The following is a 144,179-nucleotide window of genomic DNA, read 5'->3' on the forward strand; positions in this document are numbered from 1 at the left end:
TCTGCCTTGTGGATGTTAACGTTCCGGTTACCTGCCCTGGTCGTTGACGCCGACCGGTGTGGCCAAGCGGTTCTAGGCGCTTCAGTTTGTAACCGCGCGACCGCTATGGTCGCAGGTTCGAATCCTGCCTCGGGCATGGATGTGTGTGATGTCCTTAGGTTGGTTAGGTTTAAGTAGTTCTAAGTTCTAGGGGACTGATGACCTCAGATGTTAAGTCCCGTAGTGCTCAGAGTCATTTTTTTGGTCGTTGACGTAAATTCAGGCAGTGTATTTTCCTCATTGTGTTGTCGCTGTCCAGCACGGTGTGTAGTTTGACAGCTCAGTGTATAATTGGTTGTGAGCGCCAATACCTTCTACGTTGTTCCATTGATCTCCCTGTTGCGTGCTGGTCGGATGGAGTGGAAGTTATCTTGTCGGTGGGTCCGTTGACTGTCTGTCGGTTGGGTTGTCCTCGGATCGACAGTGGTTGGACCGACTGCCTGTCTCATCTAAGGGAACGTAGTGTTTGAATTCCAGACCGACCCTCGGGAACTTAACTTCTGAGCTTCGTTGAGTGTACTGCCATTTCTTATTTGTTCTTATTGTTTGTATTTGTATGGCTTCTAGCCGATTTTTAAATTAAGGTTGTTTTGCCTTTAGGGCGTAATATTGTTTGGGCCTTCAGGCTAATTTAAAGAAATGTTTTAAAGTAAGGCCTTTGGCCTTTTGTCTGGAACCTCGCGACCGCTACGTTCGCAGGTTCGAATCCTGTCTCGGGCATGGATATGTGTGATGTCCTTAGGTTAGTTAGGTTTAACTATTTCTACGTTCTAGGGGACTGATGACCTCAGAAGTTAAGTCCCATAGTGCTCAGAGCCATTTGAACCATTTGAACCATTGGCCTATTCAAAATTTATTTTGGTTTGAGTCTTAAGTGATGGGCCTTCAGCCGATTTTTAAATTAAAGGTGTTTTGCTCTTAAGGTGTCAGATTGTTTGGGCCTTCAACCTAATTGAAAGAACTGATTTAAGATAAGGCCTTCTGCCTTTTAAATTTCTGATTTTGGTTTAAGTCTTAAGTTATCGGCTTTCAGCAGATTTTAAATTAAAGTGGTCTTGCCCTTAAGGCATGAGACTGTACGGCGCATTCAGCCGGTAATTAAGTTCCAAATATTATTGCTGGGCGGCCCCGGTGGCGGTGCGGTTCTAGGCGCTCCAGTCTGGAGCCGCGCTGCTGCTACAGTCCCAGGTTCGAATCCTGCCTCGGGTATGGGTGTGTGTGATGTCCTTAGGGTAGTAAGGTTAAGTAGTTCTAAGTTCTAGGGGACTGATGACCGCAGCAGTTGAGTCCCATAGTGCTCAGAGCCATTTGAACCATTTTGAACCATATTACTGCTGTGTTTTTATTTTTTTTTTATTTTCTTGGCGCTTGCAATGTTTGGTCAAATAAGTAAAGTTGTATGTTCGAGTGTAGCTGACAGCCGCTTATTTTGGCCCTAATTTAGACTACCTGTCCTATCCTGCGGGTTTAGCAGGGCGTCTCAACGTGTATGCTTCGTAGGCCAGGTACATCTTAAGTTTCACCATGGAGACTGTTTGCAAATAGTCATGATACTGTGTACAGTCAAGCAACCTCACCGTCTGGGGCGCCAACCTCGATGATAAGCAACATGCCTATCAGGGCAAAGTGCGCTGTAGGCAGGGCACTGTTTCCCTCGACTACTTCACGTTATCTCGCACCGCCACTTGAGTATCCTTCGGTGGATGATTACTTAGGCAGCTGCTGGACCATGGTGGAGCAGTTACATCCCCAGGACTCACTCCAGCCACACCTGCAGCTCGCTGTATGGAATCATTATGCTGGCCGTGAGCACCTGACACTCCCACGTGCTACGCCACGTCGCACGTCAGCGCACTGCCAGCTATCACTGTCCGAGACACAGCCTCTGCCGATGCCTGACGTCCCAGGAGTACCATCATCTGAAGGCCATACTCCGAGCGCCAGGTTGGATCCTAAAGTCGATCATTCTCGGCTGCTGCTCCACTGCCTACAACGCCTCTTGGGCTTCATCGTGTAGGAAACAGTTCTGTTTATACTTCAGTAGTGTGGCCGCGCATCAATAGACACTGTACTTGAGTTCTGTTTCCTACATCGCTCCTCAGTATGAGGACACGTCACTCTCATGTCCCTGAAATCACTGCAGTTCGAGTCTGGTCTTGTCTGACTCATAGCTACGTATGTTTCTTCAAGACGCCATACCACAGGTCCGATTGAAGCTCACTTGAATGTCCCACATGGTATAATACTGCCCCCTCCGTCCTGCTGCTGTAGTGAGGCGCATGTTTCGAGCAGCCATTTGACTGGACGCGACCTTGTTTCATAGAATGCGGTCAGCCTCTGACTGATCCACAACCACACCCACTCATGCACTTCCTTGCCCGACTGAAACCGACGTCCACGCATGTTTTTCTTCAGGTCGCCAAAGGTGTGAAAATCACATAGTGAATGATCCGGTCGATACGGACGATGTTAGAGTGTTTCCCGCCGAAACGTAGCCTTTGTCCAATTGACAGTGAGGGGGTGGGCGTTATCGTGCAACAGGATGCTTCCATCCTACAGTATTCTTGGGCATTTTGACTTTATGGCCGCGTTGCAGTTTCTGTAAAGTGACTTCATGGCGCTGCGCATTGATTGTGGTTCCACGCTCGGGGAGCAGAGGGCCCCTGTCATCGAAGGATTAGCTCATTAACACTGGTACACACTACTGGCGTAAAGTTGCCTCGGAGTGAAAGGATCGGGCAAAATACGGACTGAATATCATTCGTATCAATATTTTTACTAACACTCCTCAGGAAAAGTACCTTACCAATCAGATCACCAGGGCCTTCACATATTAAGACAAAACCATCCAATTAGATAAAACTGTTTAAGAGCAGTTACTAATAGTCGATCAAAGAGTCTCTTCAAAGATTGTTTTCCTTTGTTGAAAGGATAAACGATTAAGTGCAAAACTCAAGAATGCCCCAAATAACAGTGTTTTACACCAGAAGAAGAACATGATAGGAAAACTGTCTTCAAAACAGTCAGACAATAAACATGTTTGGAATGTGTTTGACTAAAATACATCAAATAATTGAAGTTTACCTAGAGGGAGTCCATTAAAACGAAACCAAACCAATTAAAGCTGCTTGATATGAAACCTCCACGTATTGGGCAATGTAGTCTGGTCGAACGGTGCTGAAATTACTTAGGGCAGACCTGATACGCTGCTGACCACACTCCTGCATTTCTAAGGAAACAATGGATACACGCTCCTAAGGCAACATACAATGACAGCCTGATGAACAGGGAGGTACCCTTTAAATAAGACGAGTAAAAAATTAAGTCCTTAGATTACACACTGGCAGTGTAGACAAAACAGTAGTGATAAGTCGCTAAAAGATAACAATGTAACTGGCCATGGCACCCTCCTCACTTACACCTAATTGTAAAGACGTTCAACTGAGGTTCAGCTTCAAATCATGCCGTGAGGCGAGAGCAGTAAATACTTACCGTCGCGCGGGAAAACATAGGTGGAGTGGAGACGCTAACAGCTGGCTGGCGAACCTCACCTACGTTAAACACAAGCTTGGTTTAAAAGTATGATCCATCGAAATACATATAACAAGATTTGGCCCCTTAAGATGCGCCATCTTGCTGGCTCCAAATAACTAAGGAAAGCGACTTGGCGATTTAGTGCACTACGTACCATGCAAAAAATTTACATAACCGCAAGCAGTCCAAAACCCCAATAATTTAAAACATACAACCACATCACAACTCTATGACAGTTCCCGAACTGAAGGTATTATATCTCTTTAGACGAGCGGCACGCTCCTCTGGTCACCTGGTCAGATAGAGGAACAAGGAACAACAACAACAACAGGAGGCTGGGCCGCGTCCGATACAGAAGCAGCAGGACACAACCACGCACAAAAAAAAAAAAATGGTTCAAATGGCTCTGAGCACTATGGGACTCAACTGCTGAGGTCATTAGTCCCCTAGAACTTAGAACTAGTTAAACCTAACTAACCTAAGGACATCACAAACATCCATGCCCGAGGCAGGATTCGAACCTGCGACCGTAGCGGTCTTGCGGTTCCAGACTGCAGCGCCTTTAACCGCACGGCCACTTCGGCCGGCCGACCCAGTCACAATTATCACGCTCACAGCGGGGAGCAAGATCAGTCTTTACGAAAGCCATGTGATCCGAACACCGATGTAACGAACCAAACGTAGCTCACCGAACATCCAAAGCCGCTGTGTAGTGACAAACAGTGGATAAACTTGGAGTCGCCAGAAGATACGTGGATGACGACGACCCATCGCCCGCCTCCAAATCTGGTCGGCCAAAGGAATAATGTGTTCACTCCCGTTTCCGGTACACGTCTCTCATGTGTGGAAGATACTCAGCCAGACAAACTTGTAAGTCACACGGGCGACGGAACAAACAGCCAGCTCGTTGACCTGCAGACCCGCGCTGTTGGTGCTGCTTCACTGTCTTTGCCCGGAAAAACGGCCTCAACGCCACTCGCGGCAAACGTACCACGCTCCCTTCACCCAAAAAATCCTGTTCCAGGAGACGCGGCACGAGCTATCGATGATGTGACGCTTCAAAGGCCTTACCCGAACTTGTGTGAACAGCTTTGGATTTCTTTGGCGGTAGAGTTGTGGGATGTTTCCGCTGCTGGTTTTGCTGTTTGCGCTCGGGCTGTCTTCGGAATGGTTTCAGAGTCGTCCTGTTGCACGATAACGCCCGCCCCACACTGGTAATCGGACAAACACTATGCTTCAACGATTTGGTAGGGAAACACTGCAGCATCCTCCTTACAGCTTTCACCATGTGATTTTAACATCTTTGGCGACGTAAAGAAAGACGCGCTTGGAAGTAAATTTCAGTCAAACAAAGAATTGCAGAGTGGATGAGGTTATGGTTCAAATGGCTCTGAACACTATGGGACTTAACATCTGAGCTCATCAGTCCCCTAGAACTTAGAACTACTTAAACCTAACTAACCTAAGGACATCACACACATCCATGCCCGTGGCAGGATTCGAACCTGCGACCGTAGTGGTCGCGAAGTTCCAGACTGAAGAGCCTAGAACCGCTAGGCCACACCGGCCGGCGATGCGGTTATGGACCCCTCAGCAGACGACCATGTTCTACGGCACAAGAATTCATAGTTTCGTCTCCCAGAGGGATAAAATTGTTAATGCCCGTCTGTGGTGGTTACTTTTGAATAGAACTATGCCATGGTCCCATTGTGGTGGGTGTTCGGTCTTCATTTGACATCGTAAGATCTGTCACAGAGTGAAGAAGCTTCTGACCTCCACATTCCATGATGACGTGTGGACTCCTGACAGCTTATCGCCATTTCGTTGCTTCACCATCCTTCAGCTGCTTTCCATAGATCCTCACGACAGTCGTACGTGAACGGCCCACTAGCTACCCGGCTTCCAGGATGCTCTTTCCCAGGTGATCGGCCTTAGCAGTCTGCCCTTTGGCAGTTGATTTGTATCAGCGGATCTCCCCATTTGCGACCTGTACCGTCACTAGGATGAGTTCTCATTCGTCTCTGATCCGCGTACATATTTTACATATCATGACACATCCCCCCAACTTCACTAGGCGGCATTCATTCTCACGATGGATAGTGATCATATTTTGGGTCATTAGTGCAGAAAGGAAACACAAGCAACAACAGGCGACCTCTTCGACCGAGTACATACGACTAATCCCATTTCACTGGGACACATCCGTCAGTTTACTTCTATACCTACACCACTGACCATTAAAATTGCTACACAAAGAAGAAATGCAGATGATTAACGGGTATTCATTGGACAAATATATTATAGTGAAACTGACATGCGATTATATTTTCACGCATTTTGGCTGCATAGATCCTGAGAAATCAGTACCCAGAACAACCACCTCTGGCCGTAATAACGGCCTTGATACGCCTGGGCATTGAGTCAAACAGAGCTTAGATGGCGTGTACAGGTGCAGCTGCCCATGCAGCTTCAACACGATACCACAGTTCATCAAGAGTAGTGACTGGCGTATTGTGACGAACCAGCTGCTCGGCCACCATTGACCAGACGTTTTCAATTGGTCAGAGATCTGGAGAATGTGCTGGCCAGGGCAACAGTCGAACATTTTCTGTATCCAGAAAGACCCGTACAGGACCTGCAACATGCGGTCGTGCATTATCCTGCTGAAATGTATGGTTTCGCAGGGATATAATGAAGGGTAGAGCCACGGGTCGTAACACATCTGAAATGTAACGTCTACTGTTCAAAGTGCCGTCAGTGCGAACAAGAGGTAACCGAGCCGTGTAACCAATGGCACCCCATGCCATCACGCCGGGTGGTACCCAATATGCGATGTCGAATACACGCTTCCAATGTGCGTTCACCGCGATGTCGCCAAACACGGATGCGACCATCATGATGCTGTAAACAGAACCTGGATCCATCGGAAAAAATGACGTTTTGCCATTCGTGCACCCAGTTTGGTCGTTGAGTACACCATTTCAGGCGCTCCTGTCTGTGATGCAGCGTCAAAGGTAACCGCAGCCATGGTCTCCAAGCTGATAGTCCATGCTGCTGCAAAAGTCGTCGAACTGTTCGTGCAGATGGTTGTTGTCTTGCAAACGTCCCCATCTGTTGACTCAGGGATCGAGACGTGGCTGCACGATCCGTTACAGCCATGCGCATAAGATGCCTGTCATCTCGACTGCTAGTGATACGAGGCCGTTGGGATCCAGCACGGCGTTCCGTATTACCCTCCTGAACCCACCGATTGCATATTTTGCTAACAGTCATTGGATCTCGACCAACGCGAGCAGCAATGTCACGATACGATAAATCCCAATCGCGATAGGCTACAATCCGACCTTTATCAAAGTCGGAAACGTGATGGTACGCATTTCTCCTCCTTACACGAGGCATCACGTTTCACCAGGCAACGCCGGTCACCTGCTGTTTGTGTATGAGAAATCGGTTGGAAAATTTCCTCATGTCAGCACATTGTATATGTCGCCACCAGCGCCAACCTTGTGTGAATGCTCTGAAAAGCTAATCATTTGCATGTCACAGCGTCTTCTTCCTGTCGGTTAAATTTCGCGTGTGTAGCACGTCATCTTCGTGGTGTAACAATTTTAATGGCCAGTAGTGTATATTTTTAAATGACAGGCCACCCAACGATATGTTGCATGGGGTATTTCGTGTACCACTGTCACTTCCTTCCTTTACTATTTTGGAAGAAATGTATTCGGACCTGCAAATACGGTTGGACTTCAGCTGTAACATTTATTTGAGACAGATTAAAATTTGTGCCAGACCAGGTAGCGAACCTAGATTTCCCTGTTTACACCAGCAGTTCCGATAAACACATTGGCTATCTGAATGTGCCTCCTGGATTGACCCAGACTTCCACATATCTGATTGTCCACGTCCTGCGCTCAGACGATTGTTGTGATTTCCGCACAGTGACAGACATTATTATTATTATTATTATTATTGCAGCCCGTTTAGGCATGTAATACAGGGTGTTCCACTCGGAAGAGGCCCCACAGACAATAGTAGTAATTCCGCTGAAATAGCACCGTGAAATTGTTGATGTTTGGCGTGGCAACACTGCCCTCTGAAACATCGTTTGTTGCAACTGTCTGTTTCCACGCGTCGCTGTGGCTGGAACCTTGTGGCTAGTGTTCAGTTTTTAGTGACAATGTATCGCTATTCTGTCGAAAAGCGCGTATGGTTCCATTAAGACATGTCAGCGAATGTTTGTTGGTGGCCAACGTGTACGTCTAAATAGTGCATATAAAAGTTAGTGATCAAGATGGAACGGTGTTGGATGTCCGTGGCGTGGGACGACCGCCATTATTGGAAGAAAAAGTTACTGACGTGTAACAGCGATTATTGGCCTGTCCTGAAAAGTCTGTTAACCGTTTATCTCAGGAATGTGGAATGTCACAGAGCACATATCACAGAGCTGCGAAGGAAGCCAGCATGTATCCATACAGGTTTACAGTTGTCCAGGAACTGAATCTCAATTAAAGACAGACGCATTACATTTTGCCATTGATTTCAGCTATTTATTGCTCTGAGACCAGAAATATTGCAGTACACGTGGTTCAGTGATGAGTCATAGTGCCGCCTCTCTAGCTATGTAACCTCTCAGAATACGCTATTGTTGTGCAATAAAAATCCACATGAATTGGTCCAGCACCTCCTGTATTTGCAAAAGATTGACGTGTTCTGTGCACTATCACAGTGTCGCATCATGGGACCAACATTTTGCAAGTTACTGTATCAAGTGCAGTTTACATCAAAATGCTTAGGAAATTTGTGAGCCAGTTGGACGTTGACGTACTTACCTTCAGCTAATACCAACAGAATGGCGCCACATGGCACACGTCTCGAATGACCATGGCTGTCATCTGATTTGACAGCACCTGACTTTTTCTCTCACAACCTGGAAGATGAGAACATCATCCGTGAAATCCGGGCATGAACAGGGTATGACATGTTCATTTAACCCCGTAAGTGTAATTCAAGCAAATGTATGTTTGTGGGGCCTCTTTCGAGTGGGACATCCTGTACTATTTGCAGTGTCCGTGTTATACAGTCTACTGTTCGATGTCCTCCAGACATCCACGTCTAAGGCGGCCGTTCGCAGTTCAATAGAACGCACAATGTTTTCAATCATGAACGGGACAATGTCGTCTGGGACACTGATGAGTCAGTTAACATACCTTTAAGGTTCACTTCAAGCTTAGACTGTGAGCCCATTGTCACTTGACGGCAAGAATAGTTGTCAGAAAGGAAAGTTGCCTGTCGAACCGGCGTATAGTACAGTGACATCATTCGAATGTCAGACAGCTATTGTGAAACACAAAACTTTGAAAATTATCTCCTTCATTGAGGTTGCCAACAGTCAACCACACCAGCTGGTAACTGCTGCTTACAGGTGAATTGGGGAAGGGGAACAGGAGGACTCTATGGACAAAGAAAGTATGCAACTCTCTCCATATGGTTAATTTGGTTTCTAACCGTCCATTATTTTGGGATAATACACTCTCGCTCCCCCCATCCTCCATCCCAGAACCGTAGTCTGAGAAGATGATTTGTAAGGAAACATCTGAAATAAAACATGGATAATATCGACTGTCTTCACTGAGGAGAATATGATATGTGTCGTGGCTGATGATCGTTGTAGAAGAGATTAGAAGAGATCTGGTATCAATGGACATCATACGGATGCTGTCACACTGATGCCTCTGTCACATTCAAGGGTAATTTGAAGGATGTGCATTATCGGGACTGGGTACTGCAACAGTGTCTCGTCGTTGGTTCCGTTTTTAAAGATGACAATGCACGGATACATGCGCTTACAAAGTATACACTTCTTCCAGAAGGGAAAAAATCGACCTAATGGAATCACCTGCAGCAGCTGCTGACAAAATCGATTGAGCATGCTTGGGGCCAGTTGAAACTTTAATGTGTCGTTACAGGTAACCGCCTCACACACTGAATGATCCCAGGAGGCTACCTTCGAAGATTGCGTCAGACTTGAGCCATGAAAAGGGGAGATCAGGCATGTCACAATACACGGGACGGAACAGCGCTATTTGGAATGCTGACCAGCAGCGTTCATTTCATAGATGTGCACTTCCGAACAAACTGCTTCTTATTTTATTTCACAGCTCTTTTTTTCTTTCGGCTTATTTTTTCATTGCTTGCTCTTTGTAAATCTAAGCGCACACAAGATCGCATTTGTCTTGGTGTCGCAATTTTGTTTTGTGCAGTAGGAACTGGCCAAGAATATTACGAGAGTTTAGTACTTTGCAGCTACTCTCCCGTGAGGTAAACATATCTCTACTGTGCGACGTGCAGCAGTGGCAAAAGCATTGGAATCGTGTTCTAAACGAGTATGTTTGAAATGTGCTTCCAGAAAGTTTGAGTTAATACGTAGTCTTCTAGAGAGATATCAGGCGAATGAAAAGTTGCATCCTTGAAAAGAACTATACTACATCATCTTACGCCAGCCGTCGTCAACAGAACCAGGACTTCGTTCCTGGTGAACCTAACGTCAGGGAGACAAAGTCGTTGGGTTCGTCTAGCGTATATTAAATACTGAATACTGCTAGTGATATAATTTCAAGGAAGCAGTGGTTATTCGCACGAATTTCGGTACCATCAAAGTTGACCCACTCTTCACTGAAGTGTGATATGTGAAACGAGGAAACGTGGAAGAGCTGATTTGACTGTTACGTGTGAGTTCTGCGGAACACAATGGCGTGTACACCTGCTGTAGCTCGGATGACTCTTGACAGTTTGACAGGGCGATAAGCTTAGACTCATGGCTGTGAGTCAACACGGTAGCACGACTTGCGGTGATTCAGGACAGCGAGGTAAGTTACGCACCAGTGCAAGACCTGCAAACGCGCAAATAAGAGGCGCGATGGACCCATTGCTACGCGATGTAGCGAAGTGTGTCAACAAGGACAATCGGTATTGGGTTATGCGACGTTACTGACTCAATGTGACATCCGTCACATATCTCTATGGCACATTATTTCATTTTTCTGTGGCTTTTTCGCAGCTGTGTAGTGAGTACAGTCGAACAATGTGCATGAGGAGGCGGCCCTGTGCTCGCTACATTGAGTGGTGTCCCTCCGGAAGCGTCTCTATGACCTCCTTCGTCGGCAGAAAGTCGCTGAATTTCATTAGGTCGACTGGGCCTATGATGGGGGAATGGGCAATGGGCAGTTCATGAAGCTCGTCCCGGTATGCAACTATCGAAAGCTGGGCTGGCGTCTCCACCCCTGGTATTAGTGCGTGCCACAGCTTGCAGTTGTTTGGGCCATCATGCTGTTCTGGTCATATTTATTTAGCAACTATTGAGTGTTGTGATGGATCAACATTCCCTATGCTGGCTGACTAGCCTGAAGGATCCATCAGGCTGTCTAGCGAGATCAGCACTGGTGCTTTAGGAGCACATCACAGAGGTATACAATGATGGACTCGAACACAAGGACGCTGACTGCTTTCTAAGGAGTCGTTTGAAGGAAAACAGAAGTATGGATGGAATCTCAGTGAACGCTGCATTAAATGACGTTGTTGCTGAACCGAGCGATGATCACATACTGCTGAAAAAAACTACAGCAGTTTTGAAGGTGAGGAACCAGCTAAAGGAAATTCCTGTTAACAAAGGGGGCACAGTATAAGAGGAACTATGATTCCGTGGGATAGAAGTGATTTCCCTTAACCAGCTCCTCTGCGGAAAGCTATTGTGAAGTAGTACCGTAATGCACCAACCTCTGATCACCTGGGATTCGTGAAGACCCTAGACAGAATGAGACGCAGTTACCACAGGCCAGCTATTCGTGAAGACCCTAGACAGAATGAGAAGCAGCTACCATAGGCCAAAATCCCTACCAATCCCCTAGATTCGATACCAACTACTGTAAGGAGTACCAGTCATGAAAGCACATGCCACAACTACCTCCAAGACACCTGGTACCAATCCTGTCTGCAGTAGCGCCGTTCCACCAAATTGGAATCAATATATCAGAGCGGCTCTCGGACCCGCAAACAGGAATCAGTGGATAATTTCTGCACTAACTGCCTCACCCATTAAGCAGTCACGAAAGCTGTGCCAAATGGCGAAGCTCTACAGATTGCACAGTTACTTGTAGAAGACATAATTTTGTGTCAGGGTGATTGCAATTAGTACATTACCCGCTAGACAACTGTTTACCGCCTAAAGGCAAATGTTCTCACAGAACGCTTTAATAGGACTTTGGCAGACATGATCTCGATGTATGGCGATGTCAGAAAGACAGAGACAACACTGGCCGTCATGAGACTCACATACAAAACATTGAAGCAAGACACTGCTGTCTTCTGCCCCATGATCGCGAGGCCGAATCGACAGTGGATAAACTGTTCCCGTTTCAACTGGGCTATACTCGGAATAACTCATAAAACACTTCATTACTACGACCGAAGCCCTCACGTGGGTACTGAACGCCCAGTAGAAAGACAGAATACTGTATCATCAAGTACCGGCCAGTGAGATACAGCCCGCATTACTTGGAAAGGATTTTTGTACCTGTGAGAAAGGTGAGACTATCACAAAGTTACTAAAGAACTATTCTGGGCCATGTCGAAGATCAAACCTACAGCAAAAAGACAAAAGCCTGAACATGAAGCCCTACTACAGTTCAGAGGCCCAGATTGCCAGATTGATAGTGAGAGGTACAAGGAAACCTTTGATTCACTCAACAGTCGGGAACCTCTGACGTCAAGGATTATCTTCCATGTTCATCATGCTGCAGGGGGTGTAACAATTCCGCAAGACTGCGGGGATCCACCTGTTCCACCACACAGAGGACCATTGACGAGATCCAGATCCTAGGTGCTGTAGCCGAGTCCGATAAGAACGTCTGAAACAGCAGATCGCTGTTGCTCTCGGAAAACGGGTAGTGCCGCGAGCTGGGATGTATGTCCGTCCAGGAGGTCAGTTCTTTTGGGTTTTATGTTAGTGTTCGTAATACATGTGCTTTCAATGCTACGTGATGTGTTTCATTAACGACCTATTTTTGGATTTTGGACTTGAGTTTGGTTACAACGTAACAATATATCGGAGTTCATTCTTTTTAACACCACTGCGTAATCTCTCCCTCTATCCATAATTTTCATTAGCAGCTTGACTATAGTCACAATGATTAAGCAAGACGCTAAGGTCGGTTATACATCTAAGTACGAGAGGAAGTGAATCCCTGGGTAATGGTCAAGACAGGTTTTACACTGAAACGTCAAAGGAACTAGTACAGGCATGCGTACTCAACTACAGAGAGATGTAAACCGGCAGAAAACGGCGCTGCGGTCGGCAACGCCTACATAAGACAACAAGCGTCTGGCGTAGTTGTTAGATCGGTTACCGCTGCTTCAATCGCACGTTTGAACGTGGTGTAATAGTCGGCGCACGAGCGATGGTAGCGATGAAGTGGGGATTTTCCCGTACGACCATTTCCCAAGTGTTCCGTAAATATCAGGAATCCGGTAAAACACCAAATTTCCGACATCGCTGCTACCGGAGAAAGATCCTGCAAGAACGGAACTAACGACGCCTGAAGAGAATCTTGCTGCAGATTTCGATGCTGGGCCATCAACGAAAACATCATCGATATGACTTTCGGAGCCGAGGGCCCACTCGTGTACCCTTGATGACTGCACGACGCAAAACTTTACGCCTCGCTTGGCCCGTTAACACCAAAATGGGACTGATGATGACCTGAAACATGTCGCCTAATCGGACGAGACTCGTTTCAAATTGTATCGACCGGATGGACGTGTACGGGTATGGAGACAACCTCATGAATCTTTCATTTCAGCAGGGGACTGTTCAATCTGGTGGAGGCTCTGTAATGGTGTGGTGCGTGTGCAGTTGGAGTGATATGGGACCCCTGATACGTCTAGATACGAATCTGACAGGTGACTCGTACGTAAAAATGCTGTATGACCACCTGTATCCATTCATGTTCATTGTGCATTCCGACGGACTTGGGCAATTTCAGCAGGACAATGCGACACCCCACGCGTCCAGAATTGCACAGAGAGCGGCTCCAGGAACGCTCCTCTGAGTTTAAACGCTTCCACTGGCCACCAATCTCCCCAGACATGAACATTATTGAGCATATCTGGGATACATTACAACGCGCTATTGATAAGAGAGCCCCATCACCTCATCCTCTTATGATTTATGGACAGCCCTGCAGGATTCATGGTGTCAATTCCAACCAGCACTAATTCAGACAGTCGAGGCCATGCCACGTCGCGTTGCGGCACTTCTGCGTGGTCACCGGGGCCCTATACGATATCACGCAGGTGTTCCAATTTATTTGGCTCTTCAGTGTATTAGTAACAGACAACAGCAGGAGAAGTAGAACAGCGCTGTACTAAACTGAATTCTTGTGCATATTGATGGCAGCGCAGATGAAATCGTTGCCTCGAGCGTTTTTCGCGGTTATGACAGAAAAATCGTAGAAAATAAACCACATCGTCTTACTTGTCCGTAGTAACTTTGCTTAAGAAGCCAAAATGAACAGTACAGTCACATTAATGTGACCACCACCTGTTTTCAACGTGCACTGACCATTCACAGACGGTAGGTGGCAGCACTAGCAGCAGAGGTCATACGAAGTACATCAGGGGGTTGTGGAGAGAGGAGGAGGGAGCAGTTCAGCTATAGTCGTAATACGGATATGAAGCGATTTATTTGATGTGCTGAAGGACACGATCATTGGCTTTCAGGCCAAGAGTGGAAGCATTTTCTAAACGGATAAGTTTTAAATTTTTCGTCTGCAAGCATGGAAAAATGACAGTCCGAAATCGGTGCTGAGAAAAGGTGAACCAAGGGGATACAAACAGTGTCTCCTCAAAGACCTTTCGTTGAATGTTGCTGCACATGGGCCCCGCAGCAGGCGTCTGATTCATGATGTTCATCATGAACTGTGCGTCCACTGTGTGACAACAGCTGACCTTAGATGAATCAAGCTTTATGCACCGTTGGTCAGTCAGCCGTGGCTTGTACGATGTGGAACGTCTGAAAGTAAACACTCCGCAGAATTTGTCGGAAAGGTCCAGGCTGGAGAGGGGAGCGTTATGATCCGGGAGATATTTTCATTGCGTTCCCTGGGTGATCTCGTCATTCTGAAGGCACAATGGGACAACAAAAGTATGCATACATCCTTGGCGGCCATATCCACCCTTACATGCAGTATGTTTTTCCTTGGGAGGATGGCGTCTACCCACAGGACAATGCAACGTGTCTTCGCAGTGTGCGTAACGTGGTTAGCAGAGCACGAGGTTAAGTTCACCGTTCTCCCCTGCCCATTAAACTCCCTGGATTTAAACCCAAACGGGAATATGTACTATCACCTCAATCGATCTGTTTGGGCTATGGATTCTCAGCCAAGAAACCTAGCGTAGCTGGACACAGCACTGGAGTCGGTATGGCTCCACATCCCTGCCAGTATCTTTCAGAACCTCATTGACTCTCTTCCTGCACATCTCGCAGGGGTCCGTGCTGCAAAAGCTGTTTATTCAGGTTTTTGACAGGTCACATAATGTGACAGTGTACAATAATGATTCGCTCACAGGAAGAACCATAAAATTTCTTAACTGGCAGCCGGCCGCGGTGGCCGTGCGGTTCTAGGCGCTTCAGTCCGGAACCGCTACGAGACTGCTACGGTCGCAGGTTCGAATCCTGCCTCGGGCATGGATGTGTGTGATGTTCTTAGTTTAGTTAGGTTTAAGTAGTTCTAGGGGACTGATGACCTCAGATGTTAAGTCCCATGGTGCTCAGAGCCATTTGAACTTAACTGGCAGCTCTTCGCTCCTCATGATTAATGTAATGTTTGAGTTGTTTCGCTGTCGACAGGCTTCTGACTTGTAAATTCTGACAGCATAGGAGAGCAGAATTACGTTCAAGGTACGCATCCCAGTTTTGATAAACTCCCAATCGTGCCCCTGCCGATACGTAGCCTGTCTACGGTTGCCGAGACACATACGAAAGCCTGATTCAACCATAAATTTGTCCGGACACTGCCCTAAAAGCCGGCCAGCTATTTGTAACTACTAGTAGGGTATTGGGCATTCAGTCGCATATTAATAATAAATTCGTTTTTGCGATACCATCCTTCAACGGGTTTAACCTAAAAAAATGAGCTACCAGTAAACAGCCTTAGAACTTCGGAATTGTGATAGCAACTAAGTATTCAGTCTTCTTAATTGCTCTGTTTTCTACCTAAGATAATACGTCAGTCAACTAAACGTTCTTCACTAAACAAAATAAACAATTATCTGTTCTGGGAAAAAAACGGAAAGATACTAAATAACTTTTATCATTTCTATTCGACTCTTACAGAAATAGCAATGGAATAGTGAAGCTGCAGTGCAACACGGGTTGGAGCTATCGGCGAAAGGGGGTAGGGGGGAGAGGCGCGGGATGGGGCAGCACCGGCTGATCTCTTTCGGTAGACATACAGAGGAACCTACGCAACAAGAATCTCTACCATTTCGGCTGTATGGGTCACCAAATATCCGTAAGAATAATGTCCCATTACGACCAACTGTCAGCGTTCCTGTCTCACCGGCGTATAAAATGACGAAGTACATGGCCTCACCGCTCCAGCCACACGTGGGAAAGACTGACACATACATAAAGGACTCAGGACATGTCACTGAGAAGCTGAAGAAACAAACTTGGCTTGAACGACATCCTGTTCAGCTTTGATTTTGTTTCTTTGTTTACTAAAGTGCCACCCAGTGACACTCTGGAACACATCGGTTCAATTTTCCCGCAAGGCATCACCATTTCATGCATGACTCACCACGAGCTATTTCACGTGGAATGGCAACTTCTACAAACAGCTGGAAGGCGTCACCGCGCGTAATCCACTTAGCCCAATAGTGGTCATCCTCGTGCAAGATTTTGAAGTATAGGCACTGGATTTGGTACTTCGTAAACCTAAGGTGTGGTACAGATACGTCGATTGATACCTTCGCTGTGTGGAGTCATGGTAAAGAACAGCTCGGTGACTTAAGACATTTGAACAGACTCCATGCCAGCGTAAAATTTATAGTGGAGCTAGAAAGGACAAACAGCTACCCTTTCTGGATGTGCAGGCCACAAGGGATAGTGAAAACCTGAGTCACAGCATGTATCGAAAACAGACACACACGGACCGATACCTGCACAGACTGTCAAACTACCACCCGAGCCAGGAAAGATGAATGATTAGCATGCTCGTAACGCGTGCAAGGCGAAAAAGGGGGCCGCAGCACTTCAGACGCCAAATGCAACACCTGGAAACTTCTGAGGAGCAATAGGTACTCCACCACTCCCATAATAAGTGCCACAAAGCCGGTGAAGAAAAAGTGCCGGATCAGCCTTTCTGCCATACATTCCCGGTGTGGCAGACAATCTGTCTATATTGCGCAAGCGGGGCGTATAGGCTATTTATAAACCGACAAAGAATATCAAAAAGTGTCGCTGAACGGCAGAGCAGAAAAGGGACCCACTTGCAATGTCGGGAATGTACCGCACGCCATGTACATGCTCAAAAGTCCACGTTGGAATGTCCAGACAATCAGTCAACAGCAGGATTACTGAATAAGCGGCATTGCAGGTTGCGGCACGTAGAAAAATCGGCAGTGGCAGAACACGCGCTTTGTACGACTGACCACATTGTAGAAATCGCTGACGCAGAAGTTATTGCTGTAGAGAAGAGCTACCAAACCCGCTTATTATTATTATTGTTATTATTGTTATTGTTGGTTTGAGAGATGCTCAACTGCGCGGTCATTAGGGCCCGGGACTTTTTACACAGTGCAATTTTTTTTCACAGTCCTATCTAGCCACTGTCACGAATGATGATGAAGTGATGAGGACAACAAAAACACCCAGTCCCGAGCAGAGAAAATTCCTAAGCCAGCTGGAATCGAACCCGGGGCCCTGTGATACAGAGGCAGCAAGACTAGCCACTAGACCACGAGGCGCGAACGCAAGTTCAGGGAAATCATAAAAATACACAAACATGACAATAGCTTCAACAACAATGAAGAAAGCCTGAAGGTGAACGGATCATGTATTTCCGTTATGCAGGGGGCAAGGAGAGATGAGCACCGAAATGACTGTGGAGAAGCCCTTGGACGTTTGCTCGCCAGGTACATACAATCTGCAGCCGCAGGCTCGACACCAGTGCATCACCAGCAATGGTGGGTGAAGCTTTGACTGTGATAGCAACTTATGCTGGCGAAGCATCAGACAAATATCAAACTTACGTCTCCGAAGAATCCAAGACAATAGCCTACAGGCAGTTTGTCAACAAGTCGCCTTGAAAGCCTCAACAATTTTTTACTCGAATAAATTCTCCTTAAGCACAGACGTTATGTTCCCAGCTGACCGCACTGCACTCTATTATCCCCATCATTCGCTTAACCCTCTTTTTGAATTTGCCACTGTTAGGTATTTTCCGATCTTCAGTTGATTATGCAATAACGAAAGTAAACCCGATCTTCAGTTTACACAGTTTTATACACGATCCGGCACCCGCGACCCATTTGGTCTGCTGGTTTGTACTGGATCGATCGCAACTATTGGTAGGCAGCCTGCTTGTAGTATTGGGCATCCAGAAGTCACTGATACTCCACTGGAGATTAGGAAGGGCAGATTTGATCTGACAGGTGAAAAATGTGATGATCATATGGCATTTAATGGTCGGGATATCCCCTTCGGGATTCGGCAGCCGTATTGCAAGTCTCTTTAGTTGACGCCACTTTGGCAACTTTGGTGCCAATGAAGATGAGAATGAACACTCAACACCCAGTTCCCTCCCGGGAATCAAACCCGGACCCCCCTTGTGTGGTAGGCTGTAATGCTACCACTGCGCTACGGAGGCGAATGATCTGCCAGGTAAGGATCGATATTTGTACCCTTACATCATCTTCCTAGGTTACTAGTGCAGGTCTACACATTTTGAGGGGGATAAATGTTTTGTTAAATATACATTAGGAATTAAACTTAAGTAAATTATTCCTTTACGTACCTCATCTCCATCATGTACATTTTTATTCGACAGCTTTGGATGTTATTTACAATATGAATCACTGTTTACAACAATGAGCTGCAGATTATGGATTTATTTTACACATGGGAACGACACATTGCATCAAAATACAAGCGCAAATAGCCTTAATTTTTTTCTTTTAATCATTCCTGTAGCTAATTCTTGAGCTAGCACACTACATATATCTGAAAACTTAAATGTTCTGACACAAAATAAGTTTAATATGTTGCATGGTGTGTGAATCCCTGGTACATTATCAACATTCAGATGAAGCAGAAAATCCAAAATGTGAACCACTGGCATACGTTGTGGAATAGTAAGAACCATAATAAACAGTTTTCTTGTTTCTTCTGCTGAAGTTCTCTTCAGGGTTATCTATTAGTCAATCCAGTCAGTTTTGATATGTCTACTCGTGACATTTTGCAGCAAGTTTCTGGAAATAGCTTCTACATATCACTTACATCCTCAGTACCATTGCTTTTAGTGCAGCACACTAAGATGTTCAATAAATTGTCAAAATGTACAAATTAGATAGTGGAATGTCTTCAGCTATTCTGAAGTGTAGTACAGTAACCAGAGTATTTGTGGCAGTGTTTATGTCACTAGTGTCCTGGTGGAAGAAAAAATTGTTTTCAAGTATATAATCAGCACATCACCATTCAGTGCATGGCAGAGGCCACTTCATGTCATGTTTTCAAACCAAACTTAAGTTTTATCATATTCATGCAAATTTCCCTTTAGTATATTAATATGGCATGTTACCCATTATTCCTCCAGTTCAAGGTCAAATTCATGTCCACTCCCAAAAGTAAATGATGACACCTCCATACTTCATGGATGAATTATTGTATTTGTTTAAACAGCAGATTTACATGTGCTAAAATTAGAGCTACTGACTTGGATACTACCTTTGAATTTAAAAATCTTCCTTTAAAAAGTTAATAACCTTTATTCTCCTATTATTTCTTAGTGTGCATACAGTGAAAACTCTTCTGTTCATATCTGTGTAGGATTGTCATTTTCGAGACAAGTGGAAAAGCAAATATAACTTTATTCAGTGGAAAACTACCAGTGGACCTATCGTTCTGCGAAAAGCAAAAATGCAGCCATTTGAAGGTGCATATTGCTTCATGAAAGATGGTGTTTAGTGCCCATAATAATCGCATTTGTTACTTCAATACCAGCGATTAGTAGATATGGCACTACATTGTAGCTCCGAACATGTGGTTTTTGGGCTTAACTTTGAAGCCACAGTTCAACACACTGAAAGGTCTTGTGAGATTATCAAGAAACTGCCTATTTTTTCTTGAACCTCTTGAAAGAACCAAATTCCCAGTGCATGTATTTTAGCATTTCTGCTATCAGTATTTCTGAAATATTAAGATAATACCTGCCACAAAAATGAAATGGAGGATTCGGTTTCATGTATTTCTGAATCCCATTTATTTCCAATATCTTGTTTCCTCTGTCAAAAGTAAGAGTTATGCAAGAAACATTCTAGACCCACTTAGCTACTTAGAGACATTTGGAATAGACTGATTTAGGCAACATGTTATTGGCCAGTAAGTATTAAGTTTTTCATTTATTTGAACAGCTATGACAGATGAGCCTGAACAATGGCCTTTGTAACTCTAGTTTACAGCATCTCATTCTCTCTACCGGTATCATTAGTTTTTTGGTCACTGAAACACCAGAGCAAATGAATTGGTTTATAGAACAAAGGTTACCAAATTCACTAGCCTTCCATTCTTCTGACTAATAAACTAGACACACAATCTGTAATACAAGACTACAAATTTTCAGTTTAATAAAATTTATTTAAATAAATCTGTACATTGTATAAAAGATTTTTCTAGATGAGCTACTATAGCTTAGAAATGAAAAATATTTACTTTAAAAACTTTTATTTAAATAAATCTGTACACAGTATAAAAAAATTTGACTGAAAGCTTACAAAAATTGCATTATGTGCTCCATACATTTTCCAAGTGCTTTAAGCTCAGTATCAGAGAAATGTATGAAGCCAACAACTGAGAAGGAAGCAGTGTGTTGTAGAGGAGTAGAGTGACAGTCTACTTTAGCAGTCTTATGTAGGCACACCATCACAGCGTGGCTAGCCCATCACCCGTGTCTCCTCCATGCCATACGACTCGCCACCTGCACCAGCATCCTCAGCAGCCTCTTCCTCGTACTCCTCCTGGTCCTCATAGTCATCATCTGCTGTGGCCTCCTGCATGAAAAATGGTACACCTCACACATATTGCAACAGTATCAGTATGATTACTCACATCTCTTTATCCCTTATATCTAAATTTTTGTATGATAATTTTTTGTTCATATTTGTGAAAGCAGTGATTACAGTGAATAAATACCTGTATGATTTGCTTTTTGGCAAGAAACTGAATGACACATACCAGTTACTTCTTTATTATCATTGTAACAACCAATGTTACCTTCACAAGACCTTTCACCAGTTACTGAGAACCATGCCTTTTTGGCAAGAGTGAACAGGTTAGGGCTCAGTTATTGAACAGAACTATAGTTTTGTAATTTGAAATCTTTATATCTGCTTGGTTTTCAGTGACACCACCACCACCACCACCACCACCACCACCACCACCACCACCACCACCACCACCAATTCTGATCATAATTCCCTCTAAAATCAAAATCTTATCTAATAAAATAAAATGAAAATTGCAAAAATCTAATAAAATATAACAGACTTATTATAACAAAAGAATCAATTCGAAAGTATCAAGACAAAAAATAGCTGAACATGTCAAATGGACACAATTATCTATAGGAATCATTAATATTGTACAGAAAACATTTGGCTCAGTCAATAAAAAAAGAATGAAATGTGTGGAAGCTTTAACAGAGAACCAAAAAGTGGAAAACTGGACATGCTTATGAAAAATTGAGCACTCCTCAATTTAAACCTGAAGGAAACAGGAAGAATAATTAGAACTAAAAGAGATTTTGAAAAGAGAAAAATTGCAGAAATTTAGGAAGGCTTTTCAAAAAAGAATGTCCGTGATTTTTATCATTGAATGGCATGCTGCAGGGGTATGAGAACCCAACAGTGTGGAACTGGGAAGCTTAAGTAAGACAAAATTGCAGAAGACGTGCAAAATATTTTTATTAGCTCCTCAACTGTCCAGAACAAATCCAGAAGTTGAATTCTAGAACACATGAAGATTTATCTCCAACTATCGAAGACATAGAAGAAGTTTCAGCTACTAAACTTGGCAGACACTGACACAAAAACTAAATTAGTTGTGCAACTCCATTATTTATTCATACCTCAAATACACAACCAAACATATGCATAAACAGAAATGATCCAAAGTAAACTGAAGTCAATGATCTTCACTTCCTTTGTTGAAGTTGTTTGGTTCACTGTCAGTAGTCACCACAAAGTAATTAAAACCTTAAACAATAAATCTTGTGGAGAAGATTATCACAGCAGACATTTAGGAATGGTCTATACCAAAAACAGAAAATGAGTAAAATTCATCTTTGTGGAAATCTGGAATACAGGACAAAATCTCAGGCGAGTGGAAGGTACCTGTTGTGAATATTTTATATGTATGGCCCTAAATACGTTCAAAGATTTTACTAAAAGTAGAACCAATATTGGACAGACATTTAGGTGAATATCAAGTTGGTTTTATGAAGGGTATGTCTGTTCCAAATACATTATCCTGAAATCAACCATTCACCATAGATCACTGAAATCGACACACAGTAATGTTTTTGCTTTCTAAAAGGCCTTTCATTCAGTTGACACCAAGGCTGTTTGTTAGCAGCCAGTTCTTCAGGTTCATGGAACAATCGCTACTAACCTGGTACTGCTGGTACTCGCTGACCAAATCATTCATATTAGACTCTGCCTCAGTAAATTCCATTTCGTCCATGCCTTCACCAGTGTACCAATGCAAGAAAGCCTTACGCCGAAACATGGCGGCGAACTGCTCCGAGATTCGCCGGAACAATTCCTGAAACAAATTCATACTTGCATCAAACTTCCTACAGAGTTGACAAATAACATCAGACAGAACAGGTCACAGAACCAATTTATGCACAGATGGAATAACTGTCTCAGCACCCCAGAGAGAGAGAGAGAGAGAGAGAGAGAGAGAGAGAGAGAGAGAGAGATCTGAAACACACTGTTATGCATTCTTTTTATGTAGCAGCAGTCTATTCAACTTCCAGCTGGTAGTGTGCATAATTATTGCTTCATTTGGGCTTATGGCCCTGTTTCTCTGTCACGGCATCATTTCTTTGTCAAATATCGCACAATCCACAACGTTTTCCGACATTACAGCTTTAGATTAATTGAATTTTCTTTTCTTGGCAATACTGTATATGGTAGAATGTTCAAATCTACTAATACTTGAGGTGTGTGGTGTCTGTCATACTTGCTCTGTTTTAATCAGTAAAATTTGTGGGTTGTAATTAAGTAGTTACTTGCAGAGGATTTATTTGGTCATTATTAGAACTGGCTATGTAAAACATTTCCTCCAATGTGACATTAGATTTATCTGTTTTGATTAACTAAGTCAGCAACCATGAAGAATACACCATTTCAGTTTCGTACTAGATAACCAATTTCTCAACGTATAGAAATTTTCTAAATATAAAATACTTTATACAACACAATACCGAGCAATTTATTCAAACGAAATAAAACAGCAGCATTGTATTTCCGCAGCTCAATATTTAAAAGTCGTGGATAACTAAGGTATTTTGTGATTTATAGACGTGCGTAAGAGAATGCTGAGTAATCTTGCTGACAGTTGTGTGGGTGAATATATATCACTTTCCGTCAGTTCTTTTTCACAGAGTAGTGTCTGCATTCAAGTGATTGTGCAGTGTTGTATGAATAAATGGCGTTGTAATCTGCGTTCCGTAAATTAACAGTGCTATAGCATTTGTCTATGGAGTGTCATTCCATTTTCGAAGTTTATCGACATTTTTAGGACGGGATTAATTTTATTTACTGCATTTCCACCGAGTAGTGTCTAGTCCTAGCCACCAATAGTCTGATAGCCATTTACTGCATATTTCAGTTTTATCGTGGTAGAATTGAAGGCAAGTAGGTTTTTTTTGAGGAAGACAAAAATTAGTGAGAAAATATCTACATACCTATTTTGTGTAATATAGCCTAAGTACATCAGTACTGCGTAGTCATTTTGAACGAACATGTTTAGTGCCAATGTAGAATTGGTACCCATTTAAGAAAAAATATCCTTCCTTGACAAGCTGCCTGTCCAAGTGCATAATACTTTTGTGGAGGCCGGCCGAAGTGGCCGTGCGGTTAAAGGCGCTGCAGTCTGGAACCGCAAGACCGCTACGGTCGCAGGTTCGAATCCTGCCTCGGGCATGGATGTGTGTGATGTCCTTAGGTTAGTTAGGTTTAACTAGTTCTAAGTTCTAGGAGACCAATGACCTCAGCAGTTGAGTCCCATAGTGCTCAGAGCCATTTGAACCATTTTGAACTTTTGTGGAGAAACAGTAACCAACAAGAATCCAACCTTTCGAAAGCTACCTCCAAGTCTGCAGTGGTTACCCTTGAACCAAATTTGCTGTCTGTCCAATGTATTTATAGCGCACAGCTTTGTTGTGAAATAGGCCTACATCAAAAACAGTTACGGAATTACGTTTGGAATTATATATGTAAGAATAAGCTTTTACTCTACCTAATTTCTCCTTTTTTGGTTTCTCCTTGTGTGGTTGGGTGGATTTTAGTTGACGTACAATGTAAAGAAATATGGTATTTTAGTAGTCAATTATAATTTTAGTCTATGGCAATAGATGTATTTCTCCGCCAGAGTGGAATATCTCAGAGTCAACAATCAGAATTACTTTCTCTAGTACAGGGCATGGTTACCACAAATCGCCAGCACTGCTTCACACCTGCAAGGCATGGATTCTCTAGAGTTATTGAAGAATTCCTCTTAGACCTGCCCGAGTTCAAGAAGAGCTTTGTAGCTCCAACAGTTATTGTAAGAACTCGACTGTTTGCAGTGTGTGTTTCAAGCACTCTGTGTTTAGCATTCTAACCCTGGGAATAAACCAAACAAAATGGTCAAGTGAACCCCCGCCCCTACAATCATATTGGTGTGTCGTCCTGTTTGAAAGTAGTCTGTACTTATAACTTCGCCAGATTGTAATTTGCAAATCTGTTTGCTTCAGTATCGCCATAATGGAAGATAGGCATACTTCTGAGAAACTTAAGTACGAGTTATTACTGTTTCCGATATTCCGCGATTCTTAATTCATTGGAAATAATGTTACATTTAACCGTTAGTAATGACTTCTTAAGAAGTCCAGAACGCTAGCAGTCTTACAGCTGGCTATCAATAAGTGGCCGTTCCCACAGTCACGGACAGACGACATCTGTTGCAACAGATGTTACGGCTGTGACGATGGTCCTCGTGGGAAGATCGGTTGAAGCTAGTAATTTCGGAACTCGCTTGCAGTTTGAGCGCCCGAGTGGAAGAGTTTGATAAATACTGAACAAAAGACAACCACCACATATAACGGCTAAGAAATAAATGTACATTTCTGGCATTAATTGTGTTCTTAATAATCTTTAAAGTAAATGCACATCGAGATTACATTAATGTAATATATACACTAAGTCATGGTTGGTGTAAGTGAAGTCTCGAGATATGTATTCAGTCCAAAGAATTAATATCCATTAATGGCATCCTTTTTTCATTCACTAATAATTACCCTCCAAGGGCATATGAAGTTCTATTCGTCAGTAAGCGCTCCACCTGCAAAGGACAGTAAGTGACGAACTGAACCTACTTACGTCGCCGACACCACTTCGACGCCAGTTCGGGATTTACTACAAGTAAGCACTTTAGGTAAACACCAGCTCCCTGATAGAAGTACCCAAGTGATTAAGAATTAGAAGGAGGGACAATTATGACCAAGCATAAAGGAATATCGCAAAGTATTACCGTACCGATCAATGATCTTCACTGTCAACGACATTTCCACTACGTTTTTGTTTAATTTAAACCTCGTTGTGATTGAACAGTTCACAGAAAACTATTGGACTCGCCCTTCTAGCAGTTTATTGCTTACCTGTATGGCTGTTGTGTTGCCGATAAACGTGGAGGACATACTGAGGCCCTTGGGCGGAATGTCGCACACGGCCGTCTTTACGTTGTTGGGAATCCACTCCACGAAGTAGCTGCTGTTCTTGTTCTGAACGCTCAGCATCTGCTCGTCCACCTGCGAACAGAATTTCATGTTATTTTCCTATAGCAACACTAGTACCTTACTGAAATTTTTGCGAGTAATGTTTTAATTTAACGTTTAAGAACATGGAACCCTTTTATTACTGAGAGATGAAAGAAACAGGAGTCCTATGTTAACTGTCTACTTGGTCCCTTCAAGTAATTTATCGAAGTTCTACCTTCAGATTCAGCAACTATTTCTTGAGTAAGCTGCACTTTTGTAGCTGCATTGCTGGGCCACATTATTGCAACCAATACGGGAAACCAGGGGAATAGGTCGGCCTGTCCGAACACCGAGGAAGGGGAAGGAGGTGGCAACGGGGCAGGAGCGAGGATAGGAAGGAAGGGGGCAGGGAATAGGAAATGCAGCTAGGGAATGAAGAATGGGCTGCAATAGCTCAGGCCCCATGTGCGCCACGCACGAACTCACGAAAGAACCGTGAGCCCCCTGGAGGACAACTGAACAAAATGGACAGTGTCTTTAAAGGAGGCTAGAAGATGAACAACAAAAGCAAAACGAGGATAATGGAATGTAGTCGAATTAAGTCGGGTGATGCTGAAGAAATTAGATTAGGAAATGAGGCACTTAAAGTAATAGATGAGTTTTGCTGTTTGGGAAGCAAAATAACTGATGATGGTCGAAGTAGAGGGGATGTAAAATTTAGACTGCCAATGACAAAAGAAACGTTTTTGAAGAAATATTTGTTAACATCGAATATAGATTTATAACTGTCAGGAAGTCTTTTCTGAAAGCAATTGTATGGAGTGTAGCCCTGTCAAAGTGAAACATGGACGATAAATAGTTCAGACAAGAAGAAACTAGAAGCTTTCGAAATGTGATGCTACAGAAGAATGCTGAAGATTATATGGTGGATGGATCACGTAACTAATGAGGTACTGAACGGAATTGGGGAGAAGTGGGATTTGTGGTTGGTAGGACACGTTCTGAGGCATCAAGGGCTCACAAATTTAGTATTGGAGGGAAGCGTGGAGGGTAAAAATCGCAGAGGGAGACCAAGAGATGAATACATTAAACAGAATCGAAAGTATGTAGGTTGCAGTAGGTACTGGGAGATGATGAAGCTTGTACAGGATAGAATAGCATGGAGATCTGCATCAAACCAGTCTCTGGACTGACGACCACAACACTGAAATCTGAACAAGGACATTGGAAGGGTTACAAGCAAACACTCTCAACTCTTAATGTCTCCCCTGTTCTTGTATATGTGAGATCTGCCCTCCAACTAAATTTCGAATACTTGCAGTTAATGTTTCGACAGTTAATGTCCATGAAATATTGGACATTGGGAATGAAAGCTTAGAAGGCACACGCACAGTAGGGACACCATTACTTGTGGACCAGAGTTACGCTAGAACGCAGGGCAGCACTGCATTGTGTTACGCGCAAATTGGAGGCATTTTGTCTGGCGTCTTTTCTTCACTATATTGTCCTGCTACTTCACAAGGTATCAGATCTGTTAACGTTATCATTCGTTGACATACAGGTGCGCTCTAACGCACGGCTTTCCGGGAAAGGAGCGCCTGGTCCCCAGCACGAATCCGCCCGGCAGATTTGTGTCTAGGTCCGGTGAACTGGCCAGTCTGTGGATGGTTTTTAGGTGGTTTTCCATCTGCCTCGGCGAATGCGGGCTGGTTCCCGTTATTCCGCCTCAGTTACCTACGTCAGCGATTGCTGCGTAAACAAGTTCTCCACGTACGCGTACACCACCATTACTGTACCACGCAAACATAGGGGTTACACTCGTCTGGTGTGAGACGTTCCCTGGGGGGTCCACGGGGGGCCGGACCGCACAATAACCCTGGGTTCGGTGTGGGGCGGCGGAGGGGTGAAGTGGACTGCGGTAGTCGTCGTAGGGTTGTGGACCACTGCGGCTGCAGCGGGGACGGAGCCTCTCCGTCGTTTCTAGGTCCCTGGTTAACATACATACATACATACAGGTGATGGGACGTCACGTACCTCCTTCATCGACATGCGCCCACGGAAGACTGCGGCGACGGTGAGATATCGGCCGTGCCTGGGATCGCAGGCGGCCATCATGTTCTTCGCGTCGAACATCTGCTGCGTGAGTTCTGGCACTGTGAGCGCGCGGTACTGTTGTGAACCGCGCGACGTCAGCGGTGCGAAGCCCGGCATGAAGAAGTGAAGCCGCGGGAACGGCACCATGTTCACCGCCAGCTTACGCAGGTCCGCGTTCAGCTGCCCAGGGAACCTGTACAAGTGGCAACGATGTAATCTAGTAAGAAACAACATCTTTTAAGAAACAACATCTTTTAAGAAACAACATCTTTTAAGAAACAACATCTTTTAAGAAACAACAACTTTTAAGAAACAACATCTTTTAAGAAACAACATCTTTTAAGAAACAACATCTTTTAAGAAACAACATCTTTTAAGAAACAACATATGTACAAGGTGTCCAGAAATTTATAGATTTTTGCAGAAAACGGTGGTGTAGCGGTAAGATGTAGTGGATGGTTTCCTTAAAGTGAAACCACTCACAGAGCTCCAGTGTGGACTGTAATTCTACGGTAGCAAAACTTGGTAGATATGCTAACACGTTAGTGGGGAACAGATTTACGCGGGAAAAAAAATAGTTCCAATTTTGGCCACCAGGTGCAAATGTGGCGCTGTAAAGAAGTGGTGGTGAATATGAAATTCAATATTGTACTTTCCTTACTTGTTTGACCTTTTCGGCCAACATGCCGTTCCTAATTCATCACATAGGAAACATTTGTGTACGTATTTCTCGTATTTGTAGAGCCAAATTTGCGCCTGGTGGCCAAAATTAGAATTATTTTTTTTCCAATGTAGATAGGTTCCGCATTAACGCATTATAATGTCTGCAAGTTTCGCTCCATACGATAATTACAGCCCACACAGGAGATCTGTAGTAGCTGCACTTTAATTTTGACCACCTGGAACGCGCTAGTGCATTGCATATGTAAAAGTAGTGGTTGAAAATGATGAATTAGCTTCATGGCACCGCTAAACATGTGTTCTGCCATTATAGGTATCTGAATAAGCTGATGTTTACTGTACAGTGGAGGACAGGCATTGGGATGTGGAGATTGCACTGGTTTTCGTGTAATGAAATTCGAACGAAGTTACATCATCGATATCACATCTGAACCTACTGATAAGGCAATTCAACAATTAGTAAGCAAACCTGAGTGCACTGCCACCGTTGAGAACGAACCCAGTGAAGTCCACCCATTATCTCAATCGAAAACATCAAAACATTCCATGACCGTTGGGCCACCTGCAGGTTCTCCACTAGTTACACGACAGGGATTTGACAGATCCCATGAACGTGAGTATTAGCTTGAAGTAGATGAGAATCTCAACGTCGTCAACCAAATACCATTCAGTGGCGAGGCGACGCGACATTCTCAATTTATGGAACGGTTAGTCGACGTAACTGCATCATCTGGGTTCACGTACCATCACTGGAGCACCTGATTCGAACGAAAGTCCCCGAAGTTAATGTGTGGATGGATGGAACTTCACTGAAAAAGTCTACGGGCCATTCTTCTTCGTCGAAAAATTCAGCAATGGCGCAATGTATCCGGATACGCTGTAACAGTTTCTTCTATCACAAATTGTGCTGGATGAATGTGTGTATGATGTTGCAACAGGACAGAGTACCATGCTGTTATGCCAAATACGTGCGGTTTTCCTGGAAGATGGACTAGGCGTGAAGGATCCAAGATCTGGGCGCTGCGCCCTACCTACCTCATACCCAAATACTTTAAGGACTGGGGATTTAGCAAGCGATATTTATTTCGCAGACACCGTATCAACTCATTCGTAACGCTCCGAGACCAAATTGGACAAGCTGCTGAAAGTGTAACACCACAAATGTTTCGGAATCTCTCTCTCTCTCCCACACCAAGGAGATGGTAATTTTGTTGGGTCGTAAATGGTGCTCTTGTCGAATGTGAGGAACATATGTCACTATAAATAATAAGAATACAATAATTACCTCAACAACCCTGTACTCATACATCGACAATACGCTATCAATATCGACAATATCTATACAGGAGAGAACAATTAACTATCAACATTTCCCCCTCTCGGTTAAGAGAAGTACCTGAGACACGTTGTGACTCCAGACATGGTGAGCGAAACGAGATGGTTGAGATCGCTGTAGCTGGGATTGGGCAGCTTGAGAGTCCGGAAGCAGATGTCGTAGAGCGCCTCGTTGTCTATGCAGTAAGTTTCGTCTGTGTTCTCCACCAGCTGATGCACCGACAGGGTCGCGTTGTATGGTTCCACCACAGTATCTGACACCTGCAACAGAAACAGCATGTAGCTGCATTACCAGCTCAATAAGTTAGACACTTAATGACACCTAGTGCAGCCGGTATCAATGAAATTGGAAGCAGCTGCATTTGACTTAACGCTCGTCCGAGTATCCGATATCCAGTGGTCCCACCGTGTAAACACCGATCGTTGCTCAGTTGCCCGCTGCTGGATCAAGGTTTGTGAAAATTTAAAAAATTGTCTCATCTATTCTGCTATCACTGGTGGTGGCGATGTCAATTATACACACTTTCTTTTTCTCAACAGCTGGATGTTTATTCCAGCATTTGATGTGTCTGAAATTTCAAGTCCCACAAAAATTTGGTATGATCGTTTTCGGCAATTTCCTTTGGCTTGCGATCCGACCATCTCTTTGGCACCATTGTTCTATTGATAAGAGCATAACTTAGTATGCAACTTATACTGGTGCGATTTCACCAATTATTTGTCTGTCCTGTGTACCTCCCTGTAATTATTGATATCTTTTCTGTGGATCTCCATGTGTACTGTACGAGTTAATGCCTTTTTCCAGTTTTTTTGAAAAATGTTCTGTTTGCCAAATGTCTTGCATGATTTTTTTGTAAGATGTTTGAGCCTACTGGTTCGATGGTTTATGATACGATTCAGTCTTCACTCGAAGCTTTGTTTTTTTGCGTTTTGATCTCTCTGGCTGTTTGTTCATTTGACAGTAAGTAATTGGGATTTGTGTCTTCAGGTTCTTTTGCTTCGTGTTGTTTTTGGGCAGTGAAGTAGTTCCTTGCAGTTTCCTTTATTGTGTCGAATTTCTTTCCTGAAGAAACTTTCTAGTTTATATTCTGAGATTAGTTTTGAAGTTCTCACAGTAATGTCTTTGTTTCTTTTGAGATTGAGTGGAATATTCATATTCGTCATTCCACCACGGGTGGTGTTTTCCGTTCTGAGCAAGAATTAGTGGTTGAGCGGTTTAGATGAATTTGCTTTTAAGTTTTTGCAAATGACTTGAGTGCTTCTCTTGTTCTTCCTTAACAGATGGTTGGATCCTGCTCGTGTCAAATTTGGTGATTCGTGTCTTCTTTCCAGTGAAAATCTGAGGTCTTAAATGCAATTTAATTCTTGTCATGAAATGATGTGAGTCCATCTTTCTGATTTGGCCGTTCATAGGTTCTCTGTGGTTTGAATGAGAGATTACGACATGGTCTATTTGTAATTAACTGATGTGGGAGTTAATCTGTGTTGGTGGTTTCTTTGTGAACTGCGTTCGCATCATTTTAAGGCTCAATATCCCGCAGAGTTTAACAAATCTTCGTCCATTTTGGATGGTCGATTTCTGAGCTGGGAATTTGAAATATTTTCTGTACTTTCTTCCTTTTCCTAGCTGCTGCGAAGTTGTGGTGAAGAGAGCATGCGATGGAACCGGACGTTGTGGAGAAAGATCTTGATAAAGGCGACGAGCAGTTCAATTAATGTGAGTGTCGCCATTCAGAAGGATCATGCAGGAGTATTGTTCTAACGTTGACAGACACGTGGACGTGGCCCTAACCAGGTCAGAAAGGTAGCACAGACTTCAGCCGATCCGACGTAACCGCCCCGCACGATGACTACACTGTTGCATACCTACCTAGCGAACATGTTTTACCGTTTCCAGGCTTTGGGTCCTATTCAGAATGTACCGTACTCATTTCCCAAGTCCTACAAGTTTGTACGGGAATTTTCGAATACCTTGTATAGATGTAATTTGACTTTTTGTTTTGCTTAGCTGTCAGAGTAAGTTCCCGCCGACCTGCGAGGACTGCTCAGCTGTTAAGTTACAAGTGCCAACGTGCGATCCGTGACGCTGCGGCAAATGACCACAGACTTGGCACACACTACCGTACACGACAGGATGTGGTTTAACTTCCGTGTGAAGGAGAATCCGATGGTGAAACGACAAATGCGGAAGTAGACCTACGCATACCGCAATGTTGATCTCCGTTATTACAGGTTAGCAGTTCCTGTTGTGGTTTCTCCGATTTGCGTAACCGATGTTTACTTGTGTTGAACTAGCAACGAACAAGTGAAAATGATATGAAGGTACGTTGGAATATTTCGAGGAGAGCAAGGTTCCACGATAAATGATAGGAATATCGACTAGTAACGCGAGGTGTCACCTATGGACTGTGTGCAATTTCCACTCATCAGCTTTTGTGGAGGTGAAGCATGAGCTGAACATATTTTACATAAGCTGATGTTCCTGACATGTGTATCTCTGGCACCAATGTCATTCTGCATCTCCATCTATATTTCGCAAGCACGACGTGTGGGTATCACTTCCTCCCTTCTCTGTACCGGTCGCTAATAGTGCGATGTAAGAACGACTTGGTACGCCGTAATGGGAGCCCTGATGTCTCTAATTATACTTTCATCGTCTTTATACAGGGAAGTTATAATAATCCTTTTGCTACTTGATGAGGTCCCCATGAAAAAGAGTGCTGTTTAAGACAAAACTTCGTAGAAACATTTATAAGGACACGCGGTAGAAAAATAACTAATAAACCACTGAAAGGAACACTAACTTCCACATAACAGGGTAATATTTCGCACCCCGGCAAGGAAAGTGATACACATAAAAAAAAATGCCAGGAGTGCTTGGGTCATTTAAGCAGAGTGGCACATTCTGAGTTGTGTAACTTTTCATATATAAGTTGAATTATTAACATATTCCATTATTACAATGTCAGTGTTTATACCGTGACTATCTTACAATGTCCTAAATCCATACACACATGACTGAAGGAACAGGCACTACTGACTACAGATGTTGTAAATATTACGAAATTTTGCGCTTTGCATCGTCCAAGAAGGGGGGGGAAAGTATTTCTACTACAAAGAAAGTTCGTACTGAATCCCTTTTCTCGGCGAGAAGTATCCCTACCTTATGGTTGGCCATTTATGGGTCTATGTTATAGTAAATTGTGTTCCTTACACAATACGTAATTGATGTTCCTTATTAAGATGTACTAATTTTCATAAATTACAATTTTTTATTTTGTATGTTTCTAATGCAACTTCAACTACTTTTTGACTTTTTAACTTAAGTACTAATTTTGTCGGATGGAATTCAGAACGTCTTGTAATATTACAGTACATAAGAAAATATATTGCATTATTTGGGATGGAAAAGTCACAAAAGTATACAAGAACTGTCTCAACAAAAAATAGTTTTTTTTTTTAAATCAAGAAATGTCGCAACTCAAATAATTAAATAATTATCTCGCATCACATCACATTTGATGATAACAAAATACATTACTGTGATATAGACTAACGGAGTTTACTGCCAAAATAATTTACTTCAAATTTAAAGGACGCTAATACTATTTCAGTTTAAGTTTTATAGAATTATTTAAGTCGATTTATCTGAAATAGTGCATTTTTGAGTTGTGTTACTGTCCTTGCCGGGGTGCGATTTGTTGATTGCCGTATTATGTCTAAGTTCCAGACGAAAAACGGTAGTCACATTCACCAATATCTTCACACACGACAGGCTGGAACGGCACTAGAGATTGCTCTTCTGCTGCTGGAAACAACGGTGGACCGTGGGGTCTTTAGCGGTCGTGACACAGCCCGTGCACTGCTGAAGACTGCGCACTGCGTCTACCATTCTCAGCCATGGTAACAGTATCTTCAAGGCGCAATTCCGAAAACGCCAGTTCTTCAGCCCCTGTGCGGAGAAAGGTCCGCCTCCGTATTCCTTTAATGCATAGATATTCGCGAAGAGCAGCAGCACTATTTCTGCTTTACGAATAAGCCCTTTGACGCTGTCCGGACCCATGTTGATTGTCGACAACTGTGATGCACATTGATGCATGTGTTTCAGAGCGCAATGTCGCTGTACCAGCGCCGGCGTCTAACGAGAAGTCCTGACACTGATACCACTAACAACGCAAACACTAGAGCGTACTGTCTGAACATCATTCTCATGAAGTTGAGTACCAATACGGTAAATAGCTCTCCGCCTACACTGGCTGAAGTAGCGAAAGTGGTAACTACCACACACGTAGCAAGAAGCAATATGTTGGTTGAGCCTTCTAGGAACTTACACGCTCTGAAATTTAACGCTAAGCTACACTGCAATGCAGAAAGCATCTCTCAACGCCTGCCACGGGAGTTTGCGATGTACGTGACGCTATCGCACTTACTAAATGAACCTGTAACGAAATGTGCTGTTCTTCTTTGGATCTTCTCAATTTTCTGTATCAAACGTATCCGATACAGATACGCTGACGAGCAGTGTTCAAGACCATTCGAACGAAGATTTTGTCACCTATCTCACTGCATCATCTTGTTGGAAAAATTGGTATCAGCTACAACAGTATTCATTTAGGATGTTATTATTTAACAGTGGACTAGGAGTGCTTATTGTAAGACGAACATTGAAGTTCGTATTTGAAAATTACGTGAATAAAACGTAAATCGATAGCAAAACTGGTTATGTCAGCTAGATCTTTGATATGGTTACGAAGTCTTTCGCGACGTATTTCTTAAATAAAAATCTCTCATTGTACATGCAGCGTCAATTCAGGATAAAACTCCAAGCTTTTGACCACTACCTCCATGGTCGTCGTCAGGGCTAAAATTCACTGTCGTAAACTAGCGAGGCTCCCAGTTTTATAAGCAAAGGACGGCTTCCGATTGGCTGGAATACGTCATAGCAACAGCGGTATGGCGCGTAGTGAAGTGGTGCCCTCTACTTCCATAGATGTAGTTTCTATCCCGCGTTCATTGCAGCGCCATCCTTTGAATCAGGAGGTAAAGTGCAGGAAGTTTTGGTTCAAATGGCTCTGAGCACTATGGGACTTAACATCTGAGGTCATCAGTCCCCCAGAACTTAGAACTACCTGAACCTAACTAAACTAAGGACATCACACACATCTATGCCCGACGCAGGATTCGAACCTGCGACCGTAGCAGCAGCGCAGTTCCGGACTGAAGCGCCTAGAACCGCTTGGCCACCGAGGTCGGCCAGAAAGTTTTCCTCTGCGATTTTTCTTTATCCAGTGCACTCTTCCAGGTGTTACTGGGACTCGGTGATCCAGGAAGCAGTCGAAATTAGACTTAGCGATAATAACTTTAACAGAGACAACGGATATGCACTTAGCAACACCTGGAAGAATGCACTGGATAAAGAAAAATCGCAGAGGAAAACTTCCTGCACTTTACCTCCTGATTCAAGGGATGGCGCTGCAAGCAACGCGGGATAGAAACTACATCCATGAAAGTAGAGGGCACCATTTCACTACGCGCCATATCGCTGTTGCTATGACGTATTCCAGCCAACCAGAAGCCGTCCTTTTCATATAAAAGTGAGAGCCTCGCTAGTTTACGACAGTCAGTTTTAGCCCTGACGACGATCATGGAGGTAGTGGTCGAAAGCTTTGAGTTTTATCCTGAGTTGACGCGGCATGTACACCGAGAGACTTTTATTCACAAGATCTTTAAGTTCGGAGGACGAAGAGTAAGCTCATTTCTGACCAGAAAAGTAGAGGGTTTGATTACTCACCTTCGGCGACGGCATCACGGAGTACGTGTTCATGATGCGATCTGGGTACTCTTCCCTGATCTTCGAGATGAGGAGTGTGCCCATGCCGGAACCTGTCCCACCGCCCAGGGAATGAGTCAGCTGGAATCTGCAACACAAACACGACCCATTCGGTCAATGCCGGTACTCAGGATACAACAAGCTTTTTGTGTTCACGTAGAATAGACCGTCCGCATTCGAAGCAGAGCAGGTAGCACAATGACTCATCTGGTGGAATCGGGTTCGGTTCCCGTTACTGCCACTGGCTTTTCCTTTGCGGGAGAACAAGAATGGGTTGTACATCTGCTCTTGATGTCGGTTGAGAAGCTGCTCCAAACTCTGGAAAGCTGATAGCGACTTGGAGCGGTGTTCTGACCAAATTCTCTTCGTACCACATCCAAATGACGCCTATGGGGAGGTTGACGTTGCATAATCCTCTGGACCTGATCGCATAGTTACCATTTTTTCGCTGAAAGGAAGGCACCACCGCGCAAGGACCGTGCTAATATCTCACTTTTTCAGTCCTGACATTGCGCGGTGCCCGTGATACGTATATCGGACCACACTTTGCAGGTCAAGCGTGTGCCAGAGGGTACTATTACTTTCTGTCCCATTCAGTTACGGGCTCTCGTATGTTAGCATCTTTCGACTAGATGTAATTTTACAATAACTTTAATACTTATCAAAAAGTATTGTCAATTTGCTTCGAGCAATTTGGCGTGTTAAATTCGCCTAAATGAAGCGCAACGCAACAGGTCCAGCGAGACACCACGCGCAAGAGATGGGCCGAAGAACTGAAGCAGAATTAAAATTATGCAGTACACATGCGTTGAAAGGAAAAACTGAATATCACGAACAACATTATATAAAACATTCTCCGACTTCTTACTGCCTCAACTCAGGGTAAAACCTCGACCTTTCGATTATCTCCATAGTCTTCGTCAGGAGCAAATGACTATCAAAACTGCTGCCGTGGTGGCCTTATACAGCGGAAAGCGCTTCTGATTGGTCGGTAATTACGTCATGCTGTCGCAGATGGTGTCAACGTTTGCGCTGGTGGTGCCATAGAACCCGCCATAGCCTAAATATTGCGACAATATCTCTCGCCATTCTTGACGTATTTAGCGGCCTATCAGCAGTCGTCTGAGCTATATGAGGCCACCATGGTAGCTGTTTTGACAGTCAGTTACTCCTGACGAAGACAAAGGAGACTAACGTCGAAAGCTCGAGGTTTTAACCTCAACTGACGCGGCAAGAAGTCAGAGATAGTTTTATACAACAGTGAACGACAAAAGGTTCGTTATCTAAGAAATTAAATAGGGAACTTGGAAGGCCTATAAATTAATTTTCCCAATTCACTCCAATATTCGAAACAAAATATTAAGTAAGACGAAGCTAAACTGTAGCTAGTGAATTCTGGAAAACATGCTATAGTAATACACGGAGAAAAACGCAGACACAGCCTAACAACGTGTGATGGGTAAACGATGGTAATAATGGACATAACTCAAAAAGAAGGAAACAAGATTTGACGGTTTAGTATAAAGGAAACAGTCTTAATCGCGTTTTTTACTTATTTAGTGCCGACCGGTTTCAGCCCATCGCAGGGGCCATCTTCAGGGCGAACATACTGTGAAATTACAATATATATCTTAGACAAAACTAGTAACAACTATCTAATAAGAGTGGATTACGTAAATATGTTTTACCCACTGGTCGACTGCTGGTGGCGTCGCGTCTGCCAAGGTATTGCAGGAAACTAAATAATTTACCTAATGCCTGGGTTTATATAGCCAGCTATTATCACGCGAGCTTAAGCAACGCCTCCAGCAGTTACCAATGGCAGACATCTAGGCTTAAAAATTGAAGTATAAATACAATGTGTTAAGTTTGCAAAGAAACCATGTTCATTTTAAAAAATCACTGTTATATAAATAAACATTAAAAGTATGTGGAAAAACGTTTCAACGTAAATCTTAAAAAAGAACGTTAGTAAGTTATCTTATCTTCATTCGTAATATACTATGGGGTAGGAAAGAATTTCCTGTCTGTTCTATTTACTTTGTGCTCCTATATATCCTATTTCTATTATTTAATAATGTAACAAGTTTAAGTATGTCGATCTGTAATCGTATATACAGAGCCCTGTAGTCCAGGTACTATGGACGCCGTTGCTATGGTAGCGGCCCAACATGGCTGTCCTCTCTGCAACGTTATCTGTTGCCTAGTCCAGGCCCTATGGACGCTGATGTCATGGCAGCGGCGCAATATGGCTGACCCCTTTGACACTCTGCTGTCCGTCGCCTAGGCAACGATAGGATCGATGCCACACTTTGAAGGGAATCCATCGTCATAGTGCAGAAGATATTGGCAGCCTACATTGTGTATAGAGGCGTCCGCCCAAAAATACCAACATTTTGCCTTTATATTTAATATGATTGTATAAACGATAGAGGGCAGAAACTGTAGAGAAGAAAGCTTGGTATATATGTAACAAATAAGTGAGAACTGATGTGGCTGTCAAGGTTCATTAAGGGGCTCCGGAACGCCCTATACTTGCAATGTTAAAATAACGCTTATAAATTACATCTTTCCTCACAAAGTATTTGAGGTAGGAAGTTGAACCTTTTACAGATTATTTATTGGAATATGGGCTACAACTTAACACAGGGATTTTACAAAATTTTAGTTCAGTTATTAAAGATGATTTTTTTCAATTGTAATGAAAATTCACAACATTTTTTTGCAATTTTCTATTTATATATTCAAAAATATACAGTTTTTTGGGAAAAGGCTGTGTTAAATTATGCAGAAGGTACTGTGTAACATTTACTGAAATGTTTGAAACAAATATGTTTGGAAGATCCTAAGAAAACATGTAATTAGTATGAGAAAATAAAAGTTTTGGGAGTCGAACGACAAAGATTGGATTAACTTTTTAGTGCATTCCAGGTCCATAGGATGGATTATCTTCATCCTCTGCAAACTCCTCCTCCAGCTTCCTCTTGTTCCTCCTCCTGTTTACTCTTGCTTGTATTTCTAGACTCTCTACAGCCCTGTCTGCAGCCCGAAGGCGTTCCTTGTCTAAAGCAAGCATCGCTCGTACCATGTTAGAACCTATCTTCATTCCCATATTTCTAAATACCTTGCACCTTACAATGTTGCCATCATTGAAAGTCGCAACAGCATCATACACACCAAAGTGAAGTGTTTCTATTCCAACAAATACAGTCTTGGGGATTCTCGACCATATAACACTATTTACACTTTCATTGGGGTTTTGAGTTTTTCCGTGATTACACTTTTTCAACAGTTCAGGTGCTGCTAAGTCTCTGAAAATAGGCTTTTTCACCTCCATTATTGCAAGAGGCAGACTATGCTTATGAGTGTACACTTCACCAGTTAGCAATCCTTTGTTATATTTACACCAACTGTCTTCTTTGGGACACAAGCTATGTTGGGGATTTTCATCGGTTGAAGAAGTATGACAAAAAAGAGCCCAAACAGCCTTCTTCATTTCGTCGACACTGTATTTTGCCTAATAGCCATTCCATAATAGTTCTGTGTTTTGTAAATTATACTGTCAGTTAACCTTCCCTTCCCATCCAACCCTTTACCATCACTGAGTTTTTGTTTTTTGTACGAAGCTTTCAGTCGCCGAAGTCTTGTTCCCATTCGCTTCTGTACGTGTCCAATACACTCAAATTTCTGCACTACAACATCACCATAGGGCTTCAGTCCTTGAACATGTTTGAAACTTTTAGAATCACCGTCACCAAGGTAATTAACATATCGCACTTTATCACACGCCTCAGAACGCAGGAATATACTGGCAACACCAGCCACTTCCATTCCTCCACTACTGCCACTATAGTTAGCTTTGCAATTATTTTCATGTGTACCTTTATATTTTTGTGGACATCTACAATACTTTGATATTACTGCTACATCTAAAACTTTCCCTGTATACATACTGGTGGCAGATACTACACCATGAAGAGATGTGTGTCCCCGTTTATGCCAGGTACCATCGAACGCTGCAGTCAAATCTCTGTTACCATTATTTTCCATTACTGCCTCTTCCACAGCATTCTTCATAGATTCTATACAGACATCTTCTACTTTAGACCCTATTAATTTATAATAGGTCGTAAACTTGGTTGGGGGATTTGGAAGATTCATGATTCCACAGAAAATTGCACCTGCAGTAGCACCCTTACCAACTGAACGCAAGGAATAAACAAATCTAATGTGTTCGTAGATTTTGCTACCATTTTCTTCAGTTGCAGTTACTGCAACACTGTTCCAAAAGGTGGTCATGTATGAACACCTATCACATTTCTGTTGTATTTCACTAGCAAGTCCTACGTGCTTTGTTATGGAGAGTTCCAGACCAACTTCACAATGAATACATCTTACACAGTTTGAAAAAATTCCTTTGAGAACCGACATATCAAAAATTTCATTCACATCCGATTCGCCCATAAAACATTCGTAGTTTTCACTCATTGAACCAAGCTGCTTCTGTGAAGTATTCTCTTTCCCACTTTGACTGCTATGGGCAGGTGTACTTGAGAGGTTAGGTTCACTCGGTTATCGTCTTTATTGTTTACAGTAATAATACATACCTTCGGCTTTCCAACATTTCTCCTTTTCTTAAAAGCCTTCAGAGGATTTCTAATAACTTTACTTTTACTCATTATTATACTTCAACAAAACAGACTCAAGAAACAGAATTACGAATATTTTCGAGATAACGAAAGAGTAAATAAACATGAAACAATCGACAATCACACCAGCGATATATATTGAACCATCACAGGTTAGCCACAACACACACTATCTCACATCACTAAAATTTATCTGATGAACACGGACGTTAATAATTACACCATTTGACAGCAGTTTAACAGCGCCACAGTGGGTCACGCCCATGTAGAACACATTTCAAAAAAAATTTAAAAATAGTTGTAGTCTTCGGAATTGAATAAATTATATATTTATTAAAAGGTAATAGTCTGCAGATTCAGAAAACGCAAAAAGTAAAAATTGAACTTTTCATGATTTTGAGCCTTTCCGGAGCCCCTTAATCTAAGCTAAGAAGTGTACTGGAATCTGTGAAAAGAAAAGAAATGTGATTAAGCAGTACTGTTAAACACCACACATAGGCATACAGCTGGGAAGACACGATGACTGGGGCCGAGAAGTGGGACAAACGTAACTGTAACTATTCCCACATGCAGAAGCGAAAGGAGTGCGGGTCGGCCATGGCCACTGCCTTAAAGTATCAGACTTGTACGTAAAAGAGGGCAGAACGAGGTAGTGCTAGTTCCGGTGGGCTGCTTCCACATTATTTGAGGTTTGAATAACTTCTGCTAAGATTTCGGACATTAAAAGGACCACTAGTAACAGCTAGGGAGGCAACAATGCTAGAGAGACTCCAAGAGTCTGAAAAAGCGGTATATAAGCGGCAGTCTCGGCAGTTTCAATTAGTGAGACTCAAATTGACAGTGACTGTCATTACCAGGGAGCAGACGAGTGGTCGGGAGGAGTCACTGTACAGTGATCTTTCGGTAATGATGCAGTAAAAGAGGAATCTACACATACGAGTGAGGGAGCTGATTTTCCGGCAGGTATCTTGCCACATTTATTACCTTGAGCTGTCTGTAAAGAACAATCTCGATAGATTCCGATACTAGTAAACAGTCTGTAGAATTTGTTTCTAGTAATAGCAACGAATAATATTTCTGTGTGTCAGTATACGCAGAGGAACAAGTTTGGTCTTACATTTGTGTCCGAAGGTGAATAAGGTGTCTAGATGCTTGAGTCGCAACGAGGGACAGTTAACGTTTTTTTGTTTATCAGAATACAGGAAGGAAAGAGTGCTGTCTCACATTCCTCTCTCACCGCCATGCGAGTATTCGACTGTGTATCGTTGGAACAAACCGAAAGCATAGACACTTATGAGTTACTGGAAAGGAATAACGTGTAGAGGGGCAGAGTAGCCTTTGATATGCGAAAAGCGCTGTAAGACTTATCTCCGAGTAGGAATGGATTATTGAAAAATAAAGTGTTGTTAAATTGCATATGGAAGTGTGTTCACTTTCTTTGAATCCAACTAACTACTACTCTCTAGAAAGAGATTTTCACCCTGCAGCGGTGTGTGCGCTGATATGAAACTTCCTGGCAGATTAAAACTGTGTGCCGGACCGCGACTCGAACTCGGGACCTTTGCCTTTCGCGGGAAAGTGCTCTACCATCTGAGCTACCAAAGCACGACTCACGCCCCATCCTACTTCTGCCAGTACCTCGTCTCCTACTTTCCAAACTTTACAGAAACTCTCCTCCGAACCTTGCAGAACTAGCACTCCCGAAAGAAAGGATATTGCGGAGACATGGCTTAGCCACAGCCAGGGGGATGTTTCCAGAATGAGATTTTCACTCTGCAGCGGAGTGTGCGCTGATATGAAACTCTGTTTCAAGACACTCTGCTAACGGTCCTAGGAGGCCGTATCTTTCTTACTGCGTGAATTAGCAGATCTCAACCCACAGTGTCGTCAACGTACTGATTGCACCACAAAGGCCACACCTTCAAAGGTAGTAGGACGACATATGCTGGAACACGATAGGACGTTGGCTGCAAGTGAATCTGTGAGATGGAGAGATTAGTGCAAGGGAGGGAGTCGTGGCGGGTCACGTCAAACAAGACAGAGGACTGTAGTTGCGGTGGAGGCGTGTACTCACCCCTGGAGGCAGTCGCAGTTCTCTGCCTCCTTGCGCACCACGTCCAGCACAGAGTCGACGAGCTCGGCGCCCTCCGTGTAGTGTCCCTTGGCCCAGTTGTTGCCGGCGCCGCTCTGGCCGAAAACGAAGTTGTCTGGCCGGAAGAGCTGGCCGTAGGGTCCACAACGCACCGCGTCCATCGTGCCGGGTTCCAGGTCGAGTAGGATGGCCCTCGGCACGTACTTGCCGCCGCCATCGCACGATGGGCTCGCCACTGTGCAGACAAACTCGTTACCAACATGGGAAAAACACACACACACACACACACACACACACACACACACACACACACACACACACATACATGCGCGCGCACGCAATTATTACAGAGACTTAAATGTATTAAAATGTTATTACTCAGGGACAGAGGTAACGTGTTCTGATGCCATTCCAGGGCATATTCACATTTATATATAAATGCACCAATACCGGTACTGATACACACTGTTCATATACGGGGTGGTCCACTGATCGTGACCGGGCCAAGTATCTCACGAAATAAGCGTCAAACGAAAAAACTACAAAGAACGAAACTTGTCTAGCTTGAAGGGGGAAACCAGATGGCTCTATGGTTGGCCCGCTAGATGGCGCTGTCATAGGTCAAACGGATGTCAACTGCGTTTTTTTTAAAATAGGAACCCCCATTTTTTGTTACATATTCGTGTAGTACGTAAATAAATATGAATGTTTTTATTGGATCACTTTTTTCGCTTTGTAATAGACAGCGCTGTAATAGTCACAAACATATGGATCGTAATTTAGGAGAACCGTTGGTAACAGATAGGTTTTTTTTAATTTAAAATACAGAACGTAGGTACGTTTGAACATTTTATTTCGGTTGTTCCAATGTAATACATGTACCTTTGTGAGCGCATGCTGTTACAGGGTGATTATCTGTAAATACCACATTAACGCAATAAATGCACAAAATGATGTCCGTCCACCTCAATGCGTATGGCAACACGTGCAACGACATTCCTCTCTACTTCGCCTTCCGTAATGTTCGCACATGCATTGACACTGCACTGACGCATGTTGTCAGGCGTTGTCGGTCGGTCACGATAGCAAACATCCTTCAACATTCCCCACAGAAAGAAATCCGGGGAAGTCAGATCCGGTGAACGTGCGGGCCATGGTATGGTGCTTCGAAGACCAATCCACCTGTCATGAAATTTGCTATTAAATACCGCTTTAACCGCACGAGAGCTATGTGCCGGATATCCGTCATGTTGGAAGTACATCGCCATTCTGTCATGCAGTGAAACATCTTTTAATAACATTGGTAGAACATTACGTAGTAAATCACCATACATTGCACCATTTAGATTGCCATCGTTAAAATTGGGGCCAATTATCCTTCCATAATGCAGCACCATACATTAACACACCAAGGTCGCTGATGTTCCACTTGTCGCAGCCATCGTAAATTTTCCGTTGCCGAATAGTGCATGTTATGCCGGTTTGCGTTACCGCGGTTGGTGAATGACGCTTCGTCCTGTAATTTCTCTTGTGCCCAGTGGCAGCACTGTACACGACGTTGAAATTCGTCGCCATGCAATTCCTGGTGCATAGAAATATGGTAGGGGTCCAATCTATGTTGATGTAGCGTTCTCAACACCGTACGTTTTTGAGATTCCCGATTCTCGCGCAATTCGTCTACTACTAATATCCGGATTAGCCGCGACAGTAGCGAAAACACCTACTTGGGCATCATTTGTTGCAGGTCGTGGTTGACGTTTCACATGTGGCTGAACACATCCTGTTTCCTTAAATGACCTAACTATCCGGAGAACGGTCCGGACACTTTGATGATGTCGTCCAGGATACTGAGCAGCATCCATAGCACACGCCCGTTGGGCATTTTGATCACAATAGCCGTACATCAACACGATATCGACCTTTTCCACAATTGGTAAACGGTTCATTTTAACACGGGTAAAGTATCACGAAGCAAATACTGTCCGCACTGGCGGAATGTTACGTGATACCACGTACTTATTCATTTGTGACTATTACAGCGCCATCTATCACAAAGCGAAAAAAGTGGTCCAACTAAAAAATTCATATTTCTTTACGTACTACACGAATATGTGATGAAAATGGGGTTCCAATTAAAAAAACGCAGTTGACATCCGTTTGACCTATGGCAGCGCCATGTCGCGGGCCAACCATTGCGCCATCTGGTTTCCCCCTTCAATCTAGAAGAGTTTCGTTCTCTGTAGTTTTTTGTTTGATGCTTATTTGCCCGCATCTCGTGATCGTGCGGTAGCGTTCTCGCTTCCCACGCCCGGGTTCCCGGGTTCGATTCCCGGCGGGGTCAGGGATTTTCTCTGCCTCGTGATGGCTGGGTGTTGTGTGATGTCCTTAGGTTAGTTAGGTTTAAGTAGTTCTAAGTTCTAGGGGACTGATGACCTAAGATGTTAAGTCCCATAGTGCTCAGAGCCATTTGAACCATTTTTTTTTTTATGCTTATTTCCTGAGACATTTGGCCTGGTCACTATTGACCACCGTGTATATTCTTAAATACACTGCTTGACAATTTCCACGGAACAAAGACTTTGTTGGACAAGAAAAGTGACAGACAATATTGGAGGAATGAACAGTAGATACGTAACAGAGATGGAATTTTTTATTTCGAATGAAAGAGGGTATTAGATTTCACCATATAGGAAAACAAGATAACAGACATAAATAACGTTCATCTTGACACGGGTCAGATTCACAACTTTAAGGTCGATATCGGATTCTGAGAGAGGAATATGCCTTCATCGGGCATTAATGCCCATTTTTCTCCTATATTCATACTGGGTATGTAGCTCAGGAAGTCCGTGGGGCATATTGTCGTACTCTTCTGTCAAGGCGGTTTTCAGTTCTTGCACGATTCGGGGAGTGGGTGGGTTCATTGAAGAACAAATCTGCCAAGAGAATTCCAGGCATGCTGTATTGGAGTTCAGGTGTTGGGAGTACGCACGTCATTCAACACGTTCAGTATCTTAACCTCCCAGCGCGTCCAACATCTCACCGGTCCTGTGTGGACGGGCATTGTCGGTCAAAGTTGGGCCTGCCGCACCCCTAAACAAACGGACAAAATCCAGAATAATCTGCTGCCGTGCTGTACGGTATCGCGTAAACATATGCAGCGGTGTTTGCTCATTGTGCGTAACTCCTGCCGACATGACGCCTACCCCATACCGATGACGTTCATGAACCTTCTGTGATCTGTAAAATGTTCCCCTCATTTTCCACACTAACTCGTGGCCAGAATCACTTGCCACTGAAGCGGGATTCGTCTAAGAGCATCACTCTGGACCACTGTTGCTGACCCCGACCCACGTGCTCCCTACACCAAGGAACTCTTTTTTCGACGACGGCGTGGTTCAAGTGGGATGCATTTGACAGGCTTCCGAGTATAAGAACCAGCCTGGTTCAATCGTCGCTAAGTGGTTCTGGCAGACACGTGTGCTAATAACGGTTGCAAGGTCCGCAGCGATTTGCCTAGGAGTGAAATGTCCGTTCCTTTTCGCCACTAGGGGTACGTATCAATCAATCCTCTTGCTGCGGTACGCTTTGCTTTTTTATCTTCAGCGGCCTTTTTAAATCGTGAGATGACGCTTTTGATCACACAGCCATTATATCTAAGACATGGTGCCGTAACACTGAATGTTGCACTAATCGGTTCCACAACATCCTTCGTCAAACACTGTACTGTATGAACTGTCAAATGCATACAGAGCGCAGTTAACACGTCCCTCCCTCTGCATTTCGGTTTGCTGTCCCTGCGGGTGACCCGTATCTAATGTCGGCTGGTCCGAAGTAACTGTCAAGCAGTGATATTTACTGATTGCTGTTATCAATCTGTCATTTGTTATATTATCATTTTTCCTGCGCTTAAGTTAAGTTTACTTATAGAATCTATGTATTACAGTGAAACCTGTTTTGCTTGTGGTCAGTTCGTCTCATGCATTGGCTATTGGCAGCCTCGTGGCGGTCTGGAAGGCCTGACGCGTTATGCTATGGGTACGATGTTTTGGCGAATTGTGATGTACATAGTAATTTTAATTTTGACGTGCCAACGCATTCCTCATTTCACGCTTTACGTACCTGGAAATTCAATGGTAGATTTTGTGTGTAGATGCTACAAGATGTTTGAAATAACCTTTTTTAAAGTATGTTGTCATTTGCTCCTATGGGTTGACGGTGCATTACTTGTATAACGGTTTGTAGCACGTCTTAATTTTATTGCAGATCTGAAGATGGTAACTTTAGTTTTACCGAAACACTTTACCTAAAATAGTTTTTTTATAGGTATCTTGGCTAAGTTCTCCTCCTCCTCCTCCTCCTCCTAAGTAACTTCGAAGTAGTGTTTCTGTTTTTGCTGTATGCCCTTTGCACGTTTTACGTTCAGGGTGCCATATTTGTTTACAAGGTGTGATGGTTTGTATGTGATATCTTGACAGGAAAAGGAGCCTGTTACCACTGAAGGTATTCTGTACTAGTTATTTTGCTTTCACATGTACTTTTAGTGTCGATCGTTAATCGATGAACTCCACAGAGACATGTACTGAAAGTGTTGTTACTGTACTAGACAGTGCCACAGATTACCGCAAAAGTCTTAACAAAACACTTGTGAGTGCCATATTGATACACAGAAATCCACGTAATGGAGGTTTAAACCTTCGAAACGCATTCTGAACATAAACATCTAACTAGAAACTGAATAATGATGGAACTACCACGAGTATGAAGCTCACTTCCATCTTGCAAGTTAAGTCCACTTAACAGACAAGAAAGTCATTCTGTCCGTCCAAATCTGCAATCTTACATGAAAACGTAAGGACACAAACCACCCAATAACTTATTTTATTGTGAGTAGTGTGTGTTGGCGAACTAAAAAATGACATCACATCGCATTTATTGAATAAATCCGAGAAAAGAACGCGATCAAACGGTGAAATGAAATAGCTGATGCTCTTGCGAAGAGAGGTATTTAAAGAGGAGATGATCTGGTATCGTTGGGACACATCGTTCACAAAGTAAAGCATTTCAAGAAAAACAAGTGGAGAGTCTCTAAGGTGGCAAGGGCGAGACACTACGCCATTGCATCACCAAGTGTACTGTGGTAGCATCCAGAGATCGCGGTGCCACACCGTAGTTGGCAAAGCAATTCGGTACTATCACCGTTAACGAGAACTGCTGAATCCGCAACAGTGTATGGTAAGTGCTCCTGAAGATCACACCCCACTCCCAGCACAGCAGCATCCTCACACTGAGGTCAATAACAGATCGCCCAGTGTGTACCTCATCTTCAGCAGTCCACAACGTCGTTAAGGAACAATAATCATAAAGTTTGAGATGAACATGTACTATAACTGAAGTTGAATGTTGCAGTTCAAGTGGGTAACTTGTTATGGTATGCCTCAAGTGACACTTTCATAGTCAATGAAAGTTGTAAATATTCGATGCTCTGCTGTAGCAAAGAACTGTCTCAAGTTACGTAAATATTTTCATTCATACAGTAAAGTAAACCTAATACTTCGTCTGGTGGAGTTAAAAATGAGATCTCTATCAGAGTACTCTAGGAACTCACAGTAGTGACCAGTTGTTTCTTCTGGCCATAACATATACGGCCAAGATCTCAGATGCCTAGAGCTCAGGTGCTGGTGGGCATTATTAATCATTATAGCCCACATGATGTTTGATCACTATCAACATGTTAGCACCATTTTCTTATCAAACTGTCAGCGTGGCTGTGGTGAAGAACACCTAAACCGTTCTGTATTTCAAAGCTCTCTGCCAACAGCATTACTAACACGTCTTCTAAACTTCAGTTTCCTACCCTTGTCCCTGCACTATCAGCACGAAGATATTTTAATGCACTGAGTGTTAAGAAGCAGTGTAAGACGTTTATGAGTATGAAGCAATGATTTTGAAGCCGCGCGCTCTAAGGTGCCCTGTCACGGTTCGCCTATGGACCGATAACCTCAGCAGTTTGGTACCATAGGACTTAACAAAAAATTGATCCTGAAATGTTAACACATTTGCTATATTTGTTCGTTATTGAGCTATTGTAATGTGCTTCATTTGATTTCAGGTATTTCCTTCATGTCTTGTCATGTAGGTGGCTAAACAACTCAATAAAGCTAATAAAATAAACTTCACCGGTAAGCGATAACATCGAGTATGTACTAACGTATGTATAGTTAACTTTTTGAAACGTTGTAAGCCAGAATACTGTGAATATTAAAGGACTGAAAAAGACACTTGCCGTCTGACGGTATCAATCCTACAAGCATAGTTCTGTAAGACATTATAAAGCTAGAGATGACAGCGATTGCTGTTCAGTTCTCGTTGAGAAGAATTTTTGAACTCCGTATTTGGCAGCAGCTTTATTGAACGGTGCTGGTGGTGCACCGTCTGCAGAAGCCTACCAACAGTAAGGCCAGAAAGCGAGCAGCGGAAGCTGTGTATCAGATTAAGGGCTTCCTGGCAGCCGCCGCTGAATCCCATTTGCCGTACCGATCCATACAACCAGGCCACAGCGCTGCAGACCGCATAATTTTGCATATCATTCCATTTCCCTTTATAAGTATCAGAAAATGTACTCTGCTAGATGAAACGATTAACTCAAATCGTGAAGTTCCAAAAGCTAACCTTCCTTCGAGTTCGTTACTGCTACTCTGTTTAGATGTCACATCATATAGGACTTAGTGACACCTTATCTCTAGGCAACTTTCCTGATATGCACCATGTTGACCCTGCCCAGTAAACAGGACGCTCAAAACTGCAGTTACGCAAGACACTGAGGAAACTCTGTTCGAATCAGTTGTTACAGCGGCTGCACTTAAAGTTCCGTGATAGCCGCGGAAGTAATGTCCGTTTGGCTTTACTCTCGATATATAACAGGAAACGTCCTGACTGACTCATCGCCCAGCGCAAACCGTAAATAGAAACTTGAAATTTGGAGGCATCGTGTAAGGAGGGATATTTCGAAATTCCGCCACTAAGGGGGTGAAACAGATAATGAATGACTTTTTAAAACTGTCGCTTTTAACCAAGTTTAAAGCTAGAACTACGATAATAGGTATTTGCTTTATCGGCCATAAATAAAAAGATACTTGCTTCAGCATTTTCGGAAATTCAACCCTACGGTAGTCAAATAGCGGGTGAAAATTTTGAAAATAAGTTATGAAATATCTACTGAAGCATTTTTAAAGATAAATCTATGGAAACATATTTTACGTCTCGGTTAGAAATAGTTATACGTTTCATTGTTTATAAACATTCAGTCCCCAAGGTGAGGTAATTCGGTACCAGATGTAAGACTGGTGCTAATAGCTACATAAGCACTTACCACATTTGTCTTTGTTTAGTTCGCTGTATGAAACAAAATTAAACCTGTTGTAGAAAAAAATTGGCAGCTATGTGAAGGGTTACTCTCTTATATAGAGAGTAGGTCCTTTTGTTTGCACAAGATTATGTTTGTTTTGTTAGTGGATGAAAGTTTCTACGGAAGTGTCACCTCAAGAAAAAACGCAGTATCAGCAAAAACTTCCCTCTCCACCTGCAGGAATCTTTTTGGTTAGAAAAAAATTCGAGAAAGATCATGCTTCTACGGTACCAATTGACGTGAAAGATTTGCAAGTTTCTGCAATTTGTGAACTAAAAGAAAGCTATTTGAAGTTAATTCGACAAATCGGCTGTCAAAATTGCATACAAAAAGAAAAGACTTATTAATTTTTCAGTAGGCCTAATGTATGTTTATAGAATTATTTACATTTTAATTACTACGCAAACACGAGCGAAGCAGCGGGCGCTAAGCTTGTATGTTGATACGTATATTTAAAAAATACTGTTCAAAATTGAAATATTATACCTCTCCACATTATCAGCTCCATTATTTGTCAAATCTTTCCACTAGCCAGTATATTTGTGATGTCAATAAGATTAGCCTAATCAAAAAGTTCTACCCAATTACTCACAAGCTACTTAGTATTCCAGCACTGATGTGGTATACTTAAAATCCAAATAACTTTGCTTAACATCTTCGTCCTGAATTATTTGCTCTCTAAACGAATTGTAGCTTAACATGTTCCGTTTCTGCTGATTAGCACATAACTCCTCGCCAAATACACTGATGTTCAGAAAAACATAACACCTTGAACGACTAGAGATAGGACGTTCATATTCACGGGGCACGTACATTATAATGTTTTGCAGAAATAATTAGCATTTCAGTCACTTCGGTTCAGCATGTGTCCTGTTGCCGAGTAGGCATGGGGTCCACCATGGGTCCTGATAAATTTTTCCATGCGTGGAGACAGCGACGCGTGTAAAGCGCGATTGGCGTCCTATGGTTTAGCCATCCGTGCTTCACTCACTTGGTTCCAAAGCTCATATGTGTTGGTTGGCATTAGGTTACAGGGCTGCACCCGTCGTTTCACCATACCCCACACATTTTCGATTGGTGTCAGGTCTGGTCACGTGATGGGCCAGGGAAAAAGGTTGACATCCTGTGACACCAAGAAGGCACGTCTTCATGCAGCAACGTGTGGTCGTGCATTGGCTTGCTGAAAAATGACGTCTGGTTTGTGCAGAAGGATACGGCTACGGGTCGCAGGATGTCATTCACGTAGGTCACACTGCCCTGGATACGTACCAACATTTACGGTTGTACCCAATAGCACCTCACAACATAAGGCCTTCAGGTGACAATGTATGTCTTGTGCAAATGCAGTCACTGTGATACCGCTCCCCCTGTCTGCGGCGAACTAAAATGCGGCCGTCATTTTCAAATAAACAGAACTTGGATTCGTCCAAAAACATTAGCTCATACAATTCGTGTTCCCAGTGACGTCGTTCCACGTATCATTGCCGTCTAGCATGTTTCTGCACATTCGTCGAAGGTAAACGGAACAGTGGACGGCGTGCAGGTAACCCATGCCGCAATTAACGGCTACGGAGTGTCATCCCTGATAATGTACCATGTGTTACGCTATTCCACAGTCGCGCCAGAGCAGAGGACGCAGATCTGCCCTGCAAAGCCATCTGGTTAAGGTGTCTATTTTCTAGGCGGGTGGTATGAGTGAGGCGAATTGATCCATCTCGTCGTGTTGTATGTATTTCCACGAACCACTCTGCACACACCCGTTGCACTGCCGATTAACTTTCCCGGATGTATGCAGTACATTCTCTCACGCCAGTAATTCGCCCTTACTGATTTGACGGCAGGCACATTTTACCGGTAGGTGGTGCTGCGTCGCGATATCGATGTTGACCTTTAACCCGCGGTCCGCCATGGTTCAAATGTTAGTCATTTTTGGAGAACATACTGATGCGCTTTCTCTGAATATCAACGTCCGCCATCCGTTGTGGCCGAGCGGTTCTAGGCGCTTCAGTCTGGAACCGAGCGACCGCTACGGTCACAGGTTCGAATCCTGCCTCGGGCATGGACGTGTTTGTTGTCCTTACGTCAGTTAGGTTTAAGTAGTTCTAAGTTCTAGGAGACTGATGACCTCAGATGTTAAGTCGCATAGTGCTCAGAGCCATTTGAACAATTTGAATCAACGTCCTATTATGTCCTTCAAGGAGTTTTTCTGAACGTGACTGTACATGCTGCTGCGTTACACCGTCAGGGAATGGTTACAATTTACATGGTGTTAGTTCTGGTATCGGCTCGTAAGATAACAGACAACTCACCCGAGGCCTCGTTGTAGTAGACGCTGATGCGTTCTAGCTGCAGGTCGGAGTTGCCACGGTAGACGCCGCTGGGGTCGATGCCATGCTCCTCAGAGATTACCTCCCAGAACTGAAACAGCAACACGCAACAAACTGTAGTACTTGGTATAAGCAAAGGTACGATTTGACGCGTAATTAATATATTCCTTACCTCTATGAGGGGTAGTCAGGTTCAATTACCGCTTTGAAAGTAAAAAAAAAGTAAATCTACAGGGTGATTCAAAAAGAATACCACAACTTTAGGAATTTAAAACTATGCAAAGACAAAAGGCAGAGCTAAGCACTATCTGTCGGCGAATTAAGGGAGCTATAAAGTTTCATTTAGTTGTACATTTGTTCGCTGGAGGCGCTGTTGACTAGGCGTCAGCGTCAGTTGATGCTAAGATGGCGACCGCTCAACAGAAAGCTTTTTGTGTTATTGAGTACGGCAGAAGTGAATCGACCACAGTTGTTCAGCGTGCATTTCGAACGAAGTATGGTGTTAAACCTCCGGTTAGGTGGTGTATTAAACGTTGGTATAAACAGTTTACAGAGAAGGGGTGTTTGTGCAAAGGGAAAAGTTCTGGACGGCCAAGACAGAGCACTTCATCACTGGCCTCCAAGAAGCCCTGATCTTACCCCCTGCGATTTTTGATTATGGGGGTATGTTAAGGATATGGTGTTTCGGCCACCTCTCCCAGCCACCATTGATGATTTGAAACGAGAAATAACAGCAGTTATCCAAACTGTTACGCCTGATATGCTACAGAGTGTGGAACGAGTTGGAGTATCGGGTTGATATTGCTCGTGTGTCTGGAAAGGACCATATTGAACATCTCTGAACTTGTTTTTGAGAGAAATAAAAACTTTTTAAATACTCTTTGTAATGATGTATAACAGAAGGTTATATTATGTTTCTTTCATTAAATACACGTTTTTAAAGTTGTGGTATTCTTTTTGAATCACCCTGTAAATATATCGTTTGCTAGTACATGCAAATCATGGTAAACACAAATTCCCACAAGACAGTACCCTAGGATGCCGCAAGAGGAACAGAAACAAAACAGTGGTTGCATTTATTGGGGTTCAATGCTGCAACAACCCATGCTGAGGTGATGCACCACCAAGCAACGGATATCACAAGAGAAGTGGAGACCCCAGTGCTCGATGATGATGATGATGATGATGATGATGATTAGTGTTTTAGGGCGCACAACAGCGAGGTTATCAGCGCCCCCCCCCCCCCCCCCCCCAGTGCTCGAAAACCAGTGTTTCAGAATCGAGGCGATAACGGAAGAAAGTGAATAATCAGTCATGAACCAGTTTTCAGTACCTCGCGGGACATTCTGAACACGACAGAGAACGTCGTCCGCTGGGTTCCGATTCAGTAAGCATGCTGAACATAGGTGGTGACGGAAACTTGCCAGATTCTGATGGTCTCTAGTCGCCTGATTGCGATGGGAGAGTGCTCGCTGTATCAGCATCACCCTCGGACAAAGTAACATTTTTCTGAGTACAGAAACGCGTCACAATGTGGAAAACGATACTGGAAAAACCAACGGTTCGTTCACGGATACAATGGTTTTCTTCTTGGTCTACTGGTGCATTTAATAAGTTTTTCTTCGTTATTTTTAACCCCCTGGCCCCATAAGAGTGAGTGGTATGGGGGTCAACGGTAAAATACTGACCTTCAGCCAAGAGGATTCTTAAATACTTAAAAAGGTGAGAACACAAATGGTGAGAACACACTTGGAATTTTTTTCGCTTTCTAAATTAAAAAGATGAAAGTCAGACAGTTTTTGAGTTGATAATTAAAACGTTCTGACTAACCCCGACCGAATAATATACCTTATTTTTTCTTAATGAATACAAGGAGCGCAGTTCAGGCCATAATATCTGTGATACCTTGGTTAATGTTGCATTTGTGCTTGAAATTGCTATCTGATTTTCCATTCGCAAACCCCATGTAGTACCAGGTAGTCCGCTAGCTTTTCCACATCGGAAGCCACACCCACCAAGGTTAATGTTTATCACGACGTACTGTTACCAGCATATCCAAATCTACACTGTACTCCACGAGTCACTATGATATGTGGCGGATGGTACATCGTGTACCAATAACATTTGTCATCCCTCCAGTATGTTTTAATCACTGTTGGTACCCGAGACGAAAGATTCGGCACTCTTGTGTATGGACACGAGCGGTACAGAAATTGGAGATGGGACGGTAATAACGATCGAACCCAAGCCAAAGACCAAGCAAGCTGTCTCCTGCGCTATCGTTAGCCTATGATATCAGAACACGACACTAACTATATCTGGTGTGCCGCTTGAATTTGCGCGTTCAGCAGCTTAATTGGCTAACTAGAAAAGGCGCAGCGTATCTAATTTTTTTCTCAATCATTGTTTTTCACCGCAACCCATCCTGCAACACCTTTACAAGCTTTTCAGACTATTTTTGACCGCCATGTATATAATGCCAATAGAATAGGCTTGTCAGACTACAATCGGCTCCATCATTCATAATCAGGACGCCACCCAGACAAGGGTGTGGAGCCTTTCTTCGATCACATAGATACGGCGTACGTGACGTCACGCCAAGTAGCGGAATGCCTGCTAACGCCGCTTGCTTCCTGTGCGCTTGACTGCCTTCATCTGTTTGCGCGCTGTAATCTTACACCAGCGGCGTATCGTGTTGCCTTCGGTGACAATGGCAGACTACAGGTTATTCATTTTACAACTTTGTAAGGATCAAACATCGCCCAAGTCAACGCACGTATCTCTTCTCTCACAGGGTTAGTGAATTAAGTGCTTATTATTACCACCATTATTTTATTATAGCAATAAACAGTTGAGATCAGTAGGATGGATATCTTATTTCAGTACATGCCTAACTTCCAAAACGCTTAGGACTACGAGATGTATTAGTGATGATTGGTTTGTGGGCGCTCAACTGCGCGGTCATCAGCGCCCGTAGTAAGTCCCAATTTTTAGTCCATTCTTTTTACACAGTCCAACCTAGCCACCGTCACGAATGATGATGAAAACACAAACACCCAGTCCCCCGGCAGAGAAAATCCCCAACCCGGCGGGGAATCGAACCCGGGATCCAGTGATCGATGTATAAGTGGAAAATTCGTCCAGATCCCTGTAAAGTGGCTTAGCAGTTGTCAGATGCCTTACAGGTGCTCACTAAAATACACTGACGAGAACCAGTGAGATCACCTTCACTTGCTTATGCCAGAGTATCAGTATTTTCAAGCCTTTTTTCCGTTGTTGCTTTGCGATTACTCAGTCACTTGGGATGGCAATGTCCGATGCCCCCTTCGCAGTTGTGGTGTCCGATTATTGCGTTGCACGATTCGATCTGATTGAAGTCTGAAGTTCCATAGTAATTTAGGAAAGTTCGTTTTCGACAAAGTTTTCCGTCTTCGGCTCTCACTGGTTTCTTTGCCGCCGTAAGATGGTGATTTTGCCAAAGCTTACAGTGGATCATTCGTGTCACATCATCGAATGCTTGTAAACGGTCTGAGGAACCTTTTTGCATCAGTTCAAGATATGGTCAATTTTTTCCGCAGTTTCTTTGCAGAGTCTCCATTTCGGATTTCGGATTTCTCTATTGTAGCTTTGAGTGTACAGAAAAAAAATCAGGCTTTCAGTTTTCTTCTTTAAAACTCCGTTGGTCAGCTAAGACCAAATCTTATTTTCCCTCCGACCTTTCCCCAAAAACTGCCCATGTAATGCTTTACCGCGTAGACTCTGAAGTACAGCTTTTAAACATTGATTCTTGGTTTCCTGTACTTCTAGGAATTTTGTTGTTGACTTCAATCAAGGCTTATTCTTGGCTACCTTTCACAAAGTCTTCCAATGCATGCTCCTGACCTTACGTTATCTGCCTCACTTTTAAAGAGTCTCTTACTGCCCGATTTTCTGGGCAAGAACAGCCTGTCGGTATTACTGTGAGGGCGAAGTCCATGGTGAATTGTGAAGAGTTTCCTTTCTTTAATGTCCCGATTATCCAACTCCAATTGCATCCAGTTAACGATGTTTGAGGTGCATCTCTGGTAAGGGATATGGCCCAAATACTGATTGCCTTCATGCCGCTGTCATTCAGTTCGCTTTTCGAAGTTTTTCTGAAACTGTGTGTACTGTTTTGAAAATACCTACTGCAGTGTAATCCAACTGCAAATTGCCTTTTCCGCCTTAAAGTTCTTGAGTCCTTTCATTTTCTAAGCATTCTCAGTGGGCTAAAATGTGTGTTATATAAATGTTTACAGATATATTAATAAATTACTATTTCAGTCTAATAATTTTCGTATATTAGTAGGTCCACTCCGTGCTTTATCATGTTTTCAGCAAAGACCAGCTGTTTTCATACTTCCAGCTTCTTATATGTTCTTTGTGTCTAATATTGAAATTCAATTCTGTCATCCCTAAATACACTGATTTGCATCCCTGATATTGTAAGTGGTACATGTCTGTTCCTTTACATTCGTCGGTTTTTTTTATTACTGTGTACATGTGACCACAGTGCGTTTCTTGTTCTGTATGCTACACAAAAGCGCCAACTGGTATAGACATGCTTATTCAAATACAGAGATATGTAAACAGACATAATACGGCGCTGCGGTCGGCAACGACTATGTAAGACAAGTGTTTGGCGCAGTTGTTAGATCGGTTACTGCCGCTAAAATGGCAGGTTGTTAAGATTTAAGTGAGTTTGAACCTGGTGCTATAATCTGCGCACTAGCGATGGAAACAGCATCTCCGAGGTAGCTATGAAGTGGGGATTTTCCAGTACGACAATTTCACAAGTGTATCGTGAATATCATTAATCTGGTAAAACATCCTATCTCCGACATCGATGCGGCAGGAGGAAGATCCTTCGAGAATCAACCTAAGGGAATCAAAAATGGTTCAAATGGCTCTGAACACTGGGACTTAACATGTATGGTCATCAGTCCCCTAGAACTTAGAACTACTTAAACCTAACTAACCTAAGAACATAACACACATCCATGCCCGAGGCAGGATACGAACCTGCGACCGTAGCGGTCACGCGGTTCCAGACTGAAGCGCCAAGAACCGCACGGCCACACCGTCCGGCCCTAAGAGAATCTTTCAACGTGACAGAACTGCAACTCGTCCTCAAATTGTCGCAGATTTCAATGCTGAGCATTAACTAGTGTGAGCGTGCGAACCATTCAACTAAACATCGATATAGGCTTTCGGAGCCGAAGCCCAGTCGTGTAACCGTGATGCCTGCACGACACAAAGCTTTACGCCTCGTCTGGGCCCGTCAACAAAAACATTGGACTGTTTGTAACTGGTAACATGTTGCCTGGTCGGACGAGTCTTTTCAAATTGTATCGATCGGATGGACGTGGACGGGTACGGGCACGGAGACAACCTCAGGAATGCGTGGATGCTGCATGTCAGCAGGGGACTGTTCAAGCTGGTGGAGGCTCTGCAATGGAGTGGGGCGTGTGCAGTTTGAGTGATATGAGGCCCTTGATACGTCTAGATACGACGAACAGGTAACACGGTTGTAAGCATCGTATCTGACCACCTGCATCCATTCACGTACATTGTACATTCCGACAGACTTGGACAATTCGACACCCCCGACGTCCAGAATTGCTACAGAGTGGCTCCAGGAACACTCTTAGTTTAAACACTTCCACTTTTCACTGAGCTCCCAGACATGAACACAATTTAGCATATCTGGGATGCCTTGCAACGTGCTGTTCAGAAGAGATCTCCACCCCCTCGTACTCTTATCGATTTATGGACAGCCCTGCAGGATTCATTGTGTCCGTTCCCTCCAGCAGTATCTCAGATATTAGTCTAGTCCATGTCACGTCGTGTCGCGGCACTTCTGCGTGCTCGCGGGGGCCCTACACGACATTAGGCATGTGTACCTGTTTCTTTGGCTCTTCAGTTTGTGTGTGTGTGTGTGTGTGTGTGTGTGTGTGTGTGTGTGTGTGTGTGTACTTTGGCTCTTCAGTTTGTGTGTGTGTGTGTGTGTGTGTGTGTGTGTGTGTGTGTGTGTGTCTCGGGCAATACTTGTTTCTTCTGTGTATTTGCTAACCATTCTGTTGATTTGTGAGTGTACTCATGCAGCCAAGTATCGCGTCTGTAACAGGAAGGAAGAAGATTTGCAGCCGGCCAGAGTGGTCGAGCGGTCTAGGCGCTACAGTCTGGATCCGCGCGACCGCTACGGCGGCAGGTTCGAATCCTGCCTCGGGCATGGATGTGTGTGATATTCTTAGGTTAGTTAGGTTTAAGTAGTTCTAAGTTCTAGGGGACTGATGACCTCAGAGGTTCAGTCCCATAGTGCTCAGAGCCATTTGAACCAAAGACAATTTGCAGCAGTGCATTTCAGTGTATAGCAACAGCCATCGAAAGATAGCAGTGCACTGCAGTTCAAATGATCTGTCACTGGATCCATGAGATCTCAAAGAACATTAGAACGGTGAGAATTGTTTCTAAGCAGAATATTACACAGTAGCGAAATGGGAACAGTTAAAGTATAAGAAAGCTTCTGTTTGGGATCTCACGATTACACAATAATGGAATTGAAGCAGACGCCATCCCCTGTCGTGTTCGTCCTCGTTGTTGCCAACTGTCATTTCTTTGCCAATTTTGGTTTTTAAGTTAGAGGAAATTTGAAGGTATATTTCTTCAGAACTGTATTTTACTATTCAGTCTTTAGATTGTAATATTAACTCGTTCTTGGTTGAGATACGTGTGGTGGTTCAAAAAACGATAGGAGAGGTTGCGATGCCGCCATCAGACCTCCCTTCCAGTTCTCAGAAGCGGCCAAGGCCGTCCACGCCACCAGCAGCCACAGGCAGCACGCAGACCCTGTTCCACAGCACAGCGGTACGAACTTGTGAGGCGGCAGCAGAGCTTACAGCTCCCATGCGGAAACTAAAATAATTCTACCAACCCTAAGTTGATTTGAACGCCACAGTGCATTACTAAGCATATTTCTATTGCGGATGGTATACCCTTGCCTGCCTCTGTCGTCTGAACTGTTCCATCCAGCCAGTTACAGCTGGACCTTCAGTGTAAAGCGGGGAATGATCCACTGTGCTTCTTGGCATTTTTCATTAATGATAATTGCCAGTAGTGAAAGGCGACAAAATTTTTTGGGGAGACTGGTGAGTGAACTCGCGATCTTTGAAGTTCTAGTTTGGCAACCACTGAACCAACGTGATCCATACCCACAGTGTACGCAAGAGGAAGTCGAGTTTAATAAACTTATCACTTCACATGGCATAGTCCTCGCTTTCAGCATCGGTTATGTTTAATGCCGCTGTTAGTCACACTACTGTTTCTCTATTGGAGCACGAAAGACAGTCCACAGTTTTATTTTTCGTATATGCTATCGAAGTTACCTTCCTTTGTCACTAGCCGTATTGATCCATTAAATCACTAGAGGAACGTATTTGTAACCAGTTTAGACTTTTGGCTCACTTTGGGATTCAGTCGATTGTTTTCTTACCAACGAATATAAAGAGAAGTGACCTAATAATACGAAGAGAACTACGGCTGTAGCAGGTTTTATACTCACGCATCAGAAGACCGTTTCTTTTTACTGATAAGAACTTAATTCTTGAATGATTACTTCGAAACATCGGTCTTGTCAATCTATGAGGGCGTAGCGTGCCATATTCCGAACGGTGTATAATTCAGAGATCGCGGTACCACACCAAAGCCGGCAACGCGAATCCAAACCAAAGACATTATAACGAGGGTTCGTTGCAATCCGCAGCAACCAAGGGAGGCACTCCAGTGCCCTCACACTGAGGTCAGAGTGTTGTGCATGCAAGAGCTCAAGCCAGTTCATAACCTCAAAGGAAGGCATTATTAAAATGTAGGACCAAAGTGTTCAAGTTTGTAATGCACTTGTACTTCAGTGAAGTCTGAACATTGTACCTCAACGGCCCAATTTGTTGATCTGTGCATCAAGTAATGCTTTCATTGTCGGTGACAGTTGTAAATTATCGAACAATCCGGTGGCAAAAAGCTGTGTCAAAGTTACGTAAATCTTTTATTCATTTATGTAAAAAAGCGAACCAATATTAGATGTTTCCTAGTTTGGTGAGCCTTCTCCCGAAGTAAACATAGAACCCACAGTTATAGATGGATGAAAGTAGTTCCGTCTGGTCACAATAATGAAGACTCAAATGGTCAAATACTTTCCCCGTCGTGTTAAAAAATCTTGCAGCTATAATCACTAAACGCAGGAACCCACGTAATAGCGACATGTGAGAACTCCTGACAGCTGATGTATTTGCTGTTAATAATCTGTTTAACATGGATGCCCGCCGTTTTTACGTGTGGAGAAGTCAACAGGTCTCTTTGGTGCCTGCGACGAAATTTAAATTACTACGTATTTTATCATTTCATCGACATGTAACAAAGTAAACGAGCTGCAGCAGCTTCGTGCAGCCAAGAGAGAAGGGTCTCGACCGAGCAACTGCGGATTCTTGGCCAAGAAATCAGACAACGGCCGGAAGAGCGGTGTGCCGATCACATGCTCTGTCATCACATCCGTTGATACCACTAGCAGATAACACGGTGGTCGCTCAGGGCCCAAGGTGCCCATCTAGGGCCAGAACGTGGAACTTTACCATTTACTTGCTTACAGGAGGTACCTTTTACAACAACATTCAGGATCTGAGTTTTGATTTACCTTTCGCAAATATTTAATGTGCTCTGCAACAGACGCACAATAAATGTCATGACGATAATAAAAGTCATTCCACATCTTTGCAACATGTCGAAAGTTATATCCATTTAATACTATTGGTATGCTGCGTCACAATTCATGCAAAGTTGTTAAGGGGCGGCGGGGAGGGGGGGGGGGGCACACACAGATGTAGTCTTTCCCAAACCTGCACAAAAATGGCACATGGAGTGATATCGAGTCAATGATTCAATGCGAGAACCACACGCCTCTTAGCCGGCCGGAGTGGCCGTGCGGTTCTAGGCGCTACAGTCAGGAACCGAGCGACCACTACAGTCGCAGGTTCGAATCCTGCCTCGGGCATGTGATGTCTTTAGGTTAGTTAGGTTTAATTAGTTCGAAGTTCTAGGGGCCTGATGACCTCAGAAGTTAAGTCGCATAGTGCTCAGAGCCATTTGAACCATTTGAACCACACGACTCTTAGGGCCAATCCATGGCTGATGCTATATTCTCGACAATCGCGCCTCACTTTTCTGTTTTAGTTGCACCTGGAGAAACGCAGAATATAAAACGCCATTTGATCCTGGGCTATATAACATAAGGCAACTAAGGAACGAACTATCCAGGGATACCCGTATTCGTAACATGAACCGGCAACTTAATTGGTGCTAAGGTGAACTGTTAGTTTCGATTCGTAAGTAAAAATTAGCTAATTTTTGCGTTCACTGATGAAATAGTCTTGTGAAATCAGATTCATTTCTCTGAACACACTGTATAATGAATTTTAAAGAAACAAAATAAATGGAATTCCTCCATTATGAAGCTGCTATATTAATTTTTTCGTATGGAACAAGAGTACTGCAGGACGTCAGTATCATACATGAATAAAATTTTAATTGAAGTGGAGAATGAACAAGAGCATTGGTACAAAGACTTCCTGTCGAGTCTAATGGATGGCCAAAGATAAAAAGTTTGAGAACCTGAAATAGTCCACAGGACGTGATATTTCAGTGAATCCTGACATTTGTGTTGGTTTGAGCTCCTACCAGAAAGCGGCAAAATTCTAGGACAGCTGGCATCTCTCTTCAAGATATCTACAGCAAACTGTTTCTAAAAGCATGTATAGCCCCAACATCAACTCGGGATAGAAGTTACAGGCAATTATCTTCACGCAACAGTAATTACAGGTCACATTTAATGTCCGGGACGTGGCTATTGCCTCAGCGCAAGAACGACAGCTTACAAGAAGTGGTAGATGAAGGGCGTCTGAAGCCGTCATTAATTCCACGATCGCTGACGGCTGCGGAAATGCTGTCTCGTGTAACAACGTATCATTTGCAGCTGCGTACATTTTGCCTTACGTATTTTGCGTGCAAAAGCACTTACGGACAGAGCAGGAGGAAAGTGATACCATATTGTACAGTAATGTGATTTTTGTTCATGAAGACAAGGTAATGTTACCTATGTGCTTTTACATATAAATCCAATGAAGCTTAAATTTATCACATTCTTTACAGTTAATAACTTTTAGTTCCCTCTTCAGTACATGCCACCATAGTTTCTTCTTTGATTTATCGTAATTCTGGACAAATGCGTCTCCTACCTGTGTACTGCGCTATTTATGCTTGCGTAGCAGTAAATCTGACACTGCCGTCAGTCTGAACTAGACAGTGTCTTCGTTATCCAAATTCCTAAACTCGTCACAAATTTCGGAACTGCAGTATCAATATTATGTCTGGTTTTGTGTCCACTTATTATTTACTCCAGTATATATACTGCTCCATCCTGTGCAAGCCTCCGTCTCCAAAAAACTACTGTACCCTACATCTTTCTGTATCTACTTACTGTATTAATTTCTTGGTCTCCCTCTACAAACATTAATCGCCATCCCATTTCCCTCCTATAGACTGGTGCTCTCTTGATGTCCCAGAATGTGTTCCTTCTAGTCAGGTTGTACTACAAATTTCTTTTCTCCCAATTCTATTCGGTACCTCCTCGTTATTTATGTGATGTACCCATTTAATCTTTAGCATTCTTCTGTAGCACCACATTTCATTAACTACTTTCTTGCCTAACTGTTTATCGTGCATGTTTCACTTCCACACGTGGATATGCTCCATACAAATACTTTCAGAAAAGATTTCCTAACACTTTAATCTATATTCGATGTTACATTTCTCATCAGAAACGATTTTCTTGCAACTGACAGTCCGCATTTTATAATCTCTCTACTTCAGCCATCATGTATTTTGCTGCCCAAATAGCAAAACTCATCTGCATGCTGATGAAAATTTTCGAATTATAACTTAAGGTTGCAATTCGTTATCATGAACTTTAATCTGATTCCCTCAGCATCACCTGAATTAATTCAACTGCATTCCATTTTCTCTGTTTTGGTATTACTGATATTCATCTTACATACTTTCAAGATCTTATCCATTCCGTTCAACTACTCTTCCAAGTCCTCTGTTGCCCTGACTGTGTGTGTGTGTGTGTGTGTGTGTGTGTGTGTGTGTGTGTTGTGTGTTGTGTGTGGCGCGCGCACAACTTCATTGTTCCAGTTCATGAGAACGACTTCTAACCTTATTAGTTTTATTCGGAAAATTTTCAGCAGCACGTCCTTCACTTTAAAAGCTGCCATCTGAAGCTCATCAGCCCGGTAGCCAGGCCCAAGGGCACAGAAAATTACCGTCCGCTAAAAAACTGCCTGACATCGCGTTTTCCCCTACCCCCCCCCCCCCCTCTCTCTCTCTCTCTCTCTCTCTCTCTCTCTCTCAATCTCAATAGGACATGCAAGTCCAGCCAAATATAGATAGGATTGTCAATTTCGAGAAAGTGGCAGTTCCTGTTAATGCAATATTTGCCACTAACTGCACTGACTTACGGGAACGTGATCGTGCACAGATTGGAGCTATACCTATTTACTAAGGTATTATCGGTGAGAGTACATACTTTTATGTGCAAAGGCTTAAATCTGAATACTGCTGTCGCATGTAAAGATAAAGACGCACGCATGTGCTTACGGGAAACCTGCACTATGATTTAACAACTATGGATTGTGCTGAATCCCTGGTGTCTAGTACCGAGATCTTCACCATCACAACCTGTATCGTACCTAGTGATATTGTGTGGCTTCAGTTTCAGATAAGAACGTCACAGATTACTTATATACATCTATGTCTATACTGCACTAACCCACCATATGGTGTGTGGCGGAGGATACTTCGTCTACGACTGCCGTTCCCTTTTCCCTGTTCCAGACTCGAATGGTTCGGGGGGAAGAACAATTATTGGCAAACCTCCGTGTGAGCTCCAACTTTACATTCATAGTTTTTTCACGCGTTATGTGTAGGAGCAAGCAATATATAGGAACCTACGCTCTGCGTTTCACCAGTGGATCATACCGTGATGCATGTCGCCCCTCTTGCAGCGTCTGCCACTGAAGTTAGCTGACCATCTCCGTGACTATTTCGCCCTTAATCGAACCTCTAGCGAAACGTGCTGCTGTTCTTTCGGTTTAACCTATTTCCTCTACCAATCCAGTCAGATACGTATCAGAGACTGACTATAAATATTGAAGTACTGGCAGAGCCAGGGTTTAGTAAGCTAGCTACACTTGCTGAAAATTCTACCGATTAAGAATAGTCTGGAATTTGCCATACCTACAATTGGTGGTACCTGGTCGTTCACAATATACGGCAGTTAATGTGTATATCTAGATATCTTGTGCGTGACTACTTTCAGTAATTATTTGGAAATCGAGCAATCATAAAACGGGTTTTTGTAGTTATTTATGAGCAATTCATTATACTTTATGTTGAGGGTCAACTTTCAGTTCCCGCACCAAGCGTCAACTATCGGCTGGTCTTTCTGCATTTCAAGTGTTACGAGTTCTCTGTATACAGTAGTATCATCGACTTTAAGCCTCATGGAACTTCCGACGTTATCAGTTACACATACAGGATGAGTGAGCCGCTCCTACCGATGTCATTTCATGCAACCCTCGATGTTATATCTGGCCTTCAAAAAAACTACGCCTGATATTTTGGCATTTTGCCACTCTACGTACAAACTGTTACTACTGTGGAAATAATGAATAGAACCTTTTTGTAGGGAATTTGATGTAGTTTTGTATAGTGATAAGTTTTTGCTAGAGTCCGTATTTTTCTACTTATTCCAGAAATATTTGCGAAAGTGACCTTCAACCGCTCCGTACCCACACTCAGCCCCCACCGGTCAGGATTTCTGGATATTGTTCATGGCACCCCCTCCTACCACGGTACAAAGATTTGTGACTGCACGAATTATTTCCCACATTTCAACTTTTTGGTATTCATTGACTGGTCTTATTACACCACCCACTTAGTCGAGCGCTTACAAAACGTAAAAATGACGTTTGTGTAAATTTCATCAAAAAGTCTGGTGAATTTTAACAGCATCAAATAGATAATTACTTGGTTGTATTCGTCAGGCCTCTTTACTATCAAGTTACTGTTCTTGTAAGGGAGAAATTTAGATCGAATTGCCGATGTAACTAGTTTTACCACAACGTTTAGAAAAGTTGTTTTTCTTTCTTTTACATTATTAATGTTAACAAGATACCCAACTATGCACGTGGCGTAATAGCCCAATCAATAGGACACCAAAAAAAGACTGAATATCGGAAACACTTTGCGTACTCAGAAATTTTTGTGCAGTGTTGACAGGAAGCGTCATGAACAATACACAAGAAAACCCAACTGATGAGGGGTAGTGTGGGGTTGTAGATGTGTTTAAAGGTCACGTTTATACGTTTTTCTTGAGTAACTAACATCGTGGCCTCCTGCGAAAACATCTCAGTACAAAATACGGCAGGGGAAATAAATGATTTTCACACCCCTGATGTGTTGCCTGTCCTGCATGTCAAGGGTGTTATTGGAGTAGCATCGGCCTGCATCACTGAACGGTTACAAGGACGGCACGTGCCGATGAGCATGGTCGGGGACAGATTGAACTGGATGAACAGTGGGAAGGGAAGGAGGAAATGGAGAGTGTAAGTTAATGAGTGGGAAAGGTAGATGGAAAATTTAGTGAGGTGGTGGACAGATGAAAAAGGGAGAGATGGAGGCGGAAATGGAAAGAGGAAGGGGAAGTGGAATGAGGTCCGAGGTAGGGGAAGGAAGATATGGTCAGAGAAAGGGGTTCGAGGAATTGTACAAAGCGAGGGGGAGGAGGAGATGAAGATACACAGGGGGTGGGGAGAATATAGATAACGAAGTAAGAAACCAGCTGCATAAACTAAATTTAATTTCTTTGCCGGTTTCAGGCACTTCGTGCCCTTCTTCAGGAGGTTTTACCTATCGCATTATTTACGAGTGTCTACAGTAAGATGTATACACCAAAATGCCGTTGTCCAAAAATGTATACTGGAGCTCCTGTTTACACCTTAGGACCATTTCATTTTGCTGTATGCGTCTCATTGTTGACACTAGCAAATAATGCGATAGGTATAACCCTCTGAAAAAAGGCACTACTTGCCCGAGACCAGCAAAGAATTTAAATTTATTTTATGCTGCTGTTTGTCTTATTTCGTTATACACGACTACAGTGGTTGAGGATGTATAAAATACCGAAAGCCAAGGAAAAAGGTATGAACCCGAGCAACGGTATGTACTGCTTTCTGGATCTCGTGGGCGAATAGCGAAGAGTTGAGTTTCACACGATGATTGTTTTAGAAACTTATTTTGGTTTCTACAAAGGTGGTTTTAGATTACCACAAATGTCAAAGATACTACTATAATGTTAGCTTACTCTGAAGGCCTACATGTACCTGTTTGTGCTCGAGGATATTTGGATGTACTTAATTTCCAGAAGCTTTCTATTTTACGGCTGCAGCCCGTAATGCCTTAAGCTCAGCAGATTAACACGATGCAGCTAACACAATGCTATAGCGCCAAACAAGACTGACTCATTCCCTGCAACCCCCTCGCTGGTGGTCTTTGCGGCTTACGCAAGAAAGCCAATACAGAGGAATTAACCAGCCGTAAACACATCAGTGGCACATGGTGCTGCAGTCTGACGTGATTTCAAATAAAAGGGACGATCAAAAAGTTTCCGGTTGAAGGCGTTGCTGCAGCAGATATGCAACGTAGCGCGACTCCGATGCGGGTATATAAGCACCGATATGCAGGCAAGGGATTAGTGTGCCATTCATGCCTTTCCGACGTGCGTGTGGTAAATGAGGAAATGTGAACTACGGCGATGTTATTACCAAATGCGTCCGAACTGGACCATGGTGCTGTTATTTCCTTAGCTGCTGAAGGACAAATACCGGTAGATCTCAATCGCAGAATAAAGAATGGGTATGGGGGCAGCATGTCTGTCGAAAACCATCGTTGTGGAATGATAAGTAACAATTGATGCTGCTGCTTCATGACAACATGTCCACATATCGCAAATGTCTTGACGCAGAAGTAACACAAATTCAAGTGGGAGAAAATCCAGCACCCACGCTACAATCCTGATCTCTCTCTATGCGATTACCGCGCCTTCGGTCCCTTAAAAAAGGCCTTGAAAAATCTGATTCTTGTCGGACGAAGATCTGCAGCAAGTAGATACAGACTCCACGCAGCAGGACACGGTATTTCTACCAAACTGTACCTCCAACCTCGTGCGTCGGTGGTGTGATTATCAAAATGCTCACGGCGATTTTGTCGTTGGCACACCAATTCTGGACTTTACGGCAGTAGAACGGAAGCTTTTTGATCGCCCTCTCTATAGACTGTGTACTGCCTCAGTGGTTATACGTACCGTTTGTTATAACTTTTAGTTTTAATCAGCTAAATGTAGCATCCATTTTACTTCTTAGGGATTACATTTGGTTCCACGTGGCCATTTGAAGGCATTAGATTAATTTTCGGAAACAAACTTTCCACTTCGCCTTCGTTGATCTTTCAGAAAGCTAATTTTCAGAGTTTATGTAATATGAAACTGAGCTTAGGCCCGTGCACAAGGCTTTCCCATTCGCTAGATACCACTCCTTTCTGCATGAACCTCTATACTTTACAAGAGTGTGTGACGGTTCATACTTCACACCATGTTAGTCATTCAAATGATATTTACGTAAAATACACGATAGTGGAAGGAGAACAGCCTGTCTTCCTTCAGAATCTATTCTCTATATTTACTGAACAGTTTCGCCGTCCTAGATAGATGTCCCTGATTCCGTTTAACTACACTCTTGGAAATTGAAATAAGAACACCGTGAATTCATTGTCCCAGGAAGGGGAAACTTTATTGACACATTCCTGGGGTCAGATATATCACATGATCACACTGACAGAACCACAGGCACAGACACAGGCAACAGAGCATGCACAATGTCGGCACTAGTACAGTGTATATCCACCTTTCGCAGCAATGCAGGCTGCTATTCTCCCATGGAGACGATCGTAGAGATGCTGGATGTAGTCCTGTGGAACGGCTTGCCATGCCATTTCCACCTGGCGCCTCAGTTGGACCAGCGTTCGTGCTGGACGTGCAGACCGCGTGAGACGACGCTTCATCCAGTCCCAAACATGCTCAATGGGGGACAGATCCGGAGATCTTGCTGGCCAGGGTAGTTGACTTACACCTTCTAGAGCACGTTGGGTGGCACGGGATACATGCGGACGTGCATTGTCCTGATGGAACAGCAAGTTCCCTTGCCGGTCTAGGAATGGTAGAACGATGGGTTCGATGACGGTTTGGATGTACCGTGCACTATTCAGTGTCCCCTCGACGATCACCAGTGGTGTACGGCCAGTGTAGGAGATCACTCCCCACACCATGATGCCGGGTGTTGGCCCTGTGTGCCTCGGTCGTATGCAGTCCTGATTGTGGCGCTCACCTGCACGGCGCCAAACACGCATACGACCATCATTGGCACCAAGGCAGAAGCGACTCTCATCGCTGAAGACGACACGTCTCCATTCGTCCCTCCATTCACGCCTGTCGCGACACCACTGGAGGCGGGCTGCACGATGTTGGGGCGTGAGCGGAAGACGGCCTAACGGTGTGCGGGACCGTAGCCCAGCTTCATGGAGACGGTTGCGAATGGTCCTCGCCGATACCCCAGGAGCAACAGTGTCCCTAATTTGCTGGGAAGTGGCGGTGCGGTCCCCTACCGCACTGCGTAGGATCCTACGGTCTTGGCGTGCATCCGTGCGTCGCTGCGGTCCGGTCCCAGGTCGACGGGCACGTGCACCTTCCGCCGACCACTGGCGACAACATCGATGTACTGTGGAGACCTCACGCCCCACGTGTTGAGCAATTCGGCGGTACGTCCACCCGGCCTCCTGCATGCCCACTATACGCCCTTGCTCAAAGTCCGTCAACTGCACATACGGTTCACGTCCACGCTGTCGCGGCATGCTACCAGTGTTAAAGACTGCTATGGAGCTTCGTATGCCACGGCAAACTGGCTGACACTGACGGCGGCGGTGCACAAATGCTGCGCAGCTAGAGCCATTCGACGGCCAACACCGCGGTTCCTGGTGTGTCCGCTGTGCCGTGCGCGTGATCATTGCTTGTACAGCCCTCTCGCAGTGTCCGGAGCAAGTATGGTGGGTCTGACACACCGGTGTCAATGTGTTCTTTTTTCCATTTCCAGGAGTGTATTTGCCACGACACCTACCTGATTAGACAACAAACCCCGAAGCATTAATCCAGAATTGGTGGCACTAGCAGTTTGTGTCCTATTGTGTTGACAGCTGTACTGTTCACAGAACTCTTCCAACAATTCTTAAGTTCCCCACTCATCTTCCCCAATACTGACTATACATGTGTTCGTCCCATTACTTTTCGCTTCTGTGTAACATTAGCCATGCATTACAACGGAGTTCCTATAGCAGAAAGTTCGATCCAATTGCGTATCTGAATGTCCTTTTCATGTTGGCGATGTGGTACAGTGCGTAACATTTGGAAAATACAGGAAGACCAATTACTCTTACTTGCCTACCTGTATCATTTGCAAGATATCGTGTGTGAATGAATTCAGCTTTTTTCATGTCTTTCTTATTTTCTTGAATGTGTTGATTCTTTGAGAAGAAATTTGTTTCCTAAGAATCCGATTACTTAGATAATCATAACGTGTAAATCGCTGTTGGCGAGATTTACGATGCGGCGTTAGGAGTTAAACTGACAATGGTAGTCCTGGGAGCAGCGTCTCTCAAAAAAATTCTTTTTCCTATAACGCGATAAATATCTATAATGTCGAAAGATGTAGCTAAACATCACGTCACTACTGGTCACGAATGCGAAATTTGTATTGCCTAAGAGATTTTACAGTCACAGTAGAATATTAAATGCTATGGTTAATTACTTTTCAGCAGCGCCATAGTTCCAGAACAGCTGTAACTAAATACCACGAAACGATGCTACTTAGGTAAGGACACAATCACGCAACACATTTACGAACAGTATTGCCAATCGGAAGATCATGTAAGACACAATGTCCCGATTCGAGATGACTGCATCAGTATGAAGCAAAACACACTTCGACGCTACCAGCTCCACTTCCTCCGTCGCGTGAAGGTTCGCCTTTGCCGCAATTACACTGGTATCAAGGCAACGCTTCTCGATATCCAAGCATCAGATCTGTACTTCCCAGCAATAACTATGCCCGCTGTTAGACATTTCCACTTCTCTACTCGAAATGCAGTGTAAATGCACACGTCCGCACACAGCGAAGAGCTGCAGATAAGATAGCGGCTTCCGGCTCTGTGCTGCTGGTACCCATACCTACCTCACCTCATCCTGAGTCAACAGGCTGCAGCTGCCGTTCGTTACAGTCGCGAGGCCACCACCATTTTACGCGGTTGTCAAACAGTGCTATCTACAAACAGACGTTTCATCAATGGATCTCTGCGACCGTAACTTCTACGCCGCGATATTTTTCCTTCCTACACGCAGTCATCTCTTCCAGATTTTTTCTTTTTAATTATTTTTTTTAAGTCCAACACGTTTCAGAGCTAAAATGCTAGTTTGTACGACTTTTTTTTTTTTTTTTTTGACTTTAAGTCTGCTTCATATGACCACATAGCTTTTAGCTACTGCATTGGTGAAGAAACATTTCCACTCTGGCTTTTTATCCCATAAATCTCACCAAAATAAAGACGGAGTGCTGGACTGCATGATGCCTCAAAATACTAATTATTCTGAGGTGGAGTGCATGACAAAGGCAACAGTGGAAGTGGAAACGATCATATTTAGTTTGCAGCTGAGACGGGAATTTGAACAAACTCCTCGCTGAAGCTAATTCTGCACGCTGTTTTATTTTTATCGTTATGATGGAACTAGGCGCAGAGAGCGGTAAGTGGGGGGGATTGACTATGTTAAAATAGGCAATACGATGCGATAAAATACTTCGCAGTACCCAGGAAGAATAATCAGGCTTCTTATTACAAACAATTAAGCCTGCAGTTCTATGAGGAACGATGTAAATATGCGTATGATACCACGCTGATGGCGTGTAATCGTCACATCACCAAACTTTAGGTTCCCACCGAAATTAAATTGCTGAAACATTTAACAAACATGTACAGACGATTAGCTTTGTTCCGTATAAAAGAATAACGAAATTATTCCATCGACTAACACGTCGAGTTCAAACACACTTCTTTGCATGTTGTTTAATTAAACGATAAAATGTATAAGGAGTTCTACTTAAAATGATTTAACATGTTAACAACACGTCCGCGAAAGTAGCTGAACGTTTAGCCTGTCTGACACATGCGGATTATCTGGATTCTGTTCTCTATTCTGCTATAGATTTTCCCTTTGTGGAAGGACGAGCGGGGTCGACTCGATATTGTGATGGCAATTGAAGAGAGACTTGGAAAGTTGGCAACGGTTGGGAGAAATGATGCAATGGCCTTCCATTTCTTCTTCTTCAGTTCGAAGACTGGTCTGAATGTGCTCATCTCCATACTTGTATAATTAACGCAAAATCTGACCATGCTGTAATGTAACTAAAATCTTCCCTTCTCTCCCAGCCTGTTGTTGAAACTACCCTGTACTCATTTGACCAAAAATCCTTCCTTTCCATTTCACTTCACTAACCTACACAACATTTAGACTGAGCCTTAGACATAGCTTTTCAATTTGTTGTGAAGCCCCTTCTATTGAACAAATCGTCCAATTTTCTTGAAATTCAGTCATTTTTTTATCTCTAGATGCACAGCCCATCTATCGATTTCCGTCCCATTCCGATTATTCCTTCGTGGAGCGTCATTTTATTTTAGTCTAAGAGATTTTTTCATTTTTTTTTACAAAATAATGAAACACTACAGAATAAATGTTTCACTTTGCATAGGAGTGCTGTCATTTAAACTTCTAGGCAGGTTAAAGCGTTGTGCCGGACCGTGACCAAACCAAAACTTTGCTTTTCGCCGACAATCCTCTTACACCACAGCTAAAAAGGCACGACTCTCAACCCGTCCTCACAGTTTACTTCCGCCAGTACCTCTGTCTTATCACAGGCGCTCTCCTACATTACCTGAACGCAAATTACATTGTAGATCAATACTTCTTTTTGAAAGATACAAGAATGAAACAGAAGCAATTAAAAATACATCGCGGATGTCATGCCCTTCGGGTACGCCTGCGGTGTTACGGGGCAGCTCCTACCAGACGGGTTAAGCAAGAATTGACCGGGTAACAACAAGGGCATCGAAATCCGCTCACAAACCTGCTGAGTTGCGTCTGCAGTTCTAGGGAATCCAGACGAAGGCTGAAAACGTCCTTGCGCAACAGGGGGGGAGAGAGGTGGGGGAGGAGGGAGAGAGAGCGGAGAAAGAGAGAGAGAGAGAGAGAGAAAATATAAACACTATAATCAAGTTTGTGGGTTGGATCTGAAAAGATTAGAATGTAACAAAACTTAATGCCCAACTTCAGTCCATGAAGTTCTCCAATCTGAAATAATGACACTGTAGAATTTTCACTCTACTTTGAAGTGACTAAATAGGCACCAGCTTCAGTATTTTTCCTTTCGGATGCATTAATTACAGTCTGTTTGTAATCACGACATTTTTTCGGTCTTTTGATACTAGTGCATTCTTTATTGGTAAAGATCAGTAATTAGCTTCATGAAATATCGAATTTGTTTTGTTTTTAAAAAATGGTTCAAATGCTCTGAGCGCTGTGGGACTTAACTTCTGAGATCATCAGTCCCCTAGAACTTAGAACTACTTAAACCTAACAAACTGGAGAACATCACACATATCCATGCCCGAGGCAGGATTCGAACCTGCGACTGTAGCGGTCGCGCGGTTCCAGACTGTAGCGCCTAGGACCGCTCGGCCACTCCGGCCCGCTTCTGTTTTTCCAATAGTAAATACAATAGTTTACTGAATTATCCAATCCTTTATAACTGGAATTGTACTTATTTAAAACTAGCAGGTAATAGCTTTCACACAACTACGTTTCTTAACTTTCTACCGTGATCGTTCTACAGCTATCAACGTACGTCGGCTCAGAGAGAATAGGAAAATATCACTTCACGTGACCAGCATGTTTCGATAAATTGGCGAGACTTGAATTGCCGATTTTATTAGACGAAGTGCTTCTCGAGACTAAATTTCCGTTCAGTATTTCTAGAAATACCATATATCGATAATTTCGAAAGTGTTGATAACAAGAAATAGTTATGTATTTGGGGCAAACCACTGTTCCCTTGATTCTATAGTCTGAATTTTGCTTTTACAACGGTCGACAGCATCTGTCTCCGTCGCAGTTTGGAACGCTGCCCCACGTATACTCCATATAAATTCACTTTCACGTAATTTGCTTCGGCATGCCTAACGGCATCACCCTCTAAGACTGCACCAGAAACTGCCGAGGGGACAGGTAACTGTAGGCCTCGAACCATGCACACAACTGCGAGCTGTTTGACACCGTGCATTATCTTACTGGTAGGTACTATCGTGGAGAGAAAAAACAAGCTGCAAATACGAATGGGAGTGGACATGTTCCCAAGAATAGATGCATACTTCCGTTGATCCACTGTCAATTCCAGCACGACGAGATCACCCAGGGTATGCCACGAAAACGTACCCACAGATCACAACGATCCTTTGTCCGGCCTGGAGCCTTCCGACGATTGTTACAAGGTGTTTCCTTTCAGGCGTCTCACACCTTACACGCCAACGACCATCTGTCCGATTGAATATAAAGCGAGATTCATCTGAAAGGGCCCCCTGTCGCCACTCAGTGGACATACGGCTGCTGCATTGGCGTGCAAATTCCAGCCTTCGCCGCCGATGAGCAGCAGTCAGCATGGGTGCATAAACCAGGCGCTTGTTGCGGAGACACATATGCAGCAACGATCGCTGAACAGTTGAGGAAACATTGTTCGTAGCCCCTTGGTCCATCAAGGCATTCAGTTGCTCAACAGTTCCACGTCTATTCGCTCGTACATATTTCCGCAGCCATCGTTCACCCTTGTCACGTATCGCCCATGGATCACCACAGTTACCTCGGTGCCTGTTATGGCATGCACAGTATACTCTGACACGGCGGCACGCGAACAGTTTACAGACTTTGCCATTACGGAAATGCTTTCACTATTTGCCCGATAGCCAATGATCATTCCTTACGGACATCAGATAAATCGCTCCGACAACTGCACTGTTTTCCGTGTTCCCCGACACACTGCACACTCTTCAGTGTTAGTGGTTGGTCGGTTGGTTGAGGAAGGAGACCAGACAGCGAGGTCATCGGTCTCATTGGATTAGGCAAAGAAGGGGAAGGAAGTCGGCCATGCCCTTTCAAAGGAACCATCCCGGCATTTGCCTGGAGTGATTTAGGGAGATCACGGAAAACCTAAATCAGGATGGCCGGACGCGGGATTAAACCGTCGTCCTCCCGAATGCGAGTCCAGTGTCTAACCACTGCGCCACCTCCCTCGGTCAGTGTTAATGCAGCCTACCTGTGAATGGTTATTGCACGTTGATGTACAACACAGGCGGTGGTCACATTAATGCGACTGGACTGTGTAATTACCGAATTTCCGGTACAACGTGGCCTACTTCGTAAATAGCCTTGATTAGTCCTTAGTAGGCAAAGAGGATTGCCAACGTTTGTAGTGCTGTATAATACAAATACTCTGCTCTCAAGGCTTTTCGAGTGTTCCATACTTGAAAAGCTTGGAACAAAGACCTAGATCTGACTCTTAAAATAATAACTGAGCTAAGTATTTGAAAATTTCTGTTCTGCTCTAGGAGTTTTCCGTTTCTGAAGTAGGGTGACTTTCAACTTCGCAAACAAGTCTCTTGTCTTGCGTACCGTACGTCTACCTTCGTAGCCTAGCAGTTACAGTTACTGCCATGTGGAGAATCACTTTAGACAGTCTTTAATTCGTGGAAGGAATTAGTCTCCCCAGCTTTTAAAGTGGCTCTGAGCATTATGGGACTTAACATCTGAGGTCATCAGTCCCCTAGACTTAGAACTACTTAAACCTAACTAACCTAAAGACATCACATACATCGAACCTGCGACCATAGCAGCAGTAGCAGCAGCAGCAGCAGCGCTGTTCCGGACTGCGCTTGGCCACAGCGGCCGACAACTTTTAAAAGTCAAGGGTCACACTAAGAGTAGTCCATATTCTTAAAGATGGCATTTCTGACCTTATCTCCCTCGGTAAACAATACGTTGGGCAAAGAATGTAACAGCTGCTGGTTTCTTAAGCCTACCAGTAGAGAGGCTGTTCTAGCATATGTGAAGCATCTGCATTGTGTTATCCTTAACTCCGGCGCAGATCAATAGTGTGTGAGACTTCTTTCAAGCACATCTCCCCTCCGTAAGTTCTGTAAACCTCTGGAACCGTCGACAGGACGTTTGTACAGAGTACCATGGCCGGAAGTTTTTGAAGCCTTTGGTCTAAATAAAAGCAGTGGACGGCGAGCGGCTGGTGTGTTTCAAAAGCCACCAGGCGCCCATCTCCGCGGGAGGGCATGACTTATCTGCGACGCTTCCGGGCGTCTGAGTGAGGGCGCTGAACCGCCTTCTCCAGTTCCAGCTATCTGTTTTTGGAGCTCCCGGAACCTCAGCCGCCGCCGCCGTCACTGGTGGCCTATGTTTAGCCTCTCCAGCTCCACGACTTATTTCCGTCTCGTGTGTTTTAGTTCCCGGTTAGGACCAGCTTTTCGCCCGTACGCGCTCAGCGACTTCCTACTGCACTTTGCCTCATTCAATGACAATTCTTTTTGTCGTTGCGTCGTTAACATGTCTACAACTTGTGCCATTTCGGTCAAGTCCTCTCGAATTCCACACGTGAGGGAGGGAGATCAGTGTGACAAGATATATCAATCCAGGGACGTATCGTCATTGGACGTTTATAAGGAAATGTGCATGGCTGCATGTTCACACGTTTTTAGAATAGACAACTCATGATGAAGCATTTTTAGAATGGGACAAATCTGTACGTGTGACTCATATATATGCAGACAAACAAGTGATTACAATTTCAGAAAAAAAGACTGATTTATTCAAGAGAAGGAGCTTCACAAATTTAGCATGTCAATAATGCGTTAGTCCACCTCTGGCCCTTGTGTGAGCAGTTATTCGGTTTGTCACTGAGATTTGTTGAATGTCCTCCAGAGGTACATCGTGCCAAATTCTGTCCAGCTGGCTTGTTAGATTGTCAAAATCCCGAGGTGACAGGACGGCCCTGCCCGTAACGCCCCAAACGTCCTCAGATGACGAAGACGAGCAATAGAATCTCTCGCCGTTTGCGGGAGGACATAAAATGTAATCCCAGAATTGCTTTCCAATGAAGGACAGCGAAACCTGGCGTAGAACGTCATCGACGTGCCGCTATACTGTGAGGTGGCCGTGGATGACAACCAAAGGAGTCCTTTTATGGAATGAAATGCCTCCTCAGGCCGTCATTCTTGGTTGTTGGGTCGTATGACGGGCTGTATCCGTTGTCCAGGGTGTCTCCAGACACGTCTTCGCTGGCCATCTGGTGTAAATTCGACGCGGGTCTCATCACTGAAGACAGCTCTCCTCCAATCAACGATATTCAAGGTCCTGATGACCAGCTTAGACGTGTCTGGAGACATTCCGGACAGCGGTGGGATGACAACCTGATAAGTCTCCTGCCATAAGGCCAGACAACCAGGACTGCCATTTCATTTACCAGGACCCTTGCCATTTGCGGCACCGTTGCAGCCCAGTGGTACGTCGACAATATCCTACGCCCCATTTTGTTGCCCTCTATGACAAACTGTCCCGGACTTACCGTTCAGCAAGATAACGCCCTTCCACAAACGGCGAGAGTTTTATTCTCGTCTCCATGCTTGCCAAATCCTAACTTATCCAGCAAAGTCGCCATATCTCTCTCCATTGAGAACATTTGGAGCGTTATGGGCGGAGCTCGGGATTTCGACAATCTAACGCGCTAATTTTACAGAATTTGGGACGATATCCCTCGGGTAACACCCAACAACTATCAATCATTGGTAAGCCGAATAACTGCTTGCATAAGAGCCAAAGGTGGACCAACCCGTAACTGACTTAATTTCTGAAGCTCATTCTCTTGAATAAATCATCCACTTTTTCTGAAATTGTGTTCATTTGTTTTCTTTACATGAAAGTCACTTTTACAGATTTCCGTCTCCTTCTAATAATTCCTTCGTGATGAGTCTTTTCTCAGATGTATTTGAAAATTTAAAAAACTATTTTTGCGCTTGACATGATCTGAGATCTGCACTTTATTCTAGTGGTCATCCCAAGTTCGCCAGGAACTCCATTATCGAGTTACCAGGCGATTTGTGAAAAATCGTGTCCGAAAACCAATCACAGCGGGATTAAAGCGTCGACATCGTGGCCAGTGTTGCACCATGTAATTTCGACAACCTGCCTGTGGAAATTGTGAAAATGTTCGAAGCTCAGATCAGATCAGCGTGTTGCAACGTTTGCACAAAAGCGGACGAAACGTATCGATGGAGCAGAGGTCAGATTACAGTGGCTGCCAGAAAGGCCCGCAAGACCGCCTTGGACGCAAACAAGATGGAGACTGATCTCTTACTGGACCTGGAAGGACTGATGTATGGTCCAGGGATCGCGAACTAGAGGTATGTTTAACCTAACCACAAAAAATGTAACCCCAAACTTTGAACGAGTTTTTCTCGAAACTGTACTTTTCAAATTGTCGGGGAACTTAACAAAAGAACGGTACATACGATTTTGATTGAAATTTGATGAAGGCATTTTACACTGAATTCTCTATCAGTGTACGTGGCCGTTTCGCGACTTCTTCAGTATACGCTTTTGTCTATTTTGTGGGCGAAGAAAATAACGTTTTGTTAAGAATGCTTTGTCAGCACATCCTACCCTACCACACCCTTACACGCTTTCCAGGCCGTTTCTAAGCAGCCCTGTATGAATACCTATTTAAACACGTCCTCCATTCAGTATTGTTACCAACGCAGCTTTGTTTATGCCTTTTAATTGAAAGGTAACCACAGTACGTGTTGCGGAATTGTATCAAGCAGCAGTACAGAGTTACGCCACCACTTATTGCCATTCACTAATTTCCGATACTCAGACGACCATGGTTAGCTTTTATCACTGCAGATACCATATTCAGCTCTATCAAAACTATAGAAGTGCACGCAGCGCAGTATCACTGAAGTATGTTATCTAGCAACTACCTTGAGCTGAATGCCTGAAGTGCTACTCCATTCCAAATTCCCCACAGAAGTTATACAGAGCTCTCATAACAATGGATATTGTCTGAAATTTATTACAATGTTCTACTTTCAGTACAACTCTCAGAATAGGTTAGTAACCTCGATAGAATTAACTTGTGAACTTGAAGTAGCTTTGCTCATCCGTACGAATTTTACACTGTGTATAACAGCTTATCTGTATGCGATCTCAGGATATGGACGTGTATTATTACGTAGATATTAGTAGCCCGTCTTCTTTCCAATCGGTCCATTTCGTCTGAACCAAACATAACTAGGTAGGACTAACTTGGCTTGCGTGTTATCACAGCAAGTATTGGCAAGTCTATGCTGGTCCGCACTTCATTAAAAAAATGAAATGATCGTGTGGCATTGTTGCGAATCTCGATCAGCGATGAGTACAAATTAAATGTATTAGGACTTATTCAGCGGGAGAGGCAGCTAGGCGTACACTCCGGAACGGAAGCATTGCGACAGTATTTGTCGATGATACGGGGCAGCGGCAACGAAGCGGCGCCAGGCGACAAATAACGTTACGTGACTAGCTGGACGCTGTAGACGAATGTCTAACAGGGATCAAAGTAGCTTTCTCACATCACATGATGATGGAAATATACCGAGTACGTGGTCAGCCTCCAGGGAGGAGGTACATGACATTCTAGAAGCTTTCCGTGGCGCACGAAGGTAGGATAAATATGGGGTTAGGAGGACCCTATAGGCATTCGAGATCTGCTCAGTATAACGATGCAAGCTCCGTGTCGTTCTACGGCAGAAGTGGGAACTTAGTACGATTCGCTAGCCTCGGCTCCGCAACAACCAGGGAGAGAGATTCCAGAGTAAGAGATTCAACTGACAAATTAGTGCTCGATAGTGCCAGTAGGGATTCTCAGTTATCGAACTATAAGGGCTCTTATGAATTCTACCCTGCAGCGGTAATAACTCCTCACCGAGTTCCGTATCCTGCACCTTGGCATTAGCTTGCTCCGTCTAGCTATCGGAGTTGCAGAAGCTACCCGCGCCTACCTCTACTCTTCGAGAAGATCGATTGAGGTAAGTCCCCTGAATTCAGTTCGTGTCAGTCTCACTCCCTCTCGGGACACTACAGCATTCATGGCCTGGAGCATCCGTCCGGGAAAATTCGGCACCCGGGTGCAAGTATTATTTCAAGTGACGCCACACTGGGCGACGTGCGCTTCAATGATTAAATGATGCTGCGGACAGCACAGCACCCAGTCCACTAGGGGAGAAAATCAACACGGCCGGGAATCGAACCCGTGTCCGCTTCATGGTAGACCAACACGTAGCCACGCACTTCAGAAATTTATTTAGTACGTTGCGCTTAAGCGCGGCGGTATCCAATCCGGCAACTGTAACTGTACTTCATGAACTGCTCAGACCGCCATTAATTTTTCTATCGCTCGTTCGTGTTTCGATGTAGTTTGTCAGCTGCTCCAGCGGGAAACCCATTATATTCACATCCGTTGAAAGCCTTGACGCGAAGAATAAATCAATGCAGCTGTTACGGCGCATACCTGACTTATAAAGTTACTATGCCTGTACACTCGTGACATTACTTCGTCGAGACACGGAATACCACTATTCGTCCTGTGTAAAGCCTCTACATTATCCATTATTCTGGCAATGTCTATCAGGCCTTTTTTTAAATAATTTACTGAATTAAACCTTTCAAAAAGGAGGATGTGTAAACATAGTCCATTTTATTCTGCTATTTTTAGTGCGCAGATATACCTAGGGGTGGATGCAGTGGTCAAGATCCGGGGGGGGGGGGGGGAGGGGTGTCAATTTTGTTGCTCCCTGCCTCCCCCTCTCCCGGCAATTACTGCTTGCTGCCATCCAAATGACACAGGTGACTTCAATTTTAAGAATAGCACTGAAAAGTATATAAAATGCTTTAATATCATGATAAATCCTACACTATACATTGTCATATAACCGGATGCCTTCATCAGAGACTCTTTAGTCCTCAACAAAGAGGAACATGTTGACAAAAATTCGAAGACGCCGATTTGTTGTTCAGGTAAATGAAAAAGGACTCAGCAGAATTTAGTGTCACGAAAGCAGAAATTTTAGATAGGCCAAATTTTCCAAAAGGATTAGGAAGTTGGAGGATTTTCAGCAAAAGGTCAACGTGCATCATTGTATGGCCCTTGAAAGAATAACGCAGTGAACGAATGAAGAAATAGTGTGAAGAAGAAAAATTGTGAAAGAAGACGAAACCATGTATAAGTTACGTCACAAGATCCATGGACGGCTGACGTCGAAGAAATACGAAAAATTTGTTTATAATAGTGCTTGTTGGTACATCGCATCAGCACAACAACCAAGAAATATTGTCATTACTTTTAGTAACTATAAAAGTAATAAATTCTCATAGTTTATTCAATATAAAATCGAAGCATGCACTTACCATCAATATTTCACTTAACACTACGACTGAATACGGGCTGTAAAGCGTGGTTGTGAAAACCTGAAATTAGTCGTTTCCACCTATTTTTGTGAAGACAGTGACTTTTCTTAGTAGAAAGTCTTTCCCTTTATTTCTACCGTTATCAATTGTATTTTAAAATTTTATTTTTATGGGATTCCAGAGCCTCAACGTGTTTTGAGATTAAAAACATGCTTCAAGTAAGATGTACTCTTTATTATACGTGACATTTGCCAATTTCACTTTTAGGTGATTTTGAACAACATATTTTAAGCTTCACGCTTCATTTCACATGTATGAATGTGGCCAACTGCACGGATAATAAACATTACAGCCTACTTGGACCTCTCAAAATTTATGTTGTTTGTTGTTTCTGGTTGCAGATGCCGTCAGCTTAGAAGCCTGAACCTGACTATCTTCTTACCTGTTTAATCGGCGGGCTCACAAAAGTTGGCGGATACTCACACAAACAAGGTAAGTATCATGTGATATACACTATCCAGTCACGTTGACGTGACCACCTATCAATGGTCTGATTAAGAACCATCGGCAGTGCGGACCGCTGCGACATATGCAGATAATGTCAGTGATGTCCTGGAAGGTACGGACAGGGATGTGGTGCCATGTCGCCTCCAGTTCCGTGGCCAGATGCACCAGGTTTCTCGGTTAGCGATCAAAGGCGCGAACAGCCCGATCGAGGTGCAACCACGGATTCTCGATTAGGTTAAAAAAACAGTTTGTTGGCCAGGGGAGTACGGTTAACTTATTCTCTTTGAGCCAGGCGCCGTCGTGACTCACGTGAAGTAACGTCATGGTTCTGTCTCCTTTCCTGTGAGCTTTGTGACACGTTCTATTGTCCTGCTGGTAGATACCATCACGGTGATGATAAACTGCATGTAGGGGTGGGCATGGTCCACTAGGGTAGATGCATACTTTTGTTGATCCACCTTGCCTTCCAGAAAGACGATATCACCCCGGTGTGAGGGTACAGCGCCCGCATGTGGCAGTATTTTACGTATGTTAATTTAGATATACATGTAGTTATAGGTGAAGTTCTTCATTGGGCGTCTTTTTCTTTGCTTGTTGACAATACGCTGGAAACCAGTTATTGTTGTGGTGCGAGTTAGGTGCAGTTGGGCTCTGGGCCAGGAGGGAGTGATTCAAACTTGGATAGTGCACTCGTCGGCAATGCTCCGTAATCAATTTAATGCTCTTACAGCGTGTCTGTGCCACGATCGGGCGTTGCTTAAGTTTCAGTGTGGAAGTGATCGGTAATAAATTACGGCAAGTAGATTGAAATGGTAAATTTTATCGGAAGTGTTTGTGTTTACTGAGTGTTTGAATAAATTACAATCCGTGACCCCCCTATCAATCGATGTTCTCACTTTAAAAAGTCGCCGGCCGGGGTGACCGAACGGTTCTAGGCGCTACGGTCTGGAACCGCGCGACCGCTACTGTCGCAGGTTTGTATCCTGCCTCGGGCATGGATGTGTGTGATGTCCTTAGGTTAGTTAGGTTTAAGTAGCTCTAAGTTCTAGGGGACTGATAACCTCAGAAGTTAAGTCCCATAGAGCTCAGAGCCATTTGAACCATTTTTTGAACAGTCATCCTAGTATCCCTGGAGGGGAATTATTTAATGAGATTAGCCGTATGGAAAATTTGTTGTGAGGAATACTGACACTATCGTTACCGGGAATTCCAGGAAGACATTCCCCTCATTGTAATGCTCCCTGCTCATTGCATGGTGTTTGATTTCAGACGTTTCACTCCGTAGACGTCAATTGCCTCGTTTCAGATTGAGTATAAAACGTGAATAGGAACCGGTGACCAAGCAGTTTGGCCCCTTCACTTCTCCCCCCCCCCCCCTCTTTTAAAGCAACCAACCAACCATAAAACATGAATCATCTGAAAAGGCCCCTATCGCCACTCAATAGTCAGCATTGTTGCATGAACCAGGCGTCTGCTGCGGAAGCCAATAGCCAACGACGTTCACTGAACGGAAACACTGTTGGCAGACCCTTGGTTCGTATGTGCGTTCAGCTGCTGGACAGTTGCACATCTATTCGCCGGCTCACATCCCCGCAGCCGTCGTTCACGCTTGTCATGGATGGCCCCTAGTCCACCACATGTACCTCAGCCCTGGTTTTAGGCAGCATTTTTCCATGCACTGTACACTTAAACCATGACCAAATGCGAATAGTTCACAAATCTACTTGTTTTGGAAAGGCTTCCACCCTTGGCCTGAAAGCCAATTATTGATATTGTTTTAGGTCACAAGAAACAACTGGGGTCATACGTGCCCGAGTCAAAGCTATAGAACACGAACACAGATAAGAGGGAAACTAGAATATGTCAGTTCTAATGGCCAGAATAGACAGCTGAAAACAGGAGCGTGGAAAAAGGGCTAAAAACACCATACAAAAATGGAGGTCCAAAACTAAAAATTAAATGGCCTTCGTCGTATTGCTTCCGCGGATAAAAGGTAAAACGCGGACGACAGCCCGCGAGTCATTAGCTAAAACGGCTGATAAATCGGACGGCAAGTTCAAGCTGGAACGTAAATTGTGGTGGACAATTTCAATTTGGGCGCAGTGCATACAAAGTGGCGGGGTAGCTCAACTGAGCGAATGTCAATGGCTAAAAAAGGCAGTGCCAAATACGCAGCAGAGCTAAAATCATCCCCTCCCGGCGGGAGGGCCGAGAGGAAGTCGTCCAAATCGCCGAGAGAGACTTCATAAGCCTAAGCTTATTCCTGTGAAAGGAGGACCATTGGCGATGCCAAAAGGGACGCCACCTGCTGACAGACGGCAACGCAGAGACCGTCGGAGGGAACAGAGCGAGCAGCTTCGTTTCCTGGCTGACCGACATAACCAGGGACCCCACAGAAACATGACCTTGGCTCCACCAAGAGAGAGCAAGAGACAGTTTTCCTGGACCCACTGCATTAAGGGATGAGCAGTGTACAGCGCACAGAGACTTGAGGGCGCTGAGTGAGTCTGGGCAGAGGACACAATTGGGAAGGCTGTGTCACCAGATGTACTCCGTGGCCTGATAAAAGGCGAAAAGATCGGCTATAAATAGTAAGGAATGTGCCGGAAGCTGATATTGAAAGATACGGGTGCCAATGAAGGCACACCAGACTCTACGGTCAGTCCGACAGCCAACAGTGTATACAAAGGTACTATCGCTAAGTTCCATGCGAAGGTAGTGAAACTGAAGGCTATACACCGAGCCTGGATTAGTGTCCTTAGGAAGCGAATGTAGGCCAAGGTTAACATGGGGCGCTTCACGAAGCAAGGTGGTGAAGGGTTCACGCCCACTGTGAAGATTGCGGGTAGTGTGAAATTAAGCTGCTGTAGCAAGTGGCGAAAGGGGATTCCAGGAGGTAACAGAAGAGGGACGAGACCCATACCGACGATCAAAGGAATCATCAAAGGAGGCATAACACGGGTGGCCAGGTGTGACAGACAAACGGCATGCATACCTGCTGAGGAGAAAATCACGACGGTAGGCCAGTGGTAGTTCAGCAGCTTCAGCATACAGACTCTCAACCGGGCTGGTATAAAAGGCTCCCATGGCCGAACAGATTCCATGACGGCGGATAGTGTTGAGATGGCGTAAGAGGGATGGATGAGCAGATGCGTAAGCAAAGCACCTATAGTCGCGTTTCGAACGGACAAGGGACCAGTACAAACTGAGGAGGGTGGTTCGATCGGCACCCCAGGAAGTACCATTGAGGACACGCAGGACATTGAGAGACCACGAGCAGCGCAGCCAAGCAAGATACATGGGAGGACGAAGAGTGTTTCCTATTGAGCAGGAGTCCCAGGAAGTTAGCAGTGTCAACGAACGGAAGGGCAACAGGCCCAATATGTAAACATAGTGAGAAAACATTTGCGCCTCCAGAAAGCGGTTTTGTCTGGGGAAAATCGAAAGCCATTGTCGATGCTCTAGGCGTTAAGACGATCAAGACAGCGCTGAAGACGCCACTCAGTGAGACAGGTCCGTGAAGAACTGCAATAGATGGCAAAATCAACAAAAGGGAGCCGGAGATGCCCGGTGGGGGGACAGGCCATTATAGGGTTAATGGCGATAGCAAAGACGACGCTCAGGACGGAACCCTGAGGCACACCATTTTCTTGGATAAAGGTGTCCGACAAGGCAGAACCCACATGCACCTTGAAAACTCTGGAAGCCCAACATGTAAATAGTACGGAGGATACTAGTTCTCCAGCAGGTATCAGAGGCCTTCTCCAAACCGAAAAACACGGCCACAGTCTGGGATTTCCGCAGAAAACCATTCATGACATGTGTGGACAAAGTAACGAGATGGTCAACTGCATAACGCCGAGCTCTAAATCCACACTGTGCATAGTAAATGGCGAGACTAGCCACCACACCAGCCAGGCATGAATCATACGTTCCATCACCTTACAAACACAGTTGGTGAGAAATGGGGCAGTAGCTAAATGGTTCAAATGGCTCTGAGCACTATGGGACTTAACTTCTGAGGTCAGCAGTCCCCTAGAACTTAGAACTACTTAAACATAACTAATCGAAGGACATCACACAAACATCCATGCCCGAAGCAGGATTCGAACCTGCGACGTAGTGGTCGCGCAGTTCCAGACTGAAGCGCCTAGAACCGCTCGGCCACTCCGGACGGCGGCAGTAGCTATAAGGAAGGTTTTTGTCCTTACCGGGATTAGGTATGGGTATGATGGCTTCACGCCAGCGTACAGGAAATCTGCCCTCTGCCCAGATGCGGTTGTACGTGTTAAGCAGAAAGTGCTTGCCCGCAATAGAAAGGCGCTGCAACACTTGAATGTTGATAGCGTCTGGCCCTGGGGCGGAGGATCGGGATGAATTTAAAACATGATTTAGATCGTTCATAGTAAAGGCGGCATTGTAGCACTCACGATTCTGAGAAGAGAAAGATATCGCCCGAGCCGCCTCCACTCGTTTTCGATGGATGAAAGCAGAGTGATAGTGGGAAGAGCTCGAAATGGCGGCCCAAGGTGTTGGAGATAGCAATAGAGTCCACGATGACATAGTCAGCTACTGTCAGGCCGGAAATTGGGGAATGGATCTTTGTTCCAAAGAGCCGTCGGGGGTTGGCCCACACGACTGAGGAAGGTGTGGAACTTTTAAAAGAACTAGAGAATGAAATCCAGCTAGCTCTTTTGCTGCACACATCTGTTTATAGCGAATGCAGTTTTCCAGCATAGGGTGGTGGTTAAAAACGCGGAGAGCAGGACTCCGAACGCGAATTGCGTCGCAGCATGCTTAAGTCAAGGGATTGGGACACGACGTGGTAACGAGGAATTGCGAGGAATGGAACGTTCTGCAGCAGTAAGGATAACGTTAGTGAGATGGTTCACCTAATGAAATCTTGTTCTTCGAAGGTCGCCTGGGAGGAGTAAAGCTCCCAGTCAGCCTTAGTAAGCTGCCATTTGCGCGTGCATGCAGATGGGGTAGGAGTCAGCAGACGCAGAACACACGGGAAATGGTCGCTCGAGTAGGTGTCAGGAAGGACGGATCACATAAAACAATGGTCAAGCCTGGCAGTGCAAAAGGACAGGTCCAAATGGGAACAGGTGTGCGAGGTGTCTGAAAGGGAAATGGGTGCTCCAGTGTTAAGGCAGAAGAGGTTAAGTTAGTTAAGGTGGTCAGCCAAGAGGGCCTCTGACAGGTCCTGAGAGAACCCCAAAGAAGATGATGCGCATTAAAGTCACCGAGTAGCAAAAACGGGGAGGGGGGGGGGGGGGGAGGTTGTTAGCTGCCCAATAAGCTGTAGGATGTCTGTCTTGGTTACAGCAAATGACAGAGGGACATAAATGGTACAGAGGGAAAAAGTCAGGTAGGGGAGGAAAAGGCGAACTGCTGCAACTTGAAGACAGGTTGTCAGAGAGATGGGTTGACTATGAATGTCATCCCGTATGAGCAGCATGAGCCCCATGGGATGGAATGCCAACGTCAGGGGAAAGGTCAAAACGAGTCAGTAATGTGAAAGCTCAAAGCCGTCGTGAGGGCACAATTTCGTTTCCTGAAGGCAGATTACAAGGGGATGCTGCGGTGATAAAAGCAGCCGTAAATTCTCTTTGTGGGACCGAAGACATCGAACGATCCACTGGAGGACAGTAATGAGGAGGAAGGGATGTAGGGGTGTCAACTCGGCGGCCGCCGAGGGACAGCTGGTGTAGAGGCGCTACAACAGGCCACGGAAGCAGGAGGATCCTGCTCCATGGGGTCCACAGAAGCATCAGCGTGCTTGTGCGGTCGGCCTGTGGAGTCAAACACTGAAAAACAGTTGATGGTGCGCGCCAGCGAGACATAGGCCGGCCAGGCTAAGAGACCACGTGGCGACACCGTCGAGCAGGATCTTCGAGATAGGAGAAGACCGCTTGTCTCTGGTGGACTTCTTCGAGCCCTTGTGGTTAGAGGCAGACTTGGGTGCAGTTTGGCTGGAGGGACGTAGGAAATCTTTACGAGAGTACTACTCCTGTCTTTCCTGCCTGCTGGTTGTGTATTGGGTGTCTTCGCTACTCGAGGCGAGAGTTTGACGATTTGTTGCACAGTGTGGGGGGAGGGGGGGGACAGCGGTACTACTTTGACACTGGGGACGATTTCGTAACCTCAGAACCTCAGAGCCGAATTTGAGGTAGCATGTCTACGTGGCCAAGTCCTTCATGGAGCGAGAGGCAACAAGAACAGAACTATAGGTGCCAGACGGGGGAACACAAGGTTTGCAACTACCCAGTAACTTGCGAGCTACTGGGTAAGGCACTTTTTCCTTTACCCAAGTCTCTTGAACGGCCCGCTCATCTAGATACACGGGACAATCCCGGGAGGCGGCAGCATGGCCGCCATTGCATTTCATACAGTGGGGAGACATAGATGGACATTCGCCCTCGACTGCATCCCTGCCACAGGTTACACATTGGGCTGGGTGTCGACAACATGTTCGAGTGTGGTTGAAACGATGACACTGGTAGCAGCGCATTGGATTCGGAATGTACGGCCGGACTGTGCTAATTTCATAGCCTGGTTTGATCTTTGACAGCAGCATCACCCTATCAAAGTTGAGGGGAAGAGTGCGGGTGGGCACCAAGGAGGAATAGACGTTTTTCATTACACGATGGACAACAATGCCTTCCTGATCAGAGAGGTAAGATTGTATTGCAGCCTCGGTTAGACCATCAAGCAGCCTGGAGTAAATTATACCACAGGAACAATTCGAAGTTCTATGTGCCTCAACACGAACAGGATAGCTGTGGAGTAGAGAGGCAGCAAGCAGTTGTGTTTGAGAATCAGAAGCCGTCTCCAAAATCAGAGTGCCATTCTGTAAACGAGAGTGGGATTTCAAGGGTCAGAAACTGCATCAACACATTTCTGCGACAGCGACAGAATACAGAAAGAAGACATGTTCACCAAGGGAGGGGAAAAAGAATAGCAATAGGACAGACATGCAGCAAGGAAGGGAAAAGGTGCTGCAAAGGCTGGTGCCCCATAGTAGCAAGCACGATCCCGCCAAAGAGTGGCGAGCCCCCTGGGAAAGGAGGGGGGGGGGGGAGGGGCAATATTCACTATCACTCCCCTACACAAACGAAATTCTCCGCGTTCATCGCCTCAAGAAAGACCGTAGAAAGAAGGAGTGGCGCAATAACTCGCTGTAATAAAGCCATCTGTGCTGACAGAGGAGAATTATCTCAACCGCTCAGTGCCATCCAATTACAGATGCCGCTCCGTCGGGCTTGATACAGCCTTTCTGAACACGCAGATGGGGGAAACTGAAATAGTGCGCCAAGTATCTCTTAAGGGAATAGACACTTCTGTAGGTAATAAATTCCCTGCTGTATTCTGCAGCGTGACCGACGTTAAACGCGGAACGAAAAGCTCGTTAATGTTATGACTGTCAGTGCTAAATGTCAGTTCGATAGTTACATCAGCTTAACTGCTTCGTCCGTGAGATACGAGATAACGGAACACTTGAACTTACCACTTCTGCTCGACATCCCCCCCCCCCCCCCTCTGTGCAAAAACCGCAAAGCAGCCGAGTGCTAATTCTCTTGGTTCGCGAGAAACTCGATAGCGAGGGAACTTGCGCAACTCAGCGACTGCAATTCAATCGTCACCGCTTCGCAGAATGCGGTTGGGCACTGTTTCCGGGAGGCTACACTACAAAGAGATCTTCCACGATACAGTTTTTCACAAGCTTCTGCTGCAGGTGCACTCAACACGGTATCGCCTACAGCGATAAAATGAGAGGTAACTTTGACCCCGGTTACCACCTTCTTGCTTGTACCTTTTCATCATTCATCGAATGAGAGAAAGTTTCATTGCACTACGTCGTATGTATATGCCAATCGACTGTAAACGATCTAAATTCGTATCAGCTCGATTAAACAAAGACTGATGACGAACCTGAAGTTCATTTCTTCATATACATACGTATTAGATTGGTGCTTCGGTTCATAGAATTTTGTTTTGTATGTTGGTATTTCGGTTACTACTGGTTTATTTATCGATTGTCATTTTTTTATTCGTAGTTCACCGTCACTTTGAGTTTACATATTACGTTGCCGTTTGGAGACGGTGAGCGGAGCTGTGGACGCTAGAAAATGAAGTGCCAAGTCGAGACTTTGGAACATTTCCGACATATTCTTCTTGAGCCGTGGTAAAAAAATTTGCTGTTTTGAAGAGCTCGCCGCAGCGCTTAGTGTGAAGCAGTCGCCCTCCGTTTCTGGCGGTGGCGCCGTAGTGGCAATCGCTGCTTTGGTGCTCTGGTGAGAATGGGAGAAAGTTGCCTGTTCACGCGCGTTTAATAGGCGCTATCAGCTCGGCAGGGGGTCAGATTGTGAGTGAGTCTAGTCAGTTGGTCAGCCGGCTCAGTGTCGGGCAGTCAGGGTGTCTGTCGGTCTGCCATACGTTAATTGCTGCCTCTGTCATGTTTGTCGGATTCGGAGTTAACGAATTTATAGAATTAAGATAAGGGCCGAATTCATGAAATATGTTTTTATCTTGACTATCATCTTGCGAGGCGGTATATGTGTAATGTAGAGCATGTTTTACACTTTATGTAAGTCTGAATTTCATGGGTTTTATTTAAAGTCATTTTTATAAAGTTGCAACCCTTCCACCGTAAGAGCCCTTTAAAAACAAATTGCACTTTTGGTTGAAAATAAGTTCTTAGTGTGAGTGTTTGTACTATTTCCATCCCTCTTACGGGGTGCATAGTTAATGTGTTTGTGTGAGTTGTTAAAATTTTTAGTTTAAAGTAATCTGGTGTGTTGCAGATTTGCACCAGCGTAGTCTTTCAGAGGTCGTTGTGAGCGGTCGTGACTACGGCCGTGTTGAAAGCAAGCGGAAGCTTCTCAGCCCGAAGGATCCTACCGTAAAAAAAATTATTCTGCCTCTGAATAATAGTAACTTGATATTTCGAGGGTGCTTTACTGCTTATAAATTTTAAATCTCTTTTTGAAAAGGCTTTTATGAATAAAATTTCCGTTGGTTGAAATTTAATTTGTTTCCATCAGTTACTCCTTGGCAACTACATCCACGCTCACATCGTGTGTTAATGTTCTTGGTGAATCGCTAGTAAATAAAGTAAATTCTTTAAGAAAATATTTTGAAAGTAAATTCACAGTTCACTTCCGTTTGATTTCAGTAGAGGGAAGACAGCAGCAGAGGCAGCCAGAAACGTTTGCGTCGTGTCTGGAGGTAATGCCATTGGACAGATCAAGGCAAGAGTATGGTTTTCTCGTTTTAAGGACAAACGTTTTGACAATAGTGACTCCCCACGTTCAGGAAGAGTTTCGGAGTTTCATGGCGACAGTTTACACGCATTAATCCACAATGATTCACGTCGGTGTTCTCGATAACAGGCAAATGTTATTAACTGTCATTTCACCATCGTGGGACATTTGGATACAACGGGGAAGCTGAAAAATCCGGTATTTGGGCACAGAATGCTGCAAGCAAGATCACGTTGTGCATTTCTGTTTGCTCGTTATCAACTGACCTGTAACGTGATTGATGACAAGAAATGGTGTTTTCATGCTAACATAAGGGAAAGAACGGAGTGATTGTGTGGTGCACAACGAACTGCTTCCCCTAGGTGCAGCTATCACTGCTGACGTTTTTGTCAACTGAGACGTCGCAGACGCAGACCTAGAACAACGACCAGGAAGACTGCGTGATGTGATTCTACTCCACGGTAACGCAATCTGCCAGTCTGACAAAAGCACTGTACAAGAGTTGGGTTGGGAAGTCATTCCGCACCCACCTTGTTCATCTCATCTTGCAGCCTTTTCCATTCTGCATCTAAATTTTCAAGGAACTTCCTTTCCGGATGAAAATGTGTTCCGGGCATGGCTCGAGTTCTTCGCCTCAAAACCACGTGATATCTACAGTCGCAGAATCGAGGAGTTATCGCAGGGTTGGCAGACATTTGTAAACAGTGAACGAGAATATATTTTTATTACTGAGGTCTGTTACGTGTGTATGTTGTGTTTATTACAGTTATGCAAAACCGCTACGAACTTTTGCACCAACCTAATACTTTGCAAGCCACTGTACGGTGCATAGCAGAGGGAACACTGTTCAACTTAATTTCCTGTTCTACGAGTAAATGGAATGACGGAAAATAATAGCCCATATTCCTCTGTACGAAATATGATGAGTTGGATTGAGGGGGCGCTCGACATCGCGGCCATCAGCGCCCTGACGAAAAATCAACAGGAAATCTCATGGGGGGGACGAAGGATGTCCCCACATGCAGAGCGGTTTATAACGTACTAAAGTCTGCTGAAATTCCCCACCAGTTCAGGCCTGATAGTTCACAAAATTTCACCACTGTTCACACTGGTATCGGTATCGGCGAGGACGGTGGGCAGATCTCCAGCGAGACCGAGGGCTGCCCTATTATCAGTCTACAGGACACACGTAGCCACAATATGCTGAACTGAAAGCGGCACGCCACAAACTTCACGGAAAGGTGGATCCTCCCTCCGGAGGAGGAAGCTATGTGTGAAAGGGCTATGCCCGATGCGCAGTCTGGTAAGAAAAACCTCCTTCCAGTGGCGAGGCTGACACGAAGTCCGCCAAGCTTTTGTGTTTGGGTTGAGTGACCACAGTTTGTTGTCCGACACCTGCAACCATTCAGTCTCCCACTGACGCATGATGCATCTGTCAGAAAATGAGATAATGGCATCCAACGGGATGGGACATTGGTGGACAGCACCATCCCAACATGCTTCCTTGGCAGCTTGATCAGCCACGTCGTTACCCTGTATCCCAACATGGACAGGTACCCAGCAAAAGATCACCTCCTCGCCACGGTGTTGGAGCCGCTGTAAGCAGTCATGGATGAGCTGAATCAGCGGGTCTACCGGATACATTTGGTGAAGCACTTGTAGTGCACTAAGAGAGTCGGAACAAACAAAACTGTACGAAATAATCTGTTTACGAAAGTGTATCTTAACTCTGCATCTTATCTGGAACTTTCTGGCATATTAAAACTGTATGCAGGATCGTGATTCGAACCTGGGCCATTTGCCTTCCGTGACCAATCACTCTACCGACTATCCCAGCATGGACAGTACACTTTGTAGAGCACTTGACCGTGAAGGCAAAGGTATCAATTTCGCGTCCCGGTTCTGAGCGTATTTTTAATTTGCCAGGAAGTTTACCTTCTCCCTTATTGTATCGTCATAGTCATTACGTGAGAGTTGTTGGAAACAGAGTCGTTCTACGATGTCACAAATGCTGGTTATCTTAACATGAACAGAGTTTGCAATAAAAGTGGACATTTCCTCTAAGGATTTCCATCTAAGCTGACGAACATTCTGTAATTACCTTAATTATCGACTCTTACCGATCGACCGCACCTGAACTGCTTCGTTGTCTTTAATACGACATGGTGAGGATCACAAACACACTACTAAAATAAATGATAATTGAAACCCTCAGCTGCCGACAGGTGTTGTTGATGGATACATTACGAATGTAGATTGTGGACAGTTGGGAATGTGCGTCTCACGCGAAGCGTGCAAGGGATAAGTCCCTGCAGTCGCGCTATTCATCTGTGTCCTCGGTGCTTCAGATGGATAGCGCGTCTGCCATATAAGCAGGAGATTCCGGGTTCGAATCCCGGTCGGGGCACACGTTTTCAGCTGTTCCCATCGAGGTATATCAAGAACACCTGTCGGCAACTGAGGGTTTCATTTATTTATTCTAGAGAAGCTGCATGGTCATCAGTGGTATCTGTTCTTTCGAGAACGGTTACTATCTTCATATACACTACTAAAACTCAAGAATACAATATTTCAGCGCCTGTGTTCCTTCGGAAATGCATGCATGTCCGAAGGAACCGGGACTGCGGCGACTACAGCCATTACGAAATCCATGAAATATATTCGCAGCTGCGAAAACGAAGAAACATCAGCTGTATAAGGGGAATGACAATGAAAATTTGTGCCGTACGTGGACTCGAACCTGGATTTCCCGCTTTACGCGACCAGTCGTGTTAACCTGTTTGGCCATCCGTTCATGACGCACGGCCAGACACAAAGTCACCCATATCGTCGTTGGTGCGTCACAACCTGTACTCTTACACACATTATGTAATTACGGTACAAGGGAGGACATTTTAATTGGAAGTCGCTGCCTGGAATCAGGTGATGAATAAGAGATTGCAGTGCCTGCGAAGTATTTTCGTTGTCATTCTCTTTTACAGCTGATTGTTCGTATTCGCAACTACGAATCATCTCGTGTAAATCAAGAGTGAATCCCACGAGCTTTAAATACGCTGCATAGCATCCATTCGAATGAAGTTATACAAAATGAGTTTTTCCAAACCACCAGTAGTCAGACTACCACATGAAAATCGCCTTTAGAACCAACAGCAACTTCTTTGTTCATTTTTGTATTTTAGGAACACCTCATAATAAAAATTTATGCCGCGTCGTGTAGTTAAGACAGCAGTATTTCGTATACCTGATTTGTACTAAATTTGACCAGTTAGGCAGTAGCAGTTACTGACGGAAACTCAGCATTCCATAGGCCTTTAAGGAAATTACGACCCATAAACATTTAAGAGAACGTTGTATATAATGAAAACGATCACACAGATAATGTTGTCGGGAAAGTATTCCAAAGACCGCGTTTTGTTGGTAGAACACCTTGAACTTGCAACGTATCTGATGTAGATACTACCTACACTTGTTCGTCCTCTGCAGGGGACTACTGTGCAGTATGATAGTGATTAATGTGATACGCTAGTTGGGGTGGCAATCATTAAAAGAGGTAGTTTTCGTTGCGGCGAAATTTCGCTCTCCAACGTTCTCCTCCGAATGAGAGATTTTGTTGATATCCACCTACTAAGAATGAAATGAACATTGTAATAATATAAGACGCTAGTTTTCGCACGGGAAGGTTTAAGTGTTCGTTTTCCTCGAGCGCTGTTTGAGAGTGGAGCTGTAGAGAAATAGTGTGAAAGTGTTTCGACAAACAGAACTTTTGTTTGAATTGAGAGTAGTCATGTACACTGTGATAAAAATGATCCAGACCACCAAAAACATACGTTTTTCATATTAGGTGCATTGTGCTGCAACCTACTGCCAAGTACTCCACGTCAGCGACCTCAGTAGTCATTAGACATCGTGAGAGCAGAATAGGGAGCTCCGCGGAACTCTGACTTCGAACGTGGTCAAGTGATTGGGTGTCACTTACGTCGTAAGTCTGTACGCGAGATTTTCACGCTCCTGAACATCCCTAGGTCCACTGCTTCCGATGTGATAGTTAAGTGGAAACGTGAAGAAACACGTACAGGACAATATCGTACAGGCCGACCTCGTCTGTTGACTGACAAGACACCGCCGACAGTTCAAGATGGTATTTATGTGTAATAGGCAGACATCTATCCAGACCATCACACAAGAATTCCAAACAGCATCAGGACCCACTGGAAGTATTATGACAGGTGGGAGGTGTGAAAACGGATTTCATGGTCAAGCAGATGCTCATAAGCCACACATCACGCCGGAAAATGCCAAACGACGCCTCGCTTGGCGTAAGGAGCGTAAACATTGGGCGATTGAACAGTGAAAAAACGTTGTGTGGAGTGACGAACAGGTTGACACGACGGTACACAATTGGCGATCCGATGGCAGGGTGTGGGTATGGCGAATGCCCAGTGAGCGTCATCTGCCAGCGTGTGTAGTGTCAACAGTAAAATTCAGAGGCGGTGGTGTTACGGTGTGGTGGTGTTTTTCATGTACGGGGCTTGCACCCCATGTTTTGCGTGACACTATCACAGCACAGGCCCACATTGATGTCTTAAGCACCTTCTTGCTTCCCATTGTTGAGGAGCAATTCGGGGATAGCGATTGCTTCTTTCAACGCGATCGAGCACCTGTTTATAATGCACGGTCTGTGCAGAGATGTTATACGACAACATCCCTATAATGGACTCGCCTGCACAGAGTCCTAACCTGAATCCTGCAGAACACCTTTGGAATGTTTTGGAACGTCTACTTCGTGCCAGGCCTCACCGACCGACACCTCTCCTGTGTGCAGCACTCCGTGAAGAATGGACTGCCGTTCCCAAGAGACCTTCCAGCACCTGATTGAACATATGCCTGCGAGAGTGGAAGCTGTCATTAAGGCTAAGGGCAGGCCAATGCCTTATTGAATTCCAGCATTACCGCTGGAGGGCGCCACGAACTTAAGTTATTTTCAGCCAGGTGTCCGGATACTTTTGATCACATAGTGTAAATGAAAACTGAGTAAGGCACGAGGAGTCGAGGAATATTACCACCTCATGCTTAAAAAGAGATAATACTGGATTAAGGTATATATTTTATGACCTCCTGAAAGCTGTAACAATCGTCGTCTCCTGCTGCAAATTAAAATCACAAAAGGAAATCTAAAACTTCTCCATTGCTTTAATAGTGTATTTGAGCGCGATAGAGGAAACGGTATGAGTGAATCTACCGTACAGTCCTGAAGTCACGGCAAGATAAACCTGACTGACGAGGCAGCTCAGAACGTGGCCACCTAGAGTCGCAGCGACGGAGCGATATCGCAGCGTTCAGTCTGAATAATTTCGCTGGTTCTGGAGCACGGCTCACAGAGAAACTTCGACATAAAAGGAAAGAAAAAGTAAGCAGGACGGGCCGGACGAGATTTGGCTGCAGCGTCGTGATATGCAAATCTGATAGCCGCTGCGATCGTTCTCAGAACAGTCATTACCGCTTTCTCCTGCATCCTACAGCTGTAGCTAAAACCTCTTGTATCGCGTATTTCGAGGCGCTAACAAAGGGGACGCACTTATCGCGTTGTCGAGACGTTGAAGTTATTCACGTTAGTTATTAAATCACGGCTGTATTCCCTTTCTCATCTGACTATTTACTAGCCTTTTCCCCGCACTTTCGCCCCCGAGCTGTTATCCTCCCCACTATATTATATGGTTCGGAAGTTTGGCCAATGGCGGCAGACACCCATCTGCATAAACTCAAACTCTCCAAAACCGCATCCTCCGTACAATAGCAGAATCCGATAGATATACACCCAACACACATATCAAAGAATTATTAGATGAACCATCCATCCTCACACACATTAAAAGAAAGTCAGTAACTTTCTATGAAAGGACTTCAATTTCAGCCCACCAACTAATTCACCAGCTACGCCAGAGTACCCCAGCGCTTCGAATAATAGACCGATATCCACAATAACCAGATAATTTAGGGAATAACAGATACAGACATACATACAATCAATCACCTCGACAAATGAATAAAAGCTAACCTAAATCACACATTAGCCATGCTAGAAGTCAGACAGGCAAAGCCCTGTTGTGCTTCAAATGGAAATACATATAGATAGCAGAGCTCCCCCAAATGCATTCGGCTCATATTGAAACACACCTCCTCCCCCTCAGAGTCTGCCTCTTCCTCTCTCTGTCTGGCCACCTCGCCCTCCCACCTCTCTTCATCTCTTCCTCTCTCTTTCTAGCCGTTTCTTCCATCCTCTTCTGACCATATTCTTCTCCCCCTCTCTCTTTCCACCTCCCTTCTTCCTTTTCTACCCATTCACCACCCCTCAACACCTTCCACCTGCCTCACGAATATCCATCTCCTTCCCTCTGTCAAATTCCTTCTCCCACTCATTCTGTCCGTCTCCTCCTCTATCCATCTCAACCTGTCTGCAGTCATGCTCATCAGCACATGCCACCTCTGCAATAGAGTTCCATAAACCAGGACAATACTACTCTCAAGACAAACCTGTTATGCAGGGCAGCCTACATGTCAGGGACCAGAAAACTTTCCTTGCCTCTGATATGTGGCCATTACTGTTGCCACACAACAGGCCTATAGTGTAAGGCCTCCAAGAACACATTTTTGCCCATATTTCCACTCCTATTGGAGCCAGGAGGCTATAAATTCCACATTTCTGATACTCTTGAAGCCTGCTGTTTTTGAGTCATATTCATTTGCAATTGATACAGAGGTCTGAGACACACACACATACATACACACTGCTTCACATGTATTACAGATTTTATAAATGTAACAGATACTGATAATTTTAAGTTCATCAGCCCCACTCTTTAAACAAGAATTCTATGTATTTTACTTTGTACTCATGAGAAACATGTTACATGAAGGCTTATATAGAATATGAATTCAGACACTCAGAAATATCAAACAGTGGAAATGTTAACAGAACGCAACTAATTTATGTTTGTGGAAAGTAAAACGAAGATACATTGCTGGCAGCTAAATGAATTCAAGTGACTAGCAGAAATTTGAATAATGTAGTGGGAGAGAGAAAGCAAACGCCACACAATACTAATAATGAGGGGAGAAAATAGTGTGTGACAGAATCGAAAGGAGAAAATACTTATTAAAAGATGGAACCATTTGCTTTTCTGTCATACAGAGAGACCAGCTAAATGCAGAATCTTTCCGAGAAAACTTGGTGAGACTGAGAACTGTTTCAGCTTTTCTTAAACGTAGGACATTAAAGTAGTGTGTCCACTGTAGGATAGCTTTTCTAGGGATGGATAGCAACAACTGAGGAGTTTGCTAATGGTTTTGTTTTGTGCACAGGCACAGCTACGATCCTAGGTATCCAGTATGAGGTACAGGAGTGCATGTACACTGAGGACCCAACAAAATTGACACAGTGCTTGGTCTCAACTTGTTTGACCATCCTAACTGGGAGTCTGAAGCAATGACACAGTCAAACAGATGTTTCAGATGTAACATACCAGTTCCTGATTAGTTCAAGCTGTCGTGATTCATTACTCGTACCTTGTGGAATAACTTCGCAATAGTGAATGTTCAGCAGAAAGAGTGACTGCCTAATTTTATGTTGCACATCTTTTGCGATTATGTTCCCAAACTTCTGGAGGGCAAATAGGCATTCGCAAGTCTCCCAGCACATGGCAACAATTTCTGAGGGGAACAATAGCTGTCAGTAATCCTATATATAATTATTTAAATAAAGAAGTTTTTAATATAAGCTTTTAAAGCAGTCTAAAAAGTATAAAATAATTTTTCTCAGCCCCATACAGATTCCTAACCCTGTACAGATAACACTGAAAATTTTTTCTTGTGAATTTTTAATAGCAATTTAAAACGGGTAATGCGGGGCACATCAGTTAGACACCAGTAAGGTGGTGACCCATTTATACATCAACGTGTCTCACGTTTTCCGTTCGAAGTTCTCCAAGCATTTCCATAGCTATTTCAAATTTAAAAACTCAAATTTTGAGGACTGTCTGTAAGGGGTTAGTAATCTGTATGGGCTAGGAGAAATTTTATACTTCTTAGTCAATTTTAAAAACTAAACAGAAATTTTATTCAAATAATTATTTTCTGCTTCTTAGTCTCGTGTGTGAAATTTTTGAATCGATTTCCAACATTTTGATAAGATTACAACAGAGACATGTGAATGATACTTATGTTTCTCTTCATCTCACTCAATACGTAGCTTCCAACTACAGTAATCCCGCGAAACATCTAAGACAAAAATTCGAGAGTTTCGACCTTACACGGGAACTCACCAGCAACCGTTCTTACCACAAACATTCGCAAGTGCAACAGAAAAAAAGGGGAAATCGTAGTCTTACATAAAGTACCCTACACCACACAACAGACACGAAAGTGGGTTAATTCTGCATTATCATCAAGTTCTGCGCTAAGTTGGAAGTTTCAGGTCTAGCTCATCGGAGAGTTAGTTCAACAACAAAATTTGTACTGAATAAACAACTAAAAAAGCGACGTAATAAGGTTTTAGGATAGGTCAAAGAGAAATCATAGTGGTAGAAGAACGCCACACTGCGTTGCTCTCCCTTGGAAACCAAGTGTTGCTTGTGAACTTTCATTATTCTCCTGCTAGAGGGCGGACTTTGTGGAAGAATCCACGCGAGTTCCGACTAAGATTCCTCAGTAGCTGAACCTCTTCAACAATCCGGGGCTATTCCTCGTGTAATTCGATGTGTATTGCCGCGTAGCAAGAAAATTCATTTTATATTTAGTAGCCTAATTTGAATTATCTTTTATAACAATCTAGTGATGCTTGACGCTTCGTTAGACATTTCGTTATGTCTTCCAACTCTGTAGCACTGTTTGAAGTTATGCAACCTTTCAACGCTTCCCCTGGAATCACTGTAACCTATGTCACGCGCAATTTGATGTGCGTAGCGTAGGTCACTGTCATGCACATCCTATGAATTGTATCGAGCATCCTTGAAATGCGCAAACACCAGTTCTTGTAGCAGGAGCGCCTTGTCATCTCTTTAATATCCGTAGTTCTTCCTCTGCAATACACGGTTATATTGCTGTGGACTTATTCCAAATCAGTTTACAACTTCTTTATTACTATGCTGCCGACGATCATCCATGTACGTAATTATGTTTAGTGCCCGCTTCTTGAACAATTGTCCTTTATTGCGTTTCACTGGAGACGGGATTTGTGGCTTCCTGGTTGGTTGGTTTAAAAGATGGGGAGGGGCCAAACGGTAGGTCATCGGTCCCTCGTTCCGATTAAAATAATTTCGCAAGGATGGGAGTAAAATAATCGAGACATACAAAAACAGCTAAAGAAAACCACAAGAATGACAGAAGGGCAACTAACACTAAAATGGACAAAATCAGACAACAAAACCACGCAGAGACGCAAGAAACATGAAGAGATCGAAACAAGACAGCTGATTACCATGGCTGGCTGACCATGAGAATGTCTGAAGAACTACAAGGCTCGACACCTGTTTCAGTATCACTTGTTAAGCACGTATCATCATTGCACTCATGTACGTTGTCCGCACAGTCTAGCATATAGGACACCACACATTGCACTGGCTCGTCTTCCACAGAAACGCTAATATTTTATCTGCCACTTCATTCTCACTCTGCAAAATTCCTTGGATTCCTTTCTTACGACGTGTCAACTTCGCCAGCTGTTTTAGATATGATGAAAGGTTTGGTTTGTCTAGCGTTGCTCGCCGAGCAGCCTAAGGCGCTGCAGTCACGGACTGTGCGGCTGGTCCCGGCGGAGGTTCGAGTCCTCCCTCGGGCATGGGTGTGTGTGTTTGACGTTAGGATAAGTTAGGTTAAGTAGTGTGTAAGCTTGGGGACTGATTTCAGTCCCATAATATTTCACACACTTTTGTTTTTTTGTTTATCGTTGCCATTGCTCTGCTTTCTATAAACGCCACTAGCATTGTAGCACTGTTGCGAGATACTAGTCTACTAAGAATTCAACTAGCCTCCTTAACCTCATTATGTACTCATCATTGGATATCTCCATCCCGCCCGTTGCTGCCGTTAACAGTCAATATTGTGGTTGCATCGGAGACAGCATGTAGGGTGTCTGATGCCGTAAACACCATTGGCGTTTTGCGACTTCACTCAAGAGGTTCTTAGTAAGAGGGCTGTTGAGATTACCTCCTAAATCTGTTTATGTAGATTAGGAACACCAGGGGTTCTACAAGACTGTTTTGCTCGTGACTGTCAATTACTACGAACTGCAGCCTTTCTGACAGGAAACCACGAATCCAATCACGCAATTGAGACTACACTTCGCAGGAACGCAATTTGATTAAAAGTCGCTTGAGAGCAACGTTGTCAAAATACTTATGGAAATCTGAAAATATTGACTGTTTTGTATCTCCTGTCGATAGCACTCATTACGTCGTGAGAACAAAAAGCTGCCCGTGTTTCACGAGAGCGATACTTTCTGAATCCGTGTTGGCTCTTTGTCAATAAATCGTTTCTTCGAGGTAATTCATAATGTGCGAACACAGCTTATGTTCCAAAATCCTACTGCAAATCGACTTTAGTGATATGGGCCTGTAATTTAGCGGACTACTCCGTGTGCTCTTGTTCCAGTGAGCAGTACTGTACTCGCAGCGTCCCCCACCTGCAACACGAACCCAGACCAGTCAGCTCTGCTCCGCCTAGGGTACTGCGGAACGGGTTCTGCGGTGGCGAGACGTGCTGACCTGCTGCCTGACAGACTTTTTTTATCTGCCTGACCTCCGCTGGCGGGTCCAGACTGCTGCACCATTCTGTCTCCCTGCAAACTTGCCAGACACCGTCTGGCCGCCGAATCGATAATCGGCTCCCCAACTCCCAGAGTTCATTGCCCCACTTTTGTCTCAATTCATTTACACTGTGTGGCACTTCAGTTGCAAGCGGAGGCCATCAAGCGCTTACAGTGGTGATGGTGGAGGACAGAACTGAGAACTTCAAGGAACAGAATCTCTCTCTCTCTCTCTCTCTCTCTCTCTCTCTCTCTCTCTCTCATTTCACTCCGCACTGTACTCAAATTTCTCGGATTTCTAGCGCGCCTGCGTTCCATGATGTGGGATGTCAGGTCGCCTCGAGTTTGTGAGTAAAATAGTTTTATTTAAATGGACCAAAGTTACATCTGCTTCAGAACTTAGTTAATCGGGAAATAATAGGTGCGGCAGTGAAAGTGGCGAGCTAGAAATCTCCACCAGCGAAACAAATTTTGTCGCTGAGACATGTAAGATGCATGGGTTCACAATGCTTGCAATTTAAAATCTACATCTACACGGCTATTCTGCAAATCACGCTTGGGTGCCTGGGCACAGGTTTTATCGAACCACCTTCACTGTAATTCTGTTATTCCACTCTCGAACAGAGCACAGAAAAAAAACCTGTACTTTCCGCGTGAGTACGATTTTCCGTATTGTGATATGATGATCATTCTCCCTAAGTAGGTCGGCGTCAATAAGATATTTTCGCATTTGGAGGAGAAAGTTTGCGATTAAAATTTCGTGAGAAGATACCGCAGCAACGACCAACGCCTCTTTTTTTAATGATGTCCACCCCCAAATCATCGACTGGCTCGTCTGCTACACAAAACAACGGAAGTAACTTTAGTTTTGTTGTTGTTGTCGTGGGGAAAACGAGTTCAGAGTAAGACGATAGAGCGTTATTGTTAGACTGCACCGAAATAGGTCAGTGCTGGGTGCTGGCATTGTGGGATGTAGGTGAGATCAGCACAAAAACAGTAAAGTTAAGAACGACTAATCGTACGATTTGTGGCTCAGAAAATATAGGAATATGCCACGGAGAAAGATGTTTTTATAGAAAAGTTAATTATGCCTAGTTTTGAATAAAATTGTTTAGATATTTATCTATGAGTAATATTCCGATTTGCTTTCGTAATAGAACACATGTGTATATATTTTTTGGGCTAGTGGCATGCATGCATGCATGCATGTATGTATGTATGTATGTATGTATGTATGTATGTATGTGTCTTACTCAGCCAACCTCTGACGTTTTATTCTGGCCCAACCTAACTCGTCGGCTTCAACCTCTTATATGCGGAGGAAACAAAAATAAACAATGTATATTAAATGTGTTCCAAGCCATTCCATTGAAATGGCTCTGAGCACTGTGGGACTTCAATTCTGAGGTCACCAGTCCCCTAGAACTTAGAACTACCTAAACCTATCTAACTTAAGGACATCACACACATCCATGCCCGAGACAGGATTCGAACCTGCGATTGTAGCGAGAGCGCGGTTCCAGACTGTAGAGCCTAGAACTGCTCGGCCACCCACGCCGGCCAAGCCATTCGGAGTTTGGCCTATGTCCATATGAAGTTTTTCCCTTCGAATGGTGGTTTCTGTCGTATCTCTGAATATTGACCAATCCTCCTGGAAGACCCTGTATAGATGAATCCTATAACCCTCTTAGTCCGACAGCTCTTCACCTGCCACGGTTGAATCCAACAGAGCAAATGCAGGTAGTTTATGTTATGGGCACTTGCTGTCACAGAGGAGACCATGCACTCTCGATTACCGCGGTATAGTTGCCAGCGACCTGCATCCATTCATGACTGATGTCTGCACTTAACAGCATCTTTTCGAATTTAATTCGTGCTTTCGAGGAAACCCCCAGACGGCGATAGAGACTATCGTTGAAACATTTGAGTTTTATCCACGTTTTATGCGCCAAGTTTCCGAAGAACGTTTTACCCAAAGATTTCCCAAGAAGGACATCATAGCCATTGCAATGTAGTCCATTCCACGAGAAACTTTCTCAAGTGGTCTGAAGAGACCAATAATAAAATGCAAGTTAATTATGACGATCATGCTTGTCACGAATCAAACCTATCGTGCATATCTGAAGCCCTGTTTCAGAGATCCATGGCCAGTTCATCGTCATTACAGTTGTACATCTGGCGCCGTTGGTAGTCTGCAGCATACCAGCTGCTTGCTTAATCTAACGAACAAATAACTGCAGCTGTTTGCGCCATGTGTGTCAACAGACCGTTAATCACAATTCTGGTTAACACTGAATATTTTTCTGCACATTAACCCAGCGCTCTGATGTACTACAGACTTCTTCATGCTGGTTTCCCCTACTTTTATCTATTTTCTTATCTACTTTCGAATTATTAGAAACGGGAAGGTGAAGTAATTCAGCGTATCAAGATAATATCTTTCATGTTTTTTACAAAAGCAGGAAAACGTGGAACTGATACCAAGGATGACGAATGCGACGAGCATGTGTACTAAAGAACTGTGGCAATATCAAGCCGGCGATGAGCATGTGAACTAAAGTACTGTGGCAATATCAAGCCGCTGATTCCGCTGCTATATCTACCTGAACGCAACGGGAAAAACGGTCAGCACAGTAATTAGTGATATTACTGATGCCACGTTTCGTCTTCAGAAAAAAAAAGTTGTTTTCGTTTACATTCAGACATGCATCATTGTAACCTGACTGGTACATTTAACAACGCGCAGAAAATCCAGGTGCTTGCTCACAAACTTCACACAAATTCTACAGTGTCTGCGCGCGGAGAGTGAAAGCAACACTGCCCTCCAATCTTTCTGTAAACGGCTTAACGGCCTAGAATTTCCCCTGTAGCAAACAGCAACAGCACCGTTAGACGTCTGAAGTGAGCCAGGAAAGCAGTAACAACGATCCATGGCATTCAGACCGCATGCTTTGAAATGGCTAATTTGAAACCTTTCGTGGAGACTGTATCGCTGAGCTGTCAGGCAGTAGCTATTAAACTCTCGAACTGATGTTTCAAATCATAATTCGTAGAGTACTGAAAAAAACCGGCAATCTCAAATTGAAATTTGCAAGGAAAATGAACTGTTTTGTACACACCACGCCTTGCAACTAAAACTTTTCCCGAACGAAATATTATCTTTGCACTGCAGCTCAAATTTAACAAATCAGCCTGTCAAAAAGATAGAACCAAAATAGTAAGGTGTATATGGATCACTTCAGCTGCAGTTTGCAAATGCTCCAAGTTTAGTTAGTAACTGCGTTCAACGAGCAGGTGTTTGAATACCGTGTAGAATAAACACAGCAGTAACGAACGGGAAGAGAAACCGAAGTAAGTTGCCTGCTCGTCTTGGTTTTGCAAGCGACGTAACAACTCCATGTATTTAAATGCTGTGTCACCACACAGCAGAAAACTTCTAGTTGGCTTTTCTGTATGATGTCTAAAGTATTCCATTTAATGTAATTAAAGCTTTTTCAGAACCAGCTAATAATGTGATTTACATATACCTTCACGTACAAGTAGCTGCGACAACATTTTTTTTTTTTTTTGGGGGGGGGGGGGCATCCATACAATATTTCACTGTTAGGACGAAAAACTCGATACCAGCGGTTTACTTGTTTCTCTCTGATTCCAAATGTTGTCAACTCCGTCATATTTTACAATTTTCATTCGAAGCACAGAACGTAATACTACAAATGTCATAAAATTCTGAACATAGTACTGTCAACAACGGTGATTACAAATAGATGATTTGAGAAAATCAGCCAACCAGTTGCAGATGTGAAGGTTTATTAACAACCCTTGATCAGAGTTTCCACCGTTGAAAATTGTCTCCTTCCGAAGTATATGAAGCTACTGAGGAAATTTTAAACATGATAAATCTTGGGCCGGCCGAAGTGGCCGTGCGGTTAAAGGCGCTGCAGTCTGGAACCGCAAGACCGCTACGGTCGCAGGTTCGAGTCCTGCCTCGGGCATGGATGTTTGTGATGTCCTTAGGTTAGTTCGGTTTAACTAGTTCTAAGTTCTAGGGGACTAATGACCTCAGCAGTTGAGTCCCATAGTGCTCAGAGCCATAAATCTTGTAAAAGATTAAGGAGAAACCGCAATTTTGTGTAAGGAGGTTAAAGAGAAAATGAAACATGTGAAAAACTGGAAATTTTCAGACACACGATGGGGAAGGTAACATGTTAAATGACCAGCTGCAACATGCGAATCGACTGTTACTTCAAGATTTTAAGCCGGTACTTCTGACTCGTTTCGGTAGTTACAGTCCGTTGGTAGCCTCCACTTGTCAATCGTTCTCGTCTAATTCCTATTTTTCTTATTAAATATTTTCTCTCCTATTTGTCCACCTTTTACAGTGAATTTATTTTTAACGATTCCCCATGTTCCTATATCCCATCTTCCATTTTTCTACCTAAAATTTTTCTGTCCCTCTCCGATATAACATGACATTGATAATCTACAATTTATCTGTTATGCGCGTATGTTTTCGAGCACGAACGCCATCTACCGATGTTTCCTATTTCATGCACACAATTCAATCTGAAGACTTACGCTTAGCCAGCTTTAATGGGAATGATTTTAATGGATTTTATTTGGTTTTACTGATGATCACATGGACCATCTTACTTAAAATGAGCCGCTTTGCTCTAATTTGTCGCCGCCAATAAGTGTAAGTAATTTGTTTATTACACTTTTATCCAGTTTGGGTTGTTTTGGGGGAGGAGACCAGACAGCGAGGTCATCGGTTTCAACGGATTCGGGAAGGAAGTCGGCCGTGTCCTTTCAAAAGAACCATCCCAACATTTGACTGGAGCGATTTAAGGAAATAACGGAAAACCTAAATCAGGATGGCCGGACGCGGGACTGAACCGTCGTCCTCCCGAACGCGAGTCCAGTGTGCTAACCACTGCGCCACCTCGCTCGGTTTATCCAGTGGTTTTGTACGTCCTTTACACCCTGATAATTCTTTTTAAGATGGTGAATAAAATTCCCTCAATAGGTCCATGTTCCTCTGAAGAAGACAATTTTACAATTGTTGAAACCATGGCCAAAGGTTGTTAATAAACGTTTATACCTGCAACTGATTGGCTGATTTTCTCAAATCAGCCAAATGTCATAGTCTGGAAGAATCCAGAAAAGTGCAATCCAATATTGGGCAAGTCCAAAAAGCCTTTCACATTAGCAAGGTGTGTCCTTCAGCTGACAGGTGGGTAGAAGTTTACACAACACGGTTTGGTATAGAGTCTTTCTAGGTAAAGAAATAATGAACTGTAGTATGAGGGTCCAGGCACCCGGCACCAAATGTTGACTCGTTACGTCAGCTGCTCTCTGCTTATCGGGCCCGCCTGTACACAAAGCAGCTGAATCTCCTGCCCTTGGCCCTGCGGAAGACCGCACCGACTCCACACACAGCTCAACGTCGCGATGCACTTCGTTCCGGGAATACTGACGCTTGTATACCAGCAACAAACATCTTTTCGTAAACCCCGGCACTTAAGTGATCGCAAATATCAACACAGCCTGATCACGACTAAATTAATTGAAGGCTCGACTGATTAAGTCTGTCGTAAATACGACTACAACCAATGTTACTTTTGTTCGGTCACACTTGCGATAAACTACTATCACGTAATCGCTCCGCTTCGTGTGATTTTGACAATCTGAAGTGGAGCAGAGAAATAGCGAAATTTAAAGGGAAGAAGTAAGTGGACCATTTTATACAAGATGCCGTGCTAAAACGAAGTGCCTCCGAACTTTAAAGTGAAAATTCTTAAAGCTTCTTACATGAAACAAATGTAATGAACATTCTCCATCTTTATTCTTCATGTCTACATACTTATTTCTCAACAGTCATCCTAGCGACGAACGCATTTCTCTCTAAGAGAAACCTGCTTTTTGACACTGTATCTGCAAAATGTTTTACTGTTTACACGGAGCAACAACCTCACCTCTGCACACACCACTTTATCTGGAAGTGAATCCCTTTAAGGCGTTCTTTAAGATTTGGAAACAGATGAAACTCGGATGGGGCCAAGCCGGGCTGTACGGAGGATGACCGATGACATTGAACCCAAGGCGTCGCATTGCTGCAGATGTCTAGCGCTCGTATATGGTTCAAATGGCTCTGAGCACTATGGGACTCAACTCCTGAGGTCATTAGTCCCCTAGAACTTAGAACTAGTTAAACCTAACTAACCTAAGGACTTCACAAACATCCATGCCCGAGGCAGGATTCGAACCTGCGACCGTAGCGGTCTTGCGGTTCCAGACTGCAGCGCCTTTTAACCGCACGGCCACTTCGGCCGGCTGCTCGTATATGCTCTGGCGGTGTCACGCTGAAGGAGAAAAGTGCTTCATCTGTGTGGACGAATGTCGAGTTAGAAACTCGCACGCTGTCCTCACACACCGCCATGTTACACGCTACAATTCGGAGCCCTGTAGCGGCGGAGGCCTGCAGATATGAGATAAAAGATTTTGAATGTTAATGACGTTTGTCTTATTTAAAAAGCTTCATGAGTTTTCATGTTACTTTTCAGCATGCCCGCGGTATCTACACACTTCAGCCACCACAGGCAACGAAGCTATTGGCGATTTTCATGGAATCGGCAAAAAACCGAAAGCTTAGATAGGGGAGAAAGACCTGACATTTTCGCGGAGATATCCCGCAAGAAAAAGCGAATATGTGGACGGAAATAAGTCTTTCTGAGTTTCATTTGCACAAAGAACAGTATCCTTACACACATCATACTGCTTTGCCTTTGCCGAGAGAAAATCTGTACCACGTTCTCCGCTACAGCTTCTACTCTCCCAAACTTGCTGTACAGACAGGTTTAACAATGCCATGGCGTTTCTGAGTGTCGAGGCTGTGTACTAATAAAATCTAACAGCATCGCATGACCCATGATGCTGATCGGCCAATTCTTACTTTGTACACGTCAGTTTATATGAAATATTTAACAAGTGTTTGACACGATGCATAAAAACGAGACACATGAAACCTGTAATGCGTCATGCTTGTAGCCATCGTCTTCCGACTTACAAACATCATTGTCAGAAATGTGTACTCCATGTAAAGTTCTTTGTGAAACACTACAGCGAAGAAGTACGGTTACACGCAGCCAACTGTGCGCTTTGCACCAGAACGAAGACAAGGTACCCACCCGTAACATCGGCAGCGGAGCCATCTTCCAAGGTCTTGAGAAGCGCAACTTATTCCGAACGAGAAACTGCTCTCACGAATAGGGATAATTATCATGCAGACTCAAGGTCTCTGTCTAGTACCATTGACGTACCACAGATTTACTTCGAATGTCTGAAAACCTTGTAGACATTCTAGAACTTACTAAATAGAATAACCGAAAGGTTACTTCTGTTTCATTCACAGCAACATTTTCATGCATTGTAGGACGCCCAATATTCGAAGTTTCATCGGCCTGAGAAATGGTTTCCCAGGTGTCAGTTACACTGAATCACTGTTTCCCGTTAAGTTCGACATGCTACGGAATTTGAATACCAGTCGAGATACTCTGTATGTACACGTTAATTTCCGCTTGTGAAGTTAATTTTACTGTATACTTCTCATATTCGAAAGACTTAAAAGTGTGTTCAACAAACATTGTTCTTGGTTCTGCAGTCGTTCACCAACATTCCTTGCACAGATATTACAAGAGAAATGCTTTTTTCAAGTTTTTGTTTATAAAATTATCTGTGGATTTTTGCATTAAAATCTCAAGATTTGAATAGAATAGAATTCATGGCAGTTCACCGCCCGATTATTTTCAAGTTATTTTATCGTGTTTTGGTTTGATGAATATCTTCAGATGGTTGGTCACAGGCCATTGCATACTAAGTCGGTTATCCGTTCTGTTAAATACAGCTAATACAGATTTCCTTACGATCTGCGCTCTTTAGTTTTCCACTTCAGGAGATGTCTATTTGGTCGATATAAAGCTAATATTTGGCATCAAATTATCCAAATTGTAATCCAGTATTTTTAGTTAATATTCAATGGTTAGATTTATATTTCATTTTACGGTTCATTAAGCCGATCTAAACGCACAGTTGTCCTTTCACATCATCCTATCACAGCCTAAGCAAGGTAAGGCAGGCCAGGAAACCATTTATAATCCTATATCGCCTATCCCAATCCCTCCATCCAAATACAAGGAAACACTGCGCCAAATCCCACAAAATCATGACATTGCACGACTGCTCTGTTAACGCAAACTTGTAATTCTGTAAACTTTACCTGAAGTGTAGTATCTGATAGTTCGAATACTGTATCTTCAGCAAGCTAACTGCACACGTTATAATAATTGCCCGATAGCATACTATTTATTTTGTAGTTTGAAAATGTTGAATGCCTAACATCGAGTTGTCTCACCTTCTCACATAACACGTCATAACACAGCAGTCTGTCAAATCAACACAGGTTGGTTGGCTGATGTGCGGAAGGGCACCAAACAAAGACGTCATCGGTCCCATCGGATCGTGGAGGGATAGAGAAGGAGGTCGGCCGAGCCCTTTTCAAAGGAACCATTCCGGCATTTAACTGAAGCCATTTAGTGAAATTACAGAAAACCTAAATCGGGATGGCCTGACGCGGGTTTCAATCGTTGTCCTCCCAAGCGAGAGTCTAGTGTGCTAACCACTGCACCACCTCGCTCGGTATCATCACCGGGGAATACCCTTAGGTTTCCCTTTACTGTCTTGGAAACGTTTCATTTTTAAAAACTACTAGCATCTTTACAACACAAGGTTAGCTTAACCCACGAAATGTGAAGACTGCAGGCATAGTTTATTTCATTAAATTACACAGGTCGATCGCAAATAAGCTGTACACATCAAGTGTACACTGTAATCATGGAAAACATAATACCATCTTAATCAAAATTTAGATCCATTAAGATATGAATTATCTCGAGCGCAGAATGAACAAATGCAGCAATGTCCGTTCCTTGAGCAATACAGAGCAGGTCTTCTGCTAAAGCATGCCCTGTCGTCTAGTATTCTACTATGGCAAGTAGTATGAACACGAATTGTCAGTTCAATGACCTGAAGTGCAACACGGGCCGTCACAGGTTTGTTTGACGCACGGAGAGCGTCATTGAGATGCCGCAAGCGCTGACTGGGTTACGCTTTGACGATAACCCTCCCACTAAAGCCTTCAAACCAAGTGTCCAAGAACCAATATTTAATGAGGTATCGAGGAATATACTACAATCTCAGTACGTATCGCGAAGCGAGCAATTTGTGAGCCGGCTTACCTTGCTTCCAACCTGGTTACCGCACTGGCCAGCTTGCAAGTGCACGATCTCCCGCATGATGATTCGGTTGCGCAGACGAGACGCTCTTCAAGATCCAAGTCCTCTGCGGGCGACTGCCGGAGACCAACTGACAGTAGCCGACGCGCCGCCGAAGCAGCTGAGGGCAGGTCGCCAGCGGCGCCTCTAGCGGCGGGTGGCCGCAACCTGCGCGCCACGCCCTCCGGCTTGGCTACTGCTTGGGGTAGGCTGGCGACTGGGATGCGCACGCACTCAAACCATCTCACCGCTCTTCCACCTACTTCCTGCTGGGGCTGCTGTCGAAAGGCCTGCGCGTCATTGTGGATCCTGTTCCGAATATTTTTAGCTCCGCCGACAGCAGCTCGCCACTGTACTCACCCCTGAAAGAACAAATGACTTAACGAGACTCACCCGTTTCCTTGTTTTGGCACAGGAGAGTCCCAATCAGTAGATTCTAATATTCAACTTTCATAGATATATTCCGCTTATCTTGCTGGTCCATGGCTTAATATACGGGGCAGCCAAATGAAAACGAAACAGATGGAAAATCAGTAAACTGTTTATTTGTTCAAAAGTAATCGCCATAACTCTTAATACATGTATCCCACTGTGAGACAAGACGGTCACTGTCTGAGCCGTAGTCAAATTTGCTGTTTTGAAGAGCGCGCCGCAGCGTGTTGTGTGAAGCAATCGCCCTCCGTTTCTGGCGGTGGCGCCGCTGTGGCAAGCGCAGCTTTGGTGTCTCACTCTGGTGGAAAAGGGGAAAGGTTGCCTGTTCACGTGTATTCAAGGGGCGCTATGAGCTCTATAGTGGTGAGTCAGTCCGTCAGTCAGTCAGTCGGAGGCAGTTGGTCAGCCAGGGCAGTCTGTCAGTCTCGGCGAATCTAGCAGGTCGGTCAGTCGGAGTCAGGCTAGGTCAGTCTCGCGTCACCAGTTGCTAGTCTGGCTCTCGTTTGCATTTGTGCGGCAGTTAGTGTCTGTCTGTCGTCGGAGTGCTAGTATGTCTGTCGTTTGGATCAAACCTTAAAGCCAGAAAATGAGAGTTTTGCCACTCCGCCAGTAACAGAGCTAGTGGGCTGCCACTCTGCTCGAGTTGCTCGGGTAGGACACAAGATGACTTGTCCGCCTGGAGCGTCGGCGCATGTGAGGTCGCCACGTGAGTCCAGTGGCCGCGCCGTATAGCGAGGCATAGTGGCTTCGCGACCAGCAAGAGAGCAACAGGGGCAACCCACGACATTGGTCTGGCCGCGGCGAGCTGCGGCGCCGTGAGACGGGAGATCGGCGCGCCTTCCTGCGTCCGTTGAAGCGGCTGGCAGCGGACGGTTCGGGAGAGCGTTTTGGGGGTGCTGCGCCAGGTCTTCGCCAGAAATCGCAGTTATTAGAAGCTCAGTGATTAGTGATATGTTGTTTCAGTTAATTGTTAAGTTCTACTTGTGTTGTTGGTCAGTCTCTCGTCCCCAGCTTGCTCGTTTGTCTCTCGTCCGCATTTGTTAGGCAGGTAGTGTCGGTCTGTCTGTCTGTCTTCTGTCTGTCGGATTCGGTATTAACGAATTTATAGAATTAAGGTAAAGGCGGAATTCCTGAAATATGTTTTTATCTTGCCTATCATCTTGCGAGGCGGTATATGTGTAATGTAGAGCATGTTGTACACTTTATGTAAGTCTCAATTACATGGGTTTTATTTAAATAGTCATTTTTATGAAGTTGCCACCCTTCCAACGTAAGAGACTTTTAAAAACAAATGCACTTTTGGTGGAAAATAATTTCTTGGTGTGAGTGTTTGTACCATTTCCATCCCTCTTACGGGGTGCATAGTTAATGTGTTTGTGTGACTTGTTAAACATTTTAGTTTAAAGTAATCTGGTGTTTTGCAGATTTGCACCAGTGCAGTTTTTCAGAGGTCGTTGTGAGCGTCCGTGACTACGGCCGTGTTGAAAGGGGGCGGAAGCTTCTCAGCCCGAAGGCTCCTACTGTAACAACAAAATTTTTTTTATTCTGCCTCTGAATATCGTAATTTGATATTTCGAGGGTGCTTTTGTGCTTATAATTTTAAAACTGTTTTGTAGAAGCTTTTAGGAATAAAATTCACATTTGTTAAATTGTAACTTGATATTTCGAGGGAGCTTTTCTGCTTATAAATTTTAAATTGTTTTTGAAGAGCCTTTATGAATAAAATTTCCATTGGTTGAAATTTAATTTCCATCAGTTACTCCTTGGCAACTACTTCCACGCTCACACAGTGTGTTAATGTTCTTGATGAACCGCTAGTAAATAAAGTAAATTCTTAAGAAAAGATTTAGAAAGTAAATTTACACGGTTCAGCCAGGATGATTTTACTATACTATCCTGGTCACCAAAACTCGATCTGGCTGTTCGCACCATGGATTCTCAACCGAGAAACCTAGCGCAGCGTGCTACGGCGCTAGAGTCTGCACGCCTCCTCATCACTGTCGGTAATCTCCAGAACCTCACTGACTCTTTCTGCACGTCTCGCAGACGTCCGTGATGCGAACGGTGATTATTCAGGCTTTAACAGGTGATCACATTAATGTGAATGGACAGTATCTCCTGCCTCACTAACATCAAATCATGATCACCTTATAGTCGCAATGACTTTGTTGTTGACAGCTTAAGTGATCTAATCCTGCAAAAGCCTATACAAGAGCACTGCTAAATACTTCTTGACACTATCTTTGAACAGCATTCTATAGCAATGAGTATCACAGTCTATGTACAAGGTCGAAATGCCTCGATACAAGTAGTTTTTTCAACAAAGATGATATTTTGTTTAATAATAATTAATGAAAACGTGCCACTGTGGGGGCCATGTTCCAGAAAGTCTATGAGCAGCGGGCCGATGCAGTCAAAGAAAAATATTACCATGACTTTCCTGGAGACAGCGTGCCTGTTTCTTCGACCACGCTGCAGAAGTTTTGTTGGAGAAGCCTTTACTCGTCTTCCATACAGTCCCGACCCGTCCCTGTGCGATTTCCAGTTTTTTGGAGCCTTAAAGAAAGGCATTCATGGTCCTTCTGACGAACAGTTGGACGCCTGGGTACGATCACGGTTCCTTAGGCAACTGCAAACAGTTTTGAACAAAGACAGTGAACCGTGGTATTTACTTCAAAATCATTTCTTAAAGAATTTACTTTATTTTCTAGTGATTCATCAAGAACATTAACACACTATGTGAGCGTGGAAGTAGTTGCCAAGGAGTAACTGATGGAAACAAATTTCAACCAATGGAAATTTTATTCATAGAAGCCTTTTCAAAAACAGATTTAAAATTTATAAGCAGAAAAGCACCCTCGAAATATCAAATTACAATATTCAGAGTACCACAGGTTAGTGGCGATAACCCTACAACGTCTGTTCCACATGTTAGTGGCGGCTGATCTATAAAACTCAGAAGTGAAACTCTGAGCTTAACCAGACTGAAATCTCAGTTTCAGTCACAAACCCAGTCCAATTAAATCAACATGGATACAGCACCTTCAAAGACAAATTACCACAGTGGGTCAAATCCCACGGTTGAAAAACCGCAAGTGGTCTATTCGGATTCTGGGGAGACCACAGAAGTGTGCATGGAGGTAAATCGGAGTACCTCAAAACCCCGTAATAACAAAATCAAACCAAAATCTAGAATTTGGCTAATGACATTTAATGAAAATTCTCTCTTAAAAATGGGAAAACTAAAAAACATCCTGGACAAATCCAGAGAACGTAAAATCAAAATTATTGCATTTCAGGAATCACGATATACAGATGAAAATCCTTTTGATTCGGAAGGATACAGGATATACAAAGGAAAACCTGAAAAACGAGCCATGGCAAATTGTCCACAATTTGGAACTGGATTTATAGTAGATACATCAATACTTGATTCAGTCGCAACTTTCAAATCTTACTCGGGCCGGCTCTCCACGATGACAATAAAATCAGCTAATAAGATATACACCCTAATCAACGGACATGCACCAACTAACATCACTAACAAAAACAAAATAGAAGAAGTAGAAGAATTCTGGAACCAATTAGACAATATTCTCCAAAAAATCCCAAATAACCATGTCAAAATCCTTATGGGCGATTTCAATGCACAAATCGGTAAAGAAAAGAAATACCGATATTGGGTAGGTAAATGGTCAGGGCATACACAGACCAACCGGAATGGCATGCGACTCATTGAAATCTGCAAAAACCATGACCTATTTTTCAAATCAACATTTTTCAAGAAAAGAGCCTCGAAAACGAAAACTTGGATCGCACCTAATCCATTACTAGGTGATTATCAGTTGGATCATGTAATGATCTCCCGCGTAAATACAGTAGAAATCATGAAACTTAAAGTCCTTAATGGACTAGACCTAGATTCCGACCATTACCCAACAAAATTCTCCCTAGATGTCATTCCAGAAAAAAGAAAATTCACTAAGAAATCTCCACACCGTAAATATGGTGTACAAAAGATAAATGGCAATGAATAATTTACAAAAGAAACGCAAAATTTAAAACCACAAAATTGGCAACTGCAAGCAGGACTTTTAAATGCAGCTGAAACTGTAGCACCGCAAACAAGAACACGTAAACACCCATGGTGGACAGATGAGTGTGACCAACTGATAAATCTCAGACAACAGGCGTGGCAAAATTGGTTGTGCAACAAAAATCAAAAGACCCTGGAAGATCTCAAAGATACCAGGAAAACAGTCATAAAAGCAATACGAACAGTCCGTAAACACGAAGACAAAAAATTGCAAGACATAGAAAATGATTTCAAGAAAAACAATTCCCGAAATTTCTACAGAGTATTCAAACAAAAATTAATAAAGTACTCTCCTCCATCACTCCAGTTCAAAAATGACCATGGGGAAATTGCTCATACCAACACCGAAAACTGTGAAATTCTTGCAAAATACTTTTCTAAATTACTGAATTGTGAAAAGCCTGCAGAAAAATTTGAGTTCCATCGTACACAACGAAACCCAGACTCAAAGCCACCAAGTTTACAAGAGATTAAAGAGATAATTCAGTCACTGAAAAATAACAAAGCATCAGGAGAAGACCAAATCATCGCAGAATTAAGGAAAAATGCAGGAGAAAATCTTATTGCAAAACTCAAAGAAATTATACATGAAATCTGGAAAACTGAAAAAATCCCCACAGATTGGAAGACTGCAATCATACATACTCTGTACAAAAAAGGAAGTAAAACAGACCCCAACAACTATCGTGGAATCTCTTTATTGTCAATAACATACAAACGTCTGTCTAAAGCCCTACTAAACCGCGCAGAACCTCAGCTGGATTCAAAACTAGGCGAATACCAAGGTGGGTTCAGAAAAGGTCGATCTTGCGTAGAACAAATCCTTAACTTGAAAAACTCAATGAAATATTTACATAGTACTTCAAACAAAAGTTATGTCATCACGTTTGTCGACTTTAAAAAGGCGTATGACAGTATAGACCGAGAATCCCTTTTTGAAGTATTAGCAGAATTTGGACTAGATCAAAAGACAACAATCATCATAAAAGAAACACTCACGGAGACCAAATCCAAAGTAAAATTTATGGGAGAATTGAGCACAGAATTTGAAATAGACACAGGAGTACGACAAGGGGATGTACTGTCCCCAGTGCTCTTCAATTGTGCTCTTGAAAAAGTTGTTAGAGAATGGAAAAAAGCATGTGCACCAGCACACAGACTGGGACCAAGACATAAGGGCATAGAATTACAGTGTTTAGCATTTGCTGATATGGCACTGATCGCACAAGACATTACCGATGCACAGAAACAGCTAGAATTATTACAAGAGCAGGCAGCAAAAATAGGATTACAAATTTCATTTGAAAAAACAAAATTTATGACTGACGTCAAAGATGCACCTTCTGATCTCAAAATTGGTAATAACTACATCTCTCGAATAAAAGAATTTAAATATTTAGGTGAATGGATTGCAGAAAATTGTAATGAAAAGAAATCTGTCAGATCAAGAGTCCAGAAAATGGAGACAGCGTTTCAGTTAACAAAAAACTTTTACAACAAAAAGAGTCTCTCCTGGAACTGCAAAATACGACACTACACAACAGTAATTAGACCCGAAGCTCTCTACGCATCTGAGACACTAAACCTTCAACACAGAACACTAAAAGAGGAATTAGAAGTGAAAGAACGTAAGATAATGAGGAAAATCCTAGGACCAAGAACTAAAGATGGGGTACATTATCCAAAACCCAATGCAGAAATATATAAAAATATCTCCAAAATAACAGACACAATGCGCATGAGAAGAATCCAATTCATGGGGCACTTAGAAAGAATGGACTCAAACAGGTTAACGCACAAAATCCATACATTTCTAAAGAACAAAACTACAAGACCGAACTGGTACAAACAGACGGAAAAAGACATGAGAGAATTAGGGTCTCCAAATCTACATGATAGAAATGAAATCAGAAAAATCACAAACACACGGGGTTTTGAGGAAGAAGAGAGAAAAACTAACCGACATACATGGTCTACGCAACGAAAGCTAGCCCATTCGTTGTTTATGAAGGAATACTGGGCGAAAAGGAAGGCCAACAAATGTTGATTACGCGTGGTCCTAAGTGATCCATCCGCGAAGAAGAAGAAAGAGGCAGATTAAAAAAGTTTTGTTGTTACAATAGAAGCCTTCGGGCTGAAAAGCTTCCGCCCCCTTTCAACACGGCCGTAGTCACGGACGCTCACAACGACCTCTGAAAAACTACACTGGTGCAAATCTGCAACACACCAGATTACTTTAAACCAAAATGTTTAACAAGTCACACAAACACATTAACTATGCACCCCGTAAGAGGGGTGCACCAAAACTGCAATTTGTTTTTTAAAAGGCTCTTACGGTGGAAGGGTGGCAACTTTATAAAAATGACTGTTTAAATAAAACCCATGTGATTGAGACTTACATAAAATGTACAACATGCTCTACATTACACATATACCGCCTCGCAAGATGATAGGCAAGATAAAAACATATTTCAGGAAGTCGGCCTTTACCTTAATTCTATAAATTCGTTAATACCGAATCCGACAAACATGACAGAGGCAGCTATTAACGTATGGCAGACAGAAGACAGACAGACAGACAGAGACAGACACGACACTAACTGCCTAACAAATGCGGACGAGTGGCGAACGAGCAAGCTGGGGACGAGAGACTGACCAACAACACAAGTAGAACTTAACAATTAACTGAAACAACATATCACTAATCACTGAGCTTCTAATAACTGCGATTTCTGGCGAAGACCTGGCGCAGCACCCCCAAAACGCTCTCCCGAACCGTCCGCTGCCAGCCGCTTCAACGGACGCAGGAAGGCGCGTCGATCTCCCGTCTCACGGCGTCGCAGCTCGCCCCTGCCAGCCCCATGTCGTGGTTCCGCTCCTGTTGCTCTCGTGTGAACCGCGAAGCCACTACCGCTTTCTATACGGCGCTGCCCACTGGACTCACGTGGGGACCTCAGAAGCGCCGACGCTCAAGGCGGACAAGTCATCTCGCGCCGCAGTGCGCGACCAACCAACCGACCAGTCCAACCGCCAATGACTGTTGCCCGAGCAACTCGAGCAGACTGGCGGACTAACGCGCAGACTCAGATGCAGGAACTCAGCCGCGATCGGGCGACCACTAGCTAAGTTCTGTTACTGGCGGAGTGGCAAGACTGATTTTCTGGCTTAAAGTTTGATCCAAACGACAGACATACTAGCACTCCGACGACAGACACTGACTGCCCCACACTGAGCCGGCTGACCAACTGACGAGACTCGCCTCGACTGACCGACTCACCTCTACAGAGCTCATAGCGCCCCTTAAATGCACGTAAACAGGCAACCTTTCCATTTTCCCACCAGAGGGAGACACCAAAGCTGCGATTACCACAGCGGCGCCACCGCCAGAAACGAAGGGCGACTGCTTCACACAACGCGCTGCGGCGCGCTCTTCAAAACAGCAAATTTTTTTTACCACGGCTCACTGGCGCTCTTCGAACCGATGCGAGCTGTGTGGCATGTTGCATTGTCCTACTGGTTGATGCCACGGTGGAGAGGAAAAATAATCTGCATCTATGGCTGGACATGATCTCCGAGGATAGATGCATAATTAGTTTGATCCACTGTGCCTTCCAGAACGACGAGAACACTAATGGAATGCCACGAAAATATTCCCCAGACCATAACATTCCCTGATCCGGCCTTAACCCTTCCAACGATCCAACGGCCATCTCTCCGATGGAGTGTAAAACGTGGGTCGTCTGAAAAGCCCAGCTGTCGCCACATAGTGTACGTCCAGTCACTTTACTGGCGTCCAAATTCGAGACTTTATCGGCGATGAACAGCAGACAGCACGGGCGCATGAACAAGCCACCTGCTGTGGAGGGCCATATGCAGCAACGATCGCTGAACGGGCGTTGTTGGAGACTCTTCGTTCATTTGAGCGGTCAGTCATTCGAAGTTGCACTTCTACTTGCCCGTACACATCTCCATATCCACCGTTCATGCCTGTCGTCTATGGCCCACTGTTGCCTCGACGCCGGTTTTCGTTAGAGCTGTTTTGCCATGCATGGTATGCTTTAACCAGAGCTGCACGCGAACAGTTTTCCGACTCATCCATTTCGGAAATGCATCCACAATTTGTTCTAAACCCAATGATCACGCCCTTTTGGATAGATTGCTCTGTTTCCGCTTTACGATGACGACTGCACTGTTTTTTCGCGGCTCCCCTCCACTGCTAGTGCTTCCATCTGTCGTCTGTGAGTGTTTATTCAATGTTGACGTTGAACATAGGGGGTGCTCACATTGACTGGACGGTGTAGAGTACGAGTAAAAAGGGCCTTTCTTCTGAAGCTGGGGATTAATTACAGACATACACTACTGGCCATTAAAATTGCTACACAAAAAAGAAATGCAGATGATAAACGGGTATTCATTGGACAGATATATTATGCTAAAACTGACATGTGTTTACATTTTCACGTAATTTGGGTGCATAGATCCTGAGAAATCAGTACCCAGAACAACCACCTCTGGCCATAATAACGGTCTTGATACGCCTTAGCATTGAGGCAAACAGATGTTGTATGGCTTGTACAGGTACAGCTGCCCATGCAGCTTCAACACGATACCACAGTTCATCAAGACTAGTAACTGGCCTATTGTGACGAGCCAGTTGCTCGGCCACCATTGACCAGACGTTTTCAGTTGGTGAGAGATCTGGAGCATGTGCTGGCCGGGGCAACAGTCGAACATTTTCTGTATCCAGAAAGGCCCGTACAGGACCTGCAAAATGCGGTCGTGCATTATCCTGCTGAAATGTATGGTTTCGCAGGGATCGAATGAAGTGTGGAGCCACGGGTCGTAACACATCTGAAATGTAACGTCCACTTTTCAAAGTGCCGTCAATGCGAACAAGAGGTGACCGAGACGTGTAACCAATAGCACTCCATACCATCACGCCGGGTGATACGCCAGTATGGCGATGACGAATACACGCTTCCTATGTGCGTTCACCGCGATGTCGCCAAACACGAATGCGACCATCATGATGCTGTAAACAGAACCTGGATTCATCCGAAAAAAATGACTTTTGCCATTCGTGCACCCAGGTTCGTCGTTGAGTACACCATCGCAGGCACTCCTGTCTGTGATGCAGCGTCAAGGGTAACCGCAGCCATGGTCTCCGAGCTGACAGTCCATGCTGCTGCGAACGTCGTCGAACTGTTCGTGCAGATGGTTGTTGTCTTGCAAACGTCCCCATCTGTTGACTCAGGGATCGAGACGTGGCTGCATGATCCGTTACAGCCATGCGGATATGATGCCTGTCATCTCGACTGCTAGTGATACGAGGCCGTTGGGATCCAGCACGGCGTTCCGTATTACCCTCCTGAACCCACCGATTCCATATTCTGCTAACAGTCATTGGATCCCGACCAATGCGAGCAGAAATGTCGCGATACGATAAACTACAATCGCGATAGGCTACAATCCGACCTTTATCAAAGTCGGAAACGTGATGTTACGCATTTCTCCTCCTTACACGAGGCATCACAACAACGTTTCACCAGGCAACGCCGGTCAACTGCTGTTTGTGTATGAGAAATCGGTTGGAAACTTTCCTCATGTCAGCACGCTGTAGGTGTCGCCACCTAATCATTTATATATCACAGCATCTTCTTCCTGTCGGTTAAATTTCGCGTCTGTAGTACGTCATCTTCGTGGTGTAGCAATTTTAATGGTCAGTAGTATAGTATTCGTAGTCGTTCTTTGATCTGTGTAAAGTGCGGAGACCTCACTAGAAATTATATCACAACACCATCTGTCGTTTAATGAGGTCGGGAGCTTGCTTTAAGATCGATATAGCCAAAGTATTCGTTTAACATTTCGGAGGTCGACGACAAGTCGGGCGTCTACTGGGATTGCATTTGTTGTAGCTTCTCTCTTGACAGTATAGTGCTCTCTAATTAAAGGCGTTGCGAGTGATAAGAGATTCAGGTGTATTTCTCCGCTGACACTGAAATAAATATATCAAACACGCGGCTATACTGCAACTAAGGGAGCAGCTTAATGTGAAAACAGACTTATCAGCCAAAATATTACGACGCTGGATGCCGTCTGGTGGGGTTGCGGGCAGTTGACGCGATAACAAAAGTGTGTAAGCGGAGCAGACACGGACAGCGGGTCACCCTAGAGAAGATATGGGCTGCAAATAGGGAAATCCTTTGAGATAAACGCCTTCGACGAAGGGAAGGTCATTATTACGAAATGGTTCAAATGGCTCTGAGCACTATGGGACTTAACATCTATGGTCATCAGCCCCCTAGAACTTAGAACTACTTAAACCTAACTAACCTAAGGACATCACACAACACCCAGCCATCACGAGGCAGAGAAAATCCCTGACCCCGCCGGGAATCGAACCCGGGAACCCCGGGATCATTATTACGGAGAGACCGTGAACGAGTGTCTCGAAAACGGTGAAGCTGGTCGAATGTTTAGGTGGTACTGTGGTGAGCATCTACGGAAAGAAGTAGGAGGACGGTGAAGCTGTCACTAGGCGGTAAATGGCTGGGCGTCCACGATTATTCACAGAACGTGCGGTTCAGAGGCTTGTAGGATAGATGGTGATCTGTGGCATCTCTGCCGGAAGAATACAGTGCTGGTGCACAAGCAAATGTTTCGGAGCACAGCGTTCATCGTACATTGTTGAACATAGAGGGTGTATACGTGTTGAACAAAGAACGTCGTCAGTTACGGTTGCAGTGGGCATGGGACCATATGCATTTGCCCTTCGATCAATGGAAATGTGTCGGCTCTTTGGGTTAATCAGGAAGGAATATTAAGGTTTGACGTCCCATCGACATCGAAGTCAGTAGAGACGGGGCACACGCTCGGAATGTTTCGAGGACGAGGGAGGATATCGGCAGTTCTCTTTCGAAGGAACCATCCCGAAATATGTCTTGAGCGATTTTGGGGAAAATCTATATCTTAATGGCCAGACGCGGATTTGAATCGAGTTTCCGAATGCGAATCCAGTGTGCTAACGACTGCTCCAGATCCCCCCGTTCCTACTACGCATACTGGTCAAAAAATTAGTCACCCCTAGCTAGAGAAATCATTACAAGGATCATTTAAGACGGCGTAATTCAGCCTCTGGACCTGACAACCGCCTGGATTCACTTAGGAATGAGTCCCGAGGATCGCGCATTTGCACCAAACTGCACGGACGCAGATGTCGGTGTTTTCCCGCTATTCCAGCATGTCCCACAGATTTTCTATGTAGGTTATTTTGCAGGCCAGTCGAAATGTAATAGGGTGGGAGAATGTTGAGAAAAGCCCGCCCGGTTAGCCGTGCGGCCTAACGCATTGCTTATCGTGCGGGAAGGCGTGCCGCTCCCCGGCACGAATCCACCGGGCGGATTAGTGTCGAGGTCCTATGTGCCGGCCAGTCTGCGGATGGTTTTTAAGGCCGTTTTCCATCTGCCTCGGCCAATGCGGGCTGGTTCCCCTTCTTCCGCCTCAGTTACACTATGTCGGCGATTGCTGCGCAAATACTTTCTCTACGTACGCGTACACCATAATTACTCTACCACGCAAACATTGGGGTTACACTCGTCTGGGGTGATACGTTCCCGTGGGGTCCACTTGGGGCCGAACCGCACAATAACCCTGGGTTCGGTGTGGGGCGGCGGTGTGGTGGGTGGACTCCTGTTGTGGGGTTGTGAACCACTGAGAGCTACGGCGGGAACGAAGCTCCTCCGTCGCTTCTAGGTCCCCAGTTCCATACCATACAATACAATGTTGAGAAAACCACATATTCTTCCTGCCCGATGAACTTCGCTGTTGTCGTGTTCTGATACCTGTGTGGGTAATGGACTATTCAGAGACGACTGACTACAAACGTTCATTGCATGTAATTCCCGTCGCAATGTTCTCTCGCTAGCAGTTTGGGATGGATCTCCGTTCTGTGCTTGCAGTAAGCCTGCCGTGTTTCGAAAGGATTTGGATTTACAATCTGTGAAACGCGTCCCCGGTACATTTCAGTCAGGACATTCTCCGAGCACAATTACGACGTGTTTCGTGGCCATATCTGTTACACCACTGCTTATAGACACGTTGAACATTCCGCCGCGAACCACCAATAAATCCAGCAATTTCGCTACCGTATGGCCATGGGTACAGCCGAACATGATTGCCTCTTTCTGCTGCTCTGTCACGTCCTTACATTTACACATGTTTACGTGCAGTGTTCAATTGAAACATAAATTTCTCTCTGATCGCTACTGTCTTATGCTGTCGTTGAGCAAATGAGAGCTCGGTTGAGCACGTGTCTCGATCGTTGCGTCACGTGTAAGAATTTAACGATTCATCTGTGTGTGCGCACTGGAATGACTATTTTTTTGTCCGGTGAAGTTATGAAGCTACGACCTACTTCCTGTCCCATCCTTGTCAAATTAAACCTGTAGATGGCTGCATATACAAATTACGTTTTTATTTAGCTATTTTTAAACTGTAGTACACAGGCGTGTCCAGTGTCCTTGTAAAAGTGATCGACGGATGACTAAGGTTACTAGAACCACCTTCCCCGCCCCCCCCCCCCTTCCCCACGCCGTCTCCTCGCCCCATTACTGTTCCTACTAATACCACTAAGCTTTCAAGGAAGCAGCTTTTATTCACACTAAATTCTGTAGATGTGCTTTCAAGCCCCTGTTATCAGCGTAGGTACCGTAAAGGCCTAGAAGACGTCAGTGGTCGCTGTTGTAAAGCTGACCCGCCCTTCAATGAAGTGTACGGGGCGTGAGGAACCGTGGAAAGCCTGATTCGACTGCTACGCCTGATTTCTGTGGAACACGATGCGGTGTATATCCACTGTGGCTCAGACGACACTTGGCAGAGAGATAAGCTGTGTGTCAAGGCGGTGAGTCAACACACCGTCGCTGCTCGAGATGAATCAGGACAGCGGGATAAGTTGCACGTTTCCTCGGAATCTGAAAACGCACTAATTATAGGCACGATGGATCAGCTGCAACACCTTGTAGTAATACAAAATATCGCTGTCTTTCCTGTCTGAGGGAGGACAATATTATATTTTAAAAGTAAGTATTTTCAAAAATTGTGCAAATGAACCTTGCTGCGCATTTGTTTTTCTCTTATTGTTTTTTACGATACTACTTCATGTGGGCGGGATGGACACCGTGTAACACTACGCTCGGGCGCACGATACTTTTTAAAGCCTGTACTATAGTAAGTTGACGGGCTTCACCTTAAGAGAAAGGATTTTTGTATAGATTTTGACCGCGTGTACCTGAATGGAGGCAAAATCAGACTTACACCCAGTCAGTAACAACAATGATACGTCAAGCAAGTCTGAAGTGCAACTACACGTTAGGACGGACAAGAAACAACACACCAGATGCTACCAATTGTTAATAATACGGTCGCCAGCCTAATTAGGCATTAACTGAGTTTCTTCCCTGTACAAGTGGATGTACGTTCAAGCATAACAACACGTAGTAACACTGCATTATATGGTAAATTTTAGAACCGGAAAATCTACTGAACTGATAATTTCACTTTCTGTACCAATATGGATAAACCATAAATACATAACATTACACTATAATGTTTACTACAAACTTCGTACTGTCTATTGATCTGATGAAATTCGGGCATAGGTTGCCCTAGAAATAGCACTTTCGAAACACACATACAATGTCAATTTTGAAAAGGGTAAATCACTGCTAAATTTTGGTTTTATATTGACTTTAACTTTGGTGGTCAAATCAGTTCAGTACACTTCAGAATTCAAATGAATAGAAAAGAAAAGGGGGGGGGGGGAGACCCTGAAACTGTTATGGTCACTGTATTGAAAATTTTGATTATGGGAAGCATTAAGCATTCAAGATTTCCAATATATGAGTTACTACTCTTTCTGTCTTATTTCCTGCTCATTTAACTACCATTATTTTTGTCTCACATTAATTAAACTTCATTACTAAACCAATTTCAACATTATCTTCCAACTTTGTCAGACCTATGTTATTTACCTATATATTCATTAACAACAAAGTTCTTTAAACATCATTCTAACATAGATAGGTCTGCAGGTAATTGTTATTAACATAAACTTTAAATCTTCATCTCAGGACACTCGGATTGCACAACATGTGGAAAGGACCCTGTCTAGGTTAGTTGAGAGGATAATTAAATGATAGGACAGTTCTGGCAAAATTTAAGTTGTTATTGAACAGTATGGAACAAAAGTAACACTGGTCCACACGAATACAGTACTAAAAGTTTTAACCTGTTCGCATCGATGTGGCGGTCGGCAGGCGGCGAGATGGCGAGGCACAGAGCACACATACAATCACAGCAATGGCTCTTGATGTATCGGCACTTTGCTTCTTCTTAGCGTCGCAATACTTTTCCGTTTAGTGCCTATGGAATATTGCCATGCTGTATAGGCGTCGGAAACGCCCCATCCGAGGCTCAACGAAATCACGTTTTCCAGGAGAGCCTCCTCGATCCAGAACGTTTTTCTCAGACCGATCCCCAACTCCGACTACTACTACTGCTGAGCCCGTTATGCCGTACAGTGCCCGTGTGCATTTTCCCGCGCTCGCCTACCATCCACTTTTACCGCTCCCCTACAGACAGGGTATTCACCCGAGGTTTTGCATTCTACATATCCTAATACATTGCCTTCGTATGGACCAGGCGCACAATTACAACTTTAACATCTTACAACAGTTTCAACATTTCTTACATTTCCATTTTGTTATAATATTGCTTGCAATTTGACATAAACATTAATATTTACATCGGAAATTGTTTACAGTTTCTTTAACATAATGACATGAAAAGAAAAGAAATGAATTCAGAACATCGATTACACTAATTTATCGAAAATCAGAAGAAAAAATTATTATATGTACAATAGTACAGCGTTGTTGTTGTTACAACCGGCACCGGCATAAACTATATTTGGAGCATTATTGAACATCTATAGAATAATAAATCTGTAAAACCGCAGTATCTGTCTGTTTGTCTCTGAACCCGCTGATCTCCGAAGCTGCTAGACGAATTTTCATGGTATTTTCGCTCCTAACTTGAACATAGTTTAGGGCGCCGTACAGGCTTCATCAGAATCACGGAAAAAATATTTTTTTGAGTCATCAGTCTTCTGATTAGTTTTATGCGGCCCACCACTGCCACTGCCACCTCAGAGTAGCAATTGCAAACTACGTCCTCAATTTTTTGCTTGATGTATTCTAATCTCTGGCTTCCTTTACAGTTTTTACCCCCTACAGCCCCCTCTAGTACTACGGAAAGTGGCTGGTTTGATGCGGTGCGCCACGAATTCCACTTCTGCGCCAACCTTTTCATCTCAGAGTAGCACTTGTAAACCTATGTCCCCAATTATTTGCTGGATGTATTCCAATTTCTGTCCTCCTTTACAGTTGTTACGCTTACGGCTCCCTCTAGTACTATGGATGATATTTCCGGGTGTCCTAACACACGTGTTATCATCCTGTCCCTTCTTATCAGTGTTTTCAGTACGATCATTTCCTAGCCGATTCTGCGGAGAACCTCCTCATTGCATACCTTATCTAAGGCCTATATCTGATACTAGCAGATTTCTCTTTTGACAGCGCTAGTCTGCTTTTTATGTCCTTCTTGCTCCGTCCGTTATGGGTTATTTTGCTGTCTGGGTAGCAGAATTCCTTAACTTCACCTACTTCGTATCCACCAGTCCTGATGTTAAGTTTCCAACTTTTCTCACTTCTGCTACTTACGAGGGTCACTCCAAAAGTAATGCACACTATTCTTTTTAAAATCCATCTTTTATTCTACATGTTTGAAAGTTTTACAGTGTGTAGATACATCCTTTAGAAACAATATTTTCATTTCTCCACATAATTTCCATCCCTCTCAACTGCCTTACGTCGTCTTGGAACCAGCCCCTATATACCCGCACGGTAAGATTCTGGACCAACCTGTTGGAGCCACTGTTTGGCAGCGTGCACAAGGGAGTCATCATCTTCAAACCTTGTTCCAAAGAGAGTCTTTCAGTTTCCCAAAGAGATGATAGTAACATGGAGAAAGGTCAGGACTGTAAGGCGGGTGTTTCAGTGTTGTCCATCCCAGTTTTGTGATCGCTTCCATGGTTTTTTCACTGACATGTGGCCGTGCATTTTCGTGCAGCAGCAAAGCATCCTGCTTTTGCCGATGTGGTCGAACACGATTCAGTCGAACTTAAAGTTTCTTCAGTGTCGTCACATATGCATCAGAATTTATGGTGGTTCCACTTGGCATGATGTCCACAAGCAAAAGTCCTTCTGAATCGAAAACACCGTAGCCATAACTTTTCCAGCAGAAGGTGTGGTTTTGAATTTTTTTTCTTGGGTGAATTTGCAAGATGCCACTCCATTGATTGCCTCTTCGTCTCTGGTGAAAAATGATGGAGCCATGTTTCATCACCTGTCACAATTCTTCCAAGAAATTCATCTCCACCATTCTCGCACTGTTCCAAAAGTTCGCTGCATGCCGTTTTTCTTGTTTCTTTGTGAGCCTCTGTCAGTATCCTGGGAACCCACCTGGCAAAAACCTTTTTTAACGCCAACACTTTCAGTATTCTGCAAACACTTCTTCCCCTATCCCAACGCAGCGTGACAATTCGTTCACTGTGATGCGTCTGTCAGCAGTCACCAGTTCGTTAACTCTCTGCACATTGTCTGGAGTGTGTGCAGTACGAGGCCTGCCGCTGCGAGGACAATCCTCAATATTGCTGTGCCCACTTTCATCACGTAACCTGCCTGCCCATCGACTAACTGTACTGCTATCTACAGCAGCATCTCCATACACCTTTTTCAACCTCTTGTGGATATTTCCCATTATCTTGCTTTCACAGCACAGGAATTCTATGACAGCACGTTGCTTCTGACGAACGTCAAGTGCAGCAGCCTTCTTGAAGACACGCTGTGACGGCGCCACTCACGGGAACAAGTTGAACTAAGTTTGAAATCAAGTGGGAAGGATGTATCTACACACTGTAAAACTTTCACACATGCAGAACGAAAACTGTGTTTTTGCAAAAATAGTGTGCATTTCTTTTGGAGTGACCCTCGTATTTCTACCACTGTTAAAAGTCTCCTATGGAGACAACAAGATGCTGTGATAGGACTTTGAAGAAACCTTAAGATGCACCTAATAGTTATTTACGAAGGGGAGCGAAGCTGGGGTGGCAAGAAACGAGGTAATGCGCTGGAATGGTGGCAATAGGCGGCATTGTTGAGTATAAGTAGTTTGGAGGGTGTACTTCGCGATAGATTTCGTAGTTTCGGGGTTGGAGATGGCTGGCGTATCAACGGGAGAAGAAGGGCAAGACGTAGCGGTGTGTAGAAGGTATAATGCGGCTTAATGGCAGAGCATGATACTCTGATTTGCGGTAATAGGGTAGGATTTTGGGTACTCATTTTCCGATTGACGTTTTGGGTTTGGAAGGTGCTTCAGTAAGAGAAAAAGGCACGCCTGCTAGATAAGTTGGCACAGGACGTCAGTTACGCAAAGCCGCAGGATATGAAATGCGTAGTGGTGTACGTGTCCCCCGAAGATTGGAAGAGGTTTGTAAAATTTTGGAGAAGAGGAGACCCAGGAAGCGTTGAAATGGGTAGGAGTGAGATGGATGAGAGATTGTAAGGCAAGTCCTCAACTTGTGGGGATTTTGTTGACATACAATTTCAAGAAGACGTATCCTATTTCATCATATTATACAGTAACTTACGACCGGTGCATCGACGGCCGCGGTGGCCGAGCGGCTCTAGGCGCTTCAGTCCCGAACCACGTGACAGCTACGGTCGCAGGTTCGAATCCTGCCTCGGGCATGGATGTGTGTGATGTCCTTAGGTTAGTTAGGTTTAAGTAGTTCTAAGTTCTAGGGGACTGATGACCTCAGCAGTTAAGTCCCATAGTACTCAGAGCCATTTGAACCGCTGCATCGTTGACATAGCTCATTGTTAAACAGACCTGGCCAGGTGCGATTAGGAGTCGCGCTCTGAGTGTTCCGTAACAACACAGATATACACACAAATCGTCCAGCCTAGAAATCGATAATTCCGAAGATTTTTGTCATTGACACTGGAAAGCTATCGATCCGGGGAATTCCAAGACTTTTGACAACGTTTTAATTTTCAGTTGCGACTCGGGTAACAAATGACCAAGAAATATTTTTTGTGATATAATTAGAAAATTAACAGTTTTCTGATTTTTTTTTTCCCCCCTTGAGTTGTACCGTGAAATTTTACTTCTTGTCAAATTTAATTATACCAAGTCAGCGGAAAGTACGCTATTGATTTTCATGAGTGAGTTTGCGAGTATCAAAATACGAAATAAATGGGTGTATCTTCTGATTGCATCGACGTAGAAGCTTTCATGTTTTGCACGGACAAGGCACCGTGGACCTTAGTACGATGTCTGTTCAAAAAATTCCGGAACATTTGTAATTTCGCACCAATGGTGTGTTGGAGCGAAATACGGTAACATCCCTGGACACACCTACGTTTCATATATAACTGCCGGAAGTTTCATTATTATATGTCTGCTAGTTTTTGTCTAGTGCTGTATTGAGCAGAACGGTGTGTTGTACAGTTTGCGAATTTCAAGATGGCAGAGCTAGAGGAGCAACATGTCTGCATTACGTTTTGCGTGAAACTCAAGAACAGCTTTACACAGACACGCCAAATGATGCAGGAAACCTACGGTGATGAGTGGTTAAGCCGTACTCTGCGTTACGAATATTTCACAAGGTTTTAAAATGTCCCGACGCAAGTTAAAGATGACCCTCGTTCAGGTCGCCCTTTGACGTCTACCGAAGACGCTCAAGTCAGGAACGGCAACGAAATTGTGCGAGTCAATAGAAGACTGACTGTCCGAGAGATTGCAGAAGAATGTAACATTTCAGTTGGATCATGTCATGAAATCCTGACACAACATCTTCGAGTGCACTGTGTTTCCGCCAAGTTCGTCCTATGGCTCGTGAGTCAACACCAGAAGGACCCTCGTTTCGAAGTGTGTCAAGAGCTTTTGGATCTCGCAAATGAGAACGAGATCCTCCTTAAAAGAATCGTAACTGGTGAGGAGGCGTGGGTCTACAGTTATGAAGTAGACAGCAAAGTTCAATCTTCACAATGGATCGGGAAAGGATCTCAGAGACAAAAAAAAAAGTCAAAGTCATACTGATAGCTTTCTTTGAATTTGAAGGATTAAGTCATCATGAATTCGTTGGTTCAAATGGCTCTGAGCACTATGGGACTTAACTGCTACGGTCATCAGTCCCCTAGAACTTATAACTACTTAAACCTAACTAACCTAAGGACAGCACACAACACCCAGCCATCACGAGGCAGAGAAAATCCCTGACCCCGCCGGGAATCGAACCCGGGAACCCGGGCGTGGGAAGCGAGAACGCTACCGCACGACCACGAGATGCGGGCATGAATTCGTGCCAGAGGGACAAACTGTTAATCGATGGTACTGTTGAGACGTATTTCGAAGCCTGCGAAAAAATGTGAGAAGGAAATAGCCTCAAATGTTGTGAGACAATGAATTCATGGCTCTTGCATTACGATAACGCTCCCGTACATTCATCCCTATTGATGCTTGAATATTGTACAAAAACGAAATCACTGTGCTGACTCATCCTCCGTACTCTCCGCACCTGGGCCCTGAGGACTTCCTTTTATTTTCAGAGTTGAAAACTCCGTTGAAAGTTTTGCAACGGTACACGAGATAACAGAAAATTCGAAGTCGGCGCATCCCAAGAGACGTATCAAGACTGCTTCCGGAAGTGGAAACGGCGTTGGAAGTTGTGTATCAATTGTGGAGGAGAGTATTTCGAAGGAGACCATGCGCAATAAGTAAAGAGTAAGCGAATAAGATTTTTGTGGACAAAGTTCTGGAATTTTTTTGAACAGATCTCGTATGTGATATAAATTTGATACGTCTGTCCTTTCTAAGGAAAAGAGTTCTGAACTGTCGGGCAGGCACATAGATAGATAGACGGACAAGAAAGCGATGCTGTAGGGGATCCGTTTCTGCCGACTGAGATGTAGATCCCTGAAAATGCTTTTCCGTGCGTCGGTGTGGTGGTGCTCCGACGCCAGAACATATTCAGATACTGGAGTCCTGTAAAGGTCTTTCATGCAAAAAACGACGGGCCATAAATCGCTTCTCTGACAATGATGTACAACACATGAAACTTTGCAGAAAGTCTTTCGTGCCCTTCTTTGGTCTTTGGCTGTCATATTCCGGGTATTCTTACGTTGTGGCGGTCCACTTTTCCACATAAGTGCAGCACGGCCACATTTCTGAAACTCATAGGTGAATGGAAATTGTTATTTACATCTCCACGGCCAAAATGAATTCACGAAACCTCACACATTGTCGTATAATGCAATCATGAAGGGGTTGTATGGTTGTATGCGATGAGTCCTGTATGGTTAAACACATGAACGGCGCCCCCCCCCCCCTCCCCCAACATGTTAAACACATATGACGATTGAATAACTCATGGCCGTATAGTACGCGCCGAATTCTATTGAGTGCGCAATGCGCCTTGAACGAGCGCAAGGAACGATCTATCGTTTATCTCTGACGCAAACAGTGTGCTCAAACATCGAATGCTTTCAACGGTAGAAGGTGCACTGTCGCACGCTCGAGGCAAAACACACGTCGCAGTTTACCTGAATTGCACTTTTTGGAATGGAGAACGCAAAATGCATTTTGATGCTGTGTGCTCACAAATGCATTCGACGTACATTCGGTAATGAACGAGCGAGTTAACGCGCTGTAGTTGCACCAGGGGCAACCACATCCAGCCACTATATCATCTGGTAACTTACGATTAAAGTATGCACTTGGGAAACCGCTTTATAAAAGATGAGAAAGTGATACTAGAGAATTTCAGGTCTGTTTCCTTACCATTGGTGTTCGTAACTTTTCTACACCTACATGACTTCTGTACAATTCACACATAAGTGCCTGACAGGGGGTTCATCGAACCGTTTTCACTCTATTTTTCTAACGTCCGACGCTTGCGAATAACGAGATCTTAAGGGGGTAGTTGAACCGTGAAAATTTACTTTCAAAATATTTTCTTAAAGACTTTATTTACTAGCGATTCATCAAGAGCATTAACACACTATGTGAGCGTCGACGTAGTTACCAAGGAGTAACTGGTGGAAACAAATTAAATTTCAACCAATGGATATTTTATTTATAAAAGCCTTTTCAAAAACAGATTTAAAATTTATAAGCAGAAAAGCACCCTCGAAATATCAAGTTACAATTATTCAGAGGTAGAATAAAACTTTTTTTTTTTTGTTACAGTAGGAGCCTTCAGGTTGAGACGCTTCCGCTCCCTTCCAACACGGCCGTAGTCACGGCCGCTCACAACGACCTCTGAACAACTACACTGGTGCAAATCTGCAACTCACGCAAACACATTAACTATGCACCCCGTAAGAGGGATGGAAATGGTACAAACACTCACTCTAAGAACTTATTTTCCACCAAAAGTGCAAGTTATTTTTAAAAGGGCTCTTGCGGTGGAATGGTGGCAACTTTATAAAAATGACTATTAAAATAAAACGCATGAAATACAGGCTTACATAAAGTGTACAACATGCTCTACATTACACATATACCGCCTCGCAAGATGATAGGCAAGATAAAGACATATTTCAGGAATTCGGCCTTTACCTTAATTCTATAAATTTGTTAATACCGAATCCGACAAACACGACAGAGGCAGCTATTAACGTATGGCAGACAGACAGACAGACACACACAGACAGACACTAACTGCCTAACAAATGCGGACGAGTGACGAACGAGCAATCTGGGGACGAGAGACTGACCAACAACACAAGTAGAACTTAACAATTAACTGAAACAACATATCACTAATCACTGAGCTTCTAATAACTGCTATTTCTGGCGAAGACCTGGCGCAGCACCCCCAACGCTCGCCCGAGCCGTCCGCTGCCAGCAGCTTCAACGGACGCAGGAAGCCGCGCCGATCTCCCGTCGCAGGGCGTCGCAGCTCGCCCCGGCCAGCCCGATGTCGTGGGTTGACTCCTGTTGCTCTCTTGTGAACCGCGAAGCCACTACCCCTACGGTGCTGCCCACTGGACTCACGTGGGTCCGCCAATGCCCATTGCCTGAGCAAACTCGAGCAGACTGGCGGCCTAAAACATACTAGCACTCCGGACGACAGACAGACAGACACTGACTGCCCCACACTGAGCCGGCTGACCAACTGACTAGACTCGCCTCGACTGACCGACTCTCCAACTTTCAACACCTTGTTCAAAAGTGGGCTGTCAGCAGCATAATACGCTGCTCTTCAGCTGAGAGTGACGCAATATAAAACATAATGGAGGTACAGATGATAAAGACAAATGGCGGGTAAAAAACTGTAGACACTGATAAACAATATACACGAAGCCGTTCACGATGGACAAGAAAAAACAAACACTAAAACCTGTTGACAAGACGCACATAACAGGGACGACTGCGACGGCACAGGTGAACAGTGGTGGCGTGACGGCGAAAGAACACTAAACACAAAACGAAGGCACACACACGAGACACTGATGGCGATGATCTCCAGCGCGAATGTCCACTGAGCGTGTACGAGTCCGGGGACCTGCCAAGAGAGGTGGAGGGGGGTGAGAGAGGGAGAGGGAGAGGGGAGAGCAGAGATGCCAAGGGCAGGGGAGATAGGGGGGAGGAAGGAAGGGTGGAAAGGGGAAGAGGGGTGGAGGAGGGGGGGGATTGGGGGGAAAGGAGAGAGAAGGGAGGGAGGGTGCCCAAAGGAAAAAACACAGGAAGTGGGAGAGATCAAAGTTGATAGGAGGGGTAGACGGAGGGGAGGAAGGAATCATCAGGGAGGGGGAGCTGGCGGAAGCCACCTTGGGAGAGGGTGAGGAGGGTGGAGAGATGGAGACCGGCTGGGACGTGGGAATACAGGTGCAGCAGCGGGCGGGAGTGGGAGAGGATGGGTGAGACAAGCGGGTGAGGAGGATCGAGTTTACGAGGGGTGTAGAGGATCCGTATCTGTTCGAGGAAAAGGAGGAGGTGGGGGAATGGAATTAGGTTGTACAGGATCCGCGTGAGGGAGGGGAGACGGATGCAATATGCGAGGTGGAGAGCACGACGTTCAAGGATCTGAAGGGATTTATAAAAGGTAGGGGGGGGGGGCGGAGATCCAGGCCGGATGGGCGTAACAGAGGATAGGGCGGTTGAGTGATTTATAGGTGTGGAGTATGGTGGAGGGGTCCAGACCTCATGTACGGCCGGAAAGGAGCTTGAGGGGATGGAGTCGGGAGCGTGCCTCGGCTTGGATTGTCCGGAGATGGGGGATCCAACAGAGGCGACAGTCGAGGGTGACGCCAAGGTAGTTGAGGGTGGGGGTGAGGGCGACAGGATGGCCATAGATGGTTAGATATAAATCGAGAAGGCGGAAGGAAGGGGTCGTTTTGCCTACAATAATCACCTGGGTTTTGGAGGGATTGACCTTGAGCAACCACTGGTTGTACCAAGCGGTGAACCGGTCAAGATGGGATTGGAGGTGTTGGGAATGCTTTAGGATGGAGGCAAGGGCAAGGAAGGTGGTGTCATCAGCAAACTGGAGAAGGTGGATGGGGGGTTACAGCGGCCGCATGTCAGCCATATACAAAAGGTACAGAAGGGGGGGAGGACGGAGCCTTGGGGCACACCGGCGAAGGGGAAAAAAGATGTAGGAAATCCGTGTTATGGATGGTGACGTAGGAAGGACGGTGGGAGAGAAAGGAGCCGATCAGACGGACATAGTTGATGGGAAGGGCGAAGGTTTGGAGCTTGAAGAGGAGACCAGAATGCCATACGCGCTCATAGGCACGTTCGAGGTCCAGGGAGAGGAAAATTGCAGAGTGACGGGAATTAAGCTGTTCAGAAAGGAGATGAGTGAGGTGAGGGAGAAGGTCATCAGAAGAGAAGGATGGCCGAAAGCCACACTGGTTAATGGGAAGGAGGCGGTGCTGGCGGAGATGCTGCTGAATGGATTGGGTGAGGATGGATTACAGGACCTTGCTGAAGACCGAGGTAAGGCTGATGGGATGGTAGGAGGAGCCTGGCCAGGTTGGAGAGGAAAGAGACAGGAGCTTCACGAAGGTGGCGGTAGGTGACACGATCGTGACCAGGAGCGGTGTTGCGTTTTGTGCAGAGTGTAGCAATGAGATCCTGTGTAGTGATAGGGGCATTGAGTTCCGTGTGTGCAATGTTGTCCAAGTACTGGAAACCAGGTGCGAGTGGAGGGACAGAGACGTCAGTTCGATCGCAGACATCTGGGAAGAGGGAGTAATCGAACTGGGGATCGTCAGGAATGGTAAAGACATCGGAGAGGTAGGAAGCAAAGTGATTGGCCTTACTAATGGCGTCAGGGAAGGGTTGGTTGTCATGAAGGAGAGGATAGTAGGGGGTGGGTTTAGATCCAGTAAGGTGGTGGAAGGCTGACCAGTACTTGGACGAGTTGATAGGAAGGGTGGCGTTTAAGCGCGTGCATGTTTGTCGCCAGTCCCGGCGTTTATTAGCCGCGAGCAAGTTACGGATGTGTCTCTGGAGTTGCTGGTGGTGTCGTAGTGTGTCCGGGTCATGTGTGCGAGGGAAGGCACGGTAGATACGGCGCGATTCATGGAGGAGGACGGTCTGTGGGGGTAAGTTATGACGGTGGGGGTGGATGGCGACAGAAGGGACGTGTGGGCCACCATGGCCTCAGACAAGGTCTGCTGGAGAAAGGAGGTGGCATGGGTAATATCGTCAGGATGGTGGTAGGTAAAGGGGTGGCCATCGACCTGGGTGGAGAGAGTATCCCAGTAGGCATTCCAGTCGGCACAGGAATAATCATGGACATACTTCGAGGGAGGGTCATGACGAGGGTCAGGGTGGGGGCGACGACCGTCTGAAACAGTCAGGATGACAGTGAGATGGTCGCTACCAATGGGGTCCAGGACATCCACCGTTATGCAGCCAAGGAGGTTGGGGGAGGAGAGGATGACATCGGGAGTGGAGTTGGATTCGGGGCGGGTGTGCTGTGCAATGGGGCCTCGAGGAGGGAAGGATCAGGACGAGAGAGGACGTAATTGTAGGAAGAGGGAGGGGAGGGCAGGAGGAGGAGGAGGAGGCAGAGGGAGCAGGGCCAGGCGGGGAGATATCCATGGTATCCTGGGGGGGGGGAGAAGGAGGACGGGGTGGGGCCTTTTTGGGAGTGGAGGTGATGGTGGTGCCACTAGGGCATTTAACGGCGGCAGAAGGGTGGGTGGTGACATGAGGGACGAGAGCTACAGGTAGGTGGCGGGAAGTGGCAAGTCCCGGCGTGGACGCAGTAGTCGGCGCCGGAGATGGTGAAGGCGACGGTGACGGTGAAGGCGACGGCGATGGTGGTGCCGGTGACGATAGGCGATAGGGAGAGCTGAGCATGGGCAGTGGCCCGACGGGCCACCACCCTAGCTGGAGCTGCAGTGACAGGCTGGGGGAGTGGGGGGAAAGGATCAGAGGGAGAGGAGCGGGAGGAAGAAGCTGGGGAGGGTGTGACAAAGAGCGAGGGCAAAGGTAGAGTTAGTAGAGGAGGGATGGAAAGAGGAGGAGGTGACTGGGCACACCATGTAGTGGTGGTGGTGGCGATGGAGGGCGAAGTGTACACAATGGCAGTGGTGGTAGTAGTGGCAGTAGTGGTGGGGGCTGGCATGATGACAGGGACGAACGAAAACAGCACAGGACGAAAAGGAGAGGAGGAAAAAAAAAAATAAAACCTGGCGCGGACGAAGACGGACGAAGACGAGGACCAGAGTCCCACGCTGCTGGCGCTGGCGCTGGCGACGGCTGGCAGGAACGCCGCAGCTGCCGCTGCTGCCGCGGACGGGGCCGGGGCTGCTGCTGCTGCTGCTGCTGCTGCTGCTGGACCGCTGCTGCTGGCTGGACCGCTGCTGCTGGCTGGACCGCTGCTGCTCGGCTGGCTGGCTGGCTGGCACCTGAAATCCTAACGCTTCGATTAGTGCTGGAATGGCACAATCGAAGGGCGGTATCCTTTCGAAGTACCGCCGGAGATCTCGCCTCTATAGAGCTCATGGCACTCCTTAACCCATTAAGTCCCAAATTAATTTTTTTTAAGTTGAATTTTTTATTCCTTAATTATAATGTACATAGTGTATGAACCACAATAAGTACAAAAATAGCCAAAGAATATTTATACATGCTGATATAATGGCCGTCCTCAAAATAGGACGCTGGGATCTAACAGTATCGTATAGGATGCTTAACTGTATTCAAGTCTTAACTATTTATTTCATGTGAAATGATACAAAACACTTCACACACTGTGTTACACGACATTTAACACAATATGTTTTTGGTTTCCCGTTGCATTTAGCTCTTACACATCTTCTTTGCATCCTTCTTTTGTCAATCATATGACCAATTCCATCAAACCTGATGTCTGGTATCACTCTCAACGAACTTGATGGGTATTCCATTGGACGTCCAATATTCGGTCTTCCAGTGTCCAATTTCAGGTATGCAACAGCACGTCTGAAATCCAGTAAATCCCATGTACTAGTCTGTAGAAGAGACAGGCATTTATGAGGGCCATTTCCAGAATACATGTAAATAGGACCCAGTACCATTTTTTTCCCTGCAATTACCATCGCGTATTTTCCAACTAACCAGTCGTGGTCAACACCTCCCATGTACGCGTTATATGACTTCAAAACGGCAGGTTGTTGTACTTGTCTCTTCGTACTTGCTTGTCTACTGTACCGCGTAGCTGCTCCCAGAGGTCCAACTTTGTCAAAATTTGTACCAATTGTAACACATCTGTTGTCGTGGCCATCGAACAAATAAGACTTCATCATTCCTGTCGAACTGGTAGTCGTAGTTTCCCCGAACTATCTTTTTCAGTTCGTTGCTGCTCAGTAGTGGACAGTCACCAACTCGATTCTCTCTGACAGTCCCAGTCGCTCGAACACACAAATTTCTCAAATGAATCAGAAGATCTCTACTAGTGAAGAAATTGTCGAAGAACACACAATGATTCTCGAGTGTTTCAATGCAGTCCAGCATGTTTAGGACTACTCTTGATCCCAATAGTAGGTCATCCCTTGCAGTGTCTTCTGGATTCTTTCCACAGTATAAATCAAATTTGAAACAGTAGTCACTTGCTCCACAAAGAGATCACAACTTATAGTCAAATCTAATAGGCTTGCCCCGGATAAACTGTTTCAGCCCACTTCATCCATAGTATTTGACTATCATTTCGTCAATTGACAAATTTTCCTCAAATATTCCAAATTTTTGAAAAGATTCATTTATCATTTTCAACTGTATTATTTACTAATGGGTAACATACTCATAAATATACTTACATAATACGCTGTAAATTTCAAAGTAACTTTATATCCAAAACAGGGGTCGTTACTTACCTCAGCAACAAAATCCGGTAAAATTACCACGTTCTAAAATGAAAATACATCAGCAGTAGCACAGTTTCATATTCGAACGTGCAGCAATACAAATAACTGAAATGATAACACCAAGTCCCAGTGTCCTATTTCGAGTACACAAAATTTTATAACAATGGAAAACAATGAATATAACTCCAATTGAGCTAACAATGCAAGAACTTTAAAATACACATTGTTGACTATAAACAATCACAAAAAGATCTTTTCCACATATTTCAAGTATTACTAAATTGTCGATAAAGTAAATACCTGCAATAACGAAAAGTGTACCTTAGTATTCAATAATCAATTAATGGTAGGATTTATTGCTTTTAATTCCCTGTAAGCATACATTTATTACAAAAAGCATCAACAAACGACGTAGAACAGTAATAGTTGCAAATTAATAATTTATTGTGTAGTTATAAATAAATATGTGTTCTGTCCTCAAAATAGGACACTGGTACTTAATGGGTTAAATGCACGTGAACAGGTAACCTTTCCGCTTTCCCACCAGAGGGAGACACCAAAGCTGCGATTACCACAGCGACGCCACCGCCAGAAACGGAGGGCGACTGCTTCACACTACGCGTTGTGGCGCTCTCTTCAAAACAGCAAATTTTTTAACCACGGCTCTTGATAATTTCCAAAACTCGATTATTATATTTAGATAAAATTCTTGTCTGGGATGCCTACTTCATTGTAGTGGTCATCCTAACTTCACCGGGAACACCGTTATTGAGTTAAAAGCCGATTTGTGGAAAAGTGTATCCATAAACCAGTCATAGCAGGAAAAAAATTGACAACATATAATTCAACGACGCCCTCGCAGTCATCATACAAATTAATCACGAGCTCAAACTTGAGATCGGACCAGACTGTTACAGCTTCTGCACAAGAGCGTATCGAGTGAGCAGAGCAGCGGATGGCAGAAGTTGCCACAGACGGCCGCAGGAGCACCATGGCCACGAAGGAGGTGGAGGAGAACCTCCTTTTGGGTCTGGAAGGACATCTGAGTGGTCCAGAGTCTTTGACCAGGGGTATGTGTAACGTAACTACAAAAAATGTAATCCATAACTTTAAAGGTGCTTTGATTTAAACTTCATTTTTCAAATTGGGGCTAGGGGGTGGAACATAGCCCGTGGACGGTACATGCTTTTTTGATCAGAATTCGATTGTGACATTCTAAATTTCGTTCTCTATCCGCGTTAAGTGGTCGTTTTGCGATGTCCTCAAAAAGTGTGTTTTCGGTGCACACTTTTGTCTCCATTCCGTGGGCGAAGAAACTGACATTTGTTTGGGTACGTCACCATTCTGTTAGAATTTAATATTTTTCAGTTTTCCTACGTATGTTGACATAAAATCTAATGAAAATGACTCATACAAAATCATTTCGTTACAGTCTCTGTACGCCCATCTTTTCAGAGGTGGTTGCGGGACTCAGCTGTTCTCTATAGGATGTCAAATAGAACACCTTTTTAGCCGTCTAATTTCCAAACTTTTTTTTTTGGCTACCAATTTCGGCGATTTACTACGCCATCTTCAGGCCCTGTGGACACATAGCAATGGTACTAGTATTAAATAGATAAACAAAAAAGGGAGGTGGCGCAAATCTTATATACAGTGGTAATATCTAATAACATAACAATACCAAGCAGTACAGGAAGTTACTTTATGTAACGTCCTGTACTGTTTGGTATTGTTATGTTTTTACATATTACCACTGTATATTACTTGCACCACCCCCATTGTTGGTTATCTATTTCATACTGATACCATTGCTGTCTATACATAGGGCCTGAAGAAGGCGTCCGTAATTCGACGAAACTGGTAGCCAAATAAAATAAGTTTGGAAATTAGATTGGCGCCAAAAAATATTTTCGCATTCGAAGAAGGAATTTTGAGATTAAAATTCAGTGCAAAGATCTAGCCGCAACGAAATGTGCTTTTGTTTTTTATGGTTTCCACCCCAAACCTTCTAGCATAACCGTGACACCCTTCCTCTATTTCCTGATAGTAAAAAACTAGCTGCTCTTCTTTGAACTTTTCCGACGTCCTCCGCCAGTCCTTTAGCGGAGGACGGACAAGCGTAGTGTAGACAGTCTCTTTGGCAGTAGACTTCTTGCATCTTCTAGTGTTCTGCCAGTAAAAAGCAGTGTTTGTTCGATCCCCCCTCCCCCCACAGAATTATATAGCTGATAGTTCCAATTGTAGTTGTTCGTAATCATAGTTCCTAAGCATTTAATGGAATTGACAATCATTATATTTGTGCGATTTATCGTGTAACAAAAATTGAGAGGATTTCTTTTAGTACTCGTGTGGATGGCTTCACATTTGCCGTTATTTAGATTTAACTGACACTTTTCGTTCAATACAAATATTTTCTCTATATCACTTTGCAATTTATTTGGATCTTCTGATGACTTTAATAGACGATAGATGACAGCATCATCTGTAAACATCTAAAATTGGGGCTCAAATTATACCCAAAATCATTTATCTCAAATAGAAACAGCAGAGGGGCTAAAGCAGTTGCTTGGGGAACGTCAATTACTACGAACTATTCCCTTTATTATTACTGAAAAGACTGTATATATAAGAATAATTGATCGTTTCAGTTAGGCTAATTTGCTGTCACACGTACATTTTGGTTTTAGAACGCTTTGGTAACTTGCAAATGCCATATTCTCTTTGCTGTGTGAGACACATGGACGGATTGAGCCCAAAGTTGCGAACATTAGGCACCTTCCTTGATTTAAGTAAGCTGTTTGCTTGCGAAGATCACAAGATATTACTATATAAGCCCGACCATTATGAAATAAGAGCAATAGCTCACAACTGTATCGTCTCTTACTTTATGAACAGAGACCAAAAGGCCATTTTCCATAGTAACAAGATCGTCTGCGGGGTGGCATCTCAGTCATGGTTAGGTAGAGAGGAGGAGGGGGGGGGGGTTGCCTTAATGGTCATTGTTGGGACGACGTTTTCTTCTTTGATAGCGCTACAGCCCTTGGTGAGCCTTGGCTTCTTCAACGATTTTCCTTCACTATTATATAAATGAGAAGCGGTTCCAAAGTATTTCTGTTTGCAGATGGCACTAGGTTGATAGCGAAGGCTATGAGTGCAACATAGGCAATGTATCAAACAGTGTAGTTCAAGACATAAGTTCATGACAAATAAATTGATGCTCAGTTTTTCTAATACACAGGTAAACCGAAACGAACATTCTGAATACTCGTAATTGACATATAATTAGTGAGTCTAAACAATCGAAACTGCTAGGTGTTCAGATAGATGGTAAGCCGTCTTGGAAAGCCCCTGTCCAGGATCTTGTTGAAAAACTGAATGCTGCTATATCGAACATTAGAACAATATCTGCAAAATGTCATAGCCCAACATGAAAATTAATCTATGTTGTTTATTTTAATTCGCTTATGATTGTCGGCATTAGATTTTAGTATAATTCTTCACATTCACGAAGGTTATTTTTGTCTCAGAAACGGGCAGTTCGAGCAATATGTGGTTAAGTTCGCGAACCTGTTGTCGGCCACTGTTCAGAAGTCTTGAAATTCTGGCACTGGCCTCTCAATGTATATTTTCTTTTATACCATTTACTGCAAGCAATATGAGCTCATTCCCAAGAATTGTCAGCTTTTACTCAGTTAATACCAGGCAGCAATCCAATCTGCATTTGGCTCTAATGTCCTCGATTCTTATGCCGAAAAGCGTACAATATTTTCTGCTGCAATCATTTCCTATAAGCTAAAACAAGAAAGAGAAAATTCTTAGCGATAATCCTCACAGTTGTAAGCTAAAGAATATCCCCATGGACTACTTCTTGTATTTTGTCCGCGATCTACCAGAAAAGAGTAAACTAATTCCTGTGTTGTATTGTTGCTTATGCTAATAACTTATAAGCTTGTCATCTACATAGGATGCATGTAAATTTTATGTATTATTAGTTTTTCTGACATTAATTTCATATACTGATTGGCAGTGTGTTCATAACGTATAGAAAACTGTTCTTTTAATTCTTTTAGGCCAAATGAATCCTTCAGACCTCGCATTTCCTTTAAAGTCAATGAGGTAAGGGATCTGGAGTGTGTTCGTCGGAATTTATCCCGTCTGCAATGCGATTTTCTTTTCAAATGCACCGTCAGCAAGTTGTCTTCACCTTGCAGTGTCTCACTGTGGGCAGTGTGCACCCATGTCCACTTAAAACGCGACTTCTGCAAACCATTCTGGATGTTCAAATTTTGTTACTGATCTACTTTTATCTTCATAAATTCAACAATAGCGGGTTTTAAATTGAAAAATCGTTCCAAGCATACCCGTTAACTTAACCAACGTATTTTGCAGTAGTATATAAGGTCTCCATCCTTTTCGTTCACTTCCATCGAAAACAGTTGCAACACACAGTGGATAATGCTTGCGACTTCAGAAATTTTACCAATTTCGTTACGTGCTCCATGCTTGAAAATTTAGCACGAAGTGCTTCTTGACGTACAGAACAATGAAACTCGTGTGTCAATCGTTGTTAGTTTTTGCGCTTTGATTGTCAACTGAATATTTACATTCTTTCTGTACGGTGTTTTATTGTCACTTCAAAGAAAACTTGCAGTACCCATCGTTTACGCAACTGCGTAATAGATATTGAGAATTCTCATCCCTCTCTTCTGTGATTCCCATTCACTTTTGAGGGCTTGTGACGATAGATCGCTAGACTGCCTCTTTTTGTGCAAGTAGCTGCTGGGCCCGTAAAGGTCCTTTGTACCACGAGCAAATAGCGAAGGGTAAACAGCAATGACAGCACGATTCTGCTCAACAGAAGAGACTCGTTCCGACCGAAAAATGCCGCACCGCAGTACTAAATAAAACGTTGAGCTGTACCGAATACTTCCGTAAAGACTCGAAGCCAAGAGAAACCGAGTCTCGGTCCGCATGGGGCCAAACATGGGGCTAGTGTAAGGTCTGGCACTCAATGGCCGGTCCTGATACTCGTAGAGGACATGTACGAGGGTTGTTTTTTAAGTAAGGGCCGTTCGCGCGTATAGTCCCGTAGTTCGCGCGGACGCCGCAACAAGCCACCGCGCCACTTGCAGGCATCCTTCCCGTTC

At 44.2% G+C, this 144,179-nt stretch overlaps 1 protein-coding gene across 1 annotated transcript; it reads right to left on the reverse strand.

Annotated features, from left to right (window-relative positions):
* Positions 1-20,552: 20,552 nt before the first annotated feature.
* LOC124619302 (tubulin beta chain-like) lies at positions 20,553-111,130 on the reverse strand. The gene is made up of 9 exons (XM_047145596.1): positions 110,983-111,130; positions 52,267-52,375; positions 42,532-42,784; positions 35,770-35,896; positions 30,040-30,239; positions 27,903-28,155; positions 25,770-25,919; positions 22,514-22,666; positions 20,553-20,895 (listed from the first exon to the last, which is right to left on the reverse strand). The coding sequence occupies exons 1-9, from the start codon at positions 111,037-111,039 to the stop codon at positions 20,779-20,781; spliced, it is 1,419 nt and encodes a 472-aa protein (XP_047001552.1). The 5' UTR covers positions 111,040-111,130; the 3' UTR covers positions 20,553-20,778.
* Positions 111,131-144,179: the final 33,049 nt, after the last annotated feature.

This window comes from Schistocerca americana, chromosome 6 (assembly GCF_021461395.2).
Source record: "Schistocerca americana isolate TAMUIC-IGC-003095 chromosome 6, iqSchAmer2.1, whole genome shotgun sequence".
NCBI lineage: Eukaryota > Metazoa > Arthropoda > Insecta > Orthoptera > Acrididae > Schistocerca > Schistocerca americana.

Excerpts from the sequence above, each read along its gene's own strand:
- LOC124619302 (XM_047145596.1), bottom strand. The coding sequence starts at position 111,039 with ATGCGGGAGATCGTGCACTTGCAAGCTGGCCAGTGCGGTAACCAGGTT. Across the intron at positions 52,376-110,982 it reads GTAACCAGGTTGGAAGCAAG|TTCTGGGAGGTAATCTCTGA; the intron begins GTAAGCCGGCTC and ends TTGCTGTTTCAG. Across the intron at positions 22,667-25,769 it reads GCAACACAACAGCCATACAG|GAATTGTTCCGGCGAATCTC; the intron begins GTAAGCAATAAA and ends AATTTGTTTCAG.